This window comes from Chenopodium album, chromosome 1 (genome assembly GCF_948465745.1).
Source record: "Chenopodium album chromosome 1, dcCheAlbu1.1, whole genome shotgun sequence".
NCBI classification, from domain to species: domain Eukaryota; kingdom Viridiplantae; phylum Streptophyta; class Magnoliopsida; order Caryophyllales; family Amaranthaceae; genus Chenopodium; species Chenopodium album.
The window spans coordinates 1,409,634-1,552,500 of NC_137834.1; the positions used below are offsets into that span (position 1 = coordinate 1,409,634).

Here is a 142,867-nt window from a genome sequence, read left to right on the forward strand (position 1 = left end):
TGGGCTTTTTTATATATATAAATTTAATCGAATTATTTAATATTTGGTGGGTTAGAGGTTAATTAGAAGAAATAAGAAAAAATTAGAGTCTAATTAAGTTAGTTAGAGGGTGATTAAGGAAATAGGTTTCTTCAAGTAAAAAAAAAGAATTAGGTGGTTTTTTATAACCAAAAAGCTTTTAAAAGATTTTTTTTTTCTTCGCAAAATGGTGCTTTTAAAAAGTTTTTTCTAACAAATTTTCATAAATATTAATATCAAATATAAATGAAGGTAGCATTTCATTACTGGTCAAAGCAAGCACTATTTCCAGTTTATGTTCATCTAAACCCCATCTAAGTTGAATGAAGCCCAATATCCCTCTCTGGTCCGTACATGCCAAATAAAGCCCGAGGTAAGCCTGGCTACCAAATTCATTATTGCTAGTTTTGCAACTCCTTCGGTGCCTTTTCTTTTTTATATTTTGACTTTTATGATAAAATTTATAAAATTTTGACTAAAACAATTCACTTTTATGAATATCAAAACTATATCATATGACTTTTTTTTCTTTTTTCTTTTTTTTTTTTTTTTATCAACTTAACTTGAAAAGTTTTTTATTCATGACGAATCTTTTTGTAAGCGTAGTGTTGTCAAGAGACGGGAGCGCGAAACTCTGATAGATATATAACATATTACTAGCTTCAATTATCAGGTTAAACCTTTGGTTGAGTTTGTCCATTAACATGGTATCTAAGCTGATCTGATATATAGATCATGGGTTCGAATCTCATCCACCCCCTTTTTGGTTGAGTTGGTTCATTAACAACATCATCCAATTAGTTTTGACCCCTTAGCTCTACCTTGATAGAACACCAAGGACTCTTTTAACTCTATGCACTTGTCTCCGATGACGTCTTGTGGTGCAAGTGTGCAACGCAATATCGTGTATCGTAGTCAAGGACTTGAGTTTATATCGACTTGTAAATCTGTAATGCAAAAGAGTACACAATGTTTATCTAAGGAATGGATTGAATTTTATAAAGTTGATTGGACTACTTTGCTTTGTGTTGTCGACTTGGGCCTCAGATTGGGTTTTTTTAAGCCCACATAGTTTTCTTATGAATTTTTAGCTTGTCAAATTTGGGTGTTTATTTTTTTATTATTTTTTTTGACGGGATGCTGGAATATTTCATCTGGAATATCAAATATTCACACTTTTTAAAAAAAAAAAAAAAAAATCTGATTGACAGTTTAATGGCTACATAAACAGTGTAGTTAATTGTTTATGATTTCTTTCTCTTTTTCATGGATTAGCTTACTCATGACGGTTACTACTTGCATTCTTAGTAATTAAAATACTTTTTTTTTTGTATTAATTTTTTTAAAAAAAATCATTGGGTATACCATGAGTGTGCTAAATTACCACATGTAACTTTGTTTATGAGAGAGAGTTTTTAAGTGAAATGAGAGAGGGCGTTGTATGATAAATTCCTTCTTTAATTTGTTTTTCAATAAAAGCTAACAAGAATATATTATTCTTTTCTCATGAATGGTAGGTGTCAAATGACCAACTAAACAAAAAGGTATGTTACGCTTAGTGCTGTCAAATTTCAAACCGAAACCGTTTAACTGTCCGAAACCGACCGACTCAAATGAGAACCGAACCGATTAAAAACCGATTTTTTTGAAACCGAAAACTGACCCGAACCGTATTTTAGTAAACCCGAAACCGAATCGACCCGAATAATGTTAAACCGTATAAGAAACGAACCCGTTAACAAACCGAACCGAATATAAACCGAACTGAAAGAAAACCGAACCAAAAAAGAACCGAACTGTATCTAACCCGAAACCGGTTCCAACCCGAAACCGTTTAAACTGGCAAAAAAAGCGCTTACACCGAACCGTTAGCAAACTGCTACCCGTTTGCACCGAACCATTTAAAAACCGAACTGATTGTAAATCGAACTGGTTATAAACCGAACCGTTTATGAACCAAACCGCTTCTAAATCGAACCGTTTACAAACTTTTTTATATAATTAAATGGATTTTTTTTTTTTTTTGACGGGGATATAATTAAATGGATTAAATATTAGAAATCTTAGAATATTTTTTTTAAAATAGCAAGGCAAATCATTCATTAAGGTCTTAAGGATAATCAGTGTTCACAAACAAGAGCAAAACAAGCAGGCTCAGGCCCTGCCTCAAACTATTAGCAACACTACTGCCTCTAGTCATGTATACATTTGAGGTAATGAAACCAAATGAACAAAAAGCTTGTAATATTAAGTACCAAGGCTTGGCTGAAGGCGTAATAAATAAAATTAATTCACAGAGACTATTAAGCATATGATTACATTGATTTTGTGAGTAATAATGAAATAAAGATGGGAGTGTGCTAGTGACATGAATATGCTATTAGGCTATGTTTTAATTCAGATTCAACTATAATTTAGTAAACTTGAAATGGAACCGATATGAATAACGTTAAAGTGGTTAAACAATCGAAGAACCGAACCAGTTATAAATTGAACCGAAAAAGAACCGAACTAGTTAAAACTGAACCGAAAAAGAACCAAACCAGTTATAAACTGAACCAAAAAAGAACCGAACAGTTTCTAACCCGAAGCCGTTTCCAACCCAAAACTGTTTGAACCGGGATAAAAACCGTTTACACCGCACCGTTAACAAACCGCAACCCGTCTGCACCGAACCGTTTACTACCCAGACTGTTTACAACCCGAACCGAATTAAAACCGCTTAAGAATAAACCGAAACCGAATCGAACCGATAACTATTTAAACCGAACCAAAACCGACCCGTGAGACAATTAAACCGATTCCAAACCGACCCGATTAAATACCGAACCGATTTCAAACCAAACCGAAACCGAACTGTCAAACCGTTTTGACAGTGTTTACGCTGATTTTTGATAGCATGTTGATAAATTAAGTTGTCCAAAAGCATAACTTGATTGTTTTAAATGCTTAGGATTGGGTTATGTACTCTGTTTGATAAAGTACATTAGAATAGAACATTAAGTGATAGAGTATAAAACATATTCCTCGGCCTCAACCATCAGCTTAAGCTTTTGGTTGAGATGGTCCTCTAACATGGTATCGGAGCCAGCGTGACACAAAGGTCACGGGTTCGAATCTCATCCGCCCCTCCTTCAAAGTGGAATTAATTCGCAGCAAGTATGGGTTGGCCTGTCGAATTAATTCGCAGCAAGTATGGGTTGGCCTGTCAACTATCAGCTTAAGCTTTTGGTTGAGATGGTCTACTAACATTAAGCAATCCCCGACTTCAACCATTAACTTATGGTTGGGCCTGAAATTGATTAAAAATTTGTTTATATACTCTATCAATAGATAATATTGATTGGAACACGTATATATGTAATTCATTTTCTAACTTTCATTTTGCATGTTATTATGATTCTCATATGAATGAATCATCAAACGTAAACTAATAGAATAGAGAGCTTATTATTTAGTGGAAAGCACTAAGACAAAATTGGTCATGTTAGCTACTTTTGTTTAACTGATAATAAAAAAAATGTTTGGTAAAAAGCTAATTTCTTGAAGTTATTTGAGTATTGAAAATAACTATTAGGAACGTTGCCATCTTCAGTTGTGTTAGGGTTTTAGATTAATTTAAGGTATAATTTGTCATTTCGCATTAAAATAAATGAATAAGTTAATGAAAAAGTTCTCCGAGCAGCTTATATTAAAAATGAGTTTATTTCGTGAAATCAGCTCATCACCAAGCACTTCTATTAGCTTATTTGAATTCGACACACATGACTATAAGTATATTACAAGCAATAGGGATCATAAATATTGGTATCTATAGCTAGTGTTAATACGGATAAATATTTTAAAATATCGAATCTCTATATGTAAAAAGGTAACTTTGAAAAAGTCACTAATTTATTAAAAACAGGCACTACATGTTAGATTACTAAGCAATATAAATATGTAAGTTTTATAGACAGTTAAACTAAATAGACAAAGTTGACAAACTGTTGATGACGTGAAGGAGAAAACCATTTCATCTTCTCTTGAAGAGTAAAGTAAAATTAGACTTATTTTGACCCTAAGTTACCAGAAACATTTGATCCAAAATTAATTATTGATGTTCCATAAAATAGATAGGGAAATTAGGTTGTTGGTTAGCCTCCTAATTCAAACAAAAACATAACTTCACCAATACATAGCACAAGTTAAACAAGGATCGAAATCCACAATGACTAAGGTGTACTAATAAGCTAAGCATTAATTAAACGATAAGTTAAACAAGAACTAAATTTTTTAATTTGTTAATAAATTATCAATTATATAGCAAAATCTATAGCTAATTGACGAGTTAAGATAATTTAATTCAATAATAAAGGAACCTTAGGAGATGGGATTTGACACAACCACTTATGTACTTAAATCCAAAGCGGAAATTGAGATGGGGATCAAGTTTTCTACATACACCATTTATAAGGCTATGCACTAACATTTTGTCCTTGTGATTTCATATTGTTGTATGTTGAGACTTTATCATGATGATAAATTAATATGTAAAGCCACCTAATATAAGCTTGTGATAAATACTGTAAACTATGTTGTATAGAGTTAGGGCTTGTTCTCTTCAACTTAATTTCAGTTAAATTCAGTTCAACTCAGCTTCAATCAGTTCATTTCCGTTTAGCTCCTAATTTCGCACTCTCATAAATAATTTATTTCAGCTCTATTCAGTTTAGTTCAAAGTAGTTCAGTTCAGCTACAATAAGTTCAATTTAGTTCAGTCAATCAAAACAGGGCAACAAGTTGACGTTTAATGAGTGTATACTAAAGTAATCTGATTACATGTATCAGAAAACAATGAAAGTAGATTTTGTTAAAAATGTATGACAGTAGGAGATTATGAAACGCAGAAGATATATATCCATATCTATAATATCTATCAAAAGGCCATGTGGCGCTCTCCTCATTCTAATACTCCATATGTGTAAGCCATGTTGCACTCTCTTGTTTAATTTAATTTCACACCGTGTTTAAAAATATGGTACAAGATTTGAACACACAACCTTAAGCTTAATCTTAAAAGTGCTAGCCACTAAGCTATTACCATATTACATGTCATTCTATAAAAAATAAATGTTAATAAAGATTTTTATCGTGGAAATAATGCAGTAACATGAGAAATCGTCCGGGGCTCCGGGCCTAAAAACTGTTTATTTATAAAACACTTAAGATAATGATAAATCGATGTAGCAACAAAAATTAAAAATTTTATTATATGTACTAACTCTTATTGATTTAATTATATAATATAGTCTTCGTAAATAAAATTTTCCACATACATGAGTATTCGAGATTTATATATATGATACATCAACTCTTTGTTTAAATGAGGCCGAAGAGTGCATAGTTACTAGATTGTTTAAGAAATTGATCGAACTAATAACATGTTGATCAAGGCCTTGCAAATCTGACAAAGATACCAACTAGAACAAATATTTAACAATTGATGGAATGTGAATATTGATGAAGTAGTCTTTCCAATTGATGCACAACGGATCGAAGTTAAACACATCTTCATCCAAACCATTTTCACGGGCAGTTTTGATCAAATTTTCGGTATTTGTATCGACGAATCTATAAAGAGAAACCATTCATTAGCAAGGATACAATTACTCTTACTAGTCATAAGAATTGAATAGCTAGAGAATTAAATAAAAAAGTTATGTTATTATGAAGCTCAAAAGTTGAACTTACATGCTGTTAAAGAACAAGTAGGGTTTGTACAAGTTGACCAATTTCATAGCTTTTTTCAGCTTTTTATCGAAGTTAAACAAGGTACGTTGCAAGTCACTAAGACCCATTCTAGTAGCAAATAATAGAATCTGAAAACAAATTGAGTAATTAGATAAAATCGCAATAATAATTAATTTTAGGAAAAATACACTTTAATAATCACAACTATGGACGATTTACCTACAATAATCCCAACTAACGTTTATTCTACAATAATCCCAACTATTGGGTCAGTGTTCCTCCAGCAGTCCCAAAAACCGGTTACCTGCTGAGAGGGTAAACTTTTTTTTTTTGTTTTTTAAATGCCACATGTCATCACATGATTGGCTTATTTAAAAAATAAAAAAAAAAACAAAAATCGAATCAGCCCAACCCAGCCAACCACCGCCGTTCCCAGCCACCCACAGTCAATCGGAACTGGCCGACCACCTCCCTAACTTCCCGAAAACGGCCGGTCGGCCCTCCCTACCCTCGAAACACACACCCCCGATCAACCCCAACCCCCTAAAACCACTCTCCTCCCTTACAACCCCTTCGCCGGAAAATCAATTCAAAAAAAAAAAAAAAAAAAATCAACCACTCCTCCTCCCTTCCTACACCCTTGAAACTTCCCATGGGGGCGAATTCGAAGGTTGGGGAAAGAAGGAGGGTCGTTTTTTAGGGTTAGGGGAGACGGATGGCCATTTTTCGAGGGGTTGGGGGTTGGCCCTAGTGTTTTGCGGTGCGATTTAGGGCCGCTGCTGGTGGTTTCACGGCCAAGTTTAGGTGTTTTGGCCGGTTTCGAGGGTGCGGCTGGTCTTGGGAGTCGTTTCCGGCGTGGGTGGCTGGAGAAGGTGGTGTTTTAGGGTTGCAGCAGGATGTGGAGGTGGTGGTTAAGGGCTGGAATGGTGGCTGCCAGATTTTTTTTTGGTTTTTTGTTTTTTTTTGTTTTTTTTATTTAATTTTTTTAGAACCACTCACACGCTGACACGTGTCAAACAACCTTCAATAATAGGTTGTTGACTTTTGTTGACCGGTTTGGGACTGCTGGAGGAAAACTGACCTAATAGTTGGGATTATTGTAGAATAAACGTTAATTGGGATTATTGTAGGTAAATCGCCCATAGTTGGGATTATTAAAGTGTATTTTTCCTTAATTTTAAAGGATAAGTGAAAACATTATTGTTGAATTATAAAACAAAATTAAACTTACGGTTTGAATAAAGAATTGACATACGAAGAGAATGATTTCGAATATCTTTATGTTGTTCAACACAAGACCTTTCCGAACTATGACAGGGTTACCTTCACCATTGATCCATGGATTGTTAGTGAAGTAATGATAGTGAATGTCATGCAACTCTTTAAAAGTTACAGGATTTCTGTATGAGGTTCCGACTTGATATATTGTCAAACAAGGTATACAAACATGGGTTTTCATTGCCACAATTATCGAATTCACAAACATATCTGCAGGTATCTGCATAGTTATTAATTGGTTAACATCATCAAAATTATAGCCAAAATTCGCAAATAATGATATAAATTGATTTATCGGTTTTATTAAGGTTTTATGGTCGGAAATTGAAAAGTCAAATGGAGAAAGTAACTTGAGACGATTACTTATAATAAATGAAAAGGGTAAGGGAGGACTAACCAAGTCAAAGACCATATTCCTATCTATAGGAAAGATACTTAGGATACCTTTTCCATAGGTCACGGCCACACTATCAATAGTCCTGCAATCAAATAAGTAGAAATGAAAATTTTAATATTTCGTACTACTTTGTACCAATAAGTTCAATAGTTTGTAATAGAGCTATTGTATTAGAGAGACTTAGTTTATAAAATCCAATATAGGTAAGGAAACTTAGCATATACACTATGTCGATATGATATACATATTAAGTCGATTTAGTCATCCATTACTTGAATCACACAAAGTTACATTTACAAATCGTGTAGAGTGACTTGAGTCGGGGTGACTAACTAGCTAGTTGTATGAATACATCGGTAGTATATATATAGATCATGAACACGATTCAGTAATAGTTACATAAGATTATATTCTTAAAAATTTCGTATTAAACATGATATTAAGTTCAAAATATATACCTGCAACCTTCAACCCAACCAGGGAAGGGTTCTTTCAATGTGCTACACACGATGGTAGGCCTCATGATAACCACTGGTAAATTGCCTCGGAAATGCCCTACAAGCATCTCTCCCATTGCCTTTGTAAAAACGTAAGTATTTGGCCATCCGTAATGTTTTGCCCTAATTTATGTAGTAAATAAGAACACTAATATCAAATCAATTATTTGAAGTGTCAATGAACCTATAGATTTTTAATACTCCTAATAACCTTTGGTTGATTATACGAAAAATGTGGCATTAATATGAAAAGAGGACAAAATGGCTCTAAACATGTAATAGAACGACTAATGTGTATGTGGTCCTATAAGATTTTAATATATTTGATTAATGAGAGCATTGAACATAATAATTAAGATTTTTTCACTTCAACTTATTTAAGTACATACATATAATTGAGCACTTGATTAATTATTTCGAAAGTGATCACATCATATCATATCGACATAGTAGTTAGACCAAATCTGTTTAATTATTTGTGTTTGTTTATTAAATATCTTCATATACATAAAAACTTATGAAAATTACAAGTTATCACTCGATTTGTTTTTCTTAAGAATTAGTGCATATATAATAAGGTCCAAGTTTAGTTAAATTAGAAAATCAATTTAGAGTAGAAAATTTTAGATCACGTCCGAGCATAGAATTAGATTGGCCAAGGAAAATTGAGAACTTCTCGGCTCTTTCAAAATTTTTCAATAATAGAGACTTAGATTTCAAACCCTTGATCTTAAAGTTAAACTCGAACTGTTGGATATAAATTAAGCTTAATTGGGATGTAAGATATATGAATAAATTTAATGTTGTTAGCCATATATCAAATTAAATTGACTATACTTGTAAAATTCATACCTTTGATTCCCTAAATTTTGCATCATTAGTCTGATTTCTTTTTCGGGAAGATCTTTCGCTTTAAGATTACTTAATGTTTGTTCAGCAAGCTTCTTCTCATAATCAATATCCAACCCATTTACACCATTTAGTGTCTCACCCATGGCATATGGACTTTCAAATATTAATCCTTTTTTCTCTCCACACACGAACGCTGAAACACAAAATTAGTTAAATTTTGTTAGCTAATTATATATATATATATATATATATATATATATATGATTATCTAAAATCATCGGATAAAACCTTTGAATTCGATCACATACCAGTTGAGACATGGATGAGCAACTGTATATTAGCACAAGTCTTTGCAAATTTTACGACGTTTCTTGCTCCAAGGGTGTTCACGCCCAGTGCAATGTCATACCTACACTCATTAAAATCAATTCATTCCTAATTAACTATATTTCCTTCGTTTCAAAATAAACTATTCGTATTACTATTTATGTATAAATTTAATCTAAAATAAATTCGTTAATATAATTAGTTTAATGTATACCTTTCATCAAATTTTGTAGTTGCTGCAACATTAATAATTATATCTATTCTCTTGTACATATCTTTCATTTGATCAGTAGTAAGTCCCAAGTTCTCGTACGAAATATCACCAGCAACTACACTTATTTTCTCCGACATGAAAGCCTCAAAATTTGTTCCCAAATTTTCTTTTAACACTTTGAACAACTCCATGCCTAAAACCTACGTCCAAGACATAATAACAAAATACGACGTAAGATATATATGTTATTACACGTACTTCCAACGGTATAAGAAAATAAACAGTACTAATGTACTATGTACATATAGTAGTCGTTCGATAAATTTTATACGAAGTATATAACTTTGTGGTCGTAGTATACCTCATCTTGCAGCCGAACATCGGCTGCCTGAGCATCTCTAGGCCTTACAAGAAGGTACAACTTTTTCACGTTTGGTTGAACCCTAAGTATCTTCTCCACAAGTACTGCAATTCATGGTACATATATATTAAAGTGTACACGTTAAAAAATAACCTTAGGAAGTATGTTAAACTAGCATGCACATAATAACACTATGTTTATGTATGTAATACTGTGGGTGGTCTTAAATATTTTAAAGGCCCTGTTCTAATAATATTAAAAAGTGGGCTTCTAATCATAAAAAAATGTATGTATTTTCATATTTATAATTTATTTATAAAAAAATATCAAAACTGTATTAAAATTATTACGTATAATCGTATATTAGTGTCTACTGGTATATGAAAAAAAATAATAATAATAATAAATAAATTCAAATTTAAGCCAAACTTTATTCAAATTATGACTAAAGTCCCCATGCTAGATACAAAGCATATCAAGTATAATCTTATTCTCCATATTTTTAATTATAAAATAAAATAAAATAAAATAATCAGCAAAGTCGCAATACACGACTTCAAATTTCAAAGTTTCATCTTCTTCACCTCCCAAAAGCAACCAAAAATAAAAATACCCATATGCAAGAGGAGGTTGGAGCATATATTAAAAATGGAGAAAAGTGGAAATAAATAAAATAACAGCAATGTCACAACTCACAACACATGACTTCAAATTAATTAATTGTCGATTAAGAGAGGAAGATGAGTGGTATCGAAGATTTTGTCAAACAAAATATTTATGAGGAATTAGAATGAAAAGCATATATATGAATAAGGCGGGTTTGGGCAAGCCTAAAAACCTGAAACCAGCCCGAAATCCCACTTTGGGCAGACAAGTTTGATATTTTTTTTGCGGGTTAGGACACGAGATATGATGTTAAACCCTAACCCAACCCGACTTATTTTATTTTTTTTATCACTTCTAGTATAATCTTGAATATTGAACCATGTAAGCGTATAATTGAAACTTGAAAGTTGATTTAATGGGGAAAGCAAAAGGAAGCAATTTTTATGTTAAAAAAAAAAAGAAAAAGAAAAATCATTTAGGCTTCAAAATTCGGGGCCCTATGAACTTGGAGCCTTATGTTAAGGGTTTGCTTGCACAGACCCTTATACAATATAGTATTTTATTAAGGGAAATAGAGAAATTATTACTCTTAGCAATGAAGCCCGTTACACCGGTAACTAAGATAGTTTTGTTGCTTAAAAACTCGGTTATGCTTCCGAAATCCATGATCAAACTCACAAAAATATAGCTAAGTTTGATTTACTTGTAGATTGGATTTGTTTATAATATGATGAAATAAGTTTTTGACAAAGATGATATAAGCTCACTTGGCTTGACATATTTATAGGATCAGAACAAAGGCCAAGCAAGTAGCTAAAGTGACATACAACCCGTCGAATTTGTTGACCAATCAACTATTTAGGGTAGTTTTATTTTTATTTATTTATTTTTAATTTTTTACTTGTATTTTATTTGGTACACATTTTGCTAGTAATCTTCTTACCTCAAATGTCCTTGTCACTTAGGGTATAGCATGTTATCATCATCGGGTACACACACCTGTAAATTGAATAAAAGGAATTGCAAGTGGCGAAATTTTAATTTGTACAAAAAACACACTATTTACTCAATCACTTAGAAAGCCAACCTTGCAACGGTCCGTGATTTTACATGTAATTTAGTATGACTAAAGATGTCGTTTGCTGATATTTGAAACCACGCACTCGATAACGGTCATTATTTCATTTTCTCTTTTGATTTCTTTTATGTTTTTCTTCAGTAATTCAAATGAACGACCAATTCTCTTAATTTAGTTACCCTATAATTTGCATACTCAATTATATAGTACTATTGAATTATTAATCTAATAGCTATAGTATTGTTCAAAAAAAAAAAAAAAAAAAAAAATCTAATAGCTATAGTAAATCCACTGTTAATTAGGTTTAGAGTTTAGTAAACCTACTGTACGTAGCTATTAGACTAAAATAAGGGTAATTGTACTATTTGGAAGAAAGATAAAATAAGGGTACCATTTGGAAAAATCAAATTTAGTGGTACCATTTGGAAACTCCAAAAAAACACAAAAAAAAAAAAAAAAAAAAAAAAAAAAGTCACGTTAGAAATTAAAAATGTAACACTTCAAAAAGAAGGTGGGGGATTAGATAAATTAATGCAAATATAATATTCGGATAAAAATGACATGAAATGTACATCGTTCTGAGGATAAACAAGAGATATAATCAAGGAGATACAACTATCTTTATCTCACAAAACATCTCGAATAGAGTATTACATATTGGCTTGAATTGGCTAGGCTAATTAATCTGAGCACTACTTAAACATTTAATAATTGTCCACCCAATGATTTCTTATACTGTATAACATAAGAAAACTCTAATTATTCCCCAATGAATAGCATTAGTAACGTAGCTGTCATAAACGTACCCAAAATTAGGAAGCAAAAAAACGCTCACGCGACCAAGCATGGACAAGCTATGAAGGGCACATAACTTTCTCATTTCTAATCGAAATTGGCCATATGACCTATCGTTGGAAAACATTTGAAACAAGATATCACCTCCAACTTGAATCAGCTCAAGATTTCAAGTCACTAGATTTCACAATTAACATTTAACACTCTATAATAAATGATGTACATTACACTTGTCTAATTAAGATATATTGAACCTGGAAGTTAAAAGGCTACTCTATAGTCCGTAATAATCATCCAAATAACACCATGTCGAATAGTATCAATTGATCTTGAGTCAAAAATCATCCAAAGCATTATTATATGTAAGCTGAGTTTAGTAGAGCTACTATTTGCAGTCGGTTGACATCAAAACATCGTGAGCATGCTTTGCTTGAATGTGTTTAAATTATAGTTATAGAGATGAAACTAATTTTGTATTTAAACATTGTGAACATGATTCGATGATGATGATGCCTAGCATTAACCCACTAAACCCACTACTCTTAAGAGTCCGCTAAGGCAAACTAATCGCTTTGGAGAGCAAATTCCTTTACATTAATAGGCATGCTTGGATTGGGGGTAATATATTAAGGGGGTAATAAAAGTCAAACTAAGCAAAATGAATGTGAAAATAGGGAAGAAGGAGATAGTGATGATGTGACTGTAAGAAAATTATGTGGTGATGGTATGGTATGAGGTAAAGAAAGAAGAATTAATACCCTCATTTTGGAGGCAATAGTTACACTAGGGGGAGGGTGGGTAACTATTACCCTTATTATGAGAGTAATAATCCCTCCATCTCTCATTTCCTAATGGCACAACTATCTTATTTCATTTGTAAACATTAGGACTGCTACATCACCACCTCTAATTACTTTTGTTTTTTAAAGATTGACTTTTATTACCCCTTTAATGTATTTCTCTCAATCCAAGCATGCCCTGTGTTAATTAATTACGCATTAACAATTTGAAGCACATATTCCAATTCCAACACACACCCTTGCTTCAAATTAGATCACAATGACTATATAATATTCACGTTTGACTTGTTCTCAAATCAATTTTGTTGGTAAACATTATCATAAATGTCTTACTTTCAAAGTACTTTGTCCGCATAACTGTATCTATTGCACATATGACATATCTACATATCTACAACATTTTTTTTGGACTTTGTAAATCACTTCTCTTCACCATGATTCTCTTAATCATCACACACTTTTTTTTTTTTTTTCATATAAATTGATAAGTGTTTGAGTAAAATGTCTATTGAATTAATTATGTGAATAATTGTCGTTGTAAAAGAAAGAAGATTGGTTAATTTAAAATTTAATGGGTATTAAGAAACAAAGCTTGGATCCTGGAGGCTTATGCACCATCCTTATTGGTGCATACTGTATACGTTTGAGTAAAAAAAAAAAAAAAAAAGGCAGAATGAACATATTATAGAAATATAATGAATATATAATTACTTTTAAAAAAAACATACTATTAAATGTAAAGAATATATATATACATATAGTGAAAAGAAAATAGTAGTAAAATGTAGGAACATAAACCTAAAGTGAAAAGAACATATGATTAAATAATGTTCTTTATCTCCATGTTCTTTGATTGTCAGTACAATGTTAAAATATTCATTGTTTATTTTGAAATGTTCTTTGACTTTTGTCTTTAGAGTATGGTGATTGAATAATATTCATTACATTATATTATCATGTTCTTTATTAACATTACAGATTTTCTTTAGATATAAAAAAAAAAAAGAACATAAAACTGAATGTTCTACATCTACCACAGTTGTAGTTCACATTTTTGTTATTGTAAATGTAGTAATTATTGTTCTACATCTACCACAATTGTAGTTCACATTTTTGTTATTGTAAATGTAGTACAGTGAAAACTTAGTTTCATCCTATCACTTAACATGTCGGGTCTAGGCCCTAGCTAGCATTAGCAACAAGCTAACAACTAACATTCTTATCTGGTGACCACTGGCAAACGACCTACGTATCCCGAGGGGCTCGTGCTACCCCTGATTAAATAATAATGGATGCGCGTCACAAACTTTTTTCCCTATAAAAATTAAATAATAGTGGATGTTTTTTCAATACAAAATAATGCACTATGCTAGAATTTCAATACAAAATAATAAAATTTCAATGAATTAAGTTTAATAATAATTTTTCAGTTTTCACCAAATTTACTTTGCTTGAATTTCATAATACATAGTTCCCGTCAAAAAAATTCATAATACATAGTATTATATACCATCCATATTTTACTACTTACTTCATTTGCATTATTCAATTGAAATCTTTTGAAAAATGTTAAAGTGAGGGGTTATTGACGGATCAGATAAGCAAAACTAACTGCCAAGACTGGCACATCTCTAAGGCAACCAAAACATACTTAGAAATTTACAACACAAAGTAATATACAAGTACTTAGAAAACATCGGCAATAGAGGATTAAATACCTCATCCTCTCTGAGTTGCTTCATGATAGAGGGATCCATTGCACAACTAAATACTTATTCAAAACTTCTACCAACTGTTGATTAAAATACCAAGAATTAACTCAAATTAAAACAGCCACAAATAATTAACAAGAAATTGAAATTGGTGCATCTCAAGATTTCTCTTATAATTTCAACTTCCCTACGCTACGAAGGTGGTTACTTTGGTAATCATGGCTACACAATTCACCAATTTAACACCCTATTCGATTTGAAACCTGATAATAAACTCATGATTTCTAATTCCCACAATAAAAATTCGATTATTACTAAATCACAATTCTATATTTCTTAACCAAATTCTGTTAAAATTAAATGCCTTAAATAAATAAATAAAAGCAATGGAAAGAAAATAAGAGAACGATGTTATACCTAGCGTGTAAATGAGTAGGATCGATGGTGAAGTAATGCTAAACGGCGGAAATTATTACATCATCCCACAGTAAACCGGCAATGGTGGAGGCCGAAACCAGTACAAATTGATCCAGACAAAAGAGATTTTGCACCCTATCATTTCAATGTGGTTCTTGCCTTTCTTAATATCTTATACTGTTAACTGTTTAGTGCTAACAAAAATAAATTGAAATGATAGGGTGTCAATTGTCTTTTGTCGGAATCAATAATTATTGGTTTTGTCGGGATCATTTCAATTTTTGGAAGCTAGAGAAGTATGGGGCACGTTGCATGTCTATTACCTATTTGCTATGGTTTTCTTTCTTTCTCCTTTTCTTCGTGGGGGAATTAGGGAAGGATGTTATTGCGCTGTTGAAGCGGATTCAGGCGTTCGCTAAGACTAACAGGATCGGATTTGCTATAACTAGAGGGGTGAGGACCTAAATTGTATCTCGACTCCCCACCAATTTCTTCTAAATTGATTGACATTGTTGGTTTTTGATAATAATAATAATAATAATAATAATAATAATAATAATAATAATAATACTACTACTACGTACCCAACTTTTAATTTAAATATAAAGACCAGAAATTAATATATCCATGTTTAATTTGTTCGAGTCATTATCGTCAAGTTATACACTCGTGGAGTGATACAAGATCGATGCATGATAGTTGCCGACATTAAAACTTCTATTTTTGAATTTCACTTTAATCTGTGTGATCTGTGATTTGACTAAGGCAGTTAGCCTATGTTATGATGTTTCTTCTCGATATTATTCACTCAATTATTTAGCTGGCCAAAATCCTTAATTATTTAATAATTAATATATGAATTCAAGCATTAATTTTTGTTTTAGATCAATGTTATTACGGAGTATATTTTATCTATCAATTAGTATTATATATAGAAACATGTTATACATAGCCCTTAGGGCTACATGTAAGAATTAAAAACACTCTTGAAAATTGTGTAAATTCAGAAAATCATGACAAAAACACACTAATTACACTAATCTATGCGTGTTTTTGTCATTAATTCCTAATTTTATCAATTAATTAAAAAAAATAAAATAAAAAAATTGACCCATTTGTTCGAACATTTGAGCAACCTCTTTCCCTTTTTTTTTTTTTTTATTCCTATTAAAAGAAAAATCCCACCTTATATACTAAAAGAATAATCTCATTTTTTTCATTGCATGTAACCCCTTTATCCATCAAGGCAAGGATCTTTTTGCTCAATTGATAGGAAAAAACTTGCGTGGAGCTAATCCACAAAAATATCATTGTGAACCCGAGACTTATACGCACGCAGCTGACTTTATATGGAACATACTACATATCATAATTTTAATATATTAACCTTATTTTTAACATAGCAGCATTTATCAAAACTTGTGTGACCTTTATTATTATTATGAACCTAAAGTACAATGTTATGTTGAGCATAGTGACCCTAATTTTAAAAATATAACTTGTATTATTCATATATAAAATAAAATAATAACCCCCTCTAGCTTTTATAATGGCACAATGACTTTTATTCCAACATAATAACCTTTATTTTAATATAGTGACCATTTTTTTTAATTTTTGTAATAAAACAACCATAGTGTCTCTAATATTATTGGTTCACAATAAATAAGTGTGAACCAGTCTATTAAAGATATTGTACATTTGATCTACTTCCTTTGTTTTTCTTTTATTGCACCATAAAGACTTTAATTTGACACTATTTAATTACATAATCTTCTTTGACAATCTTTTGTGATTTAACCGTAAGGTCAAATATATACGTGAAATCTAGTTAGATTCACCTTAATATCTACTTGTTAAATATTAATTTTTTTATAATTTTTACAAAAATATAATTAAAGATATTAATAGCCAAAGTAATGTATTGACAAGCATAAAATCAAGATTTAATAAATAAAAACGAAGGAATTACTCGTATATTTTTTTTCTTCTTATTTTAAGATTATATATTGATATATTCATTAAACATCTGGTGTGAGTGTCGCCACGAAGAGCTTGGCTAGTTGCCTCAAGCAAATCGCTCGGGGATAGGGGTAGGGCCACTTACTTACAGGCTCCTCCTATAATTAAGTTAAGAGAGAATGATAATAAAGTTGGACGTAGCTTATATATAGGCTTTGAATAATAATAATAATAGTAATAAAGTCGTAGCTTTAATTAATTTAAGAGAGAGTGCTAATTACTTAGTTTAAAGTTGTAAGAGAGAAATAAAAGTGTATGGCGTCTACTCCTGGCATCTTTTCTCACTGGCCGTGGGAACCTCTCGGTAACTTCAAGGTGTACTCTCTATTTTACTACAAGTATATCTTCGTCATTGCTATTTATTGCGTATTTGTTTCATTTTTTAAAATTTTTTTTTTAATTTTTAACAAATTCATGATATATATATATATATATATATTATATATATATATATATATATATATATATATATATATATATATATATATATATTCTACAACATCTAAGTATTTTGCATGACCTATGACCTATTAAGAACACGTGGCAACCAAAAAGTATTTGACCATTTGGTCGGACTGTATCTCACAATCTTAATAGTACTAGTATAGCAATTATGCGATGCACGGTTTAAAAATTTTAATATTTATATATATTCATTTCAAAATATTTAAAACAAAATTATTTAATATGAAATATGTAACATTGAATTTTCTTATAGTTTTAATCATATATTTTTAGTACTATCAAATGAACCACTAAATATGATGTAGTATTTGAAAGCAATTTATTTCTTCTTCTTATATGTAAAGACTAAATAAATAAATAAACCAACAGGCTTTTTCCCATCTACAACCTCTGTCAACACAAAAAAACTTGACATTTTACTTTTGAAAATGAGAAATTTTATTTCCCCATATATATATAGGATGAATAAGTTTATCTCAAATTCTATATATTTCGCATACATTTCATTCACCCATGGAGAACATAAAATTTGAAAGGGTTTTCTTAGTTATGTCGTCATTAAAATTGTTGAATTTCTAAGATATGCCCCTTTTCAAAAGAACAAATATGACTTTTTCTAAGTTGTATTAGTTTTTAGTAAATGGGATGACTTTTTCTAATATATTCTAAAACCATGAGCATGACTTATTTTGGCAAGATCTTTCCAGTGTATTTTAATACAGTGGAGAATATATTGACTTATTTTGGGAGTAGTGCATCTAGGCGCATAAACCCTTTGTGTTTTGGAAACACATTGGAGGGCATAATAGTAGTTCGACATCTATAATGGTAATTTTATTTTATTTTATTTTATTTTTTTTATTTATTGTACATGTATATAGTACCACTAGATTATAGGTTGTATTAGTAGTACTATTATATCTCACAATGGTATAATACAATATTTGATACAACATTTACATATTTATTTGTACCATTAGAAAAAATATTTATACCATTACACATTTACACCATTCAATATAATGGTACTATTTACCGGTATTTTATACTATTGTTAATATTTACAACTGCAAAATATATAGCGCCTATGCGCCAAGAGTTTTCCTTATTTTGGCATACAGTGGAGAATATATTGACTTACTTTAATACTGTATTATCAGGAGTATGACTTTTTCTAAGGCGTCTACTCCTGGATGTTACATCTTCGTTCAAAAAGTCTAAATCAACAAAATTTCATCATTACAAATATAAAATTTCATGTATGCTGATTGCTGATGGAATGACAGTTAAAAATAACCTCTAACTAGTTGATTTAATTGTATGGGTTGCAGTATGTTTTAGTGGCACCAGGTATTATTCATAGCATATACTTGTACTTAGCGAGATCGGATGAGAGAAATCCATTCTATCTCTTTGTGTTCTTTTGTATGCTATGGAGGATGCTTCACCAGCAGCTATGGATAAGTCTGTCTCGATATCGAACAGCCAAAGGCAACAACCTTATTGTCGATAGGAGTATCGACTTTGAGCAAGTTGACAGGGAAAGCAAATGGTAACGTAATTTATCATCCTCAACTTACATCCATGTTGCTTGTTTTTCCTTGGCAATAGTATCAATAATGACAGTTACATGTTTATATACTACCTCCGTTACATATTATTTGCAACGATTAGACATTTTTCCTCTCTACTTTATGTCAAATCGTTACAAATAATATGAAACGAAGGTAGTAATTTTTTTTTTTCCGTTTTTCTTTGTATAAATGTGACACGTTTATTTTATGTATGTGGTAAATTATACAATCAGGGATGACCAGATTCTGTTTAATGGGATCTTATTCTATATTTCATATTGGGTGCTAGAGGATGCAAAGAACATGCCTTTATGGAGAATGGATGGTCTCCTTCTAGTTTTCATAATTCATATTGGTCCTGTTGAGTTTCTCTACTATTGGTTACATCGCGCTCTACACCATCACTTCCTTTACTCTCGCTACCACTCTCATCACCATTCTTCTATTGTATCTCAACCCCATACTGGTAAGTCGTCAACACAAAATAGGCATTGTATATAATGATCAAACATCCTGGAAAATACATATTGTATATGAATCAAAATAAGATTAATTAATGTTGAGTTGAACGTACTGTTATATCAATTGGAAATAGGTGGAGTAACTAATTCAACTAGACCTTGTTATATGTTACTCATCATTATTATATATGTTTAATCTAGGACAATATTTTTTTGGTTGCAGCTGTGATTCATCCATTTGCTGAACACATAGCATATTATTTTATCCTTGGATTACCATTGATGGTAACCACATTCATGGGAACTATCTCTATAGCTACTGTGGCGTTGTATCTCACTTACATCGACTTTATGAACAGCATGGGTCATTGCAACTTTGAGGTCATTCCGAAATGGGTGTTTGATATGATTCCTCCACTCAAATATCTCATGTACACTCCCTCGTAAGTGACTTAACATGTACTGTACAATACAATTCTCGATCTATTTTAAAAGGAAAATTATTTATCATAAAGGTCCTTTTAAATAGGTCTTTTTGTTGTAATGGCGACACAAAAGACCCTTTTATTGCACTTAGGTTGTGACAAGATTCCGACAGTTAACTATTTTTTCCAACAAAAAAATTTCACATGCCTTGCACAAAAATCCATTTTTTCCCTTATCCCTTTAATAAACCCTAATTTTTTCATCGTCAACCTTAACGCAAACGAACCCTATTTTCGTCGTGAGACAATTTCCGGCACCGGCGAATTTCGTCGGAAATTTCTGACCGAATTTATAGGAAACTATTTTTGGAAAATTAACAAAAATACGCCGTGCCACCACCGGCACGGCGTATCACCACCTCCAACCACCCATAAAGCCCCTGTCAACCCCAACCAAACCCACATCACCACCACCACCAACCACATCAGACCACCACCATCGCCACCCACTGCCACATCAGACCACCACTAAACCTTAACCAACTGCCACTACAGACCACCACCATCGCCACCCACCCTTAAACTGACCCAGACCCACCCAGACCACGACCCTAAAACTGACCACCCTTAAACTGATCCAGACCGCGACCAGATCTTAACCCACGAGTCCATCGCCACTGCCCACGAGTCCACCATCATCGCAATTCATCCAAAATCACCATAAAATAAAAAAAAAATCGCAAAAACCAAAAACAAATAAGGAAAAATAACATACCTTGAAATTCACCAACAAAACTCCGAAATTGGCATGTTTTTGGGTTTTAAATGTCAAATTTGACCATGAAAACTCTAGATCTAGAGTTTTCATGGTCAAATTTGACATGAAAAACCTTAATTTATACAAAAAATTAAAACCCCATTTGAGTTCAATGTTCATGCGTGAGTATAGGGGAAAAGGATGAGAAGAAAAAACTGAAAAAGAAAGGGGAAAAGGTGATAAGGGGCGAAGAAGCAGAGGCAGGATGAGAGGAAGAGAGGAGAGTGAGTGAGAAGAAAGGTGGAGTGAGAAGAGAGGAGAGAGAAAGAGAAATTAGAATATAAAGAGGGAGGGGCGCCGTTTTTAATTAGGGTTTGGGGGTTTGGGTTTTTTTAAAAAAAATTAAATAAATTCCGTCGAAAACATATAATATTCCGTCGGAAGCTTTAATTTCCGACCGAATATTCCGTCGAAAATTTCCTACGAAATAAAATCCGTCGGAAAACACTTAATTTAAGACGAAAATTCCAAATTCGTCGCAAATTTCCGACGAAAAATAAATCCGTCGGAAATTAAGTGTTTTCCGACGAATTTTCATGTCCGTCGGAATTAGACCTTTTTCTTGTAGTGAAACCTATTTTGTGAAGAAAAAAAAAGATCATCAAACTCCGATTCTAGTCTCTCACATTAAAATTGTAGGCAATTGAAGACAAACCGAACCAGCTGAGGAGGGGAAGGGGGAAAAAGGATTATATTTTAAGTGATCATATTCAACACACATGAATTTTTTTGGCTGAAAAAAAAAAAAAAAAGTCAATGGTTTGAATCCGATCAAAAGACCCTCTCCACGACCTAAGTGTGATAAAAAGATCCACCTTTTTTATGAAAGGACCTTTACTACAAAAAGACCTATTTAAAAGGACCGTTTTGATAAATTTCCATTTTAAAATGCATAAAAGTAATAAGGCTCTATTTTCTGATTTTACAGGTATCACTCTATGCATCACACCCGTTTCAGGACAAATTACTCTCTTTTCATGCCATTCTATGATTACATCTATGGAACAATGGATGAATCAACAGATATAGTTTATGAAAGTTCTCTGAAGAAGCCGGAAGATGTTCCGGATGTGGTTCACCTTACGCATCTGACAACTCTGCAGTCTGTCTACCATCTCCGGCTTGGGTTTGCCTCACTTGCCTCGAACCCTTTGAACTCCAAATGGTACATGTGGCTAATCTGGCCTCTCACATGCTGGTCCGCGCTCATAGCTTGGGCCTATGGTAGGACATTCATCATCGAAAGAAACACATTTAAGAAGCTTAAGGCAAAATTATGGATTGTGCCATGCTTTAAGAAAGAAGTGAGTAATTATTTTCACTTAGCCAGACATTATTTCTATATGATGAGTGACATAAAATGGAACTAACATATATTATGAGTGACATAAAATGTTATTTTGTAATAATACAACCTTTAGGGGGTTTTACGAAATAATACAGTACAATCTTTCGTAACCTCAAAATCCAACGAAAAATTGATTTTGTCTAGTTTAAATGAACACCCCCTAAAGGTTGTATTATTACAAAATAATCCAAAAATTTATTTTTAAAAATGGATCAAAGGTTGTAATATTTTTGACAATTTTTCCTTTTATTATTGGATATTTGGTGTAGTATCTCTTACAAACGAAGCGAGATGCTATAAACAAGTTGATTGAAGAAGCCATACTAGAGGCAGAGGAGAAAGGAGTCAAAGTAGTAAGCCTAGGACTTTTAAATCAGGCAAGTTATTAATTAAGTTATGATTATTATTCTTTGATTTTATGTTATGTTATTAAAACAACGAAATGTTATGTTATTAAAACAATGAAATATATATAGCTAAGTTTTATCTTCTGATTACTAACTTCTCAGGTTATTTATAAATCAATTTTAGATGTCGTATGACTTTATTTATGAATCAATTTTATTTCAAAAAAAAAAAGTTTTATCTTCTGACCACTAACTTCTCAGGAGGAAGAGTTCAATAGAAACGGCGAAATTTACTTGGAAAAGCACCCTAAGCTCAAAGTAAAAGTGGTAGATGGTAGTAGCTTAGTAGTCGCGGTGGTGCTTAATAGCATTCCTGTGGGAACTTCCCAGGTTATGTTTAGGGGTAGGCTGTCGAAGGTTGCTTGTTCCATTGTTTCGGCGCTATGTCACAAGGGCATCCAGGTAGTAAATTTGTGCCTTTTATGGCCATGTACTATAGTAAAACTCCATTGATATCTACATTATTGATGTGGTGAATTTCAATATATAAGTATATGAAATTAACCTATGCTTTTATCATATTTAGGTTAGTACCATTAGAAATATTGAATATGAGAAGCTTAAAAAGTCTTTGACAACAGAAGATGGCTCCAATTTGGCTCTTATAACAAATGGCTTTAATCAAAAGGTATGCTTTTGCTCTTTCAATCTTCTAATGTGTATAATCAGAAGGTAGCATGCATGCAGACTCCAAATATGTTTCCGAACACATGCATCCTCGGTTCTAGTAATATTACAACAACTGAACTTTTACACTATTCATCACGCTTGTTTGATCACATATTATGATGATTTATACGTAAAGTAAAATATAGTTATGTGTGGGTTTTATAGATTCTTCTCGTAAAATACTTTTACAATATCAACTTTTTATAATTTTTACTCTTATATAATTATAGATAATTAACATATAAAATGTGATGCAGGTATGGTTAGTCGGAGAAGATTTAACAAAGGACGAGCAGTCTATGGCATCAAAGGGAACTATATTTGTTCCTTTCTCTCAGTTCCCTCCCAAGAAAATAAGAAATGATTGCTTCTATCTCAACACGCCATCATTGGTGGCTCCTAAATCATTCGGAAACTTGCATTCTTGTGAGGTTTGTACAATCCATTATTAATTAATCATCTTAATTGAGTATTAATTCCTCAATTGAAGATCTTAATTGCTTGTGTTTTGGGTGTGCGTGCACATATATAAGCAGAACTGGCTGCCAAGAAGTGTGATTAGCGCGAGGCGTGTGGCAGGGATTGTACATGCTTTAGAAGGGTGGAATGTGAATGAATGCGGTGATGAGATTTTCGATGTTGAAAAAATATGGGAAGCTTCCCTTCAACATGGATTTCTTCCATCCAAGACCTTTGCTTAGCCATATTAGCTCAAGAGTTTAATGCATTGATGTATATTGTGACTAATTAGTCCATGAATATTTGCTATGTATTGTGCAAACTTCAAATTATGGAGATGGAGTTGTAATAACTCATGAAAGTATTAAATTTATAACGTACTTCATATTTATATAATCGTTAAGATTACCTTTGGCCGGATTTTCATCACTGACCTAGTTTTCCGATGTTGACCCACAAAATACCTCGAAAGCCACCTGCTTTTATCCCCAAAACAAACACACCCCGCTTTAAATTGCCACCGCCAAGCTGAAACCACTCTCAAACCCCAAATTAAAAAGGGCGGTTTCGGGGGAAGTTTCATGGTAGGTAAACATTGAAAAATTATTGGTCAAAGTTGAAAATTCACCCAAAGGTAATTTTTTAAAACTCTTTACCTTTTATTAGATAGTTTCTTATAACATTTTTTTCATTGGATAGTTTCTCATAAATTTTGGATTTTATTAGGTATTTTCTGACAAAAAAAAAAAAAAAAAAAAAAAAAAAATCCTAAAAACTATCCATTTTTTAAGACTCCACGCACTTATTGTAGATCGGGGCTCCTCTATTTATACTCTATACATAGATTTAAAAACATAAACCAAAGTTGTCACATGTCTTTCTTTCCTTTTACCTTTCCTCATAATCAATTTTTTCCTTAATCCCTTTTCCTTATCTTTTCAAAGAACTTCTCTTCATCTCCCCCTTTATTTCTAGTAATTTTTTGAACCTCTATTTTAAATCACAAATTGAATTTTTTAAACCTTCTCTTCTCTCTCCATCTTTCAATTCAATTTACTCACATTCTTAATTCATTTTATTGACCCCTTTTCTTCCATAATTCCTTATATAAATACAAACTTCCAATAAAGCTTTTTTTAACATCACTTAATTATAACTGTACGTGTTATAATTATTCACTCAAAAAATTTACGTTCTATTAGAAATATTCGATCATCATTATATATTTTTGTTTTGCAATATGCTTTTTAGGGTGATACTTTCTCATAAAGATTGTTATTACTAATGTTTATTTACTAATGTCAAAATTTACTACGTAGACGATTATCCAAGTTGATCGATTACACAACCAACACAACTAGGAACACAAAACCCTTCTTAATTACTACTTACTACAATCAACCATAGGAAAATTAAATTACCCTATCAATAAGATCTTAATTAATTAAAATTCAACACAACTCACAACATAAATGCATGCATATCAAACCTTGACAAGTTTTGAAGGCAGAAAAGGACCTCCTGAGCTTGTTGTTCCTAAAATTCATATGCATACAACACTAGTAGCATTTTATCACAACTAAACTACTGGTCAACGCAGGCCTGATTGTTGGTGCAGTGGTGATTGAAACTGCATTTGGTAGGAAGGACTCGTGTTCGATCCTCCGTAATAACAATTAGGAGGGGATTGAAACCTAACCACTCAGAACTGATCCTCGAATCCGGATTAGCTCAAAGGGTAAATGAGCTGGAACACGAAAAAGAATCTTAACTCCATCAAGTTGAATGAAGCCCAATATCCACCTCTAGGCCCAATAAAGCCCGTAGGTTAGCCTAGCTGCCAAATTCATTATTGTTAGTTTTGCAACTCGTTCGCTTTATTCTTATTTTTTACATGACTTTAAAGGTCAACTTTTTAAAATTTTATGAAAATAAACAAAGACAAATAGCCTAGATCACTTTTTGAATCTCAAATTTCCGTTTTTTGTTCGTACTCTTCAATATTACGAAGTACTCGTACATATTTTCTAGGTTCTAACCGTCAAAATATAGGTTGAAATAATCCCTCTACAAAACATAGTACAAAACATGATTATGTACTTCACATACAAATTAACTACATACATCCGATATTAATTCATCTTTTCCATGATTAATCCCTAGCATTAATTATGAAATAATTAACATATATCTCATTAATCGATCAGAATTTAAAGAAGCAAAGAATAATTAAAATGATGTTACAACTTCTAAGATCTAACAAAACTACTATTACACTACTTGTTATGACATTTTTGCTATGACAAAGGTGGTGCACAATCCCATATCAAAGAGGAGGGTGACTTCCACGTCTCAGGCATAGCCAAGGGTGGCAACAAGTCCGAAATCGGAATCGAACCAATTGTCTCAATCCCATCCCATTGATGACCATTATCGTCCGCATACAACATACTATTCAAATTTCCCAACAAAGTACATGCAAAATCTTGCTGATCATCACCACAATATTCATGAATTCGTTCATCTTCGATGTTCACACGTTGCATGTGTTCTTGTGACAATGTGACCGGTGAAAAATCATGGCACGGTCCATTTATATTAGGCACCATACCAAATTCCACGTTCCCATTCGAATGCTTGTCAAAATTTCCTAGAACTGAAGACGACATGTTTAGTAACATCGATGAGATATCGATGTTGTTCGATTTATTAGACGGATCAGACGGGTCCTCAAGTTGAGGCAAGGTGTAACAAGGTGGAAAATCTAACAAGGTTGCTATATTCGCGAACAAGTTACTATCGTTCGATATTATTGTTTCATCGGTGTTATAATTACTAGTAGTAGGGTAAATTGGTTTGAAAGTTGGTATTTGATCTAAGAATGATGAGTAATTATTAGGTGACTCCAAAAATTGGTCTAATTCATTTATGTTGCTAGAGTTTGGTTGTTGCATGGGAGAACTACAACTAGTGTTGATCATGTTATCAGGGCTAAAGTTAGGGTTGTTGCAAGAACTAGATGGGTGTAAACGAGACGTAAGTTTCGGGTGAGTCGGGTCAGGTGAAGGAGATACCCAAGAATGGGTATGGGTCCTTGAAGTTATAGGGCCTGTTTTCTTGAATATCCTGCATATTGCCCATGAATCCTGCATGTTTAAACCAAAAGAAATATTAGCTTAATTAATTAATTAATTAATTAATTAATTTAATTGTTATAATTATAATCAAAATAACATTTACTCTAATATTTATGGTCTTTCTTTTTGAGATCCATGATATTTTAACTAATTTATTTATTATTAGTACGTACTCCATTTGAATTATTTGTAATTTTGATTCAATCAAGAAGTTTAGGTGAGCATGAAAAAGAGAAAATAATTATAAACTTGTATTAGTTCAAACCACAAAGCTAAGTTTCACGAAATTTCTGGGGTTTCTTGGTTATTGCTCCATGCAAGGACGATTGTTAGGTTTATACCGTAACTTTTACTTGCAACGGTCATTTTTTGTCCATAATATTTACCCTTGGTTCTAGTGCTTTTTTACTTGTTTATCTCTTTTCAAACTTGTTTGTTAATTTATCTCTTCCTTATTATGAATCAACCACTTCCGATCCATTTTACTTTTTTCCTGATAAAACGTTAGCACTTTAATGTTTGGACGATAAAAAATAATAATAAAATTAATAAACCTGGTAACTTATTTTACACTCATTCTTGATAAAAGGCTCTATCTAATTCGTTACATAATTTTTTTGGTAAATTAAAACCGATTTAACTTATGAGAATGTATTGTATATAATATTTTGTACATGTTACTAAGAAATATAAAAAGTACTATGTACATAAGATACATGTATATTGACTAATTTTATTTTGTTATCACCCTAATCCGATCCCCAAATAAATAAAAGAGAAATAACTTCTTTGAGTAGGGTTAGTTCTATTGATTAACAAATTAAAGTATAGAAATACTTACATTAACAGGAAGGTTTTTATCCACGCTTCTTTTTGTAAGCGTAGCGTCGCCAAGAGACGGGAGGCGAAACTCGTGCATCATCCAATCAGTCTTGACCCCTTTGGCAGCTCTACCTTGGTAGAACACCAAGGACTTCTTTAACCCTATGCACTTGTTTCCCTCCGATGAGTAGATCGGACGGTCCGTTCCGGTTGCTTTCCAAAACCCTGCTCCGGTTACCCTATTAGGCCTTGCACTATTTCTATATTTTCTGTCCCTTGGACAATAGAAATACCACTCTTTCTCCCCTGCAGATGCAAACTCTGCATGCAAAAACATTAAGTTATTGGTTAATCACTTTATCAATATTATACTTTTTTGCCAATAAATAGAATTTATATAATACAGTACGTACTATGTTGATGTAAAAAAGATTTATTACATACTTATTAATCCACATTATTTTATCATCATTTTGCTATACATATTACATAGAACATAAAAGTAATAAGTTTTCAACTTTCCTAGAGATAAATAAAATATAGTAAATAATAAAAACCCTTAACGTAAAGGTAAAAGTTTTTTAAAAGTTCGACTTTAAAGAAGCAAAAATATTAATTATATTGAAACGGATTGAATCATAAATAAAAGGGGGAAAAAGTCAAGATATATTTTCAAAGCATAATATAGAACAAGCCTAAATAAGGTTTAAGAGTACATGATAGTTAAGAAAAAAGAAAACTAATTAAGGAAAATATATAAGTAATTCATGCATATAGTTTATTAATATCATTTGATTAGATCTACTAGGGTTTTTTTTCCTCTTTAATTACAATAACATGAAAGGTACATACATTATGTAATATAAGTTGATATTTGATAAAATATATCTTACTTGGAAGATCCCATGGATCAAATTTATATATATCAAGTTGCTTGATAAGCTCAATAGAAAGAGGACGTTGTTGAATCTTCCTCTTAAGGTAAAACCCTACAAGCTCCTCATCGGTCGGATGAAATCGAAACCCGGGAAGAAGAACCTCGTCTACCTTCTCTCCTTCATTTGTTTTCTCATTCATACTACAATCTTTAATCATTGTCTCTTCCATTACTTTGGACCGTCAAATCCGTTAAATTAACTTTCCTTAATCTTTAAGGTATCTAAGCTATGAGAAAATGTTTAAATATAAAATTTTTTCTTGAGGAAAAGGTTTGTTTTAGAAGCTAAGAGTTTTTATAAGTCAAAACATATAGCATGAAACACTCTAAAGAGTGAGAAAAAAGAGTGAAAGAAGTACTAAGTAAGTGTTAGCTTTGATTTCTAGAATGAGTAAACTTTACAAAGTTTGAAGCTCATTATATGCTTCCTTCTAAGGGAGCTAGCCCCGAAGTATCAGCCGCCTTTTCTGGTGACTTTCATGAAATTTTCTATCTTTTTTTTTTTTCTTCTAGTTGTGAGCTCATGGGGATAAGTGACAACTACCAAGAAACCGACTTTAAGTCAAATGAGATTGAAAACATAATTTGTACTAACTTACTTATTACTTGTTTCTAAAATAATTGTCGCATGTATTCAGGGTTTGTTCGGCAAAACTAGCTATAAATTTTAGTATTGTTAAGAATAAAACTAATTTCGAGTGAAGATAACACATATGATAGTTTTCTTGTTCACAGCTAGTTATTTGTCTATATAACCAACTTTCTAAGTTCATACTCTGTATTATTTATTAGATTATTTATAATTATAATTATGAATTTCCCTTGATTTAGTATACATAATATACAATTCGACATCTATACTAACATTAATATAATCTACGTGCATAGTCAAATATTATCTATCAGTTTTATGCACATCTAACGAGTATGATCGACCAATATCAGTGTATTATTACGTATTTTTTTCAAATTTATGTCCTCTCTAATTATTACTCCGTACTTTTTTTTTTTTTTGGTTAAAATAGATAATCATCTCTAATTATATTATTACTTCATTTTACAATAAGCTACCCGTATATAACAAGTATTTAATCATTCATTTAATAGATAGAGGGAATCTTATGCTTCAAGTTTACACTATAACACACATATGTACTTATTAACCTATTTATGTTTTTCCTTCGCAAATGAAAAAAAAAAAAATATTATGAAATTAATTATCATTTAATGGATGAAACAAGCAAATAAACAGCTCATTGAAATCACCATTTGTGTCAATTAGTACAAAATAATTAATTTTTTACATTCAAATTCTGATAAATAATTAAGGTTGCATCAAGACAAAGCAATCTCAGGAGAGTAATAAATAAAAATTTAATATAACCTAAGCTTTGAATATTAATTTTAAGTGTGATGGTCTAAGGGTACGTGGACTTTGAGACACAAGAAGCCAAAAATCATAATCTAAATTTATTCAGTTCCACGTACTCTTGAACTTATGCTAAACAAAAAAATTAAATTAGTTAATGCCTTTAATTAATTAACTAATTACATAATCTAAATTAATAGGTAGCTAGATATGAGTTTCTCAAGATCCGAAAATCTCCATTTCTATTCCATTCTTTCAGAGCTTCTATTCCACTGACTTGTCAGATTATTTGACCACTTTTATTTATTTATTAATTTATTTAATTATATCTGTCAAATTACTTCAGATTCCTTGCAGTGAGTTTATGAGAGGTGTAGTAAAATATACAAAACTAGTTAAAGGGTGGTAAGAGTGGCCCACAAATTACTCTCTTAAGCACATAAATAAAGAGTTATTAGTAGCTAATACAAGGGGTTTGCAGCAAATGACCTATGCTAATGCTATTAAATAAATTAATTAGCCTTTGGGTTTTTGTCATTAATTACATAATCAAAATTAATGCTAGTATAACTACCACCCCTCATGAACTGAGTTATATGGAGTATCTATATATTTATATAGGCAAGTGGAGTTGTTACTCCATGCAGATTGCTTCCATATATTTACATCCATTCTTAAATAATTGTATAAATAAATAAATAGTATGGGTGATAAATAAATAAATAGTATGGGTGATAAATAAATAAATAAATAATAATAATAATAATAATAATAATAATAATAATAATAATAATAATAATAATAATAATAATAATAATAATAATAATAATAATAATAACTGGTGGGTGTCTTTCCACCTAATATTGCTCGACCTTCGCATGGTGTTATAATTAAGTTGCTTGGTGGTACCGCTAGTTTCGATTCCAGATTTGGAGGTGAGCTTGTGATGCAAAGGGTGACCGAGACCATTGGGTTGATGGATAGGGTTGCTAAGCTCGATGATCCTTAGTGCGAGCTATTGTTGCTTAGGGCATGTACCAGAGTTTCTAAACTTTACTTTGCTTTGCGTACTTGCATTGTCCTCCTAGTAATTTTGAGGTGGCTCAGTAAACATTCGACGAGGCTCTTCGATCTTCCTTTAAGCGTATCGTTGGTGCTTCGGGGCTTGGGTTAGGCGATTGGCAGTGACGGCTTGCCACCTTACCATTTACGATTGGCGGGCTTGGTGTTTATTCTGCATGCGATCGATGTTCGTCATTATGCTTTTCTTGCCTCTCCATTATAGTCTGTTGGGTTGCAGACAAAGCTTCTATGGCATATTGGCGTTGTTGGCCTTGGTCGAGCCTTTAATTTGAAGATACGTTGAGTTTGTTTAGTAGAACGGTGGAGTCTGATATTTTGAGTAATCCTAGTGAGATCGCTGCCCTTAAACTCATGAAGAAATTGGCAGATATATATTTCACAAAGGTTACCGCTTCTACAGAATCCACCTTTTCTTTATCTCCTCGACAATCAGCATTGTGGAAATTGCAGCAGGGAGATCACACCTCTGCTTGGCTTCGGGTGGTTCCTAAATCAGGGTTGGGTCCGACGATGAACGCAAAGACTTACCGATGTGTGTTGTGCTACCGGTTAGGTATTCCATTGTACATTGTCTCGACACTGTGCTCTGCTTGTTCAACGATTTTTACTGGGGATATTTTTTGTGATCACGTAGTGTCTTGTTCTAGAATTGTGGGTATTAAACATCGGCATAATGCTATTTGGGATACCCTTGTTGATGTTTGCTATAGGCCTAGGTCTGGGATTTCAGCGAAAAAGGAGGTTGACATTGGGTTGTCTGAAGGGAACGGCGGGGCCCTCAGACCTACAGATGTGTTACTTTATTCCTAGGATCGTGGTCATGATGTATGTGTTGATTTGACAGGGTCTTCTCCTTTTACACAGTCTGGGCTATCTGATTTTGTTTCTTAACGGGATGTGGCTGATGCGGCTCATTGGAAGCAGGTCAAATATGAATCTACTTGTCGAGCAATTGGATATGGATTACTTCCCTTCTCCTTTTCTTAATTAGGGAAATTAGACAAGGACGTTGTTGCGTTGTTAAAGCGAAATCAGAAGTTCTCGACGACTCGAGATGTTGGGGCACGAGCTGCTGGTCATATTTTCACTAGGACAGAATTTGCTATAACTAGAGGAGTAAGGCCCAAATTATATCTCGGCTTCCCACTAATTTATTGAAGGTTGTATGACTTTGCTTGTTTTTTAGATATAATAATAATGTATGACTTTTTGTTTTTGAGATATAATAATAATAATAATAATAATAATAATAATAATAATAATAATAATAATAATAATAATAATAATAATAATAATAATAATAATAATAATAATAATAATATAATAATAATAATAATAATAATAATAATAATAATAATAATTGATTGGACACTATCTCACACCGAAAATAAATAAATAAAATCTTTATGATATATTTTAATTAGAGAACGCAAATAAATTTGGAAAATGGAAGAATTTGCATTCATTTGATTGCAAATAAGAAAAATTAGGTTGTTTAAACAGAAGTCTCTAGCCACAAGAGCCTGAATCTTGAAAATACAAGAGAAAGTATTATTAAGGTAACTTCAAGAGCAAAATAAGAGAAAATCCTTACAAAAGAATCATGAATTTATTTCCTAAACCACAAAAAATTACAGTTATGGGGAGAAATATCACTACTCCAACACCTCAACCTAAAATATAAGAGAAAGTTACTCTAACGTACGAAGATGTTATTATCTATGTACGATACAAATACCACACAAATATATATATAACACCACAAATTCATAACTGAGTATTTTATTTTGTACGGAGTACTATATGTGTTTTAGTTTTATGATAATTTTAATACACTTTACTTTTTCTAACATGATAATGTATAACTTTTACAATTAATTAATAAATATATTCTAAAAAGGAAAAATTGATTCTAAGAATCTCACCTTTGGCCGTTTGTCGATAATAATCCCACATTTAGATTATTATTTAATAATCCCACTTTTATAGGGAATCTTCTTCTACTGGTCCCTAACTTGTTGGTAACCGATTTTGATAGGTTAAGATGCCACGTGTCAATTTGTAATTGGTTTTAAAATAAAATTTAAAAAAAAAACAAAAAAAAAAAACCCACCACCTACCAGCCTTCTCCCACCCACCGTGAAACCATCTTCCATACCCTAGCCCCACCAAAACTTGCCGGCAGCCACCCTAAACCCTCGAAAACGGCCAGCCACGGAACTCCCCAATACCAAAAAACAACTCCGTCGACCTAAAGTCGGCCCTGAAATCACCACCTGAACCAATTCTCACTCCCCGAAACCACCATAACCACCACATTCACCACCTTGAAACCGTCAAAAACCCCTTGAACATCGTCGAAAATCCTCCCAAAACCGCCGAAAACCTCTTCAAACCACCCTATTCCCGCTGCCCGTGTTTAATTTGGGTTCAAATCGGATTAATTTGGGTAATTTGGTTGGGGTTATTGGTGGTTTTGGGGGGCGGAATTTGGTGATGGATCGGAGCTGGGGAGTGTCGGGACTCGGGATGGATCTCACCATTGAGGGAGCTATGAGGTTTAAGCGACCGACGGGGGAGTGTGGCCTTGTCATCGACGGGGCAAGAGGAAGGGGTTAGGCTGGGTTGGGTTTTTCTTATTATTTTTTTTTATTAATTTTTTTACCAAAAAAAAAAAATTAGTTTTTGTTTTAATTTTTTAACCAATTATTTAGTGACATGTGTCACTCAAATTAAAAAAAGAAAGAGTTTACCCAATGTACAGGTTACCGGTCATAAGGGGCCAATAAAAGAAGATCCCCAATAAAGGTGGGATTATTAAATAATAATCTAAAGCTGGGATTATTAACAGCGAACCGACCAAAGGTGGGATTATTAGAATCAATTTTTCCTTCTAAAAATATAAGTTTAGACGTGAAAACTCAAATTAATAACAAGATCCTATATGAATAATTTTTTTTTTTTTGTATAAATTGAATACATTAAAAGTACCGTCATAAGCAGCATATTATTCTCCCTCCATTCTTTTTTGTTTACCCCATTTGATTTTTTTGCATAGTTTTAATGCACATATTTGATCATTAAAATTTTCAACTACACTTTTTTAAAAGTTCATATTTTGAATCTACATTGAAACATATCTAAGATGATCCTACATAATTATATTTGCTATGTTCTTATTATATTTATTAAAGTTTTCTCATCATTAAAATCCCTTTATCCTCAAATGAATGATTCAAAAATGGGCCACGACAAACAAATATGAACAAAGAGAGAACAAGATGCTTTATTACGAGGCTGAGTTTCTGCTAAAAGTTTTTTATACTTTAGCAAAATAAGTGCATCACTTTATATATTACGGACAAGTACAATTTATGTGGTAACTTTGACTGGATATTATTACTACTCTGTCTTTTTGTTCCTCTTTGTTTGTTACATTTAAAATCATTTTGTGAGAGAATGAACTCCGATTAAAGATTCAAAGCGTAACCAAAAGATGGGGAGGGGGGGTTGGAGTAATATTTAAATATTCTTGTTATTGTGTAAAATCTTAGTGGATTATTACAATTCAAAATGTCGTTATTTAAATTTGTACACTTCACTCATAAGCTTAGGTGAAGGTTCCAAAATCATAGAATAACTAATTTATGAATTAAAGGTAAAATGATTCACACCCAAGGTCTTGAAAATGGTTGACGAAACCAATTAATTAAATTAAACAAATTATTGATTTGGGCATAAGTCAACTTACACTTAATTTGGTGGGCTTTGGAAAATGACCCATAAAATGGCATGGGATTCCTCACATCGATTATACCAATTTCACTTAACCCACATCATTATCGATTAATCGTACCAATAAGTTTGAAATTTCATGGTTAGATCAATTATAGTTAATGTTTGAAATTTTGTGTTTTTGCACTCCAATTTCCTCAACAATCACATTTATTTCATAAATATTTCTAGTAAAATGCGAATTTTCCAAGTAATAAACAATTATCCAATGGGTACACACCAAGTGTAGTACCAAAAAACCAAACATATTTAATTTGAAAATTAGACCCGGTTTAGTCAAACGGACCCAAACTTGGGAACTTCAAATTTTTTTATATTTGACAAAAATCTATGCCCCTCGTTTGCAACCCTTTTTGTCTGTTACATGAACCCAAGCGTGCAACCGAGTTTAAATATTGGGTCAAACTCTTGAATTCCAAGCATTTCTATTATTGATCTCTATGTAATTCCATTGTCTCATGTTTATTATTTTATGTCCAAATTATATGTCCAAGTCCATTTCCTTTTTAATTAAACTCGGTTTGTCAAAGGAGTAACTCCATTCTTTTATATACTCCGTATTTTCACAAGTCGAAATAATTAATTGGTTAATATAATTACTTCCTATGTTCTTTTATGTCCAACTCATAATACTTCGTATCAGTTTACATAGGTGAGTGTGTGTAATATAAAATAAGGGGTCGTTTGGTTCACCCAAGGGAATCGGAATGGAATGAAGAAAGGTAATCAAAGAGAATGGAATGAAACCCATTCTTTTTAATATGTTGTTTGTTTTTAAAAAAAAACACCCAAGAATCACACCACCATAGCACCACCACGACACAACCGCAACACCTCCAATTTCAACCGTTATAGGTACCCACATCTTAGCCGCCGTCGCCGCCCTTCTTCGCCGCCACTCCCGTGCTCGAAAACCACCCCCCCCCCCCAATCTCCCATCACGCAAAAACCCTAAATAATCCTCCCTCTCCCCTCAAAACCGTCGACCGCCGTTATCCCCACCCTCGAAACCCTAGCTGCTAGGGTTTCGAGGGTGTGGGTAACGGCGGCCGACGGTTTTGAGGAGAGAGGGAGGGTTTTCGCGTGAGGGGAGAGGGAGGGTTTTCGCGTCAAGGCAAGGGAGGGGGGTGGAGAAGGACCGGTGATCTCCGGCGACGATAGGGGGGAGGAGTGACGATCTCCGGCGACAGATGAGGAGGGAGCAAGGTGGTCGAGGGAGATCGGTCCTTGGGCGGCGGCTGATGAGGAGGGGCGGCGGCGACGACGACGAGCAGCGATGACTGGGAGAGGCAGAGGTGGCTGGACGGTGGGGTAGGGAAGCAAGGTGGTGGTTGGTGTGAGGTTGGTGGTTGGTGTGAGGTTGGTGGTGGTGATGGGGGGAATGGGAATGCAAAGGGGGAGGGGGTGGGGAATGAGTGTAGAGGGAAAATGGGTGAACCCAAAAATAAAAAGGGGTAAAGGGAATGGGAAAATGTGGCAAACAAACAATAACAAAGGGAATGAAACCCTCTCATTCTCATTCCCTTTGTTTATTACCCCCAACCAAACGCCCCCTAAAGTAGAATAAAGTAAGGTCCTGCTATTTTAGATTGAGATTTGCTGAAATAAACTGAAACGATCTGAAAAGTTATACAGAGGAGTCCAAACGAACAACGCCTAAGAATGATAATGTTAAATGGTCGGTGCGGTGTAGTGTAAGAAAAAAATGAATAATAAAATAAAAGCTAATCAAGTGTGAGTAAGAGCAACTCCAAATATCTAATGGCAAGCTAATTGTCAAATTAGTTTTTCGTGCCACATAAATTTTAAGCTAATTGTCATTTTACCTACTTTAAGTTCTAATGGCTAGCTATTATATAACTATCTAAATGAATCTCAATTCCTTAATTAGTTTTTTTTTTAAATTTCATTTTATTTATTCTATTCTGATAAGTTTTTTCCCAAGCAAATTGCATTTTTTAGCTCTAATGATCAAGCCGGTACCTAAAGATTATTAAAAATTACAACCATCCCCTAGCTACAACAATTGGAATTACTCTAATTATTGTGGTTATAAAGGGATAAATGGTTAAGAGCCTAAGAGTGTAAATATTGGTGGACCATCTCAACCAAAAGCTTTAGCTGATGGTTGAGGTCCAAGAATATGTTTTATACTCTATAAGCTAGTACTTCCTCCGTTCTTTATTACTTGACCCGCTTTGACTTTTACACTATTCACCACTCCTCCTTTGACCGTCTTTTGTGAATAATATGTAAGGAAAAATATATTCATATGTGATCTTTTTGGATTTGTCTCAATAAGTACTATCATATTATATAACTTTTGAAATTTTTACTTATGGAGAATTTAAGTTATTGATCGTTAAAGTTTTGCATTGGCAAGCGTGATAAAAGAAACAGGTCAAGTAAAAAAGAACAGAGGAAGTATATCATAATAAATAAAGTGAGTAAAACAATTAATATTATATTATCAATGTATACATTTAACCATAAACTTTGATTTACTATTAAAGACATCAAAATTAAAAAATACTTTAAATATTCAAATATTAATCAAACATTGAACAATGAATCACCAAACCATTCAATGAATATACATATTTTGTTTGTGTTTTAGATTTCTAGACGTGTTAATAATAAACTACTTTATTGCTTAATATTTTTAGAATATCATAAGATTAAGGAGAATTTTTAAAAAAGGTAAAGAGAAGGATCTTGATCAACCCTCCTCCACGGCATTTATAGCCTAGAATTTGCGGGTTAAACACTTTAAAAGTAAGAGGAATCTCCGCCCTTTACGTGTCCCTAGTGAAATTGAAATTTTTTTAACTAAACTAAGCTTAACTTGATGGTATGAAAGGGTACGTATCGATTATACGTAGTACAACACATAAGTAATTAAGTATGGTTGTAAAACTTCACCTCCTCCATCGCAATAAAAAAACATTGAATATTAGTGAAATCCACTTCTTTTTTTTCTACTTTTTATTTGCGTTATATTAGCAAATCATTTATTGGGCCCACAAAATATGGAATGGGCTTCCGACTTCCTGTTAGAGCCCATCTTTGTTAAAGGTTCAACAATGTAAACCTTCCTGCCGGAAATAAGTACGCAATTGTGTCAACTAGAGTTGTTAATTCGGGTAAACGGATCAGCTTTGGGTCGGATAAGAGTGGGTCAGGTCAATTCAGATTAATTCCATAACCTATGCGGGTCGGGTTTGGGTTGGGTTATGCTTAAGTCGGGTCACGTCGGGTCATACTTATTATCGGGTTTGGGTCCGGTTAATAACAGGTCGGGTTACATTCGGGTTGGGTGAACAATAGGTCAGGTTTAATTCGGGTTTCACGGGTTAAAACTGGTTAGGGTAATTCTCGGGTTCGAGTCGAATTCGATTCTAGTAAATAATTTGCGGGTTAGAATTAGGTTAGGTCAGGTCATTCTCGGGTTTGAGTCGGGTTCGATTCAAGTCAATAATTTGCAGATTATAATCAGGTCGGGTCAATTTCAAGTCAGGTCATTCTCGGGTTTAAGTCGGGTTCGATTCAAGTAAATAATTTGCAAGTTATAATCAGGTTGGGTCATTTCCAAGTCGGGTCATTCTCGAATCCAAGTCAGGTTATGTTCAAGTCAATAATTAGCAGGTTACAATCAGGTCGAGTCATTTCCAAGTCAGGTCAAATTCGGGTTCAACTAACGATAAATAGATAATTATCATTTTTATCAAGCTAATTATTTCCTTTGACTATAATATATATGGCAATATACTAGGGAACTATAGTCTATAATTTAGGAAGATAATTATCTCCTTTGACCATACAACAAAAATATACATATTTAACTCTTAAATTTGAGGATAATGCTCCTTTCTTTTGCTGGCCTGGACCGACTTGGTCTCCCTACACAAAATGCTTTGATCAACAATAATAATAAGATGATCTAAATTGCATTTAAGGTGATTTGAAATCGGATCAGGAACAAATTAGGTTGAATTTAGGTCGTGTCAATAACAAATCGTGTTAATTTCAAGTCGGGTTAGTAACAGATCGGGTTGAATTTTTGGGTCGGGTAAGTAATAGGTTTGGTAAAATTCGGGTTGGGTCAATAACAAATCGGGTTGAATTTGGGTCAGGTTAATAACAATTCGGATTGATTTCGGGTCGGGTTTGTAATAGGTTGAGTTAAACTCGGGTCAGGTTACGAACGGGTCGGGTGGAATTCAGGTCAAGTTAGTAACAAGTCGGCTTAAATTCGGGTTTTGACGGGTTAGGGTCAATTTTGTTTTAAGTCGTATTTGGTGCAAGTTAATTAAATTGGTCATTGTAAACCGATAAATCAGTGCAAGTTGTAAACCGGTAAATTGGCCGTTTAACAGCAAATTGGATGGTTCCACACACCCAATTGGACTCCCATAGGGTATTAAGGACCATGGTAAACATTTCGCAAATTTTTATTTCAGGACAAAAAACAAAGTCAAAATATTCCAAAATTGAAGGCTAATATCCACGCTTTTTAAAAAATTTTGGAAGTTTCGGGGCACGGTGTCGAAAATCCCTGAGATTCTATGGGATATATCTCGAGGTCATATAATGCCGTTTGGAACCATATATGATCATTAATTGTTGTCATAAATGTTCGTAATAGGCTTGAATTAATGAAATCGGTGCAAGTTGTAAACCGGTAAATTGGTCGTTTAAAGGCAAATTGGATGGTTCCATCCACCCAATTGGACTCCCGGAGGGTATTAGGTACCATGGTAAACATTTCGGAAATTTTTATTTCCGGGCGAAAAAAAAGTCAAAAAATTCCAAAATTGAAGACTTAATATCCATGTTTTTTGAAAAATTTTGGAGGGTTCAGGGCCCAATGTAGAATAGTCTAGAAATTATAGAGGATACATCTCGGGGTCATATAATGCCGTTTGGAACCATATATGATCATTGTATGTTGTCATAAATGTTCGTAGTATGCTTGAGTTAATGAAATCCGTGGAAGTTGTAAACCGGTAAATTGGTCGTTTAAAAGCAAATTGGATGGTTCCACCAACCCAATTGGACTCCCAGAAGATATTAGGGACCATGGTAAATATTTCGGTAATTTTTATTTTCGGGCGAAAAAAGTCAACAAATTCCAAAATTGAAGACTAATATCCACACTTTTTGAGAATTTTGGAGGTTTCAAGGCCCAGTGTCGAAAAGTCTTGAAATTCTAGGGGATACATCTTGGGGACATATAATTCCGTTCGAAACCATATATGATCATTATTTGTTGTCATAAATGTTCGTGGTAGGCTCGAGTTAATGAAATCGGTGCAAGTTGTAAACCGGTAAATTGGTCGTTTAAAACCAAATTGGATGGTTCCACCCACCCAATGGGAATCCTAGACGGTATTAGGGATCATGGGAAACATTTCGTAAATTTTTATTTTCGAGCGAAAAAAGTCAAAATTTTCAAAATTGAAGTCTAAAATCCACGCTTTTTGAGAAATTTTGGAGGATTCGAGGCCCAGTGTCGAAAAGTCTTGAAATTCTAGGGGATACATCTCGGGGTCATATAATGCCATTTGGAACCATTTATTATCATTATATGTGGTCATAAATGTTCATAGTATGCTTGAGTAATTGAGTTAATGAAATCCGTGCAAGTTGTAAACCTATAAATTGGCCGTTTAAAGGCAAATTGGATGGTTTCACCAACCCAATTGGACTCCTGAAGGGTATTAGGGACCATGGTAAACATTTCAACAAATTTTATTTTCGAGCGAAAAAAATTTAAAAAATTCCAAAATTGTTGACTAATATCCACGCTTTTTGAGATATTTTTGAGGTTTCAGGACACGGTGTCAAAAATTCTTGAAATTCTGAAGGGTACATCTCAGGGTCATATAATGTCGATTGGAACCATATATGATCATTATTTGTTGTCATAAATGTTCATGGTAGGCTTGAGTTAATGAAATCGGTGCAAGTTGTAAACCGGTAAGTTGGTCGTTTAAATGCAAATTGGATGGTTCCACCCACCCAATGGGAATCCCGGACGATATTAGGGATCATGGTAAATATTTCTGCAATTTTTATTTGCGGGCAAAAAAAATTCAAATTTTCAAAATTGAAGGTTAATATCCACGCTTTTTGAGAAATTTTGGAGGATTCGGGGCCCGATGTCGAAAAGTCTTGAAATTCTAGGGGAGACATCTCAGGGTCATATAATTCTGTTTGGAACCATTTATGATCATTATATGTTCTCATAAAGGTTCGTGGTAGGCTTGATTTAATGAAATCGGTGTAAGTTGTAAACCGGTGAATTGGTCGTTTAAAGGCAAATTGGATAGTTCAACCCACCCAATTCGACTTCCGGAGGGTATTAGGGACCATGGTAAACAATTTGGCAATTTTTATTTCCGGGTGAAAAAAGGTCAAAAAATTCCAAAATTGAAGGCTTATATCCACGCTTTTTAAGAAATTTTGTAGGTTTCGGGGCACGGTGTTGAAAAGTTTTGAGATTTTAGGGAATAGATCTCAGGGTCATATAATGATGTTTGGAACCATATATGATCATTATATGTTGTCATAAATGTTCGTGGTAAGCTTGATTTAATGAAATTGGTGCAAGTTATATACTGGTAAATAGGCCGTTTAAAGGCATATTGGATGGTTTCACCCACCCAATTGGACTCCTGAAAGATATTAGTGACCGTGGTAAACATTTCGACAATTATTATTTCCGGGTGAAAAAAGTCTAAAAATTCCAAAAATAAAGGCTAAAACATCCACGCTTTTTGAGAAATTTTGGAGGTTTCTAGGCCCGATATCGAAAACACTTGAGATTATAGGGAATACATCTCGAGGTCATATAATGCCGTTTGGAACCATATATGATCATTATTTGTTGTCATAAATGTTCGTGGTAAGCTTGAGTTAATGAAATCGGTGCAAATTGTAAACCGGTAAATTGACCGTTTAAAGGCAAATTGGATGGTTCCACCCACCCAATTGGACTACCGGAGGGTATTAAGGAACATGGTAAACATTTCGGCAATTTTGATTTTCTGGCGAAAAAAAGTCAAAATTTCCAAAATTGAAGGCTAATGTCCACGCTTTTTGAGAAATTTTGGAGGTTTTGGGGCTCGGTGTCGCAAAGTCTTGAGATTTTAGGGAATTCATGTGGGGGTCATATAATGCCGTTTGGAACCATATATGATCATTATATGTTGTCATAGATGTTCGTGTTAGGTTTGAGTTAATGAAATCTGTGCAATTTGTAAACTAGTAAGTTAGTCGTTTAAAGGAAAATTGAATGGTTCCACCCATATAATTAGAGTGCCGGATGATATTAGGGACCATGCTATACATTTTGGCAATATTTGTTTCCGGGTGAAAAAAGTCAAAAAATTTCAAAATTGAAGGCTAATATCCTCGTTTTTTGAAAAATTTGGGTGGTTTTGGTGCCCAGTGTAGAACAGTCTTGATATTTTAGGGGATACATCTTGGGGTCATATATAATGTCGTTTGGAACCATATATGATCATCATATGTTGTCGTAAATGTTCGTAGTAGGCTTGAGTTAATGAAATCCGTGCAAGTTGTAAACCGGTAAATTGACCGTTGAAAGACCAATTGGACAGTTCCACCAATCCAATTGGAAACCTGGAGGGTATTAGGGACCATGGTAAACATTTCGGCAATTTTTAATTTCGGAAGAAAAAAAAAGTCAAAAAATTCCCAAATTGAAAGCTATATCCACGCTTTTTGAGAAATTTTGGAGGTTTCGAGGCCCGGTGTCGAAAAGTTTTGAAATTCTGGGGGATAGATCTCGGGGTCATATAATGTCGTTTTGAACCATATATGATCATTATTTGTTGTTATAAAAACGTTCGTGGTAGGCTTGAGTTAATGAAATCGGTGTAAGTTTTAAACCGATAAATTTGTTGTTAAAGGCAAATTGGATAGTTACACCCACCCAGTTGGACGCCCAGAGGGTATTTGGGACCATGGTACACATATCGGAAATTTTTATTTCTAGGCGAAAATAAGTCAAAAAAATTCAAAATTGAAGTCTAATATCCACGTTTTTTGAGAAATTTTGGAGGTTTTGGGGCCCTTTGCTGAAAAGCCTTATTATTTTAGGGAATACATATCAGGGTCATATAATGCTGTTTGGAACCATATATTATCATTATTTGTTGTCATAAATTTTCGTGGTAGGCTTGTGTTAATGAAATCGGTGCAAGTTGTAAACCGGTAAATTGGACGTTTAAAGGCAAATTGGATGGTTCCACCCACCTAATTAGACTCCCGGAGGTTATTAGGGACCATGGTAAAAAATTTGGCAATTTTTATTTTCAGGCGAAAAAAGTTAAAAAATTTCAAAATTGAAGTCTAATATCCACGTTTTTTGAGAAAATTTTGAGGTTTCGGAGCCCGGTGTTGAAAAGTCTTGAAATTTTAGGGAATAAATTTTGGGGTCATATAATGTCGTTTGGAAACATATATGATCAATATATGTTTCATAAATGTTTGTGGTAGGTTTGAGTTAATAAAATCGGTGTAAGTTGTAAACCGGTAAATTGGCCGTTTAAAGGCAAATCGTATGGTTCTACCCACCTAATTGGACTCCCGGAGGATATTAGGGACCATGATAAACAATTCGGCAATTTTTATTTTTGTGCGAAAAATTTCAAAAAATTCAAAAATTGTAGGCTAATATCCACGTTTTTTGAGAAATTTTGGAGGTTTCGAGGCCCGGTGTCGAAAAGCCTTTAGATTATAGGGGATACATCTCGGGGTCATATAATGTCGTTTGGAACCATATATGATCATTATATGTTGTCATAAATGTTTGTGGTAGACTTGAGTTAATAAAAATCGGCGCAAGTTGTAAACCGGTAAATTGGTCGTTTAAAGGCAAAATTGATGGTTCCACCCACCCAATTGGACTCCCGGAGGATATTAGAGACCATGTTAAAAAAATTCAAAATATCCACGCTTTTTAAGAAATTTTGAATGTTTCGGGGCCCGGTGTCAAAAAGCATTAAGATTTTAGGGGATATATCTTGGGGTCATATAATGCCGTTTGAAACCATATATGATCATTATATGTTGTCATAAATGTTTGTGGTAGGCGTGAGTTAATGAAATCGGTGCAAGTTGTAAACCGGTAAATTGGTCGTTTAAAGGCAAATTGGATGGTTTCACCAAGCCAATTGGAATTCTGGAGGGTATTAGGGACCATGGTAAACATTTAAGAAAAAAAATTTCCGGGTGAAAAAAAAAGTCAAAAAATTACAAAATTAAAGGCTAATATCCACGTTTTTTTAGAAATTTTGGAGGTTTCGGGTAAAGCTGTCAATTCGGGTAAACGGGTCGGGTTTGGGTCGGTAAAAGTGGGTCGGGTCAATTCGGATTAATTCCATAACCTATGCGGGTTCAGGTTTGCGTTAGTTCATGCTTGAGTCGGGTCACGTCGGGTCATACTTCTTATCGAGTTTGGGTCGGGTTAATAACAGGTGGGGTTATATTCGAGTCGAGTGAACAATAGGTCGGGTTTAATTCGGGTTTTCACGGGTTAAAAAGGGTTAGGGTAATTCTCGGGTACGAGACGGATTCGATTCAAGTCAATAATTTGCGGGTTATAATCAAGTCGGTCATTCTCGAGTTTGAGTCGGGTTTGATTCAAGTCAATAATTTGCGGGTTATAATCAGGTCGGGTCATTTTCAAGTCGGGTCATTCTCGGGTTTAAGTCGGGTTCGGTTCAAGTCAATAATTTGCGGGTTGTAATCAGGTTGGGTCATTTCCCAGTCGGGTCATTCTCGAATTCAAGTCGGGTTATGTTCAAGTCAATAATTTGCAGGTTACAATCAGGTCGTGTTATTTCCAAGTCAGGTTATATTCGGGTTCAACTAACTATAAATAGATAATTATCAATTTTATCAAGCTAATTATTTCCTTTGACTATAATATAAATGGCAATATACTAGGGAACTATAGTTTATAATTTAGAAAGATAATTATCTCCTTTGACCATACAACAAATATATATTATATTTAACTCTTAAATTTGAGGATGATGCTCCTTTCTTTTGTTGGCCTGGACCGACTTGGTCTCCCTAGACAAAATGCTTTGATCAACAATAATAAGGTAGTCTAAATTGCATTTAAGGTGATTTGAAATCGGGTCAGGAACAATTTGGGTTGAATTTAGGTCGGGTCAATAACAAGTCGTGTTGATTTCGAGTCGGGTTAGTAATAGATCGGGTTGAATTTTTGGGTCGGGTTAGTAATAAGTCTGGTAAAATTCGGGTTGAGTCAATAACAAGTTGGGTTGAATTTGGGTCAGGTCAATAACAAGTCGGGTTGATTTCGAATCGGGTTTGTAACATGTTGGGTTAAATTCGGGTTGGGTTAGGAACGGTTCGGGTTGAACTCAGGTCAGGTGATAGGCGTGTCGCGTACCTAACAAAAAAAACCTAACTATACCACTACTATGTAGACGGGCAAGCAAGGGTCGGATCCCAAGAGACTATGGTTCAACTAATTAAATAGACTCAAGCAATTACTAAGCAAGTAACTAAATCAAATGAATGAGAATCAATAACTAAATAACTAATTAAAACGATTAAATCGAAACAATATGACAAATCAATGCTAAAAACATCCAAGATCAAGCATCACCACGAATACAATTAATGCAATAGTCGTTCTACCCCTAACACATAATTTAATTGATTAAAGAGGAAAAGTAATCCATGAATAATACCAATGGTCTCTCCCGAGTTATCAATGGCTTCTCTAATCACAATCAAGCCTACTTCTGTGGAATCATGTAAATTAAAGACCTTAAGCACATTACTCTAACTTCCTAATCATCCATTCAACTACTCCCGTGATGAACTTTAAACCCTTAATTGATTTATTCAAATCCGTCAAAACCCAACTCCCGTTGCGATTAAAACAAAGGATTAATAACAATACCAATTATCCCTAATCTAGTATTGGCATAAGCACAATCAATTAAGCATATCAATTACAATTATTATCAGAGAATTTAAAGAATTAAATCATGCATTAATCATATTCGGGTTCCGCTAGATCTTGGAATAAAGAAACTACTCACACATATTAATGAAAGCAAAAACAATAATCAATGAAGAAAACATGATTAATAAGTAATTTAAAGTAAAAGAAGAAATAAAGATGAATACCAATTGCTTGAATGAAGAAAAGTACCAATTGTTGATGAATAAAGATTAAAACTTGAAAGTGAGATGTAATTTAGATCTAGAGATAATATTAGGGTTCTAATGAAGGTTTAAAAGCTAGAAAATAATAACTAAGTATGTTAAGTCGGGGTTTACAAAGGGTATTTATATCCCTTAATTAAGAAAACCCGAAAATAGTGAAAATATGCTTCGCGAAACTCCGCCCGGTCAGACCGGGCAAGGCTGTCCGGTCGGGCGCGAGAAACAAAGTCGGCTTGCGCTTCTTCATCTAGCTTCCTCATGTAATACCTCGTCTGCCCGGGCTGCCCGGGCAAGGCTGCCCGGTCCGGGCGGACGGAAGTTGAGTTCTTCATATTCTCCGCATTTCTCTTCCTTCCTTCGCCCTGGCTGCCAGGGCAATGTTTCCCTCCAGGGCGGACACGGGTATCATCACTCTTCCATCTTAACAAACTCTCGTGACCGACCATCCAAATTAGTCTCGTTCATCCTGAAATACATCAAAAACAACGAAACTACCCATAAAAGCACAACATGATCACAACCAAAACAAAACAAGCTAAAATAAGCTATTTACAATTAATCTAAGCTTGAAAACTACCTAAATGAACTCTAAAAACACGCTCAATATACGACTTATCATCAGGTTAGTAACAAGTCGGGTTAAATTCGTGTTTTGACGGGTTAAAACGGGTTTGGGTCGATTTCGGTTCAAGTCAAGTTTGGTTCAGGTCAATAATTTACGAGTTACATTGGGTCGGGTCATCTCCAGGTCACTTCATGTTCGGCTTCGGGTCTCACATACTCGGGTCAAGTCGAGTCTAGGGCTGATTTCAGGTCGGGTTTGGCTCACCATTTTTTCGGGTTCAAATGAGTTCGTCAATAATCGGGTTTGAGTCAGTATTTCGGGTCGGGTCAAATTTTGACAGCTCTAGTGTCAACCAAAAACTCATTGTCTATATCCATTGAAAAGGAATTAGTGGTATGTTCTAAGAGTAGAAGCTGATTATGGGGTAATTTCAACTTTTAACATACTCCCCTCCTATTTGCACTTGTGCTCGGCCCGTACGTAAAAATTATCAAATACCCAAGTAAATAAATTGTAGTTTTAAATAAAATTTGGCAAATGACAAGAATGAATTGTGTATACATGCAAAGTATTTAATCAACTTGATAAACACCAAAGGTTGGAGCAAACATGAAATATAAACCACTACTTCAATCGATCCGCATGTTGGAAATTTCGATCTGAAGGGCCAGCATGGCAGCATATGCTTAAGCAAGTAAACAGTGGTTAGTCTTTTTTTTTTTTTTTTTTTTTTTTTTTTTTTTTTTTTTTTTTTTTTTTTTGACAAAGAACAGTGGTTAGTTATGAATGAAACAAATAGGTCAAATATCAACTCTGACCAAAGTTCATAAACACCGTCTCATAAAACAATAATATTGTACAATTAGGGCAATATCTGACTTATTAGGCCGCCAACATGAAATTTTCATGTACACCTGACTTATTAGCAGTATATACTTGTCCATTTACAGGTCTTGGCTTGAAAAAATAGTAGGCTGCCAATTAGATTCGCAACATAGCAAGAACTAAGCACAAGTACAAGACATGCACTTCACCTAAGTACGAAAGTCAAATGACCAAAGAAATGTAAGACCTAAGAAATTCAGGTAACCAAGATTGAGGTAGGATTGGCGTGAAAGTAGCGGTGTTGCACACCTGTTTCCCTACTGTATTTCCTTACTGAGACTGCAAAAGTTCTTTGATATCATAGCCTTGGAGCTGCAAAGAATTAAATATAAAAAAAAAAAATATTATGACATGGGAATGGAAAATATTAAAGATCCAAGACAAAGAGGTGTTCCCATAATATCATTGCCCCAGTGATTTACATATTTGACCAATGACTTGCGAGTTTAACAAATGTTGTTCCATTCAACAGAAAATGCAGAAGATTCTTCACAGATACTACTTCAAAGAATACTACATTTTCCCTATGAATGACTACAGATCCACGCTCTACTGTACAGGACATAAATTTAGTGATTCTGTGAAGTGATAAAAAATGACAAAGCACAACTTTTTTTACTAGAGATAAACTACCTATGACAGTCTCTGAGGATATACTAAAATCAATAGCACCACAATGGGTAATTTATTATAAACATGAGCCCTTTTTTTTCAGTCGAACCCATCAACCAACCATAAAGCAAGAAAAGGCATGCAAAATGTACCTGAAGAAATGTAAGGAGCAAGATAACACCAGAATTCCAGAGCGAATGAATGGTGATGGGAGTCAGCAAATTGCGAGTTTGAGCATATGATAATCCCAAAGCAGTACCTGCAAAAATATGCAAACTTGAGATATATATTTCTCACTTGAGTAAAATTCAGCATCTCGATATAATTGAAGTTCTAGATGAATAGAGCAAAAAGGAGGCCATTACAAAAACTTGTTTATGCAATTAGTCGTGACTGATTTTTCCCCCATAGTCTCTAATCTACCCCAAGATTTGGCTATTCAGCATTTATTTTTCTTTTTATCAAAAAGCAACATCAATAAACATAAAGGACATCCTATTTGATTACCTAGAACACTATATATGTGAATATATATGAACTGAGAACATCCGTGGCACACCAATTTAAAGCAACGCAGGAACTGAAAAATTATTGCTACAAAATTCAGAAAAACTGAAGGACTGCAATCTTTCATTTAATACACAGGAACCTTTTCTCCACAATACTAGGTACAGGTACAAATTGTAAAGGATTATGATGACTTTCCATTATTAGTTACTGTTTATAGTTTGTGTAATCCCTTACCATTATTAGTTACTGTTTATAGTTTGTGTAATCCCTTAATTTACTCATTTAGGTTGATAGTCAAATTATATCCCCAACTCTTAGCTATTGTACCTAGTCAAATGTAAGTAGTCGTATTTTATTGCGTACTCATGTACTATAGACACTCATAGAGTCACATCAATATATTAAGCTTTCTCTCATTCTCTCTCAGCTTTCCAACATATGGCATCATCTGAATCAATTACTTTAGAGCATAAACCACATTCAAAAACCATGGATCTCACAACATATGACTATAGTTTGTTCAATGACACGAGTAACCATAGAAAAAAATTGAGATAAGATGGGACATACCAAGCACAAACAATTGGGGAAATTCACCAGGAGTCAAATGAGCAAGTGCAAATACAGCAGCACTAATTACCACAGCTACCGGGGTTGGGATCCTGTAGCCAGTTAAAAATTATAAAAAAGAAGATTATTTGACAGCTTCCTATATAAACAAGATAGAAATAAAAGCAAAAACCATCCTCGTTTGTTTTATTCTTGTAACGGGGCAAGGAGCCATTACATACTCACTTTATCAATTTAAGCGTAAATATCAAATATGCAGCATAAGTGCTAAAACAAATTATTCCAGCCACACATATCCAAAAAAAGAATAGAATTATTGAGTACTAAAGAAGCTGGAAGTCTAGAGAAATTAGTCCAGCATACCATTTTGTCATGGCTACCATAAAAAATCCTCTAAATACAGTTTCTTCAAGCAGTGGAGCAAGAAAGCCAGTGACTCCCAACAAGCAGACTGTGCTGAAAACAATTGGGGAAAAAATAATAAATTAATGAAAAGGCAATAAATCAGATGTTCAAAAGTCAAGGATCTAAAACACAGATTTTGTGCCAATTAGACCATCCAGAAGTACAGCACTCCTGAATCATCATCACATAGTACAAGAGAAATATGATTAAGGTGCATTTTCTGAAAGTTACCTAACTTCTGACGATCCAATCAATGGCAACAAGCGAACCAGAGCATCAGTCTGAAAAAAGAACGTAAATTGGTAAGCATTCCTAAAACGATCAGAGTTATAACAACTATAAAAATCACGAAAAATATAATGAAGTCTCAAAATAATAAAGAAAAGCATCCAGCTTCCGGTAGGGTTATAACAGAAGGAACTATTGTGCAACATGAAAGCATGCGCCCCTTGCTTACCTAATCATTATATAAGGTCATACAAAAGTCTATAATTAAGCAATCATGAATGCAACAAAAAAAAAAATGCTAAGTATAACATACAAGAAAGATTAAATAATAAGAACAAAGGTAAAAAAAAATTATATACATAAGCATTTCAGTTAGTTTGCAAATACAAATACTACTTCTATCCCAATGTGTCTAAGTTAACATTTTGATCAGCCTTACGAATCTTTGAAATAATGATTAAATTAGCATCTTAAAGACCATGAGAAGTTCAATGAAACAAATATAGTTTGATGAATGGAGAACAAATAAAGTAGCACTTCACTTCGCACTTCAGGTGAGACAAAAAATTTAGAAATTACAGCAATATACAACATAGCATATAATTCTAACCTCTCTTTGTGGGTTCTCACCACTAAAGAAGGACAGAGCTACTCCTGTCAATGCAATGGCTCCAAGAGCCCCAGCAAACCCAATCCCAGCCCATAACAGCCATCCTTTTTGTAGATTGAACGGTTCTCTCAAATCTGACAGCATTCATTCACACAAAACTCTGAGTCTGACAGATACCAGAATATTATGATCTCATTCCAAATTAAAGCATCATTTCAAAAATCAGTGAAACAGAGTCTTAATCTAGAACATATATTCGAAGAAAACAGAATCCAGAAAAAGAAATTCTTATTTAAATATTTTAATCAATAAAGCTTTCATAAAAAAAAAAAACAAAAATCAATAAAGAAGTTTTTGTAGATCCAAGGAATAATCTTAGTGGTTAGATTCACTAGAGCCGACTAGAATTTGTAGATGCCAAAGAAAGAAATTAAAAAGAATACCATATCGATAGAGGTCATCAGGAAGTGGCTGAAAGGACTTGGTAAGACTGAAAAGGACTCCTAAAACAGCTGCTGTAGTTATGCTGCACAATAAGAAATGTCCTATATGTTAAAACATTGGTGCAATTGAATTCTGAGATCACAAAGAGAAACCAAAACTAGAATCAACGGAAGTTCACCAAATGCTTTTTTCAACCACAGGGTTTTCAACTTCTTTTCTCACCTAACTTTAATGTCTCAAGTCTCGACCTCACAAGGATCTAACAACTTGAATTTGAAATGGTGTAGGTATGACATCAAATTCATAAACAAAGCCATGCATTTATTTGCTATCTACACTTTCCAAGACCTACATATTAGTACAATAGTACCTGTGCAAAACTATTAAATCCGATCCGCATCCAATCCGATATTTTGGATATCCGATCCGAGTTTTCATTTCGGATTGGATATCCGAACCAAAAAGGCAGATATCGAATGCGGATTCAGATATTAATTTCCAAACATTCAGATTGGATCCCAGAATTTATTTGATCTATTCATTGGCAACTTGATCTATTTTAAGATATTACTTAGCTTACTTTAAACTCTAATTCAAATGTTTTATTATTAAATATCCTTAATTGCGTTATTAGGCCATAACTTGAAATTGTAATGTAATGATGTGACTTTTCAGTAAGTAATGCACTATAGCAGCAACTGAAGACCTTCAGTTGAAGTTTATTGGTTCATATTTTCCTGCTAGATTTCTAGAATTGTAGCAATATGCTAAATGCTCAATAGAATAATGCTATACAGCTAATCATGGTTTTATGTTAAACAGACAAGGTCAACATAATATCGGTAGCAGAATACATGATACAAAGTTACTAACAGTAATATATATTCAATGATATATTTTCAAATTCTTACCCTTGATCCAGAAACAGTAGTTCTGCCTTTTCATCTAACGTCAAATCCCCAAAGTTAAATCCAAGATATGGCAATGCTTGAGCCTCTATCAAACCTGTTACCACAAAACTGCCTAAAATCACATCAGTTACACATTCACGTAAGATATTGTAGTAAATGAATGGTGAAATTCCACTGGATGCACAAGTGCTTTTTTAAAAAAAATTATTATTTGATAAGTAAAAATTTTTAGGAGAACTACACAGAATAAAGTACAAAAAGAGGATAATATGTCCTCAAGTAACTGAAAAATCCCCAACTACAATAGCCCAATATCTTTGGTTTTCCCAGCAAAATATATTGGGAGAGCCCCAACAGGCCTTAGCCCACAAAGAAGCTAAACAATCTGACTTTACGCCACAAAATATCACATGTGACAGCCTTGTTATAGAAAATATATCGATTCCACCTTGGTCAGTCCACAAAATAGCCATGCATATATGCAGCGTGATTAACTGCCACTCTTACTAAAATAAAATTGACCCCAAATTCTCAAACAATGGGATTTTACATTTTACATAAATGATGTGGATATATGAAATTGACATTCGGAGATCTACTTTAAACAGATTTCTGATAGAAACATCATTTCAATCACAAACCAGCCTAGGCTTTATCAATTGTATTTCAACTCTATTCTTTCTATTTAAAAAGGTCAATAACAATACAGAAAATTCCATTTTTGCTCCAAAATTAAATACTATCGTTGTCCTTACACCGGAATAACTAATGACTATCAGTCTTTCTGTTCTCTTCTTCTTCTTGTCAACATTATCTGTCATTCTGTCCACAAGAGTATCAAGATTTTGGCCACATTTTGTAATAAAGAACCTTTCTAAGTGTATTTCACATAATCACAGTTTCTAATTTCCGCAGTAGTTGTTCCTTTACTCAATGTGCCCCCTCCAAGCAATTTGCATTAAGAATGGCAATGAAATGGCATAGATTCCAACACTCCATTACACCTCCTCAACAAAACACACACACACACACACCCAAAAAAAAAAAAAAAAAAACATTCAGCCAAAAGAGACTACCATGTAACTCCATAATATATTGATCTAAACACATGGACACATGGAAACAAACACCGGTCCAAATAGATACATCATCACCATTCACCTATCAACGTATGCGGTTGAGTCAAAGTAGCCTAGTGCCTTGATTCAATGATCTACTAAATAACTTCCTTTCCAAAACCACTAATACCTTTGTCATCTAATTATCTCTTTCTCATGACATCCTCCTATTCCTACTAAAAGTGCATTTCTCCTCCACCACACCCCACTCCCAAAAAATAAAACAGCACCCACATCACAGAATATTTCATAGATCAAAATTTTAAAGGGCGTGAAGAAATGGGGAAAAACAACCTTATTCCACAAGCAAGCGACGTAAGCGAAACCGTTTGCCATGGCCAAGGCACATCCCAACGCTTCAAAATTGGCCAGTCCAATCCACCTCCCTGCATAACAACAACAATTACTAAAATTTTACTACAATGCCAAACTATCTAACCACATACACACCTCAAATAAGATTTCAATCCCACAACCAATCAAATTCGACATCGTCCGAGGTTATATACTTACATGCACATTCAAGAACACTTAAATAATCAATCAATATATCCCACCAATTAAACAAACAACTCCCAAACCCAGAAACAGAAACAACCCCACCAAATTCCTCAAAATTTTATCATACATAATCCAAAAATTAAACAATTGAAACAATAATCAATGAGGGATAAACTAATAATCAATATTTAATTAGGGTATTGATACCTTTGGTTGAGGATTGCCGTTTTGGGAATTGTAAGAGCAAGAAACTGATAGCAAACGTGATGAAGAACCCAGCTTTGATCTTCCATTAACAGTGAATTTGGGAAGTAAGAAGCTCTGAGGAGGATATGGATAAAGGGTGTGAAAATGGCGGTTAATAGAAAAGGGGGTGCATAGTTTTGGTCGGATTATGGAAGAAGTTGAGTTTAGATTGGATGAGAAATTGCAGGAAAAAGCAGAAGTTAATGGGGTTGACGCCATTAATGGTGGAAAGTGGAGGAGAAATTGATATGGAAGAAGAGTGGATGGCTGATGAGTGATGAATCAACTGGTGATGACTCTGGATTTGAAGTGCAAAAGGAAGGAAGATAAGGAAAGAATATACCAACTAGGCAACTAGTACTTCCTACGAAGTACTCTAAAGAATCGTGAGAGTTGTAAATCAGCGGAGCCAAGTTGAGCTGAGCCGACCCGAGTTTTACCGTGTTTTGATTCAATCTCATTTAGCTTAGCCATATCTGAATATGATTCCACACTTTCAAATGAGCTAAAAAATCTATTCAAAGCTCGATTCATTTAGAGCATTATAGTGTTCGCAAATTGTGTGTGGATGGATCGTTTGTTAAAGAGTGTTTTTAATGAACGAACTAATTTCTAAACGAGCTTCTATAATAAATGAGTTTTGTACTTTTGACATTTAAAAATCTTAAAACTCGCATGGTAATTAAATCTTAATTATAAAATTTAACATGAATTAATATTAGGTTGTGGATAAGTTAATAATTTATAAAATAATCAATTTATATCAAAGCTTTCACGTAAAAGCACTATATATGCGCCTTTGAGATATCATATTTTATCACATAAAACGCGTAGCTCATGAATATAAATAAACGAGTATTTCACTAACATTAATAAATGAGTTGTTCATGAACTTATTTGAACGAGTATACCTATATTCGTGTCCAAGCTCATATATTAAATGAGTTTAAAAATTTGTTCAAGCTCGACTCATGTATTAAATAAACAAATATGAATGAGTTTCGACCAAGCTCAAAATCCGAGTAGTTTATTGATCGGCTTCAATTCATTGACACCCCTAGTTAGACGGTCTCTCTAAAAATGTTGTATACTCCAAGTGTGTGATAGATCTACCACCTTCTACGATAGTGCAATCAAGATCAATTTAATGATCATATGGCTATAATAAACTAAAGGAACCCTTTGTTTGATTTACTTGTATGCATTTGTTAAATTTAATTTAGACTTCATTTGTAAACTTTGGGCCTGTTTTGATTGGCTGAACTGAACCGAACTTATTGGAACTGAAATGAACTGAATTGAATATATTATAAGAAACAGAAATTAAGAACTGAAATGAATTGAACTTATTGGAGTTGAACTAAACTGAAAATAAGCTGAAAAGAACAAGCCCTTCATATACTAGTTTTTTTTAAAGATGATTTTAGATAAGATTATATGCATCCCAGTATTTAACAAATAAATCTCTCTCATATCATATAGGCTCTTTTTATTTATTTTCTTTATCTCTTTCTACTCCAACATTGCTTAGGAGACCATAATATCAAAAGTGATGCATTTTAAAAACGGAGGAAGTAAAAAATATATTAAATAAATAAATAATAATAACAACAACAACAACAATAATATAGTATTGATTTACCATCTTTCTTTTTTTAAAAAAAAAAAAAAAAGTTTTAACAAGGATTGATGTTGACTTTAGAAACCTCATATGATAGAAGGAAGACATTTAGTGGCCATTTTAGGATAACTTCAATTAAACTTGTACTCTTATAATTAACTAGTATCTTAGTATTTGGACCTAAGTGATACCTCAGATCATTACATAGAATTAACAACTACATGTAGTGATGTTAATTTACATGACCAATTTTCTCTTAATTAATATTTTTGTAAAATTATCATTCCAATTCACTACATTGTGATCATTTGTTGCTATAGAAAACATAAAAATAAATGTGATGGCATACAAGTAGCTTAGTGGTAAGAAATCTAATGTTAAGCCATGAAGTTGCATACTTGAATCTTATACAGAATCTAAAGAGAAACAATAAATGAGAGATGAAGAACGCCATGTGACATGTAGACAATACAAAGGTTTTTTTTTTTTTTTTAATCTATTGCTTCATACCAGGAAATAAATGCATCATTGTCATATATATAATCTATCTAATCTGATCTTTTACAGATTTTGAAGCATGAATTGTGTGCATTTAGATCTATTTACTATGTGTATTAAATTAAAGTGAACTAAATCAATGGTGTTTCATGCATCCATGTTAAGTGAGCTTGGCCTATATTGAGAAAATAATTATCTATGAGAAAGAAATGTTTGTAGAAAACACTTTTTAAACACATGAACATTATATATATTATATATGAGCAAATTCAAGTCGATCTATCAATAGGAGAAACATGTAATGTTTATTGGTCTTTTTACTCATGAATAGTAGGGACAATTTTGCCATTTTATACTTTTGGTTAAACAGATTCAGCTAACGGCGTTAGCTTTGTCGTTAGTCATATTTTACAATTACTGAGCATAACTCATTTTCTTCACTAGCATATGCATTTCATCTCCTTTCCTAAAAATAAAAACTTCAAACCCTCCTTGTTCTGCATCTTCATCTTCTTCTCCAAAACTAACAGAAAATTCAAAACCTCATGAGCAGCTTCAATGGAAGATGAAAGAGGACAAAAAATTCTACCCTTAAGGGTTCACCATTCCCTTTATTTCTCCCTTTTATCTTAGGTTTTTTTTTAAAATTCACGACGAAGCCGCCGTAAATATGGTGGTAGAAATTGGTTGTCCATTCTCACTGATCTTTGTGGGCAATTGAATTCACCACCGTCTTCCGACCTTCCTCCATTGTTGAAGGGGAAGCTGGGTCTTTTTTTCTCTCTCTATTCTGTTTAGAGTGAGAAGATATTAACGGTGCTCCATTTTGTGCCAGCTAGCCAGTGAGAGAAGAAATAATATAAAAACAACTTTTGCGAAAAACGAGGCAACTTGTTTACTACTTTGCCATTTGATAAACGTTTGAAGTTTATCAATTTGATAAACCTGGGCTCCCTCATTATATATTACCATCAACTCAATGTTACATATATAGTGACCTGGGTTAGTAGGTGATTTGTGACATGTTTTGATCTTGACAATCTTGTTATATATCACCCATCAACCTTGTACTAAAATGGTCACTAGTCGTCTTTCTCTTTAATTATCATGTGGTGTCATTATCCTCTTGCATCTACATACACTAAATGAGATTCCATATGCAATTAAGAAAACTCTTCCTCCTTAAACAACAAGAAAACCATGTTGAACCTAATGAGAGAAATCCTCACCATCTCCACATGCAATTCCCTAAAGAAGAAGATAACAAATTTGGCTGAAGCATTTCCTAATATATGACCCTCTCTACACATACACAAACAAACTCACAATAATCAAAACTTACATGAGAATTAAATAATCTTTAACCACTACTTATCACTTTGTAACATTCAATTCCATCATTACTTTCCTCCTTATATAGCCCCCAATAGGGCAAAATTCGTGCATAAATATATAGATTTTTCAATTGTTCAAATGGATTGAAAAAAGTATACATTAAAAAAAAACTCTCGAAATTTTCAAGAATAAAGGTAAAATCTGGTGTGTTGTGGCAATCTGTAACCATCGACTTGAAAACGATTTATAATCACCAAACTCGAAAACAAAACTAGAAAACTAGAGGTGAAACCACCTCATTTACAAAACCAAGCATATTGATTTGGATGGCACATGAGATAAGATACTAAATTGAGTACATTCACTCATTCATCCACTAGTGGTATAAAATAGAATTGAAGTGACAGTAGTAATGAGTAATGTAATTAACAATTTAACATAGGAAGACAAGTTGAGTGTTAAGTTAACAGTGACAAATATCTCCCAAAAAACATCCTAAGAAAAACCAAACCCTTGTTTCACGCCGTTAACTCCGATGCCTTTCTCTCTCTTCTTTCTCTCTCCTCCATCACTCTGTAATTAACGCGTGGGACCCACATCCCATACAAATCAGATCTGCTTTCATCTTAAAAATTCAATCTTTGCTTTAAAACAAAAATAAAAAATCAATCTTTCATTCTTTAGTTGAAAGCCACTATAATTGTACTCCACTCCCTTCTCACTTCAGCTCTCCTACTCTTTCTACTTATAGTTGTAGTAGGCAGGAAACAAAGTTTGGGGATAATTTATTCAAGAAATAATTTATTCAAAAAAAAAAAAGAAATTTAGGGTTTTTATTTTTTGATTTGATATCTTTTTTTGATTGAATTTGATTGATTATATTGATTAAAATTCCCCCAATTTTTCTGGGTTTTCCACGATTTTTGATTTCATCGCAATTCTGTGTCGATCTCTGTTTTTTGAGTAGCAGCAGAGGAAGAAGAAGTCGCCAATTGGAATTGTTCTTTTGATTGAGTCCGCTGTTTCTCTCTCTTGATGCTTTTGGTAAGTTTTTTTTTTTTTTTTTTTTTTTTTTTTTTTTTTTTAATTTCAATTTATAATATTTATTGCATAGTTCTATTCAATTATTGTTTATTTTTGTCATAAAATGAGGTTTGTGAATTGGGTTGTTAATTTGCTACATTGTTAATTTCTTTTTAATGGGTTGTTTGTTAATTGGATTTTGCAAGATGGGGTTTTTTGATTTGTAGCTAAGATTTGGTTTGATTTGATCTCGATCTGGTGGGGTTCAGCTTTGATTTGTCTATATGTTCATTAAATGTTATTAATTTGGTTATAAATAGAAAATTAGAAGCATAATTGGCAATAATTGAGTTTACTGATTGTTTTTGTTGTTTTCTTCGTCCGATGAGAAAATCCAACTTGTTTTAGTATTCAATTTGTAATAGTTTTGGGGTTTTATTAATATGGATGATTTGTTTGTTTACCGTCAGCTAATTAGATTAACATATAGTGAATCGAAAATCGAAATCGACCCAGGATTAGTATTGGGTGATTGGATGATGTTGGTGGTTCTAATAATATTGGTTTTTCGATCACTTTTTTCAATATTTTAATTGATTGAAGTTGAAATTATTGGGAACAATTGCAGGCGGAAAATGGCAAACAAAACATCTGGTGACAGTAGGACGAGGAGTTCTATATCTATATTTATCGTAGTTGGTTTATGTGGTTTCTTTTATCTATTGGGAGCATGGCAGAGAAGTGGGTTTGGGAAGGGAGATAGCATTGCTATGGAGATTACTAAAAGTGGGGCGGATTGTGCGGTGCTATCAAACTTGAATTTCGAGACTCATCATGGTGGAGAAGTTAAGACTGGGGATTCTAGTATTGATACGAAAGTGTTTGAGCCATGCAAGGCTAAATACACCGATTACACTCCATGCCAAGATCAAAAGCGTGCGATGATGTTCCCAAGAGATAATATGGTTTATAGAGAAAGGCATTGTCCCCCCGAGGAAGAGAAATTGCATTGTCTCGTACCAGCACCAAAGGGATATGTAACTCCATTTCCATGGCCTAAGAGCCGTGATTATGTACCATTCGCGAATGCTCCTTACAAAGCTTTGACTGTGGAGAAGGCTATTCAAAATTGGATCCAATATGAAGGAAATGTCTTCAGGTTCCCAGGTGGTGGGACACAATTTCCTCAAGGAGCAGATAAATATATTGATCAGCTAGCTTCTGTAATTCCGATGAAGAATGGGACAGTGAGGACAGCTCTAGACACTGGATGTGGGGTATGTTCGGGTTTCTCTTCTTTCATTAGATCTCCTTTGTCCATATAGTTCATGTTTAATCTGTTAGGAAAACATAAATTTTCTTAAGTGTTAAGTCTTTCCATGCTGACTTTTGTGATGTGCTAGGTTGCAAGTTGGGGAGCATACCTTTGGAGCAGAAATGTTATTGCAATGTCATTTGCACCTAGAGATTCTCATGAGGCTCAAGTTCAGTTTGCACTTGAAAGGGGAGTACCTGCTGTTATAGGCGTTCTTGGAACAATAAAAATGCCGTATCCATCAAATGCTTTTGATATGGCCCATTGTTCTCGTTGCTTAATTCCATGGGGTGGAAATGGTGAGATTTTGGGGGCTGTGCTGTCATTTAGATTGATTAATAATCATTTGGTTTTGTAGCTTTGTGTTCCTTGAAATATAACTTGTGGTCTCCTTGTAATTGGAGCGGTTTTTGTAAATATATGTGCCATGCTTGAGGATCTCAACAGATTTTTTTTCAATTAATACTTCCCTGTACTTGCATTAGCTAATATGCCACATTTTTGTTCTTTCCTTTTGCAGCTGGAATGTATATGATGGAAGTTGATCGTGTTCTTAGACCAGGTGGCTACTGGGTGCTTTCAGGCCCTCCTATCAACTATAAGAATAACTACAAAGCATGGCAACGTCCGAAGGAGGATTTGCAGAAAGAACAAGATAATATTGAAAAGGTGGCTAAACTTCTTTGTTGGGAAAAGAGACACGAGAAGGGTGAAATAGCTGTCTGGCAAAAGAGTCTTGATGCCGATAAATGTCGCAGTAAACTAGAAGAGTCCCAGGCTACTGTCTGTAAATCCAATCCCGATGAAGTTTGGTACACTTCTGTCTTAAAATATTTTACTTGTTTACTGCCTTTTTGTCTATCCTACTTTTAATTTGTAGTTTTTAGGCCTTTCAGTTAATTATTGAATCTAATATCTGGTTTGGGTGCTGCATGGTGCTTTCAAACTCGAGTTTTTTTAACTTATAGATTTATGTGCTATTGTGTTGCTCTAAGAGTGCTGTATGGAAGTGTCAAGGAGTTATTCAAACTCCGTATTTACATTGCTGTTATGAAAATATGAAATGTTGAACCCTTTTAGTGGCATGGTAATTGATGCGTGGCTTTTGGAGTTAAGGGTTCAAGGCCTGTCTAACCTGTGTTATTTTGAAGTATGAGCCTATTAGCACTACTAAGAAATGGCCCTCTCGTGCCAGATCAATTGTCACGTCACACACTATGTAATATGGTATAGTATTGATACACAAAGAGAACTGGCTGATAAAAGATGTCAGGAAAGGGAACGCCTTATAAACGTGATTCTATATAGGAGTATAAATGTCATTTTTTTCCTCTTGCCAAATAAGATTTGAATTTGATGCGGATTATGTTTTTTGTTCTGATCTGCTTTGCTGCTCTATCAGTGAAGAGAACCTCTGGGGGTTAAAGAAACTGCTGCTGTTGGGAATTCCTTCCTATCCATCACAAAACTAGTACAAAGCCTTTTTCTAATCTCTTGTAGGAATTATCCTTCTTATCTTGACTAATTTCTTGATCAAAATAAAGAAAGTTCTATCTGCTATGTGCAGTCTATATTCAATCTCAACATAAGAGTATAAGACATAAGCATATGTCAGTGAGGTCCTTGATTTCTGATTCTCACCCAAGCGACACCAATTTTGGTGCATATTGACTTGGAAAGTAGAAATAAATGTGAATGTCCTTGTGGACTTTCGAAGTCCAGGTTTATAGTTATATGAGTTGTCCTATCCTCTAGTCCAAAGTTTTGTTTATGGTGTTCTAATACTGGATTTGTCAAGGCCAACTGTATGAAAGCATTGAGCTTCTTTATGTTTGTTGATTGAATTCTAAATACTCCCTCCGTTTTTTTTTTTTTTTTTAATTCATCACTTTGACAATTGCACTATTCACGTACCATGGTTGACTTAATTTTTTCACCTCTAAAAAATAAATAAATGCTATTATATAATATATCATTAGATTAGTCATAAATCATAATGTCTAGTTTCATAATATAATTTTGTAACTATTTTTACCTATAGACAATTAAAGATATTCATGATTAAAGTTGCGCCTCGGCAATGTGCAGGTCAAAATTGATGCATTTTTAAAAATAAAATAAAATAAAAATCAGAGGGAGTATAGAATAAGCTCTTATGTGGAAAATAAGTAGTGTGATAAAATCATGTGGACAGAATCTCTTTGGTGTCCTCTCTTTCCTATCTCATTAAATCCTTGATGAGAAAATATGTGAGTGATCTGTGTATATGTCTGATCTTCAAATTACATACTAATACTATACATGATCTTTTTGAGAATTCATGAGTGTCAAAAATGGTAAATGTAAGTGATTAAATTCAACAATATGCTTATCTATGCATTCATTGAACCTCTTAGTGAAAATGGTGATCAAGTTGTAGATAAGTCATTGCACTACATACTAATACTATATGCAGGCATTGAGTATGCGTAAATGATGAATTTTGGCGATTAGAAATGTATGTGTAACTAAGCATTCATTAAACTTTCTAGTAACAAAAGTTGGTTGTGACTTGTAATTTGTCTAATAAGTTGTCCGTGTCTTTCTGTGCAGTGAATCTCTCTTTTATTGGCTTGGTTTCTTAGCTTGCTCCTTTGTATTGTTTTCAGGTACAAGAAAATGGAGACTTGTATCACTCCATTTCCTAATGATGGTGCTGGCGATCGGCTGAAGCCATTCCCTGAGAGGCTGTATGCTGTACCTCCCAGGATAGCTAGTGGATCTGTTTCTGGAATATCAGTTGATGATTATTTGAAGGACAATAGTCAGTGGAAGAAGCATGTAAAGGCTTACAAAAGAATCAATAGCCTACTTGATACTGGAAGATACCGCAACATAATGGATATGAATGCTGGGTTAGGAGGTTTTGCTGCTGCAATCCATTCTTCCAAATTGTGGGTTATGAATGTCATGCCGACTATAGCTGAAAAGAATACCTTAGGCGTTGTATATGAACGAGGACTAGTTGGCATCTATCATGACTGGTTAGTTATGATTTCCAGCTTTTTAACATGCAGAGTTTCTTTCTCGACTTTGCTATCTACGGTGAATATGTCAGAATAGTTTTTGCTGGTATATTCTAGGTATCTATTGACATGAAACCTTTTTGTTGCAGGTGTGAGGGTTTCTCTACATACCCGAGAACATATGACTTGATTCATGCCAATGGCGTTTTCAGTCTATACAAAAACAAGTAAGTCTTTTCAATTTTCAACATCGCCATTGGATTTGAAGCCACTAATATTACTATCTCCTCTTGTGTGAACGTTGAAATATTGATTCCTGAATTCCTGACCACATTTCTTTTCTTTCAAATACTACTTATGTATGTAATCATTCTACTATGTCTAAAAATGTTGGATATCATCTTAGACTCGTAGTATTCCGTATCAAACATGTGGAGTTGCAATTTTATGTGGTACCCTATGGTTTACTATTTACAAATGTCTTTTGATGAATTAGGGCCTGTTCACTTCAGCTTAATTTCAGTTCAGTTCAGTTCCTAATTTCCTTCTCTCATAAAATATTCAGTTCAGCTTAGCTCCAATCACTTCAGTTCAGCTCAACTCAGTTCAATAAATGTGAATAGGCTCTTACTCAGGAAAATGTACTTTTATATCCAACCCATTCAGTTAGTAGTATGTATTATATAAACAAAATTGCTGATTTGTTATTGGTGTGACCACTTCTTAGTTCTTACTTTGTCCGGGGGTGTAAGCTGTTTGTTATTATTATCCAATTTAGCTTAGCTTGAAGCACAGTGCAGTTACAAACTAACTTAAGCTGTCTGAAAGAGACTGAAAGATTAAAATTGTTACCAAGGCATTGTGGTCTATAGTTACTGGAAAGTCGTCGTCAACTTTGTCTTTATAATTCTGAAGATTTTCATCCGATGAATGCAGGTGCAACTTGGAAGACATACTTCTTGAGATGGACCGTATACTGCGTCCTGAAGGAGCAGTAATAATTCGGGATGAAGTGGACGTGTTGGTAAAGGTGAAAAAGATAGTAGCTGGGATGAGGTGGGACACGAGATTGGTGGATCACGAGGATGGTCCATTGGTTCCTGAGAAGATACTGGTTGCAGTTAAGCAGTACTGGACCGTTGATGGAGGTAATAGTACATCCACCCAATGATTATGCCAAAACAAAACTAGTGAGTCCCCATGCAATTCCCTCGGCATCTCATGATTCAAATCGGTTATGAACATTCTGAATTGAATATCACATTTGTGCTACTGGGTGTGTGCACTTCTTTTCATTGATTTGCTTCAGCAAATGTATTTTTCCAACGCCCTGCTAGATGCCCTGGTGTGTACGTCTGCTTCGATTTATGGTTTACCCTTCTTAGTAATTACTGTAGTTTCTAAGCAATAGCTGATTATAGTACCGTTTTGTTAGGAGAAAGAAAGTGGTTAATTAGTTTTGATTTATATGTGTCACATGTACTCTATACTCTTCATTTTTTGTTGAATCTGTACTAGCAACTTATTTATTGTCTTGTCAAAAGAGAAAAAAAAAAATCTTTCTGAATTACTGCTGCTCATTTCTGTTTTAACGATATCCTTTCCAGTTTTCTTTAGGTCTCCCCTTTATTATTGTACACTAGAAATAGAAGGACAAAAAAAAAAAAATACAGTATGTAATAAAGGAAAGATAATTGGTTTACAGTTGAGGCTGTTCTACTTTGGATGGAGCAGCCCATTTGAGATATGCTGAACCTCAATGAGCCCTTACATGATGTACTGTCTCAATCAGTAAAATGTTGCTCCAACATCACAAAAAGCTTATAGCCTTATAGGTTATGTCAATTAGGTTCCTCTCCAATTCTTAATCTCTATTTCTCATAATCTAATAATACACCTAAGCTAGCAAATCATAGACCTAGTAAAACTAACTCAAACCTAATTACTCAATCCAAAATACCAGACTAAAAACTCAAACTTTACTAGAAATCAATTGCTTAATTTGACCCAACCTGACTCAAATTGACCCAACCCGACTCAAATTGACCCAATAGAATCGAAAATGACCTGATTTGAACTTGAATTTGACCTAAACAAGTCATACATGAAAATAACCCAACCCAATATAACTTGATCCAAACAATCTGATTGTCACCTCAAATTGTTTTTTCAATTTTGCATATTTCCCCATTGTGTACATTGATTGTCACAAGAGAGTACTCCATACTCGATTTCAAAGATGTACTTGTCTAGCCAACACTCAAAGCGCCATCTTCATTGAGGCAGGTTAGGGTGCAATTTTAATGATGGACCAAGATGTGTAGTGCTTACTATGCACCCAAAGAACACAAGTACAATTGTAAAAGAACATGATATTATAATATAAGATCATTAACTATGTTTTAATATTTTAAGCTATAATATAATATTGTACAAACTATGAAGTAATAAATAAACGAATCTCCAACGTACCATTTTTTAATTATTATTTTTTTTATTTATCACAACGCTTTGTTATTTACCATATGCACATGCACATATGTCGGCATGCAATGTGTTCCTTGCATGTACAATGAGTATTGCACACTCTTGTCTATATAGTCTACTATTTGAGGGTGAGGGTTTGTTAGAGCAAGGGTTAACAACAAAATGCAACTCCTATAAATGAGAGCCACAAAATCAATTTTGGTACCTGAGGAAGCCAACAAAGCCTTAAAAACTCTCCATACTCAATCAATCATTCATATTTCTACACTATCTTTTCCCCTTATTTCTCAATTTTACCCTAAAAAATGTAACATTACGCATTTAATGCTATGTTTTTCCTCTCCATTTCATTTCCTTTCACAAGCAAAAGTGGGGGAAGGCGGCCCTCCTTATCTTTAAATTATTTCTACCAATTATGTTAGTCCGTACTAATAGTTTTGTTCGATTGTTCCTTTATTAGTGACAAAAATACCCACTAATATGCTTTACCATATATTATATGGTTTTCTCCACTTATATATGGTCAAAAAATATATGCTTGTTGTGTGTTTCTTTTGGAGAGAATAGCAACAAGATTGCTCGCATTCTTTTTGTCATTTCTGTTGCCACATAGTGGCATAAATACATTATCATGTGAAGTTTCTTAATATAGTCATATACATACAAATTTGTTTCAACAATTGACATGTTTCAACTATTGACAAATGTGGGATGTTTTCTTTACCATTTATATTACAAAAGGTGTTAGTTAAAAAGTTAAAATGAATGTACTATGATACCTGTATTGAAGAAGTGATTTAGGGCCTATTCTCGTACATTTATTTTCAATTCAATTCAGTTCAGTTTAATTCAGCTCCTAATTTCCTTTTCTTATAAAATATTCAGTTCAGTTCAGTCTATTAGAACATGCCCTTAATTTATGTTCATAAAAGTAGTGTGAGTAATTTAAACCTCTCTCTCTAGAAGAGAATTAGTCAAATATAAAGCACAAGTACAATCAGCTAATTTAAGCAAACAAGTCAAGTAACTATAATCGTGAAACTACTTCTTGTTAGTCATAATTCAAGCAAACAACTAAGGGCCTGTTCTCATATGTTTATTTTCAGTTCAGTTCAGTTCAGCTCCTAATTTCCTTCTCTTATAAAATATTCATTTCATTTCAGTTCAGTTCAGTTAGCTCAGTTTAGTTCAGTTCAGTTCAGCTGAGTTTAGTCTATGAGAACGGACCCTAATACCAATAATCAATATTGAATAAGGTCTTACCTAGTAACCCTATATCCGGAATAATAACAATAATGATCTCTTACCAAATACAAATTTTATAGTACACTCGAGTGTGCTTAAAATAGATGCATTTAAACATTTCAAAATAAGCAAGATATGCCTTTAGGTGTACAAATTCAATTCTAGCTTCAAATCAACACCCAACATTACAAATGAAAATTTAATTCAATTCTATCTTGGTAGGGTTTACAAAAGCAATTTTATAATGAAGTAAAAGCACTAATAATGTGGTTCATGGAATTTTTGTTAGGATTGGATAGTATTTAAAGTAGAGGACTGAATCTTGAATTTTGCTGATGTTTGTTTCACTAAGAAACAAATACTAGAATTCCTTGGACAATACAAGAACCTGCAATTTCTTCTAAGAATAATGACCATAACCCAGACCCACGTATCACGGGCAAGCATAATAGTATGAATTATATTTTAAAAAGAGGAATAATGATTTCAAAAATAGGAGAAACAGGGAAATTGCATGGCTAGAATTTCATTAATCCATTTGTTTATCAAATTTCTCAATTATTATTTGAATTTGGAATCATCTTAGATTAGATGATGACACGAGGTAATATAGACAGAAACGATAGACCATCATAAACGAACTCTTCATTATATTAGCAATGTTATTAAAGTTTCTTGACATTGTCACAAGTACTTCTTGTGCTTGCAATATTATATATTCCGTATTTATATAGAAATTCATTACCATTATTAATTATCATTGAATACCAAATAGGCAAATAACATCGATAATATAATAATTTTAATTGTATTTTTATTGTCGTATGTCTCTCTTATATAACCAATAATATAATTTCGTTTAGCTATTCAATTTTTTTTTTTTAATAAAAATGCACGTAAACAAGTATAGAGAAGTATGTAACGAACATACAACAAGCTTTATAAATGTTGGTCATCGAAGCTAAAGTGTAATTGAGGGACCATATTATATATGTAATCGCATTAAACAGGATCTTTTTGTTCTATTAGTTGTGCATGTCATAAGATCATGTCAATGATAATAACATCAAATATTAATATAAATTGATCAAGTGTAATTTTTATTCTCATGATAAGGTGTTGTCATTTTCATGCATGGTAAAAAAGAGCAACATATCACAATCAAACTATTAAAAGCGCAAGGCCAACGTCAAAGCTTTCAATAACTTAAATGTTTCTTGAATTTTTGTAAACACATCCAACTGTCATGATGCAAATCACAACAATTCAACTTTATACTCTCTCTCTCTCATTCCCTAGCTCTATAATGTGAGTAATGTAACACCACATGTACCTTCAATTTTCACTTATTTTGGTGTTTCAAAGATGGTCGAAAATGTGGATAACATCTCCTTTTTCTTGATGCGTATTTTGAAGCGTGGCAAAACTTACCTCAAGAAAAAATAGCCGAAGTGAATTATTATTATGATTTAAAGTGATTAATGTCTCTAAAAAGACAAAAGAATCTCGTGTATATAAAAACCTGACCTGATTTGGTCATTGAACTTGAATCATAAAACTCAACATTCGAATGTGACTCAATTAAACGCAAGCAATCCAAATGAATAATTTTCAAGAGAATAGTAATATTTTCATATTTTAAGTGAAAATATTAAATTAGACATCTTATACTTCTATAGGCTCAATTGCCTCCCCAACAAAACCAGCTTACTTGAAAAACTTGGATGAAATTGACTATACGCTTTGTTTGTGTCTAACTGTCAAGTGGCTTATCTCCATGCACAAATTGTTGAAGCCAATTCAATGAATTTAATTTCAAAGTGTTTTTTTCAACCATCTAATTCAGGCTTTTATTGATTCAACTTATTTTATTAATTAATTAGACTAAAAGAAAAACTTTTTTTTGTGTGAACTTGTTATAAAACACTCGTGTCGTTTAAAATTATCCTAAAACTTATATTGTCTAAACTTATTACTATATTTTTTTTACATGTATGAAATAAGTCAAATTAAGTTGAACAAAACGAGGCCTTAACATTATTTCGTTGATACTTTGCTCCTTTCTTGTACCTTTTACTCTCTAGACATTTTCAAGGTATAGTCATTTTCGGTCTTCTTGTAGCCATCAGCCTGCTACAATTTGATACGAGTATGTTTTATATTCCTTTATATAATTAAACTCTCTTCATTGTTGAGTCATTATCTCCCAACTTAAAGTTCTCTTCTTTACCTCAATCTACTACTAATCCTAATACTACACCCTGATCTTGCTGATACTCCATTTATGGCCTCACTATCTCCCACCAGCACCCGCCTAAGCCTACCGCCTTCTTGGTCCTCGGAAAGCAACAATAGTAGCCTTCGTGAAGCCTCCTTTTCTTCCTATCTCAACAGCTCCGAGGAAACGTACATCCGTAACCTCATTGAGTCCAGCCAAAACCAACTACTGTCAAAGCCTCTGCAGCAGCAGCAGCAGCAGTATGATCATCTGCATAACTCGAGGCAGAAGAAGGCCGAGGATAAAGAAATCGACGTCTTCAGTGCTGATAAGTACTTCAGCAGTGAAATAATAGATCAGGAGCGTAGTAACTCAGCAAGGTCTAAAAGTGCAAGATTTCAACTGTCAGAAGAACTACATAATCATGAAGAGCGTCCTGAAGGACCTGAACATCAGATTGTCAGAGTTAACTCAAATAAGCTGAAATCTCAGTTTCGAACTCCTAGCAGTCAGTCAGAACTCAGCTCGAATAGCCAGAGCGCGTTATTGAGGCGTCTGCATAGGACTCCGTCTAGGAGTACTAATAATGGCAAGACTATGTCATTACTGTCCTGCTCTTGCTGTGTTAATAGGAAGTCTGTCGATATCGATCGAGAGTTTACTAACCACAGTAGCAGAGGCGGTATCACTGATGGCAGACCTCCAGCAGGATACAGTAAAGGAACCTACACGAGATCGATTAAGACAAGCTTTGACACGGCTGAAATCACACGAATGAACAAACTTCACCCTAATAACACCATAGAGCCCTTTGTCTTCCCTGTCACAGATTCTGCCAGCCTTGCAGCAGTTAACAAGGTTTGGCTTATGGGGTTAATTGACCCTACTTAAACTTCGGATTTATTCTTAAAGTTGTCTATTTAGTAAGATTTCGTATGTATAAATTTTGTTTGGCCTCCAATAATTTTCTTTTTTGTTGGAATTGCCTCTGCAGTTGATAAATGTCGAAGAAGAGGAGGCAAGAAAGTCACTAGAAGTGTTCGGGTTTAGTGACTTGGATGATGGAAGCAAGAGATTTAGCCTACAAAAGAGGCTCAACATGCTATCATGGGATGCTATCCCAAGAACTGATGAGATCAGTACTTCAGGGGCACCTAGTGAGACATACAAGGACACAGAGAGCGATGCTAGTTCCGACTTATTTGAGATCGAATGCCTGTCATGTACTTCCAACCCGGTGATTCAGAGACCTCGATTAGTACCCTCAGATGGCAGCACCACCCCAACAACTGCATATGCACCTAGCGAGGCTAGCATCGAGTGGAGTGTTGTAACTGCCAGTGCTGCTGATTTCTCTATTGCTTCTGATTCAGAGGACCAAAGATCAAGGTCAGTACCCTCAGGAACTCGCCACAAGTCATCAGCCTCAAAATCTAGTCCATTTGCTAAACGGGGTATGAGCAAGGAGGTTCAAAAGCCGGGTTCTGGGCTTCTTTTAGGGTGTAAGAGTCAGAAAGCAGTAAATGTAGCTCAAGAAGTTCATCGAAAAAGTCCTGCTAGAGGAATTTCTGAGAGTCAGAGAAAGCACAGGCTTTCGGATTCATTCACACCAGTGACTAGGTTCCAAGTAGAGGCTAAGCTGCCTGGATTTGTTCATAGACAAAGAAAAAGCTTAAGTCCTGAACTTTTGTACATTCAATAGCTTTCAATTTTTGTAAAATTTATCTGTTACATACTGTCCTTTGTGTTTATGTACTACCTGCATTATTTTTGCCCTGATAATTAACTTCTTAACAACCTCGGATATTCGATTTCTTCATAACCTTCTGATTAAATCAAGCACTCTTATTTTTCATAATGTACTAATTTTGTCAATCACTATACTATTTATGAGTTCCTCTTCACCTGATTAGTAGTATAGGAAGAATGGTTGATTAAGTTTACAAGGGGTCTAATTAGAAAAACATCACATGTAAGATAAACTTATGAACCTAGTTTAAGGTGAAAAATAAAGAATAAGGTACAAATTAACAAATGTACAATCTAATTGTTCATCAAGCTTAAATTTATAGAGTTTTTTGTCAGGAGAAATTTTTTGAACTCAAACATGGTGCGTTTGTTATGTGATGTGTGCAGTTATCATCCATTTTTTTGCGGGTATAGAGAGAGCTACATACGTATATGTACTTCAATATCAAGTTTTCTCCCAAGACGACTAACTAGCTTAGCTAAGGTAGTTGACAACCACATGGTAATTAATTAACTATTTATTTATAAGGACTAAGGTCATAACTCATAAGTTGAGATTTAATTTAAAAGTTTTAATTTTCCAAATAAAATGAGTGTAAGTCAATTTTTTATTTTTATTTAAAAAAAAAAAAAAATACATACAAAGAAAAAAGAAAACACAACTTAATGAGACAAATAAAAGAGTAGGTTAGCATGCATGAAGACGTTAATTAGTTGCAGTCTCAATCCTGAACAATAATGGCTAAATATAATAACTTTGCATCCACCATCTATTAATTAATACATACTGTATAAAGCTTGGATTGATTTGATAGCTAATGTCAATTTTGTAACCACCTAATACGGAGTATATATAATTATTTTGTATGTAGCAATCAGCGTTTTCCAGCTTTCCACCCTCTATGGACTTTGGAATGTTACGAGTTTATGACGCTTTTTATAGTCACCCCACCTTTATAGAGGCTAGTCACTCTAAATCACATAAAAGTTAAGTTTTCAAAAGATAATAGGTTTAATAATAACATCACTCGAGAATATTGTTAAAAAAAGTTGGTGCATCAAGTATGATAGGTTTTAATAAAATAATCCGTATTAGATACTTGTATATTTTCCTTCTTGTCTTAAATAAATATGTTTACGTCATTATCCAATATTATATGCTACAAATTTAGAGGAATTTCACAATATAATTTTATTATATTATCCCAAGTCCCCACCAATTAAAATTGCTCAATTTAAATGCCTAAATAATATAACACCCAAAAAAAATATTATTAAATTGGTATTTCAATTTTGAGGAGGCCCATCATTTTACGTGGAAATAAATTGAACCATATAACAATTTTAAAAAAGTAAAGGCCATGCAAAAACGTCGGCATCTAATTAATAAATATAACAAGGACTAAAGCTCAAAGAAAAGAGAATATTTGTCAATGTACTCTAAGTTCTGATTGTTAGAGCAATAACTAAGATAAGGATGGTCAGCCTTCGATTATACTTGTATACATGGCTGAGTAGTTGAGTGTGGCTATCTGCCTATCTTGATTATGTGAAGATGATCGATTATTATTAGCGGATACAGGTGGCTTCGGACTATTCGAGGTTAGGCTCAACCAGACTAGATAAGACCAAGTCAGGAAATTAGGGCATATACATATCCTAAACAATAGAACTAGGTGAGGTGGGTGGTTGAGTGGGTCTAACTATTAAGTTAGTCTAGGTCATGGACCAAGCTAAAGTTCATACTTATAAGCACTTCAAAAATTAGTTGAACGATTATGAACATTGAATGGTTTGTGATTAATGCCTTATAGGCTATAACCTTCTCTTATCATGTATTTCAATCATTATTTTTCGATTGCAACATGAAAGTGTGATATTTTAAGACTAGTGATATAGAAAGAAAGAGAGAAACTAAAGGAAAAATGAGCGAGATTTATAAAGATAATCATTAGCCATAAGACAAGGTAGAACTATTCTAATGTGTTTAATGCCAGGCATTTGAGGTGGAGAGATGAGCCGATGCTAAATCAATATAAAAGATGTACATTTACGAGGCCATATCTCCAAGCAAAGGGGGTACGGGAAGGGTGTCCATTCGACCTTGTTATGCAGCTCGAGTATTTGAGTGAGCCTGTACAAAGGTTATAACTTATAACACGATTTATAAGATAGTATCTGACAAAATTATGTTGATCAAAGAGTAACAAAGCATACAGCTGATATGTGCTTCAGAATTACATTCCTTCCTTAAAAAATGACTCCCTCTATAGTATCCAGTGACAATGAAAATTAGAACTTTGACACTTGATAATCCTTATCTAAAAACATTTGAGCTAATAAAATTAATACACCATCCAACAAGGAAATGCCTGAATCACAAAGGCAGTATAAACCAGAGGCTATTCCGAAAAAGATAATGCTGAAAGTCCCAACTCTACACCATTTAAATTCTGCTCAAGCGTCAAAAAACTTCATATAGACACAAATTAATAAGATTACAAAAACCGGCATGTACATAGAAAACACATTCCAAAGGTAGCTTAAATATGACAGTAGAGGACTAGCGAATAGTGGTACATGTAGCACATACAGTGGGTTATATCAATCATCCTTGCACTCCTTTGTAGGTCTCGCCTCAAATCCACCACCTTCTCTATGCTCTAGAGAATAAGGCATGTGAGTCCCAAGAATTTTGTCCCACATAACAAAGAAAGGCTGCGAGAAGTTGTACTTGCTTCCATAAAGCTGATGATGCACATCATGATATGCAGAATTGTTACTGAACAAGATATGGAACAGGTTACCCGGTAGCCAAAGACCACAGTGATCATCCACTGTTTTGATGGTTGCAAAGGAAAAGAAGAAAATGGAGGTCCTTGGTGACATCCCAGATACGAGAAATGACAAGGCCCCACCAATAGTATCAAGAATAAGCCCCTCTAAAGGATGGTTGTAAAGAGCCCCATAAGCATAAGGGACAACAAGCCGGTGATGCTGGGAATGAATATGTCGGTACAAGAATTTGTTGTGATGCATGTATCGGTGCATGAAATACTGCCAGGTATCCAAGACCATCATGGCAGTTACAAATTGGCATACAAGAACAAATATAGAAGTTTTTTGATTTTTTGCAGCCTCTACAGCACTTCCCGTTACCTACATACAAGCATTTTGAGTCAGCAATCAAGAAATTCAAAATGGGTAAAAACGCTAAATACTCTTGATAGGAGCTCAGCAAAACCTGAATAACTGAAAGATTGGTAGAGGGGTCACTAAGTTATTCATTCACCATAGAAAAAGACAGAATATACACATGCTACTGCCTACAAACACTTACTGAGGAACTGTCACAGAAGACCCACAGAAATGACTTATTTCTAAACTGTAAAGCATCAAATAGTTGTAGAAAACAAGCTTTTGGAACCTAGCAAATGGATATACATTATAACAGGAAAACATGGGTTGCCTCTCAAGAAACTTTTGGAACCTAGCAAATGGAAGCAACACGCTACAAAGGGGTGTTTGGTTTGATGTAGATGTTTTCATGGAAAATGATTTTCCCTCATTTTCCTTTTTTTGGTTTGAGAAAGGGGTGGTAAACAATTTTCCTAATGGTGGCAAATTACATTTTCAAAGGTAGAAAATATTTTCCTTTATAAAAAGATGAGAAGCCACATTTTCCTCCCTCTTCCTTACATCCTTTATACTATTTTATCATGCATCCTCAAACTTTTCAATCCAATTTTCAATTTCTCTGACTTTTCTGGTAAGGATACAAATAAAAGGAAAATTAATTTGCAATTGTAGTTTTCCTTAGTTTTCCTTGAAAACATGTTCTCCACGAAAAATCATTTTTCATTGAAAATGTTTTACGTCAAACCACACGGAGCCTAAGTGCAAAACATGAGTTGGCAGGTTGCCACTCAACAATAAATTCAAACAGCAGCCCAATAGAGAAATTTAAAGTAAGGCAGTAAAAAATAAAAGTCTATGTACACATAAGCAACTGCTTAACAATCAGAATCGTTGCTGAAAGGACACAAGCAATTAGCCAACATGTAATAACAATTGACCCATATTGCGTAACATCTGCAATGCAGACAAATGAATTAAGACCAACAAAACCAACAGCAAGACCTTAAATACAGTCCTTTAAAAGCATCATTCTGATACATCTTTGAAGACCTATGAGCATCAACTGCCCATGCAGAGACATCTGATTAACATATATAGCCAATTTAGGCTACAATGCCAAGGCAACTTGGACCCACAAACAAAAGCAAGGCTCTAAATAAACAAAGAATCAACTTGTCATTTAGTTGACGACAATTAATTCTCAATCAACCCTGTCCCAATTCACTAGCTGAATTAACTAATCCCAAAAGTAAATGTAGAATTACCTTCTAGCCTCAATAGCTTTAGACCCCTCTAATGGTATGGATCCTTGGTATCAGGTGAGAAATCACATCTATGTGTTTAACACTGATCATTTTTGGACCTAAATACCAAAAAACAAGTGACAACAGCCTTAGGTCTCTTTTGGTGGCTCCTGGTATCCAGTACCAAATTGGGAAAATGAACCCCCTCAGATCCTAGTCTCAAACTTCACTTCCAGCGCTCCTCCCCCTCCACGCCTCTCCCTTCTCCTCTCACTCTAGCAACTCTTCTCTTGCAGCGGCATCTCTCCCTCACAGCCTCTGTATCTCCTTTCCCTCCACCCGTGTTCCCTTCCCCTATGGAGTCTCTCCTACTAGGAAAAGGTGTAATAATGTAGATCAATTAGATTATCCACACCTCTTCAACAACTTAGTACGATGTAGGTATGGATGGTCAATTTTGGCTACCAGGTTTAGGACCGGTGGTCAATCAAAGGTGCAGATCGAAGAGGTTGATGTCCTTGATGAAGAGATTGAACATCATGGTAGTAATTCTTGTTGGCAGCGGTGGTATTGGAAGGGAACTAAAGGGTCACATACAAATAAGGGTGGAGGCAGAGGGGGGGGGGGGGTGAAGGTCACGTAGCAGAGCTGTTATGGTGGTTTGGCGGTGAGGGTTGTATTGCTGGTGATTGTATTTATGGTGTTCTGCCTCTTAACTTATTTAATTCCACAGTGAGGCCATGAGGATTTGGAAAAAACCCACAAATCCCATGGGGTCTGGACGCTTATAGTTTGCAGGTAAAGAGGGTTGGCCCCTCACATCGATTTGGATGATTCCATATCTGTAGATGATACCTGAAACTTGTGAACCAAACACATGCTTATAGGATTTTAGGCGTATTTCTCATCCAGGGTTATATCCAGGGTTATATCTACCATATGTCCATAAAATTCCATTATACCAGTATGTGTAATATCCAATATACTCGTGTTCCCAATACAAAAACCGCCCACAGGAGGGGGGATTGGGTAACACTACCAAAGCCACATAATCGCATAAAAAGAGTTATAATATTTACCAAACAGCTGAATAAGTTATATGCCAAATCTCATAATGGCATAAATTGATTCTATTCCATAGAGGCGGAGAACAGTACAGCAAAATATGACCATTTATATCTACCATATGTCCATATACACTTCAATACTACAATCAAATACATCTACGATTAGTCAGACACTATGCCAGATTGCCAGCATCATTGGGCGATACCTTTATATTAAGAGGCAAAGAACAAGGCCTCAAATTCAAGGTGTAAGGTGAGGGTGAGGCAAATGTGTACCTGTCACAAACTAAAGACACTATATTTTGCAGCAATGGTTAGAGAACATTTATTTCATTTATACTAAAACATATACATTAATACTATGCCCTCCATCCCTAAAAAGCCAAATGTATTGCCCATTTTTAAACGAAGTTGTCTGGTGAAAGTCATTGGTTAGTGAAGATTTAATAAAGAAGCTTTTGCTTTATACTTCCATTGTTCCATATTCCTACTTGCAACATAGCACTTAAGCAAGCATTTTAAGGAAAAGAATTGATGATGTAAACGAGCATATCAATCAAAATAATTGAAGCTCAAGCAACTGAAGCAAGATGGATACTATATGCGATCGATGTTAAATTTATTTTGATTAATTTGATCGTTTAAACCCTCAAATCTCTTCCTTAAAATGTATGTCAAAGTGATACATTGCAAGTATTATGTTACTGAGGAAGTATTAGTTCTATTTGCGAGAGGATGTGAAGCAAAATTTTAAATTAAATAAATAAATTTAGAAAAAATGGGATTTAGGTTACTCTTTATTACATTGAGTGGACCCAGCATCCCTAGCCACAAAAAGAAGAGGGCATTCCTTTTGGAACCGACTAAAGTGGAAATATGACTAACTCTTTTTGGGATGAGGGGAGTATCTTATTACATTTTTATTCAATTTTTCATAAGCTAAACATGGAGAGGAGCCAAACTTAAGTGATGGGTTTTGGTCACATGAGTTGTTTGGGAAGATTAACGTGCCCGCCTCTACCCATGTGATGTTGACATGCTTAATTGAAGTAAGGGCATTGCAGTGTGACTATGGTATGTGTCTCACTGTTAAACTCATTCATTTCATAAAAATTGCAAGATGATACGTCAAGTGTCAATATTCATGTTAGAGTACTCAAGAAAAGAAAAGCTCAAGTATCACAGGAGACACTAAACATTCCCATAAACTCCAGGACAAGATTACTACTACTGTTGTTTTCTTTTCCTACTTGTTCCACTTTGACACTGTTCACATATCCTACTTGACCATATCACTTTAACTAATATTTATAACAATAATTCATTACGTAAAGATGTTATTGCCTTGTCTGAGAGGTAATAAACTACCCTTTATTCATTAATTGGTACTCATAAACTACATAAGAGGCTATTCTATAATCAAGACATCATTTAAGAATCTGATAGAGGGAAGAAACTACTCTGTATTCATAAACAAAAAAGCTGTAAGCTTTGTCACAAGGACCTATGTATAGCTTGGTACAAAGTAACATGATTCCATTATTACACAAAATGGTAAGCTACAATGCAAACAACATAAACTTATCTTCTTAATGAAGACAATTGTTTTCTAATCAAATCCTCAGATAGGGGCTAACAAAATTGGAACGTTCACCAAAAGTTTATCCCTCTTACCAACAACAATGTCAATCATGTTGTGGTTGTACATTTTTTTTCCTCAAGCGATATAGAACTACTTCCAATTTCATGTGCATCATTACTAATAAGCTAGAAGTAGCAATCTAAAACTTCCCCTGATATCCTAAATTAACATCTACTCTACTTGCCAAAAGTTATTGTGCCTGTTTCATTGGAAGTTGGGGAAGCATAATCTATAAGCTTCATTATCTTTTCATATATCAGTTTCAAACCAGATTGTTGAGCTATCATTTTCCAACAAAAGAGGGAACAGCATTTTGTACTTGAACTTCACAAGGAATCCTCTTCACAAGGCTTTTACCCAAATATCACATCTCCTAAAAACCCAAATATCAGACCTCCTAAAAAATGTCCTCAGTACAGAGCTTATTCTAAATCATCACTTCTCTTGAAAAAAGAATACTTTTCTCATATCAATAAGCCATAATTTCTTAAAGGGGAATTTCCCTATCTCCAAATGTGAAAGTTCTAAAATTCCAGCTCAACTTAACGATATAATGATATCAAACACTCCTCTGAAGACAATTTTTGCCACTCAAATTCCAATAAAACACCAACTCGACGAAGATAGAACAAAAAGATCCTTATATTTTTCAGTCAAGACAAACTATTGCCACCATTGACCACATTTCAAACACACTTCACAGTGTACACTTATAGTCTAACTAAAATTTTTGTCAATTGCAACACTTGGACAATAAAAATCAATAATTTCACAAATTTACTCAGATAGAACAGAAAGCATTATCATGCAATTAAACAATAATAGAAAGTTCCCATTCAAATTAAACTTGATTTCATCATTATAAGCTCAAACCCCACTCCAATTTAACCAATTAAATTCAAAATTAGCAGTTAATACCACAAAAAAATCACTATAATCAAAAATAATTTACTAAAAAAATCCAATCAAACCCACAAATCAATCCACTAAACACTGAAAAATTACGAAACCCAGATCAAAATTGAGGCGAAAACAAAGATCAAAACGACTAACCGCGAAAAGTATGATAGCAACAACAGCTTGAACAGTCTGTTGAAGAAGAACACCCTTAACAACAGTAGATTTCGAGACCAAATTCTTCTCATCTTCATCCTTTCTCGAATGCAAACGATAATTATCAAAAGAACCAAACATCAAATAAATCCCAGAGTATACCCAATACACAATAATCGGCGCAAATGTCCCCAATATCTCATCGGAAACCTCAAATTCAGCACCCATCATCTTCATCCTTTTTCTCAAAAATGAAGAAGAAATATAAAAAATCTTCAAAAATCTGGGGAAAATCGCATACCCAGAAAATAATTAATGTCGATTAATGCAAAAATTAATGGGTAATTATGATCTGACCCAGATAATACGACGGGTGAAGGAGACAGGGCTTGGAATTATGAAGCTGGATCAAATGATTTGACTGGAAAAAAGGAAATTATAATTTGTGGAATTTGATTCCGGAGAGAGTAGGAGAGAGAAAGTCAGCCACGATAAAAGGTGAAAGAGATGAGTTGCTGGTAGTTAGGGTTTTATAATTAAATTGGGGAAAAATCAAATAGGGGAAGAGTCAATGAAAATAAAAAGTACCTAGTCAGATCGAACTGTCGATATTACATGGACGGTATATGCATACTCAAATACTCTGTATGTTGATACGGAGTAATTGTATGTCAATGATTTCATATGGTTCAAAGTAATACTCGTAAAAATCAAAAAGTAAAGATCAATGAAAATATATCGTATAATAAAGCCCTGTTCACTTCACCTTTATTCTAGACAAGTGAAATTATTTTTGCTAAATTGAAATTATTAAAGTGATATTATTTTTACTGGGGTAAAATTATTTTTAATAATATTTAGTTTTTTTTAAGGTGAAGTGAACAATTCGAATAGGGCCTAATATTGGACCAGAACTTGTCGATATTACATTGACGGTATACGCATATAGAGTATGTCGGTAGGTAATGGGTCGATAATCAATCAATTTGATACAATTAATTTGAAAATTAGAAGAGAGAGATAATGAGATATTTGTTTCTAGAAACTGTGGTTTTCTATGGTTGGTATTGGTATTATTATGATAAGAAATAGTGGTAAATTAATCTAGAGGTTAATAAACTGAATAATATTCAAAGATGTAAGGCGGAGAATATTTGGGTTGGAGCTTGAATAATTTGATTATGTCGTCGTAATTGACTGGGTTAGTTTTGGTTGAAAGGTATTGCCAGTGACTTGGGGCATCACGTAAGGAGTACATAATTGTACGCAATACACTACATGTGACTTTGTGAGTGTTGTAATGGTGACATACTGACATTGCTACTACTGAAATTTACTAGTACTTGTACTTCCCTACTAATCCCTAGTTGTCACACTCCATATTTGACTAAAACAAGAATAATCTCGTTGGTTTAATTTTGTGCTAAAATATTCGATTTTTTTAATTAAGGGTAATGATACTTGTATACAAAGTACCTACTCTGTATATAGATGAAGATGGCACTATCGATCCAGCACCAATAAAGGACATCACGATATGAGCAAGAATTAGGCATGACACGACAGACTGCTATGTGACAAGTTGTAAGTTGAGCTAGACTATGTTATTTCAGAAAAAGCACGACAAAACACGATAAAATAAGTTAAATTTTGCTTAGGCACCACACAAAGGCATGTGGGCTTTGATCCTTGGCTTTCATTAGGAATTTCCACACCTCACGGCATGACATGTAGCGGGTGGGCTTAGTCATGGGCCAAGCTTAGTCTAACACAAGGCATGCAAGCCCGACACACAAGTTGTTGGTTAGCAACTTCTTGTATCTTATAAGAAGTGTTCTAAAAATTTATCAATCATACAACTTCTCGTGTCCCACTTTCTAGGAAATTTCAATTTTCCATGTATTGTTATGTCTACTAAACAAATATTCATGTTTATTTTAAAAAAAAAAAAACAAATATTTATGTTACACTATAATTCGCACATGTGTTAGTATGTGGTATTTATTAATATCATTAAAACTTACACAAGTTCCATATTTTTGAATATTTACTTTGAAACAAACCTAACACAATCTCATGAAACAATCCTATTCTTCTATAATTCACTGAATTCAATCAACATTTTCTTAAGTTAGCCGCTCAAAAAAAAAAAAAATTCGTTGAGGGAATTGTGGATTTAAATTTTAATATCAATGTAATAACAACTCTTTAGTCTATAAGCACAACATTAAAAGAGTATTTGAGTCCAAACTAGATCTACTAATCAGATTCAAACTGCAATTGTCTGGTAATAAAACATGATTTTCCTTGAATTAAAACATGAGCTGTAATGTAATTGTTTATACTTTGGCGGTTAGTATAGTGGATTCTTTTATAAATGATATAAACCTGTGAAAAGCTCCAATATTAATGATTGAACCACTGTCAACCAGTAATAAACCCTAAATGATTTGATAACATTTCAGAATCTAGCACATGCATAACATTCACTAAAAATGGATTCACCCATAATTTCTTAATTAAATTATAGAAAACAATCTTATCTATACAGATTTATAGAAAAGAATAGAAGAACCAGATGTTGCTTAGGCTCATGTATGTTGACTGGCAGATGAATAATTTTATAATTATATCAGCTTTGTCATGTTAAATACTTAAATTTATATGTTCTGTACATTGTAACATGAAAGTTCAGCAACAATTACACCTTTTGTAGAAGTGGATGAGAAATCAGAATCATATAGCAGATAAAAACCGAATCCTCGCCTCTTCGAACAGAAAACAGGTGTTATGAGCAACTTCAAATTCTAAAATCTTGACACCGGACAAAATTGTGGACATAGCTATGTAACCTTCAAATCCTGAGTATCACGAGCTATCGTTGGAAAGTTCAAGCGGGCTTGCTTTGTCCGCTTTGTAGTAACTGAAAAGGAATGTATGAAACAGTCAAGAAACAGAAACATCATAATTAAGCTAGATTGTTCATCTTTCATAGCATTAGAATCTGAAATCATACCCTCTTTATCATTTTTCTGGTTAATTGATGAAACCACAGTTGATTTCCACTCCTCATAATCATGTTTCTCCATTCTCTTTCGTTTCTTGTAGCTTGAAGGCTGCAAGTAATATTAACGATGAATTAGACACATTACCAGCTACTGATTTAGAAGTAATAACTTTTCCAAGGTCAACTTATTAAATTTCTACTAGATATACTGTCTGATAGCTCTGAAGCAGCCAACGTGGCATCTATTGTAAATTTAAGAGATCCATTTAGACATAATAGAGAATATTTTAGTTAACCACATTACATTAAAAGATTTGCTTTTACTAAATTGGTGAAATGTAGAAAAAAATTAATTGCTTCAGTAGTTCAGTGCATGAGTCCTTTCACATGTTCATTATGATGTTTAATACACAAAACTGTGGAAGTTAACTCGGGTAAATTAACATCCACCTAGAAAGTGTGTGTGTTGTTGTGGGGGGCGGCGGGGGGCGGAGTGCTAATCAACTATTCATGTAAATTCACATTATATAAAAATAAAAAACCCAAGGATCAAAATTGATCAACAGAATCATGTTTTATACTTATGGAGCAGGGGACTTGGGTGAGTTTGTGGAATGCCTCAGGTGGTCTGATGAACTTATTAAAACACTTAGTACCTCTCCACAAATCCAAATAACTATTATCAGCTTGGGTTCTTGCACAATCTAATATAATATGCTAATTGGAATCGTGTACACTAGCAGTCCTTGTATTAGTACACTAGTGAAACACAATCTAATATTCTATGCTTTTTAATTGAATTCTCTCTTTGTGTCAAAGCCCATTTTGAAATATCGAGGACCCAACAAAGGCACTTGAGGTGGTGAATTTTACAGTCCAAGTAACATAGCTAGTTCGATGTGGTTAGCTCTTGACTATATCTGTAACTTGATCTATATGTAAAAAGTACAAAAATTATTCAAAAGTACCTCATTGTCCTCATCAGAGGTATATCCTCCATCATCATATCCTCTTTTTTCAGGAAACGCATCCAATAATTCTGTTAGTGGCAAAATATCAGAGCAATTCAGTTTAGTAAACCAAAAGACAAGTACTAAGAATTATCAAAAGAATAACTGAGTTTGTACCTCGGTTCCCTTTTACTTCTTTGGGGTCTTTTTTCTCTTTCAAAACTCCAAAAACATCATGACATAGGTCCTTCATCGAATTAGAAACCTACAATTGAATCTTCAACTATTAGTACACCCAAAACAAAGCAAGTTAAAAAAAGATTTCAAGGATGTTCAAATACACAATAGTGCTTACACTAGAAAATTCTGATTCTGAAGTGCCACAAAGCTCGATCAACTTAACTTTGTCAGCTTTAAGCTGTCAAAGAAAAACAAGATACAATTAGCAACGATTGCTCAAAGAAAACCAAACGCTCACATTACACTTATAGCACTGAAATGGGCTTGAACAAGAAGTGCATACCTTATGCTTCTTAGCACATAGATAAAATGCCACTGCCATAAACACGGGTCTACTGAAATCAGTGCTACTTCGCCTACTAACTGGGAGCGAAGCAAAGAATCGGGCTTTGTACCTAATAGTAATATCAACAAAGCACCACAATTAAAACTCTCAAACACAACAATTTATACATATTTTTACACACCCTAATTTGGCAACCTATGAGAACCTCATCTACAAGCTCAACAGCAACTGATAACACAATATACCAATCAACATAAATACCAAATTTACCAATTCAACCTATTCTCGAACAAGAAAACATCCAATTGAGGCATTTTATCAAACATTTGATGGGCAAATCAATAAAGTTCATGAATCCTCAAATTCTCATTAAACCCAGCAATTGCTCATTCACACAAACAACATTTTTCTGGAAATACTTACATTTTCAATCCTTTCTGCACAAAAGGAATAATCCTAACACATCCAAATTGAATTGCCAATTCTCTCACATCCAAACTATTCCTAAACAAAATCAAATCAAATTCGTTAAACCCCAAAACATCCAATCAAATCATAGAATAAATCAAACGTAAAAGAAACCCACTTGACATCAAGAACATTCTGCAAAGAATTAAACGATCTGGTGTAAGCTTTCTCTGACATCCCACTCAATTTAATCGCACTTTGCCGATCAAATATAACTTCATATCTACAAACAATCCAATCCAATAAATAAGCAATCCAATTAACAAAAATCAAAATTGATTATGGGGATAATAATTGGAGGAAAACCCACTTGTTGGCGGCAATTTCTAAGCAAATGATAGCCTTGCAAATCTCACCCTGAACATTAAAAAAACTGGGTTTCAACAATCTTAAAACTTATTAGATGATGCTAAAAAAAGAAATGCGAAAATGAGGAGATATAACATACGATGCCGAGGGCAGATGAATCGAACTTGACATCGGAGAGACGGCGGAACTCAGCAGCTTTACGAACGACAGGCTTGTTACCGGCAAGGTCTAGCTTCTTTGCTATGTCAGTGATGTCCATTGATCGATCAAATCGAATATTAATAACAAATGATAATTAGGGTTTGAATTTTGTGAAGAGGGTTGATTGTTGAAAGAGGAGAGAGAAAATGAGGAATGAGGAAGGAGGTTGAAGGAGAAGGGTAAATAGAGGTAAAGATGGCGGGAATGAAAGCATTGTCTTTTGAGTTTTGAAATTTTTAGTTGGCGGGTGTTTAGTGGCGGGAGACTACGCCAAGCTATAATAAGCCATTAAGCCTATATAAGTTGGGAGTTGGACTATGTTGTAATTTGAAAGAAGGAGGGGGTGGTTGAGCGGGTGTCAGTTCGGGTAATCGGATCGGGTTTGATATGGTCGGGTCGGGTCGGGTAAATTTTTAAAGTTGAGTTTTATTAAATTATTATGTCCACGCGAGTCCAAATCTGAATCGGATATTTTTCGAATTGGGTCGGGTGTGCTTTTGACACCTCCGTGAGCCCATGTGTCAATGGGGCAGTGGATTAGTGGGATAGGAGGAATGTTTAGAGTGCGGTTTAGACAGTAAAATTTATAATTCGTACCAAATTACTTTTTTTTACCGTTTAAAATAGCGGTTTACTTTGGAATTTTGACCAAATTGTGCTTTGCTGTCTACATATATTTCAAAACTAAATCGCATCGCAAACTCCAATTTATAAAGATTTGTGGTTCAAACTAAAAATTGCAAACATAAGTTGTATTTATTTGTTCTATAAAAGACATGTAACAAAAATTTACCATGATCATACCATTATCACCTTGTTTGGCAATAGTATTTAAATTAGCAGTTAGCGTTTTGATTAGGTCAAAACACTACTACTACTACTATATATATAACAGAGGTAGTATATAGTATATATATTTTGTCTGATAGTGGTTCATGTAACAGAGGTAGGGTAGTGGTAAAAGGAATTATATATATTTTTAATATCTATAGTAGATAGGCTAAGTTATATGAAGTATATGTTAACAACTATTTACTGAAAACTTATACTTCTTTTAGCATTGTAGAATACTTACCGACTCACATAGTCACATTGGTTGAGAATACTATGCTTCAAGTCTTCAACATACAATTTGCATGAGTGTTCATGCTAAATATGCTATAGTTGATTGCATTAGACTTTGACTCAAAAAGTGTATCATGCCTTGGTGAATGGCTGAGAGAATCTTGTATCATGTGCATTATGCTGAAGAATGAGTGTTCATAGTCTTTGTACATGTAATCCGAGGGAGTTTAAAGGCATATGCATAAATAAAGACATATCAGTGGCAATTTTGTAAATAATAACAAATTGAAAGTACTACTTAGAGGAAAAAAGATACTACTAAACATTTCCAGTAGTGCTTTTCATGCTCCCAATAGTACTAAACACCTGTCATTAATACTACTAAACGGTAACACTGGTACTATTGAGAGGTGAAAAAGTTTGTTATGTAAATTAGCTTTGCATAATTATTATGTAAATTAGCTCCGCATAATTGTTATGTAAAAAATTTTTTTTTTTTTTTTAATTTATTTTTGGTGTTAGAGAGACACAAGGGCAGGGGTGAGAATAGATTTCAGGATCTCTTGGAACCGGGAGGAAAACACTAACCACTTGAGCTATCTCTTACTCTTTGATAAGTTGTTAGGTAGTTGAGAAATTTGTTATGATTCTCAAGTTCATGACTTATATATAATAACATACATCTAGTTTAGCATTTCATCACACAACAATATAAATACATAATCTCCCTTACTCATTTCATTATATATATATATATATATGAAAACAATGATGAAAAATTTGTTATGGTAAACAATTGAGAGCCTTAACACTGCTCTATGCTTAAGCTTGATATTGGATAACCATGACAATCCTAATTCTATTGCCCGTCATGTCTCATCCGCAAAGGTTCTCTCTCTCTCTCTTTCTATGTCTTGTTTACTACTTGTGTTACAAATTAATTCATTAGTTTATTACTAATAGTAAGTATATGTAAATTAATTCATTAATTCATATGTACTCCTCTATAATCTATATATCCCTTTTAGCATGTTGTATACTTACTTCACTATCTTTTATTATCAAGTACTGTAGATGAGTAAGGGACTAAAGAAAAAGTTTTTACATGGTTTCTAGATACTCAGTATTTCATAGCATGTTGTATCGCCAAATCGACTTTGATTTGAAACTTATCAATACTTTGTATATAATATAGTTTTAAAAACATTTACAAAATGTAACTTGTGGAGCTGTCAAGTTATTCATGAATTTTGGCAATTTTTCACAGCCTTGAGGCAGAGCTTGTCTATACACAAGATGATGACGGTGGAGACAATGATGAACATCATGAGGATGAGCATGACGATGTTGAGGATGATGAAGACACAACCGATGAGGATGCTCGACAAGATTTCGAGGATGATGGTCCCAATGAAAGCGATATTGAGGCTGAAGAAAATGACAGTAACTCAAATGATAATTGCCCTGAATATGACAAAGAAGAGGAGGTCAAGGATGAAGAGGAGGAAGGCGACGACAAAGAGGAGGAGGAGGAGGAGGAGGACGATGAAGAGGAGGAAGGCAACGATAAAGAGGTGGTGGAGGATGAAGAGGAAAAAGGCAATGACAAAGAGGTGGTGGAGGATGAAGAGGAAAAAGGCAACGACAAAGAGGTGGTTGAGGATGAAGAGGGGGAAGGTGACGACGAAGAGGTGGAGGAGGATGAAGAAGAGGAAGGTGATGACAAAGAGGAGGAGGAAGGCAACGACGAAGAGGAGGATGAAGACTAGGAAGATATGAAGAACGAATAGGAGGATCAGATCATCAAATGATGAAGAGTAGTACATAGATGACAACTATATGAAGGAAAGTTGCATCTGTTTAGATTAGACATTAAATGTTACTAGGAATGCCTTCTCTCGAGGTCAAATGATTAAACCCTAAACTAATTTAAGCAAGAGACCAAGACGAAAAAAAAAGTTATCTTGGGCAAATTCTGATGGTCTTGATATCACTGCGCAATATGCTACACAATTTGCTTCAGGATATATAGGGTGGAAGTGTCCTATTCAGAGTGCATAAATAAAGTATCCAAATTGCGCAATAACAAGCTTTCAAGGTAATTGATAATATCACAACAGTTAACATGAGAGGCATCCATGAACCAATTTTCAGATCTTTCACACAATGACACGATTTCAATTTCTACAAGATCAAAAACATGTCCGAGCTTGAAAATTATACCCTATGGCGAAGTATATTATCCTTGCGAACACCACTTGAATTGACATGTCCATGTATATTGATGTTGATGTTCGCCATTATTCTGTCCCACTCGTATCAACCAACTGATAAGCAAGTGATAAAAAAAATGTAAGGTTAAGTTCAACCCCTGAAAGCGAGAGAGTGAAAGAGAAAGAAAGAAAAAAAGTTGTAGGAAGAATGTGGTGGATTACCAAGGCGCCAACTCTCTCATAGGCTTCCATAACTTTTGGATCCTCCTCATCTTCATACCCTAATTGCAAAATCCTTGGACCATTTACTGACCAAAAGGCCCTTCGACCAGCTTCCTGCAAATACAATCAGACTACAATGCTTAAAATGTTTTCCAAACATTGAGGTCTTCACTCTTCCAACAATAAAAAAATAAGTAAAACAAAAAAAACAGTTGAAAAGAGGCAGCATATCCAATTTTATGAGATGATATATATCTGTAATGGGAACTCAGTAAAGCTAATAAAATAACACTCACTACTTACTACTGTGCCTTGTGTACCTTGAACAGTTGAACTCTTCATTTTACCTCAAGTATCCGTGTCGGATCCTCAATACTGGACTACTTGTACATGAATAGGACACTTCCACCCTTTACTCTTGACCAAATTAAATAATGATTTTTTCATGAAATAGCCAAGTCACACACTGACAAACTTGGACACATATCCAAGTCAAAGCAACTTAAGCCTTGGAATAATTCGCGTTCACTAAAGAATTAGAAGGTAAATTCAGTCAAGAGAAAATGAAGGGACAGAGGACAACAGCTAGTCTTCGGGGGGCATTAAATATAATGTAAGAAAGAGCCAATGCAATTCCAAGAAAATATATGTTGTATCCATCCACTCTCCTATTGTCCGGTTATGCTCTGCTGGGTAAAAGGGGAGAGGGGAAAGCTCATTCTATCACCTTTCTTCAGATAAGGGACTATCAATCTTACAGAAAAAATATTAAAATATTTATTTAAAAAAAAAACATTTTTTGGTGAGTAGACAAGTGATATTACAACCTAGTGATTCATGTAGGCTAGTAAGTACTCAGTAGTTGCATAAGGTCAATATAGAAAACACAGGTTAGTATTTTTTCAGTAAAACATTTGCATTTTACCTGTAAGACAATCAGATAAATTGCCTCTAATGTTTGAACACGAATCTCAACATCAGTAACTCGATCACGCTCAATTGAGAGAGCATTTCCAAGTTCACAAGGCATCTTGGATGTGTCCTCCTGGTTATATACCTGAAGTAAAAGGCAAAATACAAGCAAATGAAACTTAAACAATTTATAAGACAAACTCAGGAAATAAACATATGCTGTACAAAGTTAAAATGAGGCAAAATCAAATACTATCTCATGAAAAGGTAAAAAATGGCCAACATACTGACCTAGACAAGCACAGGCTGAATGTATATACTGTTCTCGTCCTATATTAACCTTTCCACTTCCCTTTTTGAGAAGTCCCCGCTCCCCAAACAAAAAACTTCTCATTGAAATTTTCAGGGTAAAGTCACTTTCTCCATAACATCAATTCTTGTCTCTATCACTATAACTTCATACTACTTTAAACGCAATTTCTTATTATTAATGCCACTTAGAGTTAATTTTAACATATCTTCTTATTATTGGTGCCACTTAGAAGTGAGAAGTTGAGTACATCTTACAGTGAGCAGTTTGGTTAACTGAAAGTGCAGAAAGTTTAATGCTAGATTCATAGCTAAACCTCTACTGTATGTGACATTTATTATAAAGAATTTTAAAGGAAGAATAAACTACTGATTAGAAGCATCAGATATTCAGATTACCCTACAGAAAAGCATCCATAAACCACAAACATAGGGAGTTTGATGCGAAGTAAATCAATGACAACAGCCTCATAAAACAAGAGATGAAATTCAACAAGCTACACCATAAGTTACCTTGTTTCCAGCAACAGGCAATAGAAGAGCCGGCCACAGAAATTCTGATGTTAACAGCAAGTTTGCCAATTGATTTTCAGCATCAAAGCAGCAATTTCGGATAGTCCCTGAGACCTGATTGCAAGAAATAAAAAATTTACTGCTGATAAATAAAAATAAAAATAAAAACTCTTTAACCTAATAGGTGTTGTCTGATCATGTTCCTTTTAACATGAACTTGTTCTACTTCTTAATTAGAGGTCCAAGCAAATTAGATGCATTCTAAAGAAAATTAAATCTTTCAGGAAACAAAAAAGATCATCAAACTAAACAAATAAACTTTGAAGAAACCTTATACATCCCATTTAGCCCCTCTGATATAATATTATAATGTAATAATAGCATTAGTAGACTAGTAGATGCCTCTATTTATAAATGTAATAATAGCATATCAGACCTGACATGAATATAGTTTCACGACTTTCCAATGTTTGTGCATCTATTATTCCATTAACTGAAAAGTAGTACTAAAATCTCTCAATTACAGGGAGATGCTTTGAAACTGGAGTCTCAATCTTAAGCATTTTCAATATTATCCAGCTATAAGATATAAAAAGACTTAATTAAAGCACCAAGTAGACGAAAGCATGAAGTCATCAACAAAGAGATAAAACACTCAAATTTGTTTAACATACCCCCCTTTTCCGTAGTAAACTGGTCGAGTCAAATTGCATAATTATCTGCTTTAAAAGTCCACGTTTGGGATCCAACAAAATTTTCCTTCCTGCTTCTTTCTTTGAAATGTTCACAAGTATAGAGCCAACATGCTCAAATGGATCATCTAATAACACATGCAGCACAACAGAGATGTCAGATGCCAACAATGGGGAAAACATACACAGCAAAACAGATAAAAAGCACAAAAAGAAATAAGTGATGAGGAGAAAGAGAATCAAGAAGAAATCTTAACACAAGAAATTTGAAATTATTTTAATGCAGAATAATTTTTGGATCTTGTTACTTTAGGCATCAAAGGAGATAATCATTTCATTAAAACATCATTTGTCCATTTGAGTAAAATTACCATTTTTACTCCATGTAAGTAATGAGATAGTAATGTCTTAATAGTAATGAGATATTACTAATAACAAAAGTATTAGACGATCATTATCAGTTATCACTCATCACATCGTAATAGTAATGTAATCATAGTAATGAGATATCACTGGCTGGTTTTTGGATATTAATGTAACCAACTACTACTTCAACAAACAAGTTCAGCTCAAAAGGTACTTACAAAGGAAGGAGTATACTGCAAAAATTTTAGAAATGTTTTGCTCCGATTAGAAATGAGATTATACGATTAGATTTTAACATAACATAAACTTTATAGTTATGGGATATGTTATTGACTTATGTAGATCAAATATTGTGGGCATTGCTATTCTTCTTGAAACCTGTTAAAAAATTCATTGTTCAGTTTATACCCTTCACATGCCTAGTTTGCTGTGTTTGTCATTCTTTTACTTATATCCAGTTTACGTCTGCAAGATCATTCATGCAAACTCACATGCACGCACACAACCTAGTAATTTAAACTTTGTCCCACTCTTACTAATAGAGTAGTCTTCAACAGTATTCGGAAATTTTATTGGTTATATAGAATGGACATGTTTAGTTGGTGATCTACTCATTGGGCAAGATCAAACTTCTATACTCTGAAGAGACAAGGATAAGAGCCTAAAATTGATAACTGTGTGAATAAAAATTAATATCCAGCTTCAAACTAATCAAACAAACCTTTGCTCCCATCAGGAGATCTACAAAACGACCTCACAAGCTTCATCACATAAAGCCCCTGCACTTTCTCATCTTCAACCTGTAAGCAAGCAAAGCATTATCATAAAGATCCTCACCCACCAAAAGAGCGACAAAACCAAAACCCATCATGTCCAAAGAAATAGGACAAAGTGCTGAAATCTCAAATCCTCGCCCACCAAAGGAGCAATAAAACTAAAACCCGTCTTCTCCACAAAATAAAATAAAATATAAATATTGAGGCTTTTCATAAATTGAGCTAGGAAGTTTCGGACCGTTCAGAAATTCAATCAAAGTAAGAGATACCAAGAAACATGTGAGACAATTTAAATGTGCTCTTAATCTATTATAGATCATGAATTGAAATTAAACATTGGTGACAACAGCATAAATTAACTCAAAGCACCTGAAGTAAGGAAGCAATACCAGCATCCAGCTGAGTAAGATTTACTAGAAGCATAACCAGCAATCTTCGAATAGCAGATTCAGGCTTATATAAGAGGTCCATGGCTTTCTTAACCATTCCTATAGATACCATCTGGCCTGCCAGATCTAAATTCTGTGATAAATTTACAAGTGATTCTGCAGCAGGTTCTGATACTTCCTGCAATTAGAATAATAGTAAGCCTCATACATACACAGTACTGTATGACTAATTTCACTGCAAATTATTGTTTACAACACAGTTAATGACTTATTGTGAGACACCGTTATAAGAAACTATGCTTTACCTATTATACAAACAAAATACATAGCTTTCATATAGAAGCACAGAACATTAAGCCCAATAAACAGAATGTAACTAAGAAACAATATAAGATGCCCATGAGCCCATTGAAACAATATACCAATGACTGGGGCAGCAAATAAGATACCATTGTTTACCAAAGCTGACAAACTGGACTATTCACATTTCCCAGCCATTTTTATTCTTTCTTTTATTTGTTGAGGAGTTAATTACACTATGATTATGTGTCTTCATAACCCTCCATAAATAACTCAACAATCATTAACAATGACCATGTATACCCTTATATAGAGGATAACATGAACAATTTAGTATTTCAGAAGTGGACTCATGCTCTAGATTTTAGAATTTGGTCAATTCTTCAATATAATCTTCTAAGCAACTTGAGAGTTATCTTCCATTTCTCCATTTTAGCTATTCACAATAAACCGAGAATGCTTTAGTTCCAAGAGGACTAAATCAAAAGGTTGAAGTCTTAGAGTCAAGGGAGAAGTTGACTTCACCTTTGGATCCCCCAAAAGGTCAGATAGTTTTTGCAGAACCACTTTGGAATACTGGGCAAGGGACTTTATTCCATCTTCAGACCCAGTTAAGCTACGAACAATGTCCACAGCGGCCCTTTTCACCTGCATATTTTTTAACAGGTCCTTAGAAGCCACACAAAATAATATTGGAAACACTGAGAACATATTTAAAGTTAATAACAAAACAGCAACATTAAAGGCCCCTCAATGGTTTCCAAAGATAATTCCTTGAAATTCAATTGCAAGTTAAAGTTATATGCTCAAGTTCAACTGTTCATATTCAACAACAAATTATATGTTCATGCTACTTCCACCTCTATCCCAAAATTATATCCTGGTTGATGTTGGCTTTGCAATCCCAAGAGAGCGTAAAGTATCTGAATCAAAACTCAGGTGCCTGTCGACTCGTGAGGTACTTTACACAAGCGCCAAAAAGATCAAACATTCCGACATTTGCAAGATTTATTGCCTCTTAACAACATTTCCTTGCAGCCTGTTGCACACCAATGTAGCTTCAAACTACCTTCTCAAACCTCCCTATTCCTCCCCTTATTCATTTACTGCCATATATTTAAATAAGAAAGGTTTCCGACATCGGCCTGAGTACTTGCCTAGTTGCTTCTATATAAACCCCAAAACCTACTATGGTTTCCACCTTATGGTTATTGGTGTATAGGGAGCCACCATGGGCAATGATGTAGACGGGATTCGATCCCAAATCCTTGGCACCACTCCCATATGCTTAACAATTAACTAAGCTACCTCGCTTGTACGGTTGTACCTGAGTCAAACCATTCTAGTATAGTAGTATGCTAACAATTAAAGGGTTTTTCACTACTAGATTTTTCTCACATATATATAACATGACAGCCAAATCCGAAGACTTCTTGACAGCCTTTAGATAAAAAAAACCTATTTTATTACAATTCTATATTGTAGAAGATTGTAGCTGATTAATTTAGCAAAAGGGTACATCCAAATATACAAAATAGATTGATTTTCGCTACATAGTTTGGTGAATAAAGTTTGATTGAAGAAAAAAAAAATAAAAGAAAAAACAAGGTTTTGGTAACTTACTGGAGGAGAAGGGGCAGATAAAAAATCCAGCAATTCTTCAAGCTCCGTCGCCATTGATAAGTCTTTAGAGCTCGCCGCAACCAAGAATTAACCAGTACAGTAGTACTTACGACTTACGAGTCTGAGAGAGAAAAAGAGTTGGCATTTTAAAAGAAAGGGAAGTTATGTAACTATTTGGTAGGGGTGTTTATAAATCGGTTCGGATCGAAAAATTGGACCGGACTATCTTGGATCGGATCGGACCGAATCGATTAACGATTTTCGAGTCTTGAAATTAAATTTTGTGATTTTCTGTCCGGTTCGATCCAAAACCCTATAAAAAAATAGTAGATGGGGTGGGCTAGTTGGGTGTTGGGAAGGTGGGTTGTGGTGAATTATCAATCATCCCACTTTCTCTCTCCTCCATTTAATCACATACCTTTTATTTTACTAATCAAGTTTTAGGGTCTGTTGTGATTAATTGAACTGAACTGGACTAAATTATTGGAGTTGAATTGAACTGAATATTTTATGAGAGAAGGAAATTAAGATAAGAACTGAGCTGAACTTATTGGAGCTGAATTGAAATGAACTGAACATAAACTGAAGAGAACATGCCCTTACTCTACCGTAATTTTAAAATGCTACACTTGAAAATTTACACTATTTATATACTCCGTATTACCTTTGACTTGTTTTTTATTTACTAATGTATAATCTATAGATTTAAGCATGTAATATGTTGTTCACAATTGTTTCATGTATTTCTGTGATTTCCCTTGGGACACTGGTCACGCACGCTCTTCGGATAGACGGCCCGAACACCTACAAAACACGAATATCCCGTTACTGGAATATCCGCCTCCGACGTTTAAATTAATAACCGGATATCGGAAAAGCTAGAGAGAAAAAGTAGAGAGAAGCTGAAGTTTTTTAAAGCTCTATTGAATGTTATGTCACAATCCACCCCCATCATAAAATGATTGGGGTATTTATACGGGTGGGGAATTATGCATTTTTAGGGTTGTTGCCCTAATATTCTGCACTCTAATTGGCGGCGCAATAAGGAGAGGACACGTGTCCTAGGGGGCGCCGTTTTGCAGCTTTCTCATGATTTGGGCCTCGTGATGTAAGGAGACCCTTTTTTTTTTCAGGTGCTCTTTGCAGGGCTTGCATACATGTCATCTTCCTATAGTGACACGTGTCGCCATTTGATTAGGCCATGTGTCACTAAGGGATTGGTCCACGCTTTGGGGTAATTTTTACACTAAACAACAATGTTTACATAAAAAAATTTACCATAAAATTTTTACAAATATTTAATTAATTAAAGATATTAATGGCAAAGTTTTGCCTTGACAAATGTACAAAGCTGCAAACCCAAATGTAGCATTTATTAAGCAAAAAAACCCCAAAGGGACAGAGGTAAAGATCCGAGTCTGATTCCGTAATTATAATCTGACTCCGAGTCAGAGGAAGGTCGGAGTCAATCGGATCCTACAAAAAATCCAACTTCAATAAATGTCCGACTCCGATGGATTGGGGATTTAGGTGTGGGTTGTGGTGACAGTGGGTGTGGGTGTGGGTTGCAAAGACCCAAATAGCCCAATTTCTCAAAGTATATTGAATAAGTGGGGAATTTTTTTTTTTTTTTTAGAGTCAAGTCTGATCGGAGTCGAGGCCGAATATTAAAGTCTGGATCAGAGTCTAGAGCCTCGAAGTCGGAGTCCAATATATTACTCGTATTAAAAGTGGTACAACCAACCAAAGCCTCCATCCAGCGAAGAAAAGAAGACTCAGTGTCGACTTCGTGCGAAATATCATTCGTTCTTTATTTACACTTTCTCTCTCCTCTTTCCTTCTTACTCCATTGCTCTCTGTGAAACTGTGAATTTACAACCAGAATTTCCAGAGATTAATTATTCTATAACTTCGAGATCGATCAATCAAATCCCTGATTCGATCAATTCATTTATTATTTCCGACATTTCCCTTGATTGATTTCATTCCTTTGTCACAGATCTACAGAGTTCACTCTTAATTACTACGGAGTATTGCAGTTTGCACTTCACAAATTTTAAGGTTTGTTTTGGCTTACAATTCCTTTTGGTTTCTGGGTTCAACTGTATGATATATTTATTATATTGTGCAATCATGAATTTTGTTTTGGGCTTTGTTAATTGATGATTTACTTTTTTCTGGGTTTTTTTTTTTTTATTTGGAATTATTGTTTGTAATTTTAGTTGTTTAAGTGATTTGTAGTACAAAAATGTCAAAGATTTAAGCTTGTTTGATGTGGATTGTGCATTGTGATGATTATGTGCAAATGAGCGGTTTTTTTTTTGGAGTTTTTAATTGGTGATTTACTTTATCTGGGAAAGTTTCTGGTGATTTACTGAAGTAAGTTTGAGAATTGTTATTGGGGATTTGCGGAGCAAAAATTTGGAAAATTTGAACTTGTTTTTAATGGGCATTTGTCTTACTCTTTTGGAAGATCAAGGTTCAGTAGATTGATAGGGTTACTAAGTTTCGAGTTATATGATGCAACTCGGCTTAAAAATGGTTGATTTTGATGTTTACATTACTCTAGGAGTATTGGGATGTTAATTATACGGTGATCCTTCTACTTGAGTGGTGGATGAAGATTTGATTGTTGTATTTCTATATGTGTAGGCAAGAGTTGGATTGGGTTATATGTAATCTGGATCTTAACTTCCGAAGTACTTTTTTGTTCAATGGGCTGTAAAGAAACTCAAGTGTCTAGTTTTGTGTCTAGTCGCACCAAAAAAGGTGAAAAAAGCTTTAGCCATGGGCCTCTTAAGGGAAAATCGTTGCTGAATACATATCGAGAATTTTATACATCTTGTCAAATCTAGTTAGGATGACTTGATCATTTATCTTTCAACCATGGCCTCTTCTAGGTATGTTAATGGGAGGTGTAGAGTTTAACTGGCTTTGGGAATTTTACTTTAGGCTTGAGTTAGAATGATGGTTGATGAGAGAGTTATTTTGAGCTAAGTTGGTTTTAGAGAACCTGTCGACATGGAAATGTATTAGATCTTCATTTTACGCAATCTATGTTGTGATGCACCTTACTGGTAACCTCGTAACATAGACCCTTTGCTGTCACATGATAATTATGTTGGTGCAAGGTAAAACTTTATTAAATTACATAAATAAGACTTTTAGTGTGGTATATAATCACTAGACTTATTCGTTCATTTGTGATTCTTCAATTATTTCCTTTTTAAATATTGGACATCTACTTTATACACATATTGCTGTTGAACATGGATCCTGACTTCTGTATTGGTTGGCTGTTTATAGCTACTTGGAGACAAAATAACAATTTAGTTTGAACAATGAACTAATTTAACTGTGACATATTTTTAAAACGTTGTTGGATTCACTTTTAATGTATAAATTTCGGAAATATACTTTTTAAATATTACCTCTTTTTTTTTTTTCCTTTATTTGGCATTTTGTTTTTATGTTGAGTTGTAATATCACCACTTTGTTGTATCTATTTCTGTAGAGGGATTTGAGGAGAGGTCAAGGTTTTAGAGTTGTTATGCTCAGCTTTTCTGTGTCTCTTGCTATCATTATCATTACTTTAAGGGATTTCTTTGACACCAAAAACTAGGGAATTGTATTAAGTTTTCAGATAATGATTCGTATCTCTATGTAGTTATGTAGCATTCATTTAATGCACCAGGAGTAGACTTTTAGCTGATGAATTTTGTGTGGCACAGTTCCTCAGTAAATTATTATGAGACTGAGATCCTTTTTTCTTATATTTAAGGGCGACCTATATTATATTTTTCTATTGGGGTAACTTTTGATGTCTTTCAACAAATTAGATTGAGAAGGTCTAACACACTGTCTATTCCTTTTAGTTCTTTAAATTTGTTCTTATCTGTTGACAACCCCCACTTTGGATTCAACTTGTGGCAAGTCTGAGATCTTTGCAACCCTGCCTTTAGCTACCCATATCTGATAGTCATAGAGAGTTTTATGAATGCCCATACATTATCACACATTCAAAAAAGAAGGGACAAATCTAGTAAACGAGCAGTACTAACACCAATAGTAAGAGTAGTATACTAGTAGTTAAGCTTTTTGGTATTGTAGAAAGAATAGATTGGTGATGCCTGATGCTACTATTGGTAGTATATTATATGCCACTTTCCAATTTTAATATGTATTTTGCTCTTTGCAGAGATGTTGTGGTAAAGCATAAGGACTTGCTTCTGTACTAGAAATGGTGTGTATCGTATAACTAAAGTCAAAGACTGAGCATTTGTTTTGTTCAAGAATTAAGAAGAAATGGCTCCAAGTTCCAAGGCAGAGAAGAAAGCAGCTGTTGATGCATCTGCTTGGATGTTCAATGTCGTCACATCAGTGGGAATTATTATTGTCAATAAAGCTCTGATGGCCACTTATGGGTTTAGTTTTGGTAACTATCCTTGAGCATAATATTTTGCTCTACAATATTACTCATTACTTGTATCATTCATTTATAAGTACAATTCTTGGAAATAAAATCATAATTGATCACAGATGAGGTTAAAATCCACTTTGTTGCACAATGCTTGACTAGTTTGCAGGGAAGTCACCATTTGACACTTTATCCATGTTAAACACAGACATTATCTATGCAAATTTATGTTTAAGAATAATTACTTTATATATTCCCTTTAGGCTCTATGATGTTTTACTTCTTCCACGCCATGCTCCATTGCTCCCTTGCTATTGGATTCCTTATCCGTCAGTCTTACTAATTGTTTATGGACTGAAAGGTTGCTGTCATTAGAAGGAAAATGGAAAGTAATGAATTATCCATGCTCCCTTCAGTCCTTCACTTTACCTTTAAAAGGGTTGGTGATGGAAAAGGCAGAGAAGTTGGGAACAGAATTTGCAAAGCATGAATTTAGACCTTAATAGTATGGCATTTATTATGGGCTAGCGCCTGACAATTTATAATGTGTTCCAATGTATTTTTCAGGTTTTAGATAAGTTTGATCTTCCACATACTTCATATGACATGCTTGCTAAATTTCTTTTTAATGTTTGAGATTTAATCATTAGTCTGAAACATTAAATCTTTCATTTAATGTTGCAGCTACTACATTGACGGGATTGCACTTTACTGCCACAACTATAATGACACTCGTTCTCAGATGGCTTGGATATATTCAACCCTCTCATTTGCCACTGCCAGATCTGCTGAGATTTGTTTTATTTGCTAATTTTTCAATTGTGGGCATGAATGTTAGTCTTATGTGGAACTCAGTAGGATTTTATCAGGTGAATTTTGGTTGCTCTTAGTTTTGTCTTGCTTATAAAGCTGATGTTGTCAGTTTCTGTAACTGTTATGCCATTTCTAAGAAGGAACTTTTACCTTTTCTCAGATTGCTAAATTGAGTATGATTCCTGTATCCTGCCTGTTGGAGATTGTGCTCGATAAAGTTCGATACTCCAGAGATACGAAGCTCAGCATAGGACTTGTTCTTGTAGGTGTTGGTGTATGCACAGTTACTGATGTCAGTGTAAATACCAAAGGTTTTATTGCTGCTTTGGTTGCAGTTTGGAGCACTTCTCTGCAGCAATATGTAAGTTTTGGGGTTCTTATCTATTTTCAGTAAGCTCTACTTTAAGATTACATGAAGGAAAAGGGATTTGATAGATATTTACTTTATTACCACTGTAATTCTTGTACTTGTTTTATTGTGTGTGTTGCATCTAATTGATATTTATGTCTTAGGCAGCCTTTTCAGCATTCCTTTATGCAGAATTTAGGAAATGATTGCTTATCTTAGAATTTAGGTGTTTTTGTGTACATTAGAGGGATTTAGGTAGAACAAGAATGATGAAGAAAGCCTCTTAGTGTTAGAATGAAATGTAATTAGATATCTCAGTAGGTGGCACTCTGTTTTAACTAGCTCATTTGGTGTTCATTGACACAAGCCCTGTTTTTTTATTCAACACCCCCTCTGTTGATGCCTTGTCATGTTTTAATATTGGACTTTTGTTCAATTTTTTTGATCCATTAGAATACATTATACCTTAATGTATTATGACATGCAAATCAAAAACAAAAGATATTGACCGGCATTGCTATCTATGCTTGTGAGGACCTTTAGTTCCCATACTTTGTTAATGTTGAAAATTTCATTTTCATAGGTAGCTAGCTATGGATAAAGAAAATCTTTTGCATTTTAGATGAACATAAGTGATGTTTGATTGGTATGGAAAACAGGAAAAGTTTTAGGAGGAGGGAAATAAAGAACTACTAGTCAGCCAAAGTGAGGGTTTAAGGGGAGATTGACTTCAATTAGGGAAATAGAGTAAAGGGGAGCATTAATGATGAGAGGTGCATTCATACCAGTATACCACCATACCCCCTTATTATGGTTGTTAAATTCAAGATTATCTTATGGATTATAGTCTTAGAGGGATTACTCTCTGAATGGTAAAGCAGCTAGAATCGAGGGATACAACCTATGATCTTGGTTTTTTTTACCCCACCTATTAATAATGGATGTTTAAATTTTGACTTGAATATTGACATTGGTGTCTGTATATTCGAGATGGGTCTATTGTTATTTGCATAATTGTGCGTAGGTTTTATTTTGGTGTTGAAGGGTTTTTGATGAAGTTTGGGATCTCTTTCTCCCCTCCTCAGTCCTCCCTAGGTCCTAGCACTCTCTCTATGATTATGCTTGTACAGTAAGTGGTAAAGGAAGCAGAAAATTTGGTGGATAGGGTTTTATGTGTGCTCTTGCTGTCAAAAACGCAAGATTGAGGTCCCATAATTTATGATGACAGATTCATAATGTCCAAGAAGTTAATGCTTCTTCTGTTCTTTATTAATCGCAACGTTGCACTTATAATATTTGTATCTTAAATTATACTTTAGTAAAATATATAAAAGTTGATATTTTGTAAGTATTTCGCATATTTCAAGACAAATCTAAGAAGATCCTACATGATTATATTTTTTCCCAACATATAAATCACAAAAGATGATAAAAATGTGTGTGTGACTAGTGTAAAATTCTAGACACTGCAATAAAAAAAGAATAGAGGAAGTACACATGTACCCTGAATTTGATGCATTTTAATTTTTTATCAGGGAAAAAATAGGTGGAATGTTACAAGTTGGGAGAGTGGGAAATTTTCTAACCCCCCCCCCCCCCCCCCCCAAACCTTTTTTGTTTTGTAGAAGAATATACTTTTATAAAAACAATACTGTACATACTCTTTTTTTTTTTTTTTTGGTTTTTGTTTTATAAAATCTATATTATCTTTAGATTGTCTAGTCCCTTTATCCATCCTATTAAGTATAGATAATTCTTGAAATCTTACAATTTAAAGATTGCACATATGTTCATGTATGCACTTAATCACACATCTTTGCATCTGGTAAGGAAGTGGAAGGATGTATAATGGAGAATTTAAAAGAAGGGCCAAAGATGACTTGGATAGAGAGAGTTAAGTATAATAAAATAAAGTGGGTTTGCAAGAGCATGTAGCACTACATAGAGCAGATGAAGGAAGAGGATATGTGTGGATGACCACTAGATAAACTCATAGTTCTTGAAGCTCACTCCATTGGGACTAAGGCTTTGGTTTTATGTTTCTCTTTTTTTCCCTTCTGATCCTTATCCTTGGCGTCAAACCTCAAGTTCCAAGTTACATAGCATATTAATGATCTCTAGAGTAAATATTTTACAAATATAACTGAATTAAATTAGGTTCTCAGCTTTTACTTGTTAATTCTGAGTAAAGTGAGTATGATTGGAAGATTTTGCTAAATCAGAATCTAGCATGTCGTTTGTTTATCAGTTTCCTATCCTTGTCTGTTCCATTCTTTCCCCCTATTTTATGTAACGTTTCTTCTTATTTATCTAACAAATTTTCAATGATGAAAAAATGGAGGATAAGTTTCAATGCTGATCTCATGTGAGTCCTGTCATACGATTCATCATATCTTCTTTTGTTTTGGTGTATCAATGCCAGTTGATTATGACTTTTAGAATACTTTCTTCTTCTTGATTGAATTACTTCAATCAATCAATCAATCAAAGCCTTAATCCCAAAAGTGGGGTCGGCTAACATGAACCAAATTTGATTATTCCGTGTAGTCATCAACATAAATCTTTCTCCTCCATCCCTTACGATCCAAAACTTCATCCTCACGTAAATCCATGCACTTCATATCCTTCCTCACTCCTTCCAACCAAGTCATCTTTGGTCTCCCTCTTCCTCGTTTAATCCCTCCATGGTCCCACTCTTCCACTCTTCGCACCGGTGCACCCTCGGGTCTCCGTCTTACATGTCCAAACCAACGCAGACGATTTTCCCTTAGTTTATCTACAATGCCCGCCACACCTACTTTCTTGCGAATAACCTCATTTCTGATTCTATCTCTTAAAGTGTTTCCACACATCCACCTTAACATGCGCATTTCCGTAACCTCCATCTTTTTAATATGCTCTTTCTTAGAAGCCCAACATTCTGTACCATAGAGCAACACTGGTCGTATGGCAGTCCTGTAGAATTTTCCCTTCAACTTTAAGGGAATGCTGCGGTCGCATAACACTCCCGTGGCCGCTCTCCATTTAAGCCACCCTGACTTAATCCTGTGGGTCACGTCTTGATCAATGTCACCATTCTTCTGGATGATCGACCCTAGGTACTTAAAACATTCACTCATGGTCAAATCCTTTCCATCCAAACTCACCACTTCATTGCGTGTCCCCCTCTGAGTGCCAAAACGACATACCAAATATTCAGTCTTACTCCGACTTAGCTTAAACCCTCTAGATTCCAACCTTTGCCTCCATTGCTCCAACTTGACATTAACCCCATCCTTAGTCTCATCCACCAAAACGATATCATCTGCGAACAGCATACACCATGGAACCTCATCTTGAATTGGTCTAGTTAATTCATCTAGAACCGTTGCAAAAAGAAAAGGGCTTAATGCAGACCCTTGATGCAATCCGATTGTAATAGGGAAATCTTTTGTCAACCCTCCGCATGTCCTCACATTTGTTGACACATCCCGATACATATCCTTAACTAGGTCTACATACCTTCGTGGGATACCTTTCTTCAACATTGCCCACCAAAGTATCTCTCTTGGCACCTTGTCATATGCCTTCTCTAAATCAATAAAGACCATATGAAGATCTTTCTTCTTTACCCTATAAAACTCCATCATTTGTCTTATCAAATGGATTGCCTCCATAGTAGATCTCCCAGGCATAAAACCAAATTGGTTATCTGAAATGCTTGTGCATGCCCTCAACCTTTGTTCAATCACCCTTTCCCACAACTTCATAGTATGGCTCATAAGCTTAATTCCTCGATAGTTAGAACAATCTTGAGCGTCTCCTTTGTTTTTATAAACCGGGACCAAAGTGCTCTTCCTCCAATCTTGTGGGATCCTTGTAGCCGTCCATATCTTGTTGAAAAGGTTTGTTAACCAATCAATACCAATCTTACCCAAACACCTCCACACCTCTATCGGTACCCCATCAGGGCCAACCGCCTTCTTAGGTTTCATCTTCCTCAGTGCAATCTCCACCTCTACTCTCCTAATCCTTCGCACATACTCCATGTTGATTTCTTCATCACTCATAGAGGTATCTCCTATCACAACTCCATTACTTCCATTAAATAATTCATCGAAGTACCCCTTCCACCTGTCCTTGATGCCCTCCTCTTGCACTAGGACCATTTGGTTCTTATCTTTGACACACTTCACCATGCCAATATCCTTCCTTGCCTCTTGTCTTCTCTTTGCCATCTTATAAATGATCCTTTCTCCCTCCTTGGAATCAAGCTTTTCATAAACCTCCTGATATGCCTTTTCTTTTGCTTGGCGAACAGCTGCCTTTGCCTTGCTCTTAGCCTCCTTATACGCTGCAAAGGTTTCATCACTCCTACATTTTCCTAAGGCTTGATAGCATTCCCTTTTTTGCTTAATTACTGCTTTCACCTCTTCATTCCACCACGAAGTATCTCTCTGTACCGAAGTTCTTCCCCTTACTTCCCCTAAGACCTCTTTGGCCACTCTTAGGAAACAGTTCTTCATTCGTAACCAAGTCATGTCCGGATCCACCTCTCCATCCCAATCCGCTTCTTCAATTACCTTTTCTGTAAAAACCTTAGCTTTTGCATCCCTTAGGGTCCACCATCTTATCCTTGGTTCTTCTTGTCTAACTTTTTTCTTCGCCTTCTCTTTCAGATTGAATTACTTCAGCTCAAAAAAAAAAAAAAAAAAAAATTACCATCGTGTTATAGTGGTTTTAGCCTTTTATTCCTCTTGAAGAACTGAAGTCACTATGTGTTCATTGCCATAAGTTAAAGAGAAGAGGTTTTCCATCTGAAATGAGACAGTTTTAAGAGTTTCAGTAGGATTGTTGAAAGCTATGGATGTGCACCCCCCTCTCCTTGGCCCTTTTCCTCTGGAATAACATTTAGCCTTTTTCCTTTCACCTCCCTCTACTTTACTCATCAGCAGATCTGCTATGACATCAAGATTTAGCACCCTCCTCAATTGATTCTATAAAATGTGACCATCTTTGACCCGCCCGCAACTGACCCTGACCCAACCCGCACAATAACCAGGTCTAGTTTCAATAATTCAACCTATATTGTAGATATTTTTCTGTTAGAGAGTTTGGACATGTATGATAGTCTACACTAATCTTTTGCCAGTCCGCAAATATAAGCTAGGTGAGTGTTCTCTAATGAGGGAAAATATTAGATGGTTTGTTCATCTCTTCTTGTTTTTCATGCATCAGCTTATTCTTTATATTTGTAAGTTTGCAACATATTTTTGGTAGAAATGAAGTGGAACTTGGAACTTTGAATATATTAACTGGTTGCAAATAAGATTGGGCCCTCTCCCCACTTTCCATCTTGAGGCAATTAAAGGAGGAAAACAATAAGAGGAAACGCTTGTAGCTGAACTAGGTGTTTGATAACCATTGAAATGTGCTTAAAATCTTTGTGCCCCCCTTACGATTTCTGGTTGCTGCAACATAGTGGTTGTGAGCTTATAAACTGTTTTGCTTTGTCTGATTATTGTTGTCTTATGTTGCAGTATGTACATCATCTTCAAAAGAAGTATTCGCTGAGTTCTTTCAATCTGCTTGGTCATACTGCACCAGTACAGGCTGGATCCCTGCTTTTACTGGGTCCATTTGTTGACTATTGGTTGACAAATAAGAGAATTGATGCGTTCAACTACACTTTACCATCTGTGGTAAGGATAATAATCCCTTTATAGTCCAGTCATGGCTCCCTTTTTGGTTTGAAATTTGCTCGGTGCCTTGATTTTCTATATGCAGTGTCCACTGTTGGTGTGTTTGACTTTAACCTACAGCTTTCAAGTGTGAGATACAGTTGATTCTTCTTCCCTTCTGGGCATACTTTGCTTGTCTTTGAATAACTGAAGAAAATTTGAAGCCCAAAGCATGCCTAGTTTTTAATTTTGAATGTCATTAGTATTAGACGACCTGATAGTTTGACTCGCACATGATTACCAAATTTTGAAAACAATATACGTGATATTGATTTGTTATTTATAATTAAGTAATTGACTTTTGACCCAAACTGATCCAAAACTGAACTAAATGACTTATCACCTGATTATGACCATAATCTAATGTGTTTGATCAAAATGTTTGCCACCACTAATTTGTACCTAGCTTGTCAATTTGGTTATTTTACAATCACAATTGTCTCCCCGAATAAAGATGATGAGAAGCCATGTTGCTAGTTTGATTACTCCACATAATTTCATATGTTTCTCTGGCTAATGATATTCTCCTTTGTCTTCACAGGTCTTTATAACTCTCTCATGCACAATTGCCATTGGGACCAACCTTAGCCAATTTATCTGCATCGGCAGATTCACAGCTGTATCTTTCCAAGTTCTCGGCCACATGAAGACAATCCTTGTCTTGATTCTTGGCTTCATCTTCTTTGGAAAAGAGGGTCTGAATTTACATGTGGTCGTGGGTATGATCATAGCTGTAGCAGGGATGATCTGGTATGGCAATGCCTCCTCAAAACCCGGTGGTAAAGAACGTCGAAGTCTTTCGTTGCCTAAGCAGCAAAAGAGTGGAACCGATTCTACAGAACTTGATGGAAAGGTCTAACCATTTTTGCCCTTTTACTTTTACCCGCCCACACTCACAGTGGAACAATTACATTAGACGAACTTCAGGGATTCTTATTGATATACTTCGTATATGATATGAGATGTAGATTTCAAGTAGACCTTAAATTGTCCTGTGATTAGATTTTTCTTAGTAATTTTACACCCTTTTATTTTTGCTTTTGAGTTTCATTATCACATATTTAAATGATTTTATTTTGAACTACAGTGTCAGATTTAAGAGAACAGGTTAATTGATTGTTGTTGTAATTTATTATAAATACTAGTTATTCTTTTACATCTCTTTATGCCAGCTTTTGCATATTATACGAGTGATTAGTTCATGCTTTCATCTCTGTTTTATAAGCGAATGAAGATTTTAGATAGTAAAGTAAAATATATACAACTATCTAAAATCCACAAGCCCAACCTCTAAATATAGGCAGTACGGTCCATGGTAACCCCCCATAAAAGAGGACAGATTATATGATCAACACTCAAACACTGAGTTATATGATCCACACTGCATGCCCATAAAAGAGGACAGATTTTAAGGCTACATATTCTGTTCCACCCTTCAGACTTTGTACTAACAGAACTTAAGAATCTAGTCAGTCGTGCCAACAGTACATTCAATTAAATCACAGGTTAGTACTTTTTTTTTTTGACAGAGGTGAAAAATAACTCATATACTACCCATGAGATCTACGGCTAGTCGCCAGTTCATGGGCTTTTGATACATTCGATCTCTGCACCTTAATACAGAAGACAAAATCCCTCTTCATAGATTGTTGTATGATATCCTTGGCTACACTCTTGAGCTCCTCCGCTGCCGTATTGGGGCTTTGAATAGCTTTGATGGCAACTACTGAGTCCGATTTAAGGATGACATTACCATACTCTTCTGGGGTCTCCTTAGGAGCTTTCCATATTGCTAGGAGTTCCGCTTGATTCGAGTTTATGGCGAAAATTCTGGAAGAATTCTGGAGATGACTTGTTGAGGACTCTGAGACCCAAGCTATAGCTGCTTCCCAATGTGTTGTGTCTTTTCTCTTTCTCCTTTTCCATGCCGCATCCACACATACGGAGATAAAGGCCTTATTAGAGGGCCTTCCCATTCTCCAATATACACCATCGAGTGCTTTCCTATAGAATTAGTTGGAGATGAGGTAAGCTGCTTGTCTTGGAACTCTGTTGCACGTTTCCATCTTTGGGCATGTGACTGTATTGAATCCATGATCAGAGATGGATTAATACTCATGCCCCTAAAAATTATGTCATTTATGTGATTCCATATTGCCCATAGGGTTGTTACAAACAAAGTAAGTTGATGGTTATGACTTGACTTATCCTGCATGAAGAAGCTTACAAAGTTTGCTACCCAATCCCTGCATGAGAGAAAAAAAAAAGGGTTAGTTGAGGAAATGCCTAGCAAGGAGGCTTTCCATACTCTCTGTGAAACTTCACAAAATCTGAAAATGTGGTTCATAGATTCTTGGCCTGAATTGCAGAAAGGGCATGATTCTGTGGTGATGATCCCTCTTCTGCTCAAATTATCCCTGGTTGGGATTATGTTTTGGCAGATCTTCCAAATAAACAGCTTCCATTTTGGGAGAAGGTTGCTCCTCCATAGGATCTTCCAGAAGTCTGGTTTTAATGGCTTCCAGTTTTGAATACCTTCTTTCCTGATTAGCCACCAATAGCCTGATTTAACAGAAAAGCTTCCTTTCTTGTCTAGGATCCAAGTTGTCTCATCAGTAGGGGTGTTCAATTCCGGGTACCCGAAAACCCGGGTACCCGGAGTTTCGGGTACTTGTCAATTTGTCCCATGTCCCGACCCGAATATCTCGGGTACCCGAATTATTCGGGTCGGGACATAGGGTACCCGGATCTTTTTTTTTTTTTGATAAAAAAAGTCATGAAATGAAAATAATCCAGTAGAAAAACATATCAAAAACAATAACAATCTTCATCCATAATTTCTTATCAGTATAATTGAATAAAAATAAGTTATACAACCCCAACAATATCAAATCTATTGATGAATAATTGAGTATACTAATCCAAACACAATGAAAATTAATTTACTACTAATTGAATTGTAAAACACTAAAACTCATATTAAATTGGGTAAACATATTCATCCCTAATTAACAAGTATACTCCATTAATATATTGGAAACTTGTAATCTTGTAGATCTAACCATGAGAAGTCACCGCATCTTACCGAAGCAAGCACATCACCGATTCTCTGTTGATAAGAATACTCCAATTGTTGCTAAGAATTTTTGTTGTTGTTGCTTCGATTTGCTGGACGGAGAGAGAGAGAAATGGGAACGGAGAAAGAGAGACAGAGATGAAGGGAGACGAAGGAGAGGGACGAAGAGAGAGAATTGTCTTTGATTTGCTTCGATTTGTTGGGGTTGTTGTTGCTTCGATTTGCAGGAAGAGAGAGAGTGAGGTAGGAAGAGAGAGAGAGGAAGAGAGGGAGCGGCGGAGAGAGAGAGAGGGGAAAGAACCCTAATTTCGTGAAATTAGGTTGGGCTTTGGGGGTCTGACGAAGTGAGGAGTTTGCGGGGGTAATTCTTTTTTTTTTAATTTTTAATTCGGGTACCCGTTTCTGAAAAAATCTGCCCCATGTCCCAACCCGGATTGAAGGCAGTTTTCCCGGGTTGGGAAACCGACCCGAAAAAACAGGCTTTTTTAAAAAAATTCTCATCGGGTAGTTGCCGGGACAGCGGGTCAGGACATTTGGGTCGGGTTTTTTTGAACATCCCTACTCATCAGGGTGCTCCTCTTCCGGAATGTGAATGGAAAGAATCTCCCTTGCAATGTGTGCATCAAAGGACTTCCAAACCAGTCCCGCATTCCACCTCTTGTCTGAGGTGATCAAGTCTGATACCTTGGATAATTCTGGAGGTCCTGCACACCTGTGTAAAGCCACCCTTTTCCCATGTACCCACGCATCTCCCTCAATAAGAGTAGATCTACCATTCCCAATTCTTTTCCCAAACGCACTTTTAAAACTAGATACAGCTCTGATGATACTCTTTGCCGCCCAAGAGCCCTTTGTCAACTTCCGTCCCTGTAGCCCCAAAGAAATAGGATCATTTCCATACTTTGCTCTGAATACCCTGCTAGTAAGCAGTGAAGGGTTTGCAAATAGCCTCCATCCTTGTTTCATAAGAAGACTTTGGTTAATTACAACCACCTCCTTAATCCCTAATCCTCTCTCATGTTTGTGCAGATAGAGAACTTCCTTTTTCCTCCAGCATATATGAGAGTTAGCTTTGGATGATCGCCACCAGAATCTATTAATAATGGAATTAATCTTAGAAGCCAGGTTCTTAGGGCAAGCACGTGATGGGCTAGGACGACAAGGACACCACTTATCAAGATCAACTTCCCCGCTTGAGAGAGAGTAGAGAACTTCCAGGAAGTGATTTTCTTCTGAATGTTCTATAGGATGAATTCCAAACTCTTGCTCATTCTACCATTTACATCCATAGGACATCCAAGATAGGTGCCTAGTTCATTACAACTTTTAACTTTGAGGGGGGATCTAAGTATCCTCACAAATCTTGAAGGAGTGTTTGGACTAAACATAATCGCAGATTTTGATTCATTAATCACCTCCCCTGAAATAAGGCAAAACTCATCTAGGATATTTTTTATTAGTCTGCAAGACGATGGGGTGGATTTGAAGCAAAATAGAGCATCGTCTGCGAAAAACAAGTGGTTTATTGGTTCGATACTCCTTGCTAGTTTGATTCCTTGAAGCTCACCTGAATTCTAAAGGAAGATAAGTTTCCTTGAAAGTGCTTCCATGACCAGGATGAAGAGGTAAGGGGAAAGGGGGTCCCCTTGTCTGAGTCCTGCTTTGGGGGAGAAAAAGGTAGAAGCTTCCCCATTGACTAGCGCAGCATAGGAGACTGTTGTAATGCATTGCGTGATCCATCTGCACCATTGAGGCGGGAATTCCATCTTTTCCAGAATAACTTGAATAAAATTCCAATTCACTCGATCATAGGCCTTGCTAAGATCAATTTTTAGAATTCCCTCAAATCGACCTCCCTTTTTCCTGCCTTTCACTTTGGTAAGAATTTCATGGGCAATGTAGCAATTATCCAACATAATTCTTCCCGAAATGAAGGCATTTTGGAATTCACCTACCAATTCAGGTAGAATTGCCTTAAGTCTATTCACCATACACTTAGAGATGATCTTATAGAGAGAGTTACAAAGGCTTATAGGGAGAAACTCGTGCACTCCTTTCGGCTGCCTTACTTTTGGAATTAAGGTAATAAAGGTGTGGTTTGTTTCTCGTAGCATGTTACCTGATAGGAAGAAGTGTTGGACTCCTTGAATGACCTCTTCTTTAATCTTGGCCCAATTTTGCTGGAAAAACATAGGCGGGCTTCCATCTGGGCCTGGGGACTTCAATGGGTGAGGCGCAAAAGCAGCCTGTTTAATTTCTTCCTCTGAAAAAGGCTTGTTAAGCCAGTATTTGTGGGCCTGGGTTAGAGCCGGGAGAATGGCAGTCCAACTTTGAGTGAGGAGGCTTGCCTCATTCAATTGGGCTTCCGAGAGATCCGGCCCATTGAATAAATTCTCAAAGTGGGACTGGAACTTCTCTTTGATCATTTGCTCATCAGAAATCCAATTGGCATTTTCATCTTGTAAAGCTCTAATTTCTGCCCTTAAAGATCTATCCTTGACACTCTTGTAAAAGAATTAAGTGGATTTGTCTCCTAGAGCATCCCATTTAGATTTGGCTCTTTGTCTCCAGTACCACCACCTAAAAGCTGCAAAATCTTCCACATCTTTCCTTTTCTCAATTTCCAATCCCTCTGTTAGGCTCCCTTCTAAAGCTTCCTCCTGTTGTAACTTCTCCAAAGAATCCTTCATCTCCTGCCAGTTCACACCCATATGGATGTTCTTGTGCTTCAAGCACCACTGTCTGACATTTGTTAGACAGTTTTTTATTTTCCTTTGTGCTATGAATAAGGGGGATCCATTCAGTTGTAACGCCCATGACTCATTAATGATATCCTGCACTTCTTGAACCTTTAGACACCACGCTTCCATTTTATAGGGTGTTTTCCTCCTTGCTCGTGCAGCGTCAAGTTCTAAGATTATTGGTGCATGGTCAGAGAACATAATAGGAAGGTTCCATGTTTTAGCATTTGGAAAGGCAAGTTTCCGGCCATTGGTTGCATACGCCTTGTCCAATTGTTCGTAGATTGGTTCCTTTTTCCTATTGTTACACCAGGTGTATTTTACTCCAGTTGAAATGATATTAGAGAGGCCAAAATCAATCTTCCAGTTAATGAATGAGTCACAGCCTTTAAAGGACGGCCTGCCACCCAGTTTTTGATCCAAGGATTCAAGTTGATTAAAATCCCCTATCAAAACATAGTGTCCTTTATACTGATGCATTAGATTGCAAAGAGTTATCCAGACCTCATGTCTATGTGATTGATCAGGATTACCATAAACACACGTAAGATAATAGGAACGGCCATCAACCAGCATTATATTACAAACGATAACATTAGGGAGAACAACTACAACATCTACTACTACCCTATCCGACCAGCAAAGAAAAAGACCACCTTTACTGGCTACTGCGTCATATCCTGTACTACCTTTAAAACCCTTCCTACAGAAAAACGGAGTTAGCGAGTTAACAGTACATTTGGTTTCACTGAGGAAAATAAAATCTACGTTAAACCTAGCCGCTAAGATCATCACACAGGGGAAAATCGGGGAGCTATGATCACTCACACCCCTACAATTCCAGCTTAAGCAGCTCATTTTCCCATCCAAGGTTGTGGGCCAGCCGCGCCATAGGTTGAAGTCTGATTAGGCTCCTTGCTGGTAACCTCGTCGTCCGAGCCGAAGGTATCCTCGCGCACCGTAATCCTCAAGACCTGGATCCTAGTAGGAAGGGTAGGTTTACACTCCATATCCTCCAACTTTTCCCACAGATCATCCTCCTTGCTAACCCCATACTTGCACTTCTTGTTCTCCCCCTGACTTTCCTTGCCGTCCGAGTCTCCCTCCGAGCTTTCCAATTTCTTCTTGTCTTTGTATCCCTTAAAGAAGATATCCCCCACACAGCTATCTTTGGTGAGATCTTTCTGCACCTCCTCGCTCTATTTCTTCTTCTTAGCTCCGTTTTCAGAAAATCTCCTTCCCTTTCGCCTTTTATACAGCTTCTTTCGCCGCTCATGAGAGTATAACTCTTGTTCAAAGTCAGATGATTCTTGGGTAGAGTCTATTTCAAGATTGCCAAGCTTCAAAGCTTGGTTCATCGTCTCAGAGGAGATGGAAGAAGGAGCCGTATTGAACGACTCAACAGAGGCAGGGGAATTGGGAGGGTTATCTCCTAGGTCAGCTGGATTAATGGAGAACTTCGAAGAGCTTGAGAACGAAGCGGGCATAGGGCCCTTCAAATTTGGCCAGTTGTGAGCCGGGTTGGCAGAAGATTGGCCAGACGAAAAATGTTTGCACACAGAGGTCGAGTTTGCTAACAGAGCATTCATAGAGACGTACTGAGACGAAGCTTGAGACAAATGTAGAATATTAGACGAGAGCTTCATTAGCCTAATTCATATGGAGTTCATACAAAACTACAATACTGACTTTAAAACAGGAATACTCACTAATGTTCCAGAAATTTTATCCTCCCAAAACAATTCTGCATTTGCCGATTCAATTCATCTGAAACTTGACCTCCCTTAAAAAGCTCATAGCCTCATACTGCTCAAATTTTGCTTCTTTACAACTCAAAGCAGCCTTTATATAGGCTTTGATACTTCCTGTGACATAAAAGTGAAGGGCGTCAAACCATCAATAGATTTCTCAGTTTAACCAAAGCCTTTCAACATACAGAGGCCATCTAAATAAACAGGATGCATAGTAAATTGTAATAAAGTTTTGTTTTTCAGTTTATATTTACACAATCATGTTAAATCAACACAGGTAAGATTAGCTAACTTTCAGGGTACTTTGACAGTTTCATCACCTCCCTGAAAGAGTATGGCACACGTGATACTAAAAGCACAACAAAGTCTAGCAGCTTGAGCGAAGTTCTAAAAAATGTTGCATTATACCATATAGAAGTACATCAAAAGCATAAAATAATTCTAGGCTTCCATGAGAAGCTTACTAAAACAAGTGCAAGGCCTTGCACGATGACACTTAAAAAGGCAAAAGCAAAACAAAAAAAGACTACGTACTAGCTAAAGGGCGGGGATGTTAATAATTGGAAAAGACTACGTACTACGCGGACTGACTACAAGTGTTGTGTTTCTTTCAGTAGCAGGTTTTTCAAGATTCAGGATGTCAGCCTCAGCCTTAGCCGAGCTTTCGATATCTCCCAATTCTAATTCTTATTATGATTCTGATTCTGTTGGTGAGTTTGATGAAGGTTGTATCTACGAAACCAATGATGGCATTGTTGTGTATCCCCGCTCTGATATTCCTAAGAAAGACTTTGATTTCATTGACGTACCCATGTATTCACGCAATGAAACTGCCACTTATGCTTTCAATGATAGATATTATACTGTTCCTTGATGCACACTTCATTTTGCTCACTGATTCCGCTGAAACTTTTGCCAACCTTTTTCTCAGTAGTTGCCATATTGAACACAAATTTTTCTTGGTCAAGGGCACTGCAGATGAATGCACCTGCTACTTTCTCAGGCTGCTCAAGAGGGAGTGGCGCATTCCAATTCTTGCGTTGGTGGATTATGATCCTATGTCCTTGAAGCTTCTCTCCTTCTATGAAACGTGGATACCTAAGGGGATGTCGTGGTGTTTTTCTGGTGTTGAACTTGACATTAAGTGGTTGGGGATTAGACACGTTCACTTGGAGTCTGCTCAGGACCCTCTCAATGCTGAAGTGATTAAGTCTCGTACCTTTGTAGATATGGATGACGAGGATTTAGATACTGCTAAGAGTCTCTTGAACGACAGCTTTGAGAACAAGTCTGAGGAGAGGGTTGCTGAGGTGAAAAGAATGATAGACCACAAGTTGATGACCATATTGATCGCGTTTCATGTGGATTTTGTTGTGCACGAGTACCTTCCTGCTCTTATTAACAACCAGAGGTGGATATAGCACTTAGCAGCCTTGTCTGTTTGTGTCAGTAGTATTATGTGTTAAATTCTGAAACTAACTCTATGCTATTGTTAAATTATGTTTTATTTTTAATTCTTGTTTATGTATGAATCATAATATGAACTCTCTTGACTCTAAATAAAGTAGCTTTTGTCTTTTACGGTTTGTATGATATTATGCTAAACCCTTTGATAAAGTTTCCAAAGGACTAGAATGGCTTACCATGGAGGTACATTCAAGTCCGCCTACGTCAATGGCGTCAGAGTCTAAACTTTTAATTGGTCAGAGTCTATACTATAACTGGCCATCAATGTTATCGTCACCTGACTGCGCTCAAAAATATGACGGTGAAAATTGATGTAAGCTGCATTTAGTGTAGGATTTTCGTTGAACAAAGCTCGGAAATATGATGGTGAAAATGGTGTTTTACAAGAGGAAAGCTCGGGATGCTTCAATGAGAGTTAAATTGAAAATGGTGTGAAGAGGAGGATAGAGGACAAAGATGGAGGTGGAGATTGGTCGTGGTTTGGGATCGGAGGAAGAAGACGGAGGTGAGTCATGGGTGGATATGAGGAAGAAGATGCAAAGGATAAGAGGAGGAAGCTAAGGAGATTGGAAAAAGAAAATAAAATTCTTTTGGCGGGAAAATTGTTAACCAAGACATGACACTCGCCCTTAGTATCGTTTAAAAATTATTTTTCTGAAAAAAGCCTTTGGAAAAGTATTACAGTACTTATTTTAGCATTGAATCATTGATATATCATACTTCCTCTGTTCTTTTTTACTTGACCTGTTTTTTTTATCACGCTTGCCAATGTACAAGTTTAATCATCAATAATTTTAATACTCTATAAGTAAAAATTATAAAAGTTACATATTGTGATAGCAGTTATTTAGACGATTCTAACAAGATCCTACATGAATATGTTTTTCTTTACCTATAATTCACAAAAGACGGTCAAAGGTGGGTTGGTGAATAGTGTAAAAGTCAAAGCGGGTCAAGTAAAAAAGAACGGAGGAAGTATATAGGAAAATCATTCGCAAAAATGTGACATATTCCTACAATGATTCTATATAAGCCTGCTTATTTCCCTTAGTTGACGTCGAAGAAGGATAGTGAGGAGATGACGATGTTCGACCTTTTCAAATGTACTCAAATTCTGTATGATTTCGGATTATCTTTCAAATTTCGGAAGAAATAGCTAACAAAGCAATGCTTTTATGTAATCTTTTGTGAAAAAATAGATTCGTTCTTCTTTGAGACTTTGCTATCTTTGAAATCATTTACATTTCGTAATATGAAAATTTTAAAGTACAGCCGTTTGTACCTTACTTAAAGCTTTTTAAAGAATATATAGCAGTTTTGTAAATAACATCCAATTTTATGTTTTGTTATATACGTAAAGAACATCTGTAATATTAATAAAGAACATGAACATTATTTATATATATCTACCATAAATTTATGACAAAATTCAATGAACCTAAGAACATGGACATATGTTCTTTTCACTCTTTTTCGGTGCAAATATGTTTCTTTTACTTTATGTATATGTTCTTTATATTAAAATAGTATGTTCTTTTCCCTACATTTATATGTTCTTTACATTTGTATAATATGTTCTTTTTGCGAAACGGTGGTACGATACAAGGTACCCATGCCCGTAGAAACCACACATTTGTATAATATCTTTGCTGATTTCTGATTAATGTAACAAAGGCAAAAGCAAACATCTTCTCTGATATCTGAACACCAATACAAGTATATAAGATCATTTTTCGTAGCAGTATAGTCCTCAAACTAAGTTCAATGAGCTGCTGCATATCTAACAATAATCAGCTATCCAGTAAGTAGGAACTTCCGGTTTCGACAGGATGATCACAAGTAACAAATTACTTTCCCATTTCTACAGCTTACACACAACTAGCATATTTAGATTGTATGTGCAAGGGAGCAAAACAATCTCTGTATTATTATATCGCAGTTAGTTTATCATACAAGATATGAGGTAAATGATTGACAATTTCCAAGTATTAACCTTCTGGTAGCAAAATTCTATTTGATGACATCGAACAAATTATCATTTCACATCTACAAACTACTTCATACGAAAGTGCACCAGTGCTATTTACTAAAAATAACATCTTCAAGCATTAAAGAGGCTCCAATCATTGACTTTGAATCTAGAAACAGAAAGCTTGAAGACCTCAGCCATTGGCATACATCCAGATTGTTCAGCGGGTGATACTACTCCAGCACCAACGGTACCAGCACTCTCACTGAACGGACTGAAATATTGAAAATTAAAATTTCTTGTCAGTTACAACAAGACCCCCCAGATAATAGTTAAGATACAATTATTGTCTTAATTTTGGTAGAGGAATTTGGCCCATTTGGGTGTACTACCTCCCAATATAACTAATAGCTAGTACCTTCAAGATACTATTCTTGTAAATCACGTTTCTCCCTTGAAACCAGTATATATGAAGTTCCATCCAACATAAAATCACAAGAAAGCACATAACAGAACTTTCGATTAGAATACATCATCATGCAGCACAGTACAATGTTATCTGCTTAGATGATTTGGATATGAGACGGGCTGGCAGTTGAGGTTTATATAGAAGTGTCAGAATATACTGGAAAGCATATTTTGTTCAGCTTACCAAAGTTTGTCTGCCTGATTTTGGAGTTAAGTAGATAAGCTCAGATGCAGCTAAAAGAGTAAAAGAGATTGGGGTGTTGCTCCCAGAGTGTGTGGAACAATAGGAAGATAAATGAATTATATGCATACAATGAAGGTTTGTCAAGCTTACCTAATAACAACAGGCTCATAGGCAGTGATCAAGATATCTGTGCCAACTTCCTTAAGACGCAAATTGGCCAAATAAACCTGAATAGGCCACACAACAAATAGTCAATAACTTATGAACTGTAGATCTGTGCTGACATTGGACAGAGAAATAAACTATAATAATAGAATCCCTTACCCTTGCTATATTTTGTGCCTCTCTTCCTTGACGTCCCTTAGAAATGGCCTGCAAAATCATGACAAAACTAGAATTTAGTAATCTACATCTTAGAGATTACAAAGCCTGTCTGTCATTCATTTTCAGCAATACAAGAACTCAAGGACTTCACATTAACAATCATCAGACCACCTTGAATCTGAATATTGCAGCCCATGATCCTAAATCCTAGAAACATCCCAGTTGAATATGATTATACAATCACAATGAAGTTCAAAAGTTCAGTTCATATTTTTCATATAGAATATCTGCAAGAAGTGTGCATCAAAAGGAAGGGTACTTGTCAGTGACTGGAATAAAAGAAAGAACCATAGTGAACATGGAAAATATGGCCTAGAGGAACTTTTTCAATAACTAATCTGAATATGGTTTCAACATCATGCCAGACTACAGAGTAAATCTGACTTTACATGCTACATTGGCAGTTTTGGCACCTTAAGTCACGAGAACTCAGACAAACGCGATAGAACTCTTATTGGATAGGTGATCCAGTACAGTGTTAGCATATTATGATTGGTAATTTGGTTTAGTTTAGAAAAGTTGATACACTAGTAAATATGACAATAAGCTGATAGCCATAACATGGAGGCTAAAAGATATTCCACAAAACATGATATTCCTTACAGCATACCAAGATTTTAAAAGCATTGGTTGGGGGTGCTCTAGGGTAAAAGGCTGATTCGCCAAAAATAGCTAAATTTGACCGTGAGGTAGTCAAATTTCTCATCATACATATTTTGTTGTCTATTTTTTAGAAGCTCAAGCATCTAAAAAGATCCATAATAATTTAAACAGAGAAGACTACACATGAGTAATACATCTGATAAATAGGACTGCTGCTTTGCACGCTGTAGATCCAATATAAATGATTCAAAGCAAAATTTCTTAGATTTTAAATCAAAACTAGGAAACTACAGCAATAAGAGTAACAGATTCAAACAATATTTTAGACACTAAAAAAACAAGTAAAACTAAGCATACAAAAGTACTAAAGGCCAAATCTGAAATGAGGTCACTAAGCATATTATAATAGTGTTACTTAATATCTAAAGATCGTTCTACAAACGAATACATCATTCTAAAACTGAAAATGGAAGCAAACTTGAACAAAGTAATAACTAATTGTATACCATTTGGCCAACAGCACTGGTGACGACTGCAGGTGTACTTCTGTAGCACAATCCCGGAACCTCTAATACTCCTGATTGCTCAATCAACTGTACTTGAAACAAGATCAATCATCAACATATTTTTGTAGTTTCCGGAACAATGGAAATTAAACAAAACATCCAACTAGGAAAATAAAGATAAAATGATGATTAGATGATAAACCAAAAATACAGATCATGAACAATCCATCTAATGGCATTTTGAAATATTAACAAGCGGTATTGAATAGTACCAGAGCCACTGAAAACTTTGGCACTGTTTTTGCATGAATTCCATATGCTCAATGATCAAACAATTCAATTCAAAGACTGTATTTTAAGGGGCATAGATGCATGGCTACTGCTCAAGAGCACGCATATAGGCATATGCTACATGCACATAGGACTTTGAGTCATAAATAACTCATCTGCATGACTCATCATATTTCAACAGCAGATTTTAAGGGCACGCAGGAAGTAGATAGCTAATGGTGATATGATGATATCTAGTTTAAACGCCTATTTTACCCTAACAAAAGATATTGATGAGCAACTTTGTCATTCTGCAAGTGGCTTCAATGTTAAAGAGCGCTGTGGTGTGGAAATTCCCCTTGCTACTTGGATTTACTAATTGCAGGTCATATATTAAATACATTTTTCATAACCTACAATGCAATATACCACTTTGAATTATGGACAACTAAGTTGCCACGTTCAGGTAATCGAATTCCTTGCATATCCCAGTTCGTAAGTCCAAGTGACATATCTAGCATCATTTAGGTCTTCATCATACAATTATAGCTTCTAAAGTCACTAAATCTGTCATGAATAGATATATTAATCAGAGGAATTTTCTCTCGCCCCTTAATCCTAATTCACATTTATAAACAACAAAGTCCATAATAGGTCAATTATCAAATTTAATACCATGTCAAAGTTATCCAATAAGAACAACATCATTGAAATTCACCCAACATCGAAGATATTAAACGAAACGAAACTTGACAAACTCATTACTCACCATACCGCCTTCAGCATCCTGTTCCCTAGCAAGGTCTTGAAGAAACCACACAGCACTACCTTCATCAGCAACCTCTTGCTTCAACTCTAACAATTCAACAATGAGACTTTCGTCTCGACAAGGATCAGCAAACGCTTCCTATACACAGGAACAAAATCCACATTGACCCTTCCATTAATTTGTAAACACCCACAAAACATATCACTACAAATAATTTAAAACCCCCAAAAAACAATTCAAAAAAAAAAAAAAAAATTCAACCTGATGATCAGGAACTTCCCGTACATTGCTCAAATCCTATAGATATAAACCAAAATTGCACACAAAACAAAAATCCAAAATATTGTTAATTTCCCACGAATATAACTAAATAAAAAGCAAGAAATTGGGAAATTTGGCATGTTAAACCTGGAATCTATCAGGAAAGGTCATTGATATTGCCCCACCAAATAATGGGTGCTCAGTACATGCATTATCCACCATGATTTAAGCAAAAAAAACTGCATTTCAAACACCAAAAAAAAAAACCCCACAAAAATCAACCAATTTAAAGGGAAGACGATAAATTAAACCAAAAAACTGAATATAAAAATTGTTATTTGCTCACCTTGGATATGATAAAATGTTCAAGAAACTCCAGAAATTTGAGGAAGTGAGGATTAAACGTAGATAAAAATATGGGGTTTTTCAATTGTAGCTTAAATATGAAGCAAGACACTTATTTTATAGAGCTGAAACCCAAAATAATGTTGCTTAATCATCTAATTTCCAAAACTGAACTGCTATTTGTCGCTCCCAAATTACCAGGTAACGCTCCCTTTTTTACTTGAATGGACCACTATGCCCTTATGCAATTTGGGTTATAAAAAGAACCTTGTTCCCCATTTGGACACCATACATGAAATGGTCCCCTTACTTCACGACATTACTGTCCCGAGCTTCCCAAAATCGGTCCCCACGACCTTGCAACCAAATCGGTCCCCACGACCACCTAAATTTTCTATTTTCAAAAATCGTTAAATTTTCCGACGGGTCTTGGGTCATGGACGGCGAGTGGAACATACGTACGCCGGAGAATGCGTCGGATCATTCTGTAAGTTTTTTTTTTTTTTTATTTTCGGTAATTAGGACATCCGCCTAAAATTTCCGGATGTCCTAGGTACATCCGCCTAAAATTTCCGGATGTACCATGGAACATCCGGGAATTTCAAGCGGAAGTAGAATCCGCCTAAAAAATCCGGATGTTCCATGGTACATCCGGAAATTTTAGGCGGATGTACCAAGGGACATCCGGAAATTTTAGGCGGATGTCCCTATTAATTTTTTTTTTTTTTAAAATGTTAAGTACGTTTATTAAGTTTTTTTTTTATGTATTTTTTGTTCGTGATCTTGTGATTATTGTTGTGATTTAGTATTTGATAAGTAATGTTATTTTGTTGTATTAATATGATTATTAGTAATATGTTTATTTTTTGTTTCATTATTATTATTATTATTATTATTATTATTATTATTATTATTATTGTTATTATTATTGTTATTATTAGTAATATGTTGATATTATTGTTGTTGTTGTAGTTGATATTATTATTGTTGTTGTTGCTGTTATTTTTATTGTTGTTGTTGCTGTTGATATTGTTATTATTAATTAGTAGAAATATAATTTTAATATTAATATTAATATTATTATTATTATTATTATTGTTATTATTATTATTATTTATTTATTAATTAATGTTATGGTCTTATAAATTGTTTTGTAGTTGTTGTTATAATTTTTTATTATCATTAATATTGTTATTGTTTTGTATTTGTTGTTATTATTATTAGTATTGTTATTAGTATTGTTGTTATTATTATTATTATTATTATTATTATTAGTATTGTTTTTATTATTTTAATTATAATTATTATTATTATTGTTTTTATTATTATTATTTTGACATAAAGCATGTTTTGTTTAATTTGTATAGGATATGGAATCTGAGGAAGGCGGTGACGGTGTGAATTATAGTGGGAATTTTGTCACCGATACGTTATTTCCTACATTTGACGATGCTGTTACATGGGCTGATGGTGTTTCCATAAATTTGGGATTTATATTGGTGAAATCGTCTTATAACAAAACCAGAGATGGTCGGCCGTATCGGTATTTGCGATGTGATCGGTCACGAAGGAGCAAGCCGAGAGATTTGGAGAACGCGATACGGAAGGACACCAAAACCAAAGCTAATGGTTGTCCATTCTACATCAAGATATATTATGATGTCAGCACCGAAAATTGGAAGATCATTGCGAAAAATGATCACACCGGGACACATAACCACCCAATGATTGTGTACCCAGAGGGTCACCGTAAAGTGAGCGGATTGAGTCCGGGTGCAAAACAGGTTGTGCGGGACATGACAAAGTCCAAGGTTGCTCCCCGTAACATCATGTCCACTATTGCCGAGCAATTTCCTGATGATCATCCAAACATCCGACATATTTACAATTGCCGAAATGACTTCAGGATGGAGATGTCCGAAGGAAGAGGAGTTGTTCAGCAATTTCTTCATCTGGCGAGAGAGAGTAAATACATTTACTGGTTCACGAACGATGATCACAACGTTTTGCAACATGCATTTATGGTGCACCCGATCATGGTCAACATACTCCGCACATACCCACATGTCATAGGTATGGATTCTACTTACAAGACCAATCAATATAACATGCCTTTCTTTGAGATAGTAGGCGTGACACCGACAAACCAGAATTTTTTAGTTGGATATGTTTTCATGCGCGACGAGTGCACGGCTAGCTATCGGTGGGTGTTGCAGAGATTAAGGGAGTTGATTGGGTTTGATAAAGAGCCATCTGTATTTATTTCAGACCGTGATCTTGGGCTATGTGCGGCTTTGAGAGAAGTCTTTCCAGGGACGTCACATTTACTCTGTCTATGGCACATCAACAGAGATGTGGAGGCTAAGGTGACGAAGATGTTTGGAAACAAGAATGTTGGTGTCAGTTTTAGAGCTGGGAGATGGTTCAAAATCGTGAATGCAACAACACAGGCGGAGTATGATCGTGCTCTAACTGCCATGCAAGTGAGGTGGGGAAAATATCCGGAAGTGATTCAGTATGTTGAGAGAACTTGGCTTTGTCATAAGGAGAAATTTGTGAAATTTTGGACGAACCAGGTTCTTCATTTTGGTAACACCACCAACTGCAGAGTTGAGAGCCAACATTCAGCAGTGAAAACTTGGTTAGAATCATCCACAGGTTAGTTGTATTATTTTATTAGTTGTTCTCGTTGTTACTTAATTGTAATTGTATTAATTGTAATTGTATTTGAATTTACTAATTAGAATCATTGGCAGGTGCTTTGGATACCGTATGGGCCCGAGTCCATTGTCATATCGGTAATCGCATCATACAAATTCGTAATGACTTGGAGGCATCAAGGTCTAAAATTGGTCAGATGTACAGACAGTTGCCACTGTCACGTATAAATGGCAAAGTGTCTCAACATTGCTTGAAAGTTCTGGATGACGAGACGAAAAGGATGCGAGATTTGAGTTACCAGGTCCATGAACGGTGTGGATGTGCTATGCGTCTGACCCATGGTCTTCCATGTGCTTGCCAGATACATGATTTGATAGTTGCACAGACAGGATTGTATAGCAGCCAAATTCATTCTTTCTGGAAGATACTGGTTATTGGTGATGGTGTTAACATTCCTGAAGTGGTAAATGATTCGACCGAGGAGGCTGCACATTTTCGGTCCCTAATCGACGAAGTCATGGAAAGTGACCCGGCCGTACGTCGAAATGTAACGCGAATCATTGAAGAGGAGCTACATCCAGATCATTCACACCTTGAAGAACCACATATCAACCTTAACACTCGTGGTCGACCGAAAAGAAATAACACCAGGCGTGATCATAGCTATTTCGAGCATGTGAACCGTCAACACACTCAACGTGGTGGTGACCCAGAACCAGGTATTTTCGAAAATTCTATATTTAATATAAAAATATGTAAACTTAATACTTGTAGCTTTACTAATAATTTATCTTTTAATTTTGTGTTGTAGATCCAAGTGACATTAGTCAATGCAGGTATTTGAACTTGCTTCCAGCCCCAATGTTGCCGTACATTTCGTCTTGGAAGGATGTGATTGGTGATGGGAACTGTGGCTTTCGTTGTGTCGCCGACTTCTTCTTTGGCGATCAAAATAAGTGGTTTGACGCTCGGGAAACAATAGCGAACGAGGTCGCTGGTCATCCTGATTTGTACGAACGGATTTATGGGCTTGGGCGACTTTGGATGAACGTGGAGCGTATTCGATGGGATGGTGGGGCTGTCGGGGAGCGGCATTGGATGGTTACAATTCAAGATTTATTTCCTATTGCTACGTGGTTCAACGCAAGGGTGATTTGTCTCGGAGTAGGCCTAGTACCAACTTGCTACTACCCATGCATCACAGTCTTACCGCTTAGGGCACGCAACGGGGTTTGGTCACCGACTCGAGAGTTTGTGATTGCTACAGTTGGTGGATCACATTTTATCCGTCTTGACCTTGTACCTGATTCACCACTCCCGCCGATCGCCGGTTGGTGGACGCAAAACCACGAGGATAGTGTCAATGGATGGGATCAAGCATATCAGTTGAGAAGGGACATGTGGGATGCATTAGTTAGGTAGTTTGTAATGTACATTTACTAACTTTGAACATTTGTAAGAAAATTAGAATTACAAAATTAATTTTAAATGTATTTGCTTTTAATCTAACATGATATGAAACAAAACATCAAATATAAAATAAAAGAAGTGTCCAGTTTATACAGTACATTTAAAAAACAAAAAATAAAAATAAGTTCATAACATAAGTAAAACCACTAACAGAACATCTAATCAAAATAATCTAAAGTCCAATTTTTGACTTCCAATCAAATACAAGCTGCTCAGTCATTGTTCGAGTCTCACTCGACATTTCAGGATACTCAGCTAGTGCTCTTTGGTGAATCTCCATGGACCGACCCATCCACTGCAAATCAAACAATAACATATTTTAAACACAAAAATTCATATAAGTCATTGTTAATATAATAATAAGCATAAATACTTACGTAATCAGTGTTAGTCCGCTCAGGCAGGTTGCTTGTAACTCCTGGACCTGGAGATACCCGCGGGTGAGAAAACCTGTACAGCCACTGCATGTAACCGGGCGCAACCGAAGGAGCTGCAACACTAAGCCTGGGTAGGGCACCTAAAACAACACTCTGAGATACCCCAGGGACAAACCTCTTCCACATCACAGCTGTCATCTCAATCGGGAAGTCTACCCGATACATCTTCAAGTTAGTCGGCCTCTTGGCCTTCTCTGGCCTGATGATCTCGCGGGGAATGCCTTGCACGAAACCAAGCTGGCGCACCACTCTATCAGGCATGTTCGGCTCAATGATGTTACGGTACTGGATGCAGCCAATGAATAAAGTGGGGGGCACTCGTAATGCAGGATCAGCTCCGTACGGTAGCCAGTTCACCTCACGGTCAGTAAGCGCATCAATCCTAGTACGAAAAGCTAACAGGCGCTCCAGGTTCTTGCTAGGACATCCCGCTCCTACATCCCAAGCAGACGCACGAGGCATTTGAAGGTCCCGGGTCAAGGTACCCTGCTGTGGCCGAAAGCACGGAAAGTACTCGTAAATCCACGCTTGCAGAAGCGTGAGACAACCAGCAATCGAATCAGCACCTTTCCGTGATGCCGTGCCCAGTTGCCGATACAAGTAGGCTAGTGCAGCTGTTCCCCAAGCATACTCGTTAATAGGGACATCCGTGTGACATAGCTCGTGGAGGAAGGAAGGATGCGTACGGTTACCACTCTTGTCTACAAACAGTGTACCTCCAAGCACTAACCACAAGTATGCATCAAGCTGCTCACTAAAATCCCGGTCGACCGCCAATGTGGACTCAAAAATCTTATCAGTCAACACCCCACTACCCTGCCAAATGGTCTTTGTGCCGCAAACCTCAGACAGATCATCTGGAGTCATATCCATGGTGACCGAGCACGCGTCCCGTAACACGTCCGTGCTAGGAGTAGTGGACACCATATTGCCTGCAACCCGTAACCCAAGTATGTTGTACACGTCGTGCAGCAAGATCGTAATCTCCCCAAATGGCATGTGAAAGGTGTTCGTATCTGGCTGCCACCTCTCAACAAAAGCAGAAATCAACGGCCAATCAAGTCTCTTAAACATCAGGCCGGGCAAGTGAGACAACCAACTAGCATCAATCGCCGCAATGTCCTCCGCAGATTGACGGCCTCGCCAAGTGAACAAGTCAGAACATAACTTTGTCCTACTCAAACAGCGTAAAACACTACGCTCCTGCTCCATCCAGATATACCGTGCCACGTGACCGCCAAAACTAGGGATAACTGACCCATCCTCAGGCCCACCCGGCATCGGTTCCTGCACTAACCATGCCTCTGCAGAGCTGGAAGTAGGCTGACTCGACCCACTACCAACAAATCTCCCAAACTGACCCCTATATACCATATGGAAATCTTGAGGGTCCTGTTCTTCATCTCGGTCACCAGCATGACTAGCCGAACATTCGTCTTCATCGTCAGATATGGGTGCTCCACTTGCAGAGTACAAGGGCCGACTATTACCAGACTGTTGGTCTCTCGACCAACCACTAGTAGACCCGTATTGCTGCTGCTCCGGCTGAACCGGTGAAGATCGAGATGTCTGTCTCCTAACAGATGCATTCAGACGTCGTGATATTGCATGTCGAGCACCAGAACCCTCGATCTACATAAAATTAAAAAATAATCCGATTTTAGTAATAACAATAACAATAACCATAATAACCATAATAACAATAACAACAATAATAATAACAACAACAACAACAACAACAAATACAAATTAACAACAACAAATATAACCTTAACAACAACAATAACTAACAACAATAACTAAAAACAACAATAACTAACAACAATAACTAACAACAACAACAACAACAAATACAAATTAACAACAACAACAATAACCATAATAACAATAATAATAACACTAATATCAACAACTATAATACTAATCATAATTCAAAATATTAATAATAGTACTACTAATAACAACAACAACAAAAAATTAAACAACAACAATAACCATAAAAACCCTAATATCAAATTAGTTTAATAATAATACTAATCATATTTTTAAAAATAATAACAATAATAATAATAATAACAATAATAACCTTAACATTAATAATAAAAATAACAAAATCCAAAAAAAAAAAAAAACAATAATTAACAACAACAACAATAACCTTAACATTAATAATAAAAACCTAATATCAACAAAATAATAAAAATTATCATATTTTTTTAAAATAATTACATTACAAAATATAATAAGCACAATAATAACAACAACAACAATAATAATATCAACAATAATCACCATAACACTTCAAAATAACAAAAAAAAAAACAAAATCCGAAAAAAAAAATAAAATTAACAATTTTATTAACGGGCCAAAAAAAAAAAAAAAAAAAAAAAAAAAATGGAACTTCCGCCCAAAATTTCCGGAAGTTCCATGGAGGATCCGCCTGGAATTTCCGGATCCTCCATGGAACATCCGAAAATTCTGGGCGGATGTCACTTCCGCCCAAAATTTCCGGATGTTCCATGGAGGATCCGGAAATTCCAGGCGGATCCTCCGTGGAACTTCCGGAAATTTTGGGCGGAAGTTCCTGGATCCGAAATTAAAAAAAAAAAAATACCTCGTCTCTACCATCGCCGCCGCCGCCGCCGCCTCCGCCGCTGCCACCAGCGCCGTCGAAGGTCCTCCCTCCAAATCTCAGCCTAATCCGCCTCGAATCACCCATTTTATTTTGTGTTTATGATGATTGTTGTTTTTTTAAAAAATGAAGAACAATTTTTGAATTTTATTAAAAAAAAAAGAAAAAAATAGTTTTAGAGAGTTAGAGAGTTGAGAGTAAGAGAGTTAGAGAGAGAAGTAAAGAAGTGAGAAATGTTGGTAGGGAAGGAAAAAACCGTATTTATATATTAGGGGTAAAATTGGAATTTCAAGAAAAAAAGGGAGCGTTACTCGGTAAAATGGGAGCGACAAATAACAACCCCCTTTCCAAAATATAGGGATATATGAGACAGTGTGGTGGGAAATTATTTAAAGACCAATAGATTAACATCTTTTATACTGCCTTTGATATTTTATTAGAGTCTTATTTTTCTTTATTATATGAGTAATAATGGTTAGAAATTAGACTCTAATAAAAATCTATACTACTATATAAAGAGAAAGGGCCTTTTGGGTGATAAATTTGTCTTTTCCCAAAATGCCCTTCTCAATTTACAAAATTACTTATTCATTAATTAATATTTAAAAAAAAATCATTCATAACTACTCCAAAAAAAATATATATCTATTCTTTCAAATAAAAAAACAAAACTAAAAACTAAGGGCTTGTTTGGCATTAGTTTTGGTTTTAAGTTTTCTGTTTTTTTGAAAATCAAAAACCCAAAACAGGAAACAAGAAAAAGGTGTTTCTACTTTTCTGTTGTCAGTTTTCAAAATTATAATAATTTTAACAAGTTTATATAATTTTTAATTCATTATGGGACACATATCATATACTTTTAGAAAACAAAAAGGCAAAAAACAGAAAACCACAGCGGTGCCAAACGAACCCTAACTACCCACTAACTAGAATTATCACTAAAAACAAACAAAAATTATCTACTTTTCATAAATAAAAAAAGAATGTAACTAACCACAAACCACATTTACTTTTTTTTTTAATTGAAAAAAACCACGTTAAACTTTGTTAAAAGATAACTATATCATGATTTTATTTTTAAAAAAAAAAAAAGGAAAATTAATACCAATATAGTTCCTTCAAAAAAATCTACGTTTCAAAGGAGGAAAAAAAAACCTTAAAATTTATTAGAAAAAATAAAAGGACAAATTATACATCAATCTAATCTATATACGTACTATTACCGTAGATGTTTACTCTATAGTTTTCAATCTTTTATATAAAAACTCAACGATCAACAACATTTTTTAAGGTTAACTGAGGTACACGAAGTGGAGTAGATGTCCTATTGAGAAAAAAAAAATCATTCTTAAATTTAAAGTTTATGCATGTATTGATTTTCGAAAAAATCCACAATAACAATATTATGAGTAAATTAATAAATTTCCTATAATGTACACGCGTAGCGTGTGTCTCGTAGCTTGTGTAAGTAAAAGGAGTTTCCTCCTAATAAAAGGACGGAGAAAGTATTTATTATAAAGAAAAACTTTTGTATTTTCTCAAAGAAAGGATTTGTTCTTCTCTTCCCCTAAAATAAGGTCATCTGGTTTAATATAAATTTTTCTTGGCTAACTTAATCTGATGTATTAATTTAACTTAATTATAACTAGTAATCTAATTTATAAAATTTGTTTAGATTCGTCTAATCATATATTCAAATACATAATTTTATTAAAAAAAATTAGCAAAATTAAATGATAATAATTAAAGTTTAAATCCGATCATATTTTTGGTCTAACTTGGTCATAACATCAAATATTAGAGCCAATTTTCTATCTTGGGACTTGAAGGTTATGGACCACTCTAATTTGTTGTTAATTAGAGCCAAGTTCCTAATTTTTTTCTTAAGTTTTTGATGTTGTATACTCCTTAACCAAAGCTCTACCTCATTGTATAGAATGAATTAAGATGTTATATGAGTCAGGCCTTTGACAAGGGCCAGTTAGCCCTCTGACAACTTCCTTTTTCTAGGAGGATTTTTTCAACAAATGTCAGCTGTATTAGTATTACATCGCTTATTAAAGCTTAAGGGGCGTAGCGAGTCGCTAAAGCGAAGTTTTTGGATTGGTAAGTTGCTTTTGAGTTCGATTCTGCCTCTGCTTCCTTACTCACAGAATCCCAACCGAACAATTCTCATTGCCTTGCTTCCCGCTACGACACCGGTTCTATTCAAACTGCTAACTATGATTCGGATTTTCTGCCAGACTTCAGGTTCCCTACCCGTTCTAAAAGAAAAAAAGGCATGTCGAATCCCAGGGTAAGACCTAAACCACTAATTCCGTCTAATCGGCTTGGCCTATCTCCAGGTATTCCCTTAAAAAGAATGTCATCCAGCTCCTCCAAAAGCATAGCTTTAGCTATTACAACCTCTCTTTCACTCCTTATGGCATCTGGTTTCAGTGTAAGCAGGATTCCCACGAAAAAGGGCTGCGGTTCCATCCCGCCTTGAGAGGAATGAATTAAAGGTTCAATCCACCACCAACGCCTAACGATTCTGCTATTTTGGTGGCCGCTGATTCGCACGAAGCTGGTCCCTCTGGGGAAAAGGCGTGTATTCAAAGTTTCGTGTCCAGTCCGCTCTGTACCTGCTAATGTTCCTGGCTAAATACATGTCGAAATCTTTACTTTAGGTTGATTACGGCAGTTGTTAGTTTCGTCTCTTTATGAGATACCGTTTATTAATTGCGTATATTAAAGGTAGTCCTTCCCCCAGGTGTGCCTAAAGTCTTATGTTCGATGATCCGCCGGGTTAAACCATCAGACTCGACTAAGAAAACCATGCCAGAGACTCCTCCTAGTAAGCATCCCCGGAATCCAGGGAGGTGCTCTTGAAGGCATGGCGGGTTCCAAGCTACACCCCTCTCTGCTATCAAATCATAGATCTTCCAGGGAAGACCAAAGCAAATGAGCTCACTCGATTCGCGTCTGATCCTCTATTCTATCTCATAGACTGATGTAGAAAAGAAGTCACTTAAGGAAACATCCGGTGAATTCGCGACACTCCACTACCTATGGACGTACCGAAGCTAATCCCTCATCCTGTTTCTGAGCAAAGACCAATCAAAGGTAATTCCTATTTGCTTACTTGATAGAATAAGGAGCAATAGTCTTTAAATCCGAAGGTTTCATCTCTTTAAAAAGGAAGGGGATAATGAAAGACTCAGTAACCTGGGATTAGGCCCTCTTCATGACCAATGAGTCTCGAGCCTTTAGGCAACCCATACGAGTCAGAGTTCCAAGCAATAGAAAAGCTCATTCCTATGTAGTCGAATCTCCTGCTTTTACCTAAGCATCCGCCACCGAAGAGTTTGCTGTCGGAGGAGTCTGCCATTGCTGAATCGCTCGCTGACGCCTCAACAGATGCTCTCTTGCTGATCCGGGTTCTCTTGCTCAATCGTCGGCTATAGCCATAAACATAAATAAAAAAGTAGGCTTACCGCTCCATCCGGAAGTTTAAGCTTAGCCGGGGAAGTTCCCTAAATCCAATGCCAAAGACTTCTATAGCGCGCGCTTTGGCACGTTAAGCCAATCAACGTGATAGGGAGAGAGGAAAGAAAACTATGCGTTCAAGTTCCGAACCCAAAATGAAACACTTTTCCTACAGGCAAGGGGTTCCTATCAAAAGCCGGCCTACCAACAACTAGGGTTCGACGTAAAAAGAGGACCCAATCCCATTCCGGACGTAGGATTGGCTTGAGAAAGCAAGACTAGAAGAAAGAGATTGTGTTATAAAGGAGTAGACTGATTATCAAAGCTCGCACGGGAATCGAGTACTTCTTAAGCGGGAAGTCTTGTTTAGTACAAGAGTAGGATCCAGTAGGGTTATAATCTTAGTTAGCAGTCTAGGGCGATGTTTTACTACGAAAATAGGAGGGAATGCGATGCTTCTTTGCCCGATAGATGCGGAGAATCAAATCAGGGGTCAGCGCTAGAATAAGAGGGAATAGGCAGATCGAACGAATGGTAGCAAGCCAAGCGAAGTGATCCCAGGGAATGAAGGAGATAGGTCTCACGAGAAAGCATGAAGCGAGGGGCTAAATCTCATATAGAAGAGAAGGATCCGCCCCTTCCCTCACAGCTCCCTCTAGCCAAAGGAAATACTTGCATTCAGCTCCAAGCGAGAAAAGGATTGGCTTGAAAACAGCAAGAGACATTTTTCTAAGTCAGAATGGAACGAATATGACAAGAAGATCGATCCCGTATGGAGCCATCGTCACAGTATGTCAAGAAACCTACCTTTCCAGAGGGTTTTGCAGACAAGCGCTTCAGGATCTTAATTACGGATTTTCTGCTGCCCAACAGACTTTGCTGTGCAACACCATAGCTGTCTCGTAGGCACCCTTTTCTTCAAGTCCGGAGACTGGAGCTTTGATAGGAAGTGGACAAAGTCTACCTAGGCTCGTTGGAGTGAGCAACTCTCCAGATCTATTTTCAACTGCCATATCAAAACGGTGCGCTTTCTATGCTTATATACATACGATTTTGAAATCCAAAGCTTGGTTGGTGAAGGGAACAAGTACTTCCCGCTTAAGAAGTCGAGTGAACGGCACTCCGGTCAGGAGGGCGGAGCCCCATAAAGGGTGAAGAGCGAAGCAAAGGTCTATCCTGTAGACTGCTTTCTTAGTTCTCAAAGCTGCTTTCTCTTTCTGGCTGCTATATGTCTAAACAGGATAGGGTTTATGAACGTTACAGAGACACTGCACTAGATGCGCATGAGGGAATGAATTGAGACTACCACACACGAATCCCATACCTTCTTTCATGATGTAGTTGCTTATCCTTAGTAGGACGTATTGCGATAGAGCTTTCTCTAGTAGCAGTAGAGAAACTGCACTGTGGAAGTTCAACGGAGAGAATTTTTTGATCTTAATGATGAGAGTATGAAAGTTAGATCGGGTCTATGCCTCAGCATATTCTTAGTCTAAAAAAGAGGAGTTGAAGAGCTCTTTCTGAAGACGAAGTCTTTTAGTTCTCAATCCTATATATGTTTATGAACCTCTCTTTCTCTTAGTAAGCTATTCACTAGTTGAACGATGTCCTATTCAACATTCCACGGGTAGGTCTTGAAAAGGCACCTATTGAGGTGGGCTAGCTAGTTTTTACTTTCATTTTTATGTTTATGGGTTGAATGACCAATTCAAGTATGATCTTCTTTCTTTTATGCAACGCGCGAGACCCTTTGAGGGCTAGAGAAAGCTCTTTCATCGAATTCACCTATATGTTTTAGTTTTATAGATTTTTTTTCATGTTTGCTGTCCTTCCTCGCTTGAGGCGCCTCGGGGAATATACTTTTTATTCTTGTACGTTCTCTCTCTTCCCTCCGATTCACCTATCGGCCTATCTTTGTTTCCCACCTCGGATGCTCTTATAATGCACATCTTCCTTCATGCCCCAAGAGCTGGAAGGCCAGTAATCACCTCTTGTCATCTGGCTAACAATCTGAAGCTGGGCTTATCGATCGAATGCAAATGGTGAATTCTTCTTAACGGAAGTCTTTCTTTGATTGTTCTTTTCGGTTCTTTAAGTCAATAAGGGAATGAACATAGGTCATAAGCCCATTCTGTCTTTCACCTTCGAAGAGTGAAATGATCATTCAAAGCAGACTAAAGGCATAGGGCAAAGGAGCTTATAAGGGTGAGGGTGGCGGAGGGAAGTAGTAAGGTATGAAATCACTTAGATAGAAGCATGTTGGATGACGGAACGATGACTTAATGCAACAATTATGGATTTTTTACCTTCATCCAACGAACCATGGGATTGAAAAAAGCATGATCCGAATGCGAGCGTTGTTCCAGAGGAAATTCCTGTTGCTAGTGACTCGAGACCAGTGGAGTCGCCGAGATCGAGTTCACGAAGCCAACCGAGTTGCTCATGGGAACCTTATCCGCGGTAGGGCAGTTGATTGAAAAAAGAAGTCCACTTTCAAGATTAGGTAAGTGTTAAGTGTACTTGAGTAATAGTCTGAACTGAAGGAAATAGTGGGCGTACTTTCTTACCTGTCAAAATTCTGAGAGGGTTCGTGGAGAATGCTATGGATTCGAGCTTTCTTTTCCTCTCGGTACTTAAATCTTCTTCTAAAACTTCTATCATTCCTGTTTCCTTTGTTCTGCCGACTACATTGATTGGATAGATACCGTTGGGCCCGCCTAAGCACTAAGTATACCGATTATCCTACAAAGCAAGCCATTGAATTGCCTTTGGGTGTCCTACCCATTTTTATATATCTTATTCTCACTTTGTTATATTGCTCTTTCTCGATTTTATTCCGGTGTGCTAGACCTCATTCTCTTTGATACGCTTATTCAATTCTTTCTTACGAAAGAAACCTTACTTTAATTCGATGAGGAGAATGGGAATAAGGAGCGGGTACGGGAGCTTGACCAGGAACAAGATAACGAGAAGTGGATTTGCCTGGTAGGGCCGATAGTAGTACACTGTGTGGGACGGAGTAAGGGATTACCGACTACTCTCTTCTTCCATTAGGTCTTTTTGTTCTCTTTATCATGTGGACCCCTTAGACAATAGAGTCTGACTGTAACAACTAACACTTTTCTGTACCATCTCAGCCTTGCCCCTATATTCTTTTTGTCAGGGCACGCCTTGATAGCTGTTAGAAGAAATCGTACATGAAACCGGTCGTACTATTCCCAACCTTTTTTGAACCTTTCTTCTCTTACGAGATTTCTATTATTCGATTCAGCTTGAAAAGAAAGATCAAGCCTATAAGAGCTCTTCATCATGCTCAAAAGAAGAACTGAGAGTGATTGACCTCTCACTCACGGCGCACTTTTCAATATCTGCGTTTATTAGCTCCTTATCCACTTCTAGTTGCAGTTACACTAACGAAATCACGACTTCCTCGACGAAACTCTGATGAGAAGAAAAAAAAGAATCTCTGGGAATGCATCAACAACATGGTGGTGGTGGGACCTAGAGAAGTGAGAAGAATCGGACAAAGTAAGCGTTGTTATCCCAAGTATCTGACAGCGCTCAACCCGAGTCAAAGTCTAAGGCGTCCTTTCATTGTTGCCGATATAGATTCTCTTCTTATATACAATATATATGTACCTTACGCAACTTCTACTTCTCACGATTCGATGGTATAATATTATTGATAAATTTAGCAACTCATGGCATGGTGTGAAGTACACGTTTATACCTCTTATGAGGAACAATAGGCTATACGAGTTATCTGTCTATCGTGGAAAGAAGCTCTTATTCTGTCTAAGGGATTCATTAACACTGCTCCCGGCTAGTCTTAATAACTTAGCCATAAATCTCTGTCCTGAATTAGGATCAAAAGGATCTATCCCACATGACGAAGTAGAAGTGTCGAATCTGATTCCTTTCCGATCTAAATTGTTCAATTATATGAAACAGGATATCCTTCTATTAGCATTAGGCGGTGTGATGTCTAAGGCTCAAGATATCTATTGGGCTCTGTACAAAGTGGATATCGTGACTAAATTTACCTTGTCTTCGCTAGCTCTCTCTATTTTTCGTACGAACTATTATGATCCTAAGACTTTTCCTATACCTGGGGGTAAGCCTGTCTGGCATGGTAAATTGGAAGGTCAGGATTTAGACAACTTGTATGGATTTATTGACGCTTACGTTGACCTTGTTACGCCGTGCGCTCTTCGCCTTCTAGGCTAGCAAGCCAAAGACAGAAAGGAAGGGCTGAAAGTCCCAGCACTAGAAAGAGAAATAGGAGCATCCAATGAACACCGGGAGAGGAGTAGACTGCGGAAAGACATACCAGGGAACAAGCAAGCAAGCAAGAAAGTCAGCTCAGTCTCTTCTTTCTGATAGGAGTTCGCATCTTAGTAGAAGATAAGGAGTTCTCGGGTGGGAATGCTTGTTGACTCAGTCTCTGATTCCAATAAGCGACTCGGAACTCTGCTCGCGGTTAGCTGATAATGTTCTTGCTTCTTGTCAGTTAGCTCTCATTAGCTCGAAAGGGATTCGAAGGTATAATATCATATAGTATGACAACGGAACCATTAGCATAGATAGAGGAGTTCCTTATTCCAGTACTAGGGCGAAGGTGGCGAATGGCATAACTACTTCTTTCTCTTTTTACGGGTAGAATCCGCTATTTTTGAATAAGCCCAGAGTGAAGGAGTTTTTTCCGGAGAAAGCCCAAGAGATGAGGAATCCGAGAAAGCTTCTCTTCTGCCTACCAAAGACAGAGGGTCAGGTGCTGTCTGATCTCCTTTGTGATATCTCTTCTTTTGGCTGCAGCTACAGCTAGTAGGAAGAGTCAAAACTCTTAGGAATCTTAGTTTGCTTCCTTTCTTCCGTCCCTTGGGACCGCTCTTTGGTACTTAAACTCTTTACCTGATTCTCGTCTTGTAACCTGGGGTCAATCAGCCCAATCCCTGGCCTCTTTTGAAGGATTTCCTGAGATTTCAATATAGTCCTTGAAGTCAAACCGAAGACGATGTTACTGATGTAAATCTTTATCCGGCTTCTGCTTAAGTGCTATTCCCTCTCAGCTTCAAAAGGGCCTTTCCCCGAGGAGAGGACAGGGCTTCCAATCTGGTATCGCAGAGTTCGTGGATCTTCTTCTTACTAGTGGTTACTCTGATCGATCCGGTCGATCTGCTACGTTCCCCTTTCTTCTGTCGTGTCTTTTGGGGCCTTTAGTTGGGGTTTGTGACTGTCCAACTACTTATCTTCCAATAGAGGGCATCTCCGACAAAGCAAAAGCAGCGGTTCAAAATCCTTACCTTTCCATAGCGGAAGTGATGCGATGATCGATTGTGCTGTCATAGCGCTTGAAGGGGACCTTCTTCACAAGATTCCAGCTCGAGCGAGGAATCCAAATTTTAGCATCAAAGAGAGGAACTAGCAGACCAGGATAGGCAACTAAAGAAAGAGCGAACTAACTAAGCTAGTGCTGATGCCTCTGAGAGATTATAGGACCGAGAAGCTTTACTTACACAGAATTGTTGAAGAGCACAGCAGAGAGCTCAATCCATTTTCGGAGATCACTTGTAAGTATGGTCAGGAAGATCCAAATCATTTGGAGCAGGATCTGTAGAAAAAGCATCGTCTGGTGAAGCACCTGAATCCACGGGGGCAGTCTCAACTACTTTACGTCGAGTATATACCTGTCAATCAGGACGAGGCAGACGATGCTTGGGACTAAATAGAGGAGGTGTAGTCTCACTGGTTCTTCTCCGTAATCGTAATGTACAGGTCCAAGTATGCGCTATTCCCTCCTATTCGATGCTCTCCTTGGCCTTTTCTCATCCTTCTCGTACGGGACTAGAGCGAGCTGGCTAAGAAGCATCTTCTGCTTTCTTTGCATTTGGCATTTGTCCTTCAAAAAGCCCTTCTTGCAAAGAGCTAGCTTATTCGTTCTAACCTTCTTCTTCACGTCCGGTAATGCCACTCTAAAAGCCCCTATTATTCATGAGAACATCTGCGTCTTATTGCTGCAGATTCGAGAAGAGTAAGATCGGATTCAATAGCAAAGGATTCTAAATCTTCCCTTCTACTGCCACCAGTGCTTCCTTACTCTAACTTTTAAGTAGTAAACTACCTTTTCTCGACAGATGGTTGATTCAGGGGAGCTGTAGAAAGACCATATCCCGACATCAGGCATATTCTTGAAGCAGCCTTTTTCTATCGCGATACCTTGGACTTTGAGATGAGAAAGGGCGTTGGCTTTCACCAAACTTGGCCCGAGATCTTCTTTTCAAAGTTTCTTTTAATTAATTTACCTCGTGAAAGTGCACAACTTTTTAAATATTTCTGTGTGAATAAGGGAATTTTTCGATTCCTGGAAAACGTATGTGACCAAGTCGTCAGTATGCACCCCTAATATAGCAGTTCTTCTTTCAACCTTCATTCTGTTAACTGCCCCTTATAAAAAAAATGCAGGTTTATTATCAGTATGAAAACTCACCCTCTTACTTACCTAGTAAGTAAAGTCGTCGGTACTTCACTGATCTCCTAGGCTGACCGCCTACCTTTCGTATTCCATTATCTATAGAATAAGAGAAGAACTCATTCGGCATTGCCTCTTTATTCCGCATCTACTAAAAAAAAAGAGTAGCTTACTAAAAGTTAGCTGCCAAGAAACTTCGATTCCGTTCAAGTGCAAAAATCCCTGGTATTTCGAGGACTAAGGTAAAGGACTTTTCTCGGAAAGATATAGTTTACAAGATCGATCCTTAACTCACTGATCGGAGTACACCCTTCCGCTGCCCACTAACCTAGGTGGGATACTCTCAACCTTTCTTAAATGGAAAGTCCCACAACAGCTTATGGGAGATCTTCATGATCTGTTCCATTACTGTTGACGTTAAAGCCCTAGTCAACTACTGTTGACCGGGAAAGCCCAAGAGGCGAAGTCAATACATTCGAGAGGAAAGGAAGGGGCATCCATGCCCCTTTTGAGGCTACTAGTCAAGAGACAAAGGTTAATATGGATGAAATCTAAAGGACCAATCCATTCAGTTCTACTCCTATGCATGCTTCCGCGGGCAGGTGAGATGTAATTGAAGGGCTACTAATCAGCCTTTGCAGACCAGAAGATAGATCGATTCAAACTTCTTCAAGACTTTTGAATGATATTCTACAGGGCTTTTACTCTACCTCAAGGGGTATGTTTAGTGGAGGCCTTATAGCAATTCCTATACAATACAGTCCAGGAGAAAGAAAAAGATGACAGCAGTAGTGCATTGTTTGAGGGTTTGGAGGCACTATCCGCTTGGCAGTCCATTTTTGGTCAAGACAACCAATGTAGCTACAAGCGACTTCTTCCAGACCCAAAAGAAGTTGTCACCAAAGCAAAGAAAGGGCTACTTAACAAAAAGGGAAGAAATGCATAAGAAAAGGCAGGCCCCTTACTCCTAATATAATAAGGGTGCTGGGGAAGGTTGGAACAACGGCATGTATAAATGTAAATTTAGTAAGATCCTCATTCTCCCCATTCTCTCTCTCTCTAGAACCTTAGATTTATATGCTTTCCCCAGAGCTGTTATGTTCATATGCTTGCCATGAGAAGGGACTTGTTGCTTGAGCGGGGTGGCGTGCCTTATGTTACGGGAACCCGACTTAATGAGAAGTGAAAGATAAAAGACTAAGTCGGTTAGCGGAGTGAAGCTCTAAGGCTGAAGCTGAAGAATCGCCCCTCTATTCCAAAAATTTGGATGAGGCATTCACAATCAAGGATCTGGGAAAGATGAGAGATTTTCTTGGTATAGAAGTTGCAAGAGGAAACAAAGGGAGTGAAACTTTCAACTGATCAAGGTGAAGTTTTGGTACCAGTAGTCCCATTCCTTGAGAGCAGGTAACTTGAGATTTTAGGCCAGAAAGTGGTGGTCTAGCTCCTTCCCCTGCTTTGTAGCTTTCCATTAGCTACCCCTCTGCTTTATTGTGAACTAGCTTTCTAGCTTAGAAAAGAGGATATACTGCTTTGGACCCTCATATGGCCAGTCACCCACGAGGGTGGTTTCTCGTTCGAAATTGACTAGTTCAAATGGTTCATCCAGGTAAACTCGTCAATTGGTCTTTGACCTCTCCCATGTTGTTGATTGGTATACCCTTCGTTTAGGAAATGACTTAGAGTCAAGCCATCTCGCTCAACCTTACTCAACCTCTATAAAAAAAGCCCTTGCTGAACTAGATTCCCTGCTAGCGAGAGCGGCATAAAGGAGCACAAACAGGGGTTTTTTTAAAATGAACAGATAAGCTAACGCACTACTGATTTTCTGCCTACTAGCAATGCAACTACTCCTGATAAATACTCAAACTGAACTAGTTTCTCTCTCTTCCTTGCTTGTAAAAAGTCAAAAAACAGATTAATCGCCGACGCCTATACTTGAATTTAGAAAGGATTCCCAATTCATGGTTACTTGGGGCGTTTTGTGAAAGTAAAGATCGAGGTTTAAGCCAATTCCTTTATGAGTCTTATTCCTTATAGTCACAACTGTGAACCAAACTTCAAGCACAACTGTGAAGCAAACTTCATGATTCGCTTTTTTCTTTCATACTTTCTATTTAGAGCTCAATTACATCGAGCCTCGCGTCGGGTCTAATGTTAGCATAAATAACAGAAAATAACCAGGATTGGGAAGAGCAAATCCCCTTCATTCCCGCATGGATCTCCTTCTCCGTCTTTCGTATTCGTAGTAAGGGCATCGGATGTAGTTCATGCTTTCCCGGCTTTCCAGTCTCTTTGCTCTTTGCTAGCCTTCTAATCGCATCAGCCTTTACAGCAGCCTAATTCTTCTCCCCTTAAACGAGTACTGTATTGATTTTCATTTCTTTCTCAGTCTTGGATGTCTTGCTTTCTGTGAGTCTTTCATTCCTTCCTCGGATGAAGTTGGTGTAATCTAATAGCCCCAGGAGGGAACAATGCCTATGTCCGGAAGTGGTCCATCCCGCATTCTTAGTTAACCCATTCCCGAGTGGCTTTATTATTCGGATGAGTGTCTATTTCTTTTGTCTTGAGACTGTTTCACTCCTCCAGTGAGATAAGGGTTGAATTCCCTTTTTTGGTTTTCTCTCTTCCTTGAGCTCTTCTTATAGTTCTAGCACGGCCCTATCGCTTATGGCCTAAAAAGTATCTCTCAGCCCAAGGTACTATCCTCTAGTCCGTCTTGTAGGAAATAACGTATGTAAGTCAAGCACTATCTTCATTCTATCTTTTAGTCTAGTTGGTAGCAATCTAAGGATTCGCAGCTCTCCAAAGGTAGGTTAATCAGTATATCCCGATTCCCGCTACGCACCTTGCTTTCGATTAGGGGTCCCTGCCCTCCATTCTCTCAAGTACTTCCCCGCTTCCTCTGCTTGCTTTCATGTAGTTTATTGCGGCTAGACTGGATTTCTTCTTGTCTTTACTTTTTTTTCTATTCGTTGAGGTACTTTTCACTCTTTTGAGGATGTAACAAGTCCTTCTTTCCACTCCGCTAGCAGTCCATGTCTAACAGTCTTCGAAGCCGTATCAGGGCCAATTCCCTTTCTTTGAGATTAAGACTCGGGTGAGAGGGAAGGAATTAGGTTGCAGGGGAGCCCCATTCGCGATCGTCTTTGTAGGAGAAGCCCTTGAAAAATTTTCCGATTACCTTACCTGCTGCCCGGGGACAATTCCTTTGTATCGAGGGGCTTTCTTTCCTTCCTAGGTCTATTCCTTCTCTCCGACTATTCGGTATGTCCGCCCAGTCATAAAAGCTTTTCCTTGAGACTGAGAGTAAGCACCAGCGGGAGAATCTTCCTTCCTCTTTCATTATGTTGCCCTGGGACACATTCCTTCGACCGTGGTAGAAAGGTAAAGAGATATGAGAGTGAGGCTAGCTTTTGGCATCCCCTAAGCCCTAAGAGAATGGATGTGCTTAGACGACTCTTGGAACTCGTCTTTACGCCCTTCGTTCAAAATTCCGGTTAAAAAAAAGACTTAAGAGCAAAGTTCGAAAGAAAGAAGGAGAGAGAATCTTACCCTCCCACAGACCAGCTCCATGCTCAGCTAAGCTCGCAACAAATGAAATAAAAAGAGTGAAATCATATATTATATGATTGCCGGCGGTCCATCGTGCTTGCGGGTTCGGTTGTGCTTCTAGCAAGTTAATCACTTCGTTGACACACGTAAAGCTTTGCAGCCCTCCCTGCGGTTTCCAGTTTAGTTTGTCTACTTCCCTTCCAAACGACGATGAGGCTAAGCGAACAAAGTCTAACCTTAAGAGGGGGATTGATCCTACTTATATATATTTTACCATATATGCATGCCGTTCTTCCTTCCCTTCCTTAGAAGGTCTCTTTTCATTTCATGAAACCGCAGCTATTGAATCTGCTGAAAAGTCAGTAGTACTTTGATTGGACCGGGAATGGGAATTCTTTTTCTAACCTAAGAGAATCCAGAGCCAATTCAGCCAATTGGGATTATACGCTAGATGATACGAATCCTAGGCTTGCAGCGCATTCTCGAAGAGCTAATTCTTGCAAAGAGAAAGTTAGGCAGAAGGGGTCGTCAGTCTTCATCGCCCACGAGCATTGGGCCAAGAGTCAGTCTAGCTCTCGCTCGTGTCCAATTTCCTTATCCTTTATTTAGGGGCGTAGTAGGCACTATGTCTTTTTTGGCATGCGGACCCTCTTGTGAGACTCACGAAATGGAAGCTAAATGAAAATCGGAACTTACCTTCTTACAGGATCCTTAAGGTACTGTGGACTCTTGCACCTTTCTCTTTATCTAATGAAATTGTCTCCGTATCAGCTACCAGGAAGGGTTTCCTATTTTGACTTTTAGATTGCCCAGATGGGATATAGGTTGGATACTTTTTATTTCGGTGTCTGATCTTTTTAGTACTGATAGGATCAATTGATTTGATGGAATCAAATGTTTCAAGGAATCATACAGGAGACTTCCTAACTACGGTTACAGGCCTATCTAGAGGCCAGACATCCAGCAGGGAAATGCTGCGACTGAACTCATTAGGACTAAGGAAGTAATGAACTAACATACTAATGAATGCAGCTCTTCCGATACCACGGACATGTTGCTACCTGCCGGATCTGCTTGACTTGAGTGAGAGCTCTCTATAAAAGAGCTCGGACGATTAAGACCTACTTCGACTGAAAGAGTATACTTGATTGTAGTTCCTGCTGTTAAAGAGAAAACTAGTTAACCAAACCCTTTCTTGTTCTCTTGTTCCCTATCTTACTGATTATCATACCCCTAACCCTGACCCTTGAGAGTGCTGATAAAATCCCCTATAGAGTGCCTGCTAAAGAAAGAAGATCGGTTGCTCTTATCTTCTTATTTGTGCTAGACTCGTTTTCGCTACTTCTTATTCCTGTCTTAATAGGTGCTTTAACTACTGTTTTATAGCTCTATTCTTACTGCAGCTACTGTTTCTCTGTAGCTACATTCCTCTTATAGCTCCTTTAGCTAATTCCAATACACCATACCAATAATAAGATGCATATAGGAGAATCTAGTTTCTAATTACTAATCTACGCCAATTATGGTCTTTATACCCCGATTTAAGAATATCATAACCAGTTGTTCCTTTTGTTATTGGAGGAAGAGCTCGACCGGAGCTAACAACATAGTTATTTAACTAAACTAGTATTAATGAACCATCTCCTCTTCCTGTTGCTAAAGCCTAATAACAAGGGACGTTCGATAGACCGGCTAAGAGCTTCCTGTTGCTATTGTTTCTATCTTGCCCTATCGTTTATATGCTCTTATATTGCTCATATAGTGAAAGCAGAACCAGCGCTTAAGAAAGAGTTTGAAAAGTTGGCACGTCTTTAACTTGGCTACGAAACTCTGCCATACTGGTAAACCTTATCCTTATGCTCGTTCCACTCGTTAGCTTCGGTAATAGGAGTTTGATCGAGGTCGGATTTAGGAATAGCAACGGGAGATAGCTGGTTTTGTTTCATTAGTTTGATAAAATCTGTATTTAACGACACTAACTTACACTAAGAAGATAGTTGTTCCTTACTTTCTTTATACTAAACACGTACGTGCCCCTTTCAAGGGATCCCTTACTTGAGTCAAGCATATCGTTAATTGGGGTTTGCTAGGGTCGATCAAGGATCTCCTTTATCCGGTTCAATGAAAATAAGAAGGTTTAACCCTAAGGTAAGAAACGATCGAGTATCGAACTACCTTAAACCTGCTAAACAACGTCTTTCTCTCCGAACAATTAAAGGATATTGCTCTCCTAGAGAGCGTTTAAACCAATGTTAAAGAGCTATCACATATCAGAATACCCGATACTGTTAAACGGCAGATATTCCCTCGAACAATTCAAAGGCATTGATCTTCCTCGTTCCTTATTGTTTGAGATCTTATCATTCGAATGAATTCCAACTCTCTGCCATACTGCTAGCCCTTATTCTTTTTGATCTTTAGACTCCCACGAATAAGGGACTCTTTTTTTAGTTCGAATTGGTTTATATGACGACTTCTGAATGTGGATCATTGGATCATTCAATCGATGTCTTATTTCACACCCTCCGTTACTTTTAACGTATATATACCATTCTTTCATAAAAGGAACAGGAAACGAATCCCTTAAAAGAAGCGTCGTAAATGGTTTTGGTAACAAGTACTTTTTAAATATTGATTCCTTTTCATACATAAATGTTATTTTTTCATCTATTGAATTGAAACCTATAACCATATAACTTCGAAAGCGCGCATATTTAAAAACAGGATAGCAATCTTTTATAAACCGATCGATATTATCCATATAAATATCAAATAGTATATAGCTCAGGTACGGAAGTTTCGAAATACTATCAATATTGGAGCTACTTCTACCCCCTTCATAACGGATAGGAATCTTAATTAATGACGCAAAAAGTCGA

At 35.6% G+C, this 142,867-nt stretch overlaps 11 protein-coding genes across 19 annotated transcripts; 4 read left to right on the forward strand and 7 right to left on the reverse strand.

Moving 5' to 3' along the window:
- Nucleotides 1–5,273: 5,273 nt before the first annotated feature.
- Nucleotides 5,274–15,403, reverse strand: LOC145624885 (alcohol-forming fatty acyl-CoA reductase-like). 6 transcript variants are annotated; one of them, XM_081678082.1, is made up of 11 exons: nt 15,086–15,400; nt 14,675–14,748; nt 9,678–9,781; nt 9,317–9,516; nt 9,084–9,184; nt 8,776–8,968; nt 7,885–8,046; nt 7,427–7,508; nt 6,983–7,249; nt 5,752–5,879; nt 5,274–5,631 (listed from the first exon to the last, which is right to left on the reverse strand). In XM_081678082.1, exons 4-11 carry the CDS (start codon nt 9,505–9,507, stop codon nt 5,481–5,483), a joined length of 1,275 nt encoding a protein of 424 aa, XP_081534208.1. In that variant the 5' UTR covers nt 9,508–9,516; nt 9,678–9,781; nt 14,675–14,748; nt 15,086–15,400; the 3' UTR covers nt 5,274–5,480. The 6 variants fall into 6 exon arrangements, 4 of the variants coding, with proteins under 4 accessions (XP_081534208.1, XP_081534239.1, XP_081534166.1 ...); XM_081678113.1 differs by lacking the exon at nt 14,675–14,748 and having other exon boundaries at nt 15,086–15,403; XM_081678040.1 differs by lacking the exons at nt 14,675–14,748; nt 15,086–15,400 and adding an exon at nt 10,871–11,226 and having other exon boundaries at nt 7,007–7,249.
- Nucleotides 15,404–17,362: 1,959 nt separating this feature from the next.
- Nucleotides 17,363–23,974, forward strand: LOC145625106 (very-long-chain aldehyde decarbonylase CER1-like). Its single transcript, XM_081678210.1, has 10 exons — nt 17,363–17,422; nt 18,904–19,124; nt 19,380–19,612; nt 19,831–20,050; nt 21,778–22,153; nt 22,467–22,574; nt 22,806–23,006; nt 23,131–23,232; nt 23,531–23,704; nt 23,810–23,974. The coding sequence occupies exons 1-10, from the start codon at nt 17,363–17,365 to the stop codon at nt 23,972–23,974; spliced, it is 1,860 nt and encodes a 619-aa protein (XP_081534336.1).
- Nucleotides 23,975–26,029: 2,055 nt separating this feature from the next.
- Nucleotides 26,030–28,768, reverse strand: LOC145625174 (protein FEZ-like). The gene is made up of 3 exons (XM_081678271.1): nt 28,585–28,768; nt 27,711–28,012; nt 26,030–26,878 (listed from the first exon to the last, which is right to left on the reverse strand). The coding sequence occupies exons 1-3, from the start codon at nt 28,766–28,768 to the stop codon at nt 26,030–26,032; spliced, it is 1,335 nt and encodes a 444-aa protein (XP_081534397.1).
- An 18,713-nt stretch (nt 28,769–47,481) lies between these two features.
- Nucleotides 47,482–54,086, reverse strand: LOC145639456 (uncharacterized). The gene is made up of 10 exons (XM_081690705.1): nt 53,683–54,086; nt 53,269–53,360; nt 51,857–51,964; nt 50,945–51,027; nt 50,502–50,635; nt 49,895–49,944; nt 49,622–49,714; nt 49,259–49,350; nt 48,331–48,437; nt 47,482–47,878 (listed from the first exon to the last, which is right to left on the reverse strand). Exons 1-10 carry the CDS (start codon nt 53,938–53,940, stop codon nt 47,837–47,839), a joined length of 1,059 nt encoding a protein of 352 aa, XP_081546831.1. The 5' UTR covers nt 53,941–54,086; the 3' UTR covers nt 47,482–47,836.
- A 3,724-nt stretch (nt 54,087–57,810) lies between these two features.
- LOC145639466 (putative methyltransferase PMT2) lies at nt 57,811–64,088 on the forward strand. The gene is made up of 7 exons (XM_081690713.1): nt 57,811–58,219; nt 58,827–59,475; nt 59,602–59,812; nt 60,034–60,325; nt 62,162–62,536; nt 62,668–62,745; nt 63,455–64,088. Exons 2-7 carry the CDS (start codon nt 58,834–58,836, stop codon nt 63,687–63,689), a joined length of 1,833 nt encoding a protein of 610 aa, XP_081546839.1. The 5' UTR covers nt 57,811–58,219; nt 58,827–58,833; the 3' UTR covers nt 63,690–64,088.
- A 4,257-nt stretch (nt 64,089–68,345) lies between these two features.
- On the forward strand, nt 68,346–70,268 carry LOC145625246 (protein PHYTOCHROME KINASE SUBSTRATE 1-like). Its single transcript, XM_081678329.1, has 2 exons — nt 68,346–69,326; nt 69,463–70,268. Exons 1-2 carry the CDS (start codon nt 68,535–68,537, stop codon nt 70,168–70,170), a joined length of 1,500 nt encoding a protein of 499 aa, XP_081534455.1. The 5' UTR covers nt 68,346–68,534; the 3' UTR covers nt 70,171–70,268.
- A 2,128-nt stretch (nt 70,269–72,396) lies between these two features.
- On the reverse strand, nt 72,397–78,871 carry LOC145639476 (sphinganine C4-monooxygenase 1-like). The gene is made up of 2 exons (XM_081690727.1): nt 78,362–78,871; nt 72,397–73,376 (listed from the first exon to the last, which is right to left on the reverse strand). Exons 1-2 carry the CDS (start codon nt 78,596–78,598, stop codon nt 72,822–72,824), a joined length of 792 nt encoding a protein of 263 aa, XP_081546853.1. The 5' UTR covers nt 78,599–78,871; the 3' UTR covers nt 72,397–72,821.
- Nucleotides 78,872–80,998: 2,127 nt separating this feature from the next.
- On the reverse strand, nt 80,999–83,952 carry LOC145625312 (origin of replication complex subunit 6-like). The gene is made up of 10 exons (XM_081678394.1): nt 83,761–83,952; nt 83,623–83,669; nt 83,431–83,535; nt 83,268–83,348; nt 82,842–82,953; nt 82,674–82,736; nt 82,496–82,583; nt 82,337–82,407; nt 81,378–81,477; nt 80,999–81,284 (listed from the first exon to the last, which is right to left on the reverse strand). The coding sequence occupies exons 1-10, from the start codon at nt 83,878–83,880 to the stop codon at nt 81,205–81,207; spliced, it is 867 nt and encodes a 288-aa protein (XP_081534520.1). The 5' UTR covers nt 83,881–83,952; the 3' UTR covers nt 80,999–81,204.
- A 3,010-nt stretch (nt 83,953–86,962) lies between these two features.
- On the reverse strand, nt 86,963–93,359 carry LOC145625389 (uncharacterized). Of its 2 annotated transcripts, XM_081678459.1 has the most exons (9): nt 93,203–93,359; nt 92,105–92,227; nt 91,260–91,457; nt 90,836–90,914; nt 89,731–89,876; nt 89,057–89,170; nt 88,248–88,379; nt 87,323–87,436; nt 86,963–87,214 (listed from the first exon to the last, which is right to left on the reverse strand). In XM_081678459.1, the coding sequence occupies exons 1-9, from the start codon at nt 93,254–93,256 to the stop codon at nt 87,188–87,190; spliced, it is 987 nt and encodes a 328-aa protein (XP_081534585.1). In that variant the 5' UTR covers nt 93,257–93,359; the 3' UTR covers nt 86,963–87,187. The 2 variants fall into 2 exon arrangements, with proteins under 2 accessions (XP_081534585.1, XP_081534628.1); XM_081678502.1 differs by lacking the exon at nt 90,836–90,914 and having other exon boundaries at nt 91,280–91,457.
- A 1,568-nt stretch (nt 93,360–94,927) lies between these two features.
- LOC145625525 (UDP-rhamnose/UDP-galactose transporter 6-like) lies at nt 94,928–105,659 on the forward strand. Its single transcript, XM_081678564.1, has 7 exons — nt 94,928–94,991; nt 95,202–95,263; nt 97,401–97,637; nt 98,304–98,488; nt 98,593–98,793; nt 104,301–104,462; nt 105,043–105,659. The coding sequence occupies exons 3-7, from the start codon at nt 97,508–97,510 to the stop codon at nt 105,358–105,360; spliced, it is 996 nt and encodes a 331-aa protein (XP_081534690.1). The 5' UTR covers nt 94,928–94,991; nt 95,202–95,263; nt 97,401–97,507; the 3' UTR covers nt 105,361–105,659.
- Nucleotides 105,660–115,435: 9,776 nt separating this feature from the next.
- On the reverse strand, nt 115,436–119,469 carry LOC145625655 (uncharacterized). 3 transcript variants are annotated; one of them, XM_081678595.1, is made up of 9 exons: nt 119,297–119,468; nt 119,098–119,189; nt 118,951–118,986; nt 118,690–118,827; nt 117,651–117,737; nt 116,482–116,529; nt 116,308–116,384; nt 115,924–115,958; nt 115,648–115,779 (listed from the first exon to the last, which is right to left on the reverse strand). In XM_081678595.1, exons 2-8 carry the CDS (start codon nt 119,170–119,172, stop codon nt 115,934–115,936), a joined length of 486 nt encoding a protein of 161 aa, XP_081534721.1. In that variant the 5' UTR covers nt 119,173–119,189; nt 119,297–119,468; the 3' UTR covers nt 115,648–115,779; nt 115,924–115,933. The 3 variants fall into 3 exon arrangements, with proteins under 3 accessions (XP_081534703.1, XP_081534721.1, XP_081534712.1); XM_081678577.1 differs by lacking the exon at nt 115,924–115,958 and having other exon boundaries at nt 115,436–115,779; nt 119,297–119,467; XM_081678586.1 differs by lacking the exons at nt 115,648–115,779; nt 115,924–115,958 and adding an exon at nt 115,965–116,171 and having other exon boundaries at nt 119,297–119,469.
- Nucleotides 119,470–142,867: the final 23,398 nt, after the last annotated feature.

Excerpts from the sequence above, each read along its gene's own strand:
- LOC145624885 (XM_081677996.1), bottom strand. The coding sequence starts at position 10,949 with ATGGATTTCGGAAGCATAACCGAGTTTTTAAGCAACAAAACTATCTTA. Across the intron at positions 9,517-9,677 it reads ATGTTCGGCTGCAAGATGAG|GTTTTAGGCATGGAGTTGTT; the intron begins GTATACTACGAC and ends TCTTGGACGTAG. Across the intron at positions 9,185-9,316 it reads ACTACAAAATTTGATGAAAG|GTATGACATTGCACTGGGCG; the intron begins GTATACATTAAA and ends TAATGAGTGTAG.
- LOC145625106 (XM_081678210.1), top strand. The coding sequence starts at position 17,363 with ATGGCGTCTACTCCTGGCATCTTTTCTCACTGGCCGTGGGAACCTCTC. Across the intron at positions 20,051-21,777 it reads TATCTCATGTACACTCCCTC|GTATCACTCTATGCATCACA; the intron begins GTAAGTGACTTA and ends CTGATTTTACAG. Across the intron at positions 23,705-23,809 it reads GAAACTTGCATTCTTGTGAG|AACTGGCTGCCAAGAAGTGT; the intron begins GTTTGTACAATC and ends ATATATAAGCAG.
- LOC145625174 (XM_081678271.1), bottom strand. The coding sequence starts at position 28,768 with ATGAATGAGAAAACAAATGAAGGAGAGAAGGTAGACGAGGTTCTTCTT. Across the intron at positions 28,013-28,584 it reads TGATCCATGGGATCTTCCAA|AGTTTGCATCTGCAGGGGAG; the intron begins GTAAGATATATT and ends TTTTGCATGCAG. Across the intron at positions 26,879-27,710 it reads ATAAAAACCTTCCTGTTAAT|GATTCATGGGCAATATGCAG; the intron begins GTAAGTATTTCT and ends TTAAACATGCAG.
- LOC145639456 (XM_081690705.1), bottom strand. The coding sequence starts at position 53,940 with ATGGCGTCAACCCCATTAACTTCTGCTTTTTCCTGCAATTTCTCATCC. Across the intron at positions 51,965-53,268 it reads TCGCTTGCTTGTGGAATAAG|TTTTGTGGTAACAGGTTTGA; the intron begins GTTGTTTTTCCC and ends GATTTTAGGCAG. Across the intron at positions 47,879-48,330 it reads TGCTCCTTACATTTCTTCAG|CTCCAAGGCTATGATATCAA; the intron begins GTACATTTTGCA and ends AATTCTTTGCAG.
- LOC145639466 (XM_081690713.1), top strand. The coding sequence starts at position 58,834 with ATGGCAAACAAAACATCTGGTGACAGTAGGACGAGGAGTTCTATATCT. Across the intron at positions 60,326-62,161 it reads TCCAATCCCGATGAAGTTTG|GTACAAGAAAATGGAGACTT; the intron begins GTACACTTCTGT and ends TATTGTTTTCAG. Across the intron at positions 62,537-62,667 it reads GTTGGCATCTATCATGACTG|GTGTGAGGGTTTCTCTACAT; the intron begins GTTAGTTATGAT and ends TTTTTGTTGCAG.
- LOC145625246 (XM_081678329.1), top strand. The coding sequence starts at position 68,535 with ATGGCCTCACTATCTCCCACCAGCACCCGCCTAAGCCTACCGCCTTCT. Across the intron at positions 69,327-69,462 it reads GCCTTGCAGCAGTTAACAAG|TTGATAAATGTCGAAGAAGA; the intron begins GTTTGGCTTATG and ends TTGCCTCTGCAG.
- LOC145639476 (XM_081690727.1), bottom strand. The coding sequence starts at position 78,598 with ATGAAGATGATGGGTGCTGAATTTGAGGTTTCCGATGAGATATTGGGG. Across the intron at positions 73,377-78,361 it reads TTGCTATCATACTTTTCGCG|GTAACGGGAAGTGCTGTAGA; the intron begins GTTAGTCGTTTT and ends GCTTGTATGTAG.
- LOC145625312 (XM_081678394.1), bottom strand. The coding sequence starts at position 83,880 with ATGGACATCACTGACATAGCAAAGAAGCTAGACCTTGCCGGTAACAAG. Across the intron at positions 82,737-82,841 it reads TATGTGCTAAGAAGCATAAG|CTTAAAGCTGACAAAGTTAA; the intron begins GTATGCACTTCT and ends TTTCTTTGACAG. Across the intron at positions 82,408-82,495 it reads AGAAGTAAAAGGGAACCGAG|AATTATTGGATGCGTTTCCT; the intron begins GTACAAACTCAG and ends TGCCACTAACAG.
- LOC145625389 (XM_081678459.1), bottom strand. The coding sequence starts at position 93,256 with ATGGCGACGGAGCTTGAAGAATTGCTGGATTTTTTATCTGCCCCTTCT. Across the intron at positions 91,458-92,104 it reads ACCTTTTGGGGGATCCAAAG|GAAGTATCAGAACCTGCTGC; the intron begins GTGAAGTCAACT and ends TTCTAATTGCAG. Across the intron at positions 88,380-89,056 it reads TGCCTGTTGCTGGAAACAAG|GTATATAACCAGGAGGACAC; the intron begins GTAACTTATGGT and ends CTTTTACTTCAG.
- LOC145625525 (XM_081678564.1), top strand. The coding sequence starts at position 97,508 with ATGGCTCCAAGTTCCAAGGCAGAGAAGAAAGCAGCTGTTGATGCATCT. Across the intron at positions 97,638-98,303 it reads CACTTATGGGTTTAGTTTTG|CTACTACATTGACGGGATTG; the intron begins GTAACTATCCTT and ends TTAATGTTGCAG. Across the intron at positions 98,489-98,592 it reads ACTCAGTAGGATTTTATCAG|ATTGCTAAATTGAGTATGAT; the intron begins GTGAATTTTGGT and ends ACCTTTTCTCAG.
- LOC145625655 (XM_081678577.1), bottom strand. The coding sequence starts at position 119,172 with ATGGTGGATAATGCATGTACTGAGCACCCATTATTTGGTGGGGCAATA. Across the intron at positions 118,987-119,097 it reads CCTTTCCTGATAGATTCCAG|GATTTGAGCAATGTACGGGA; the intron begins GTTTAACATGCC and ends TTATATCTATAG. Across the intron at positions 118,828-118,950 it reads GGGAAGTTCCTGATCATCAG|GAAGCGTTTGCTGATCCTTG; the intron begins GTTGAATTTTTT and ends TCCTGTGTATAG.